The sequence below is a fragment of the Anser anser genome (assembly GCF_964211835.1).
Source record: "Anser anser genome assembly, chromosome: 12".
Lineage (NCBI taxonomy): Eukaryota > Metazoa > Chordata > Aves > Anseriformes > Anatidae > Anser > Anser anser.
Window position 1 is genome coordinate 730,898 of NC_139733.1, and position 139,406 is coordinate 870,303.

A 139,406-nucleotide genomic window follows, 5' to 3' on the forward strand; every position below is an offset into this window, starting at 1 on the left:
TCGGAGTTAAAACAGACGCAATCCCAGGCCGACTAAACCAAACTTCATTCATTACCACCCGGCCTGGGATTTTTTACGGACAATGCTCAGAAATTTGCGGGGCTAATCACAGCTACATACCCATTGTAGTAGAATCAACCCCACTCCCACATTTCGAGGCCTGATCGTCCCTTCTATCATCATCCTAATCATTAAGAAGCTATGCAACAGCACTAGCCTTTTAAGCTAGCCAAAGAGGGACTTCCCCCTCCTTAATGATATGCCACAGCTTAACCCCGCACCATGATTTTCAATCATAATTATAACCTGATTAACCCTAGCACTCCTCATCCAACCAAAACTACTAGCCTTCACCACAACCAACCCCCCATCAAATAAGACCTCCCTCACTACCAAACCCACACCATGATCCTGACCATGAACCTAAGCTTCTTTGACCAATTTTCCAGCCCCAATCTATTTGGCATCCCCTTAATCCTACTATCCCTACTCTTCCCAGCCCTACTATTCCCGTCCCCAAACAACCGATGAATCAACAACCGCCTTTCTACTATCCAAACATGACTCCTTCACCTAATCACAAAACAACTAATAGTCCCACTCAACAAAAATGGCCACAAATGAGCCATAATATTTACATCCCTAATAATCATACTTCTTACAATCAACCTTCTAGGCCTCCTTCCATATACATTCACCCCAACCACCCAACTATCTATGAACATAGCCCTAGCCTTCCCACTATGGCTCGCCACACTACTAACAGGCCTACGAAACCAACCATCAGCCTCTTTAGCCCACCTATTACCCGAAGGTACCCCTACACCCCTAATCCCCGCACTAATCCTGATCGAAACAACCAGCCTACTAATCCGCCCCCTAGCCCTCGGAGTCCGCCTTACAGCCAACCTTACAGCAGGACACTTACTCATCCAACTCATCTCTACAGCCTCCATTGCATTAATACCCACCCTTCCTGCAGTATCCATCCTAACAATAATCATCCTACTACTCCTAACCATCCTAGAAGTAGCAGTAGCCATAATCCAGGCCTACGTCTTCGTGCTCCTTCTAAGCCTATACTTACAAGAAAACATCTAATGGCACACCAAGCACACTCATACCACATAGTTGACCCAAGCCCTTGACCAATCTTCGGGGCAGCCGCCGCCCTACTCACAACCTCAGGATTAATCATGTGATTCCACTACAACTCATCCATACTACTAACCCTAGGCCTCATCTCAATACTCCTAGTAATACTCCAATGATGACGAGACATTGTACGAGAAAGCACCTTCCAAGGCCATCACACTCCCACAGTCCAAAAAGGCCTACGATACGGCATAATCCTTTTCATCACATCCGAAGCATTCTTCTTCTTAGGGTTCTTCTGAGCGTTCTTCCACTCGAGCCTGGCCCCAACCCCAGAACTAGGAGGCCAATGACCCCCAACAGGAATTAAACCACTCAACCCGATAGAAGTCCCCCTACTAAACACAGCCATCCTACTAGCCTCAGGCGTTACCGTAACGTGAGCCCATCACAGCATCACAGAAGGAAACCGAAAACACGCCATCCACGCCCTAACCCTAACGATCCTCCTGGGATTCTACTTCACAGCCCTACAAGCAATAGAATACCACGAAGCCCCATTCTCAATCGCCGATAGCGTCTACGGATCTACCTTCTTCGTTGCCACTGGATTCCACGGACTCCACGTAATCATCGGATCCTCCTTCCTGACCGTCTGCCTCTTCCGACTGATCAAGTTCCACTTTACATCAGACCACCACTTCGGATTCGAGGCAGCAGCCTGATACTGACACTTCGTAGACGTCATCTGACTATTCCTCTACATAACCATCTACTGATGAGGATCTTGCTCTTCTAGTATATTAATTACAATTGACTTCCAATCTCTAGAATCTGGTATAAACCCAGAGGAGAGCAATGAACGCACTCATGTTCATATTCGCCCTATCATCAATCCTAAGCGCCGCCCTAACCGCATTAAACTTCTGACTCGCCCAAATAAACCCCGACTCAGAGAAACTCTCACCGTACGAATGTGGATTCGACCCACTTGGATCTGCTCGATTACCATTCTCAGTCCGATTCTTCCTCAGTAGCCATCCTGTTCGTCCTATTCGACCTAGAAATCGCCCTCCTACTCCCCCTGCCATGAGCCGTCCAACTCCAATCCCCCCTAATGACCCTCACCTGAACTGTAGTGATCCTCCTTCTCCTAACACTCGGACTGGCCTACGAGTGAATTCAAGGGGGCCTAGAATGAGCAGAATAACAGAAAGTTAGTCTAACCAAAAAGATAGCTGGTTTCGACCCAGCAGATTACAGCCAACCCTGTAACTTTTTTATGTCGCCCCTACATTTAAGCTTCTACTCAGCCTTCATTTTCAGCGGACTAGGACTAGCCTTCCACCGAACCCACCTAGTATCCGCCCTACTATGCCTTGAAAGCATAATATTATCGATATTCGTAGGCCTATCAATATGATCCATCGAAAACCAAGTCTCCTCATTCACCATGGTACCAATTCTCATGCTAACCTTCTCAGCGTGTGAGGCGGGCACAGGCCTGGCCATCCTAGTAGCCTCCACCCGCACACATGGCTCCGACCATCTACACAACCTAAACCTCCTGCAATGCTAAAAATCATCCTACCCACAATCATACTTCTTCCAACAGCCCTGCTGTCTCCACCAAAATTTCTATGGACTAACACCACCTTATACAGCCTCCTAATCGCTGCCCTAAGCCTACAGTGATTAATCCCAACCTACTACCCCTACAAATTTTTATCCAACTGAACAGGAATTGACCAAATCTCATCCCCCCTCCTAGTACTATCCTGCTGACTACTCCCACTCATAATCATAGCAAGCCAAAACCACCTGCAACAAGAACCCCTACAACGCAAACGAATCTTTATCTCAACCTTAGTCGCAGTCCAGCCATTCATCCTACTAGCTTTTTCCACCACAGAACTAGCACTATTTTACATCTCATTTGAAGCAACCCTCATTCCCACCCTAATCTTAATCACCCGATGGGGGAACCAACCAGAACGCCTAAGCGCTGGCATCTACCTGCTATTCTACACGCCAGTAAGCTCTCTACCCCTGCTAATCACAATCATACACCTATACGTGAAAATTGGCACCCTGCACCTGCCAACCCTACAACTAACCCACCCAACCCTATCCACCTCATGGACAGGAATACTATCAGGTCTAGCACTGCTCATAGCATTCATAGTAAAAGCCCCACTATACGGCCTACACCTCTGACTGCCAAAAGCCCACGTAGAAGCACCCATCGCAGGCTCAATACTCCTCGCCGCCCTACTACTAAAGCTAGGAGGATACGGAATTATACGAGTCACTCTATTTATGGGCCCACTGTCCAACCTCCTGCACTACCCCTTCCTAACCCTGGCCCTATGAGGCGCCCTAATGACTAGCTCAATCTGCCTACGACAGACAGACCTAAAATCACTAATCGCTTATTCATCCGTTAGCCACATAGGCCTAGTTATCGCCGCAGGAATAATCCAAACCCACTGATCATTCTCAGGGGCAATGATCCTAATAATTTCCCATGGACTAACTTCCTCCATACTATTCTGCCTAGCCAACACAAACTATGAACGTACGCACAGCCGAATTCTACTACTCACACGAGGCCTACAACCTCTCCTACCACTCATAGCTACCTGATGATTGCTGGCCAATCTAACAAACATAGCCTTACCCCCAACAACAAACCTCATAGCAGAGCTAACCATTATAATCACCTTATTCAACTGATCTGCCTTCACGATCATCCTAACAGGAATCGCAACCCTACTAACCGCCTCCTACACCTTATTCATACTACTAATGACCCAACGAGGCTCAATCCCCTCCCACATCACATCTATGCAAAACTCAACCACGCGAGAACACCTGCTCATAACACTCCACATTATCCCAATATTCCTCCTAATCCTCAAACCCGAACTGATCTCCGGAATCCCCTCATGCAAGTATAGTTTAAACCAAACATTAGACTGTGATTCTAAGAATAGAAGTTCAAACCTTCTTACCTGCCGAGGGGAGGGTTTAACCAACAAGAGCTGCTAACTCTTACATCTGAGCCTAAAACCTCAGCCCCCTTACTTTTAAAGGATAACAGCAATCCACTGGTCTTAGGAACCACCCATCTTGGTGCAAATCCAAGTAAAAGGAGTGAACCCCACACTACTAATCAACTCCCTCACACTACTCACGCTGACAATCCTCCTAACCCCAATCATCCTGCCATTTCTATTTAAAAACTTTAAAAACACCCCACAAGCCACCACCCGCGCTGTTAAAACCGCATTCCTAATTAGCCTAGCCCCTACAACCGCATTCATCTACTCGGGAGTAGAATCTGTCACCTGCCACTGGGAGTGAAAATTCATTATAAACTTTAAAATCCCCCTGAGCCTAAAAATAGACCAATACTCAATAACATTTCTTCCAATCGCCCTATTTGTAACATGATCAATCCTACAATTCGCCATATGATACATGGCCTCAGAGCCATACGTAACAAAATTTTTCACCTACCTACTGACATTCCTAGTCGCCATACTCCTCCTAACAACCGCAAACAACATATTCCTCCTATTCGTAGGCTGGGAAGGAGTACGAATCATGTCCTTCCTTCTCATCGGCTGATGACAAGGCCGAGCAGATGCCAACACCGCCGCCCTACAAGCCGTAATCTACAACCGAATCGGAGACGTCGGACTGACCCTGAGCATAGCATGACTAGCTTCAACATTCAACACCTGAGAGATCCAACAAGCCGTACACCCCCACCAAACCCCAATCCTCCCCCTCATAGGATTAATCCTCGCAGCCGCAGGAAAATCCGCCCAATTTGGACTCCACCCATGACTGCCCGCAGCAATAGAAGGCCCCACCCCAGTATCAGCCCTACTGCACTCCAGTACCATAGTAGTAGCCGGAATCTTCCTGCTCATCCGCATGCACCCCCTGCTAGCCACCAACCAGACAGCCCTAACTGCCTGCCTATGCCTAGGTGCTCTATCAACCCTATTCGCTGCCACATGCGCCCTAACCCAAAATGACATCAAAAAAATCATTGCTTTCTCAACATCCAGCCAACTAGGACTAATAATAGTCACTATCGGACTAAACCTCCCACAACTAGCCTTCCTACACATCTCAACCCATGCCTTCTTTAAAGCCATACTATTCCTATGCTCAGGGTCTATCATCCACAACCTAAACGGAGAACAAGATATCCGAAAGATAGGAGGCCTACAGAAAATACTCCCAGTCACTACTTCCTGCCTAACCATCGGAAACCTGGCGCTGATAGGAACCCCATTCCTAGCCGGATTCTACTCAAAAGACCTCATCATCGAAAGCTTAAACACATCATACCTAAATACTTGAGCCCTACTCCTAACCCTTATAGCCACAGCATTCACCGCAACCTACAGCATCCGCATAACCATCCTAGTCCAAGCTGGACAAACCCGAATCCCCCCAATAGTATCAATAAACGAAAACAACCCACTAATCACCGCCCCCCTAACCCGACTCGCCCTAGGCAGCATTACAGCAGGAATAATCATTACCTCTTTCATCACACCAACCAAAACCCCCCCAATAACCATACCCCTTATCACCAAAACCGCTGCCATCCTCATAACAATCCTAGGAATCATCCTAGCCCTAGAACTATCGAACATAACACACACCCTCACTCACCCCAAACCAAACCCCCTCATAAACTTCTCCTCTGCATTAGGGTACTTCAACCCCCTAGTACACCGATTCTTCTCCAAAAACCTACTAGAAAAGGGACAAAACATTGCCCTACACTTGATCGACCTCTCCTGACTCAAAAAAATAGGGCCAGAGGGCCTTGCTGAACTACAAGTAGCCGCAAGCAAAGCCGCAACCTCAATACACACAGGGCTAATTAAGGCCTACCTAGGATCCTTCGCCCTCTCCATCCTGGTAATAATCCTAATAACACACAGACTCACTAATGGCCCCTAACATCCGCAAATCCCATCCCCTACTAAAAATAATCAACAACTCCCTAATCGACCTACCCGCCCCCTCCAACATCTCTGCCTGATGAAACTTCGGCTCCCTTCTAGCCATCTGCTTAGCCACACAAATCCTAACAGGCCTGCTACTAGCCATACACTACACCGCAGACACTTCACTCGCCTTCTCCTCAGTAGCTCACACATGCCGAGACGTCCAGTACGGATGGCTCATCCGCAACCTCCACGCCAACGGTGCTTCGCTCTTCTTTATCTGCATCTACTTACACATCGGACGAGGCCTCTACTACGGCTCCTACCTATACAAAGAAACCTGAAACACAGGAGTAACCCTCCTACTCACCCTAATAGCAACTGCCTTCGTAGGGTATGTCCTACCATGAGGACAAATGTCATTCTGAGGGGCCACCGTAATCACCAACCTATTCTCAGCCATCCCGTACATTGGGCAAACTCTAGTAGAATGAGCCTGAGGAGGATTCTCAGTAGACAATCCAACCTTAACCCGATTCTTCGCCATCCACTTCCTACTGCCCTTCCTAATTGCAGGAATCACCCTAGTCCACCTAACCTTCCTACACGAATCAGGCTCAAATAACCCACTAGGAATCGTATCAGACTGCGACAAAATCCCATTCCACCCATACTTCTCCATTAAAGACAGCTTAGGGCTTACCCTAATAATCACCCCTCTAATAGCACTAGCCCTATTTTCACCGAACCTCCTGGTTCTTGGAATCCTAGTTGGGAGTGGTTGGCCACATGAGATGTACAGGATTTTTACCTGTGATTTAGTCTTGACAAGGCTATGTAATTGGTTTACTAACGTCTCATAAGAAAGAAGCATGAGCGGTTAATGCAGTTGGCTTGAAACCCATCCCCAGTGGTGCAAGTGCACTCTCTGAACTCACTGAAGTACATCCCCAGTGGTGCCAGTGCACTCTCTGCACTCACTGCACTGCATCCCCAGTGGTGCCAGTGCAATCTCTGGACTCACTGCAGAGCATCCCCAGTGGTGCCAGTGCACTCTGTGGACTCACTGTAGTGCATCCCCAGTGGTGCCAGTGCACTCTCTGGACTCACTGCACTGCATCCCCAGTGGTGCCAGTGCAATCTCTGGACTCACTGCAGTGCATCCCCAGTGGTGCCAGTGCACTCTCTGGACTCACTGCACTGCAGCCCCAGTGGTGCCAGTGCACTCTCTGGACTCACTGCAGTGCATCCCCAGTGGTGCCAGTGCACTCTCTGGACTCACTGCACTGCATCCCCAGTGGTGCCAGTGCGCTCTCTGGAGTCACAGCACTGCATCCCCAGTGGTGCCAGTGCAATCTCTGGACTCACTGCACTGCATCCCCAGTGGTGCCAGTGCACTCTCTGCACTCACTGAAGTGCATCCCCATTGGTGCCATTGCACTCTCTGCACTCACTGCACTGCATCCCCAGTGGTGCCAGTGCACTCACTGGACTGACTGCACTGCATCCCCAGTGGTGCCAGTGCGCTCTCCGCAGTCACAGCACTGCATCCCCAGTGGTGCCAGTGCACTCACTGGACACACTGTACTGCATCACAGGTGGTGCCAGTGCACTCTCTGCACTCACTGCACAGCATCCCCAGTGGTGCCAGTGCATTCACTGGACTCACTGGACTGCATCACCAGTGGTGCCAGTGCACTCTCTGGACTCACTGCACTGCATCCCCAGTGGTGCCAGTGCACTCTCTGGACTCACTGCACTGCATCCCCAGTGGTGCCAGTGCAGTCTCTGGACTCACTGCAGTGCATCCCCAGTGGTGCCAGAGCACTCTCTGGACTCACTGCACTGCATCCCCAGTGGTGCCAGTGCACTCTCTGGACTCACTGCACCGCATCCCCAGTGGTGTCAGTACACTCTCTGGACTCACTGAAGTGCATCCCCAGTGGTGCCAGTGCACTCTCTGGACTCACTAAACTGCATCACCAGTGGTGCCAGTGCACTCTCTGGATTCACTGCACTGCATCCCCAGTGGTGCCAGTGCAATCTCTGGACTCACTGAAGTGCATCCCCAGTGGTGCCAGTGCACTCTCTGGACTCACTGCACTGCATGCCCAGTGGTGCCAGTGCACTCTCTGGACTCACTGCACTACATCCCCACTGGTACCAGTGCACTCTGTGGACTCACTGTACTGCATCCCCAGTGGTGACAGTGCACTCTCTGGACTCACTGCAGTGCATCCCCAGTGGTGCCAGTGCACTCTCTGGACTCACTGCAGTGCATCCCCAGTGGTGCCAGTGCACTCTCTGGACTCACTGCACTGCATCCCCAGTGGTGCCAGTGCAGTCTCTGGACTCACTGCACTGCATCCCCAGTGGTGCCAGTGCACTCTCTGGACTCACTGCACTGCAACCCCAGTGGTGTCAGTGCACTCTCTGGACTCACTGAAGTGCATCCCCAGTTGTGCCAGTGCACTCTCTGGACTCAATGCACTGCATCCCCAGTGGTGCCAGTGCACTCTCTGGACTTCAATCTTTGGTTTACAAGACCAATGTTTTTATAAACTATTAGAGTATTTAGCAGTTGAGTATTTTGTTTTCTAGGGCGCTTGCGGCGGGGAGGAGAAATAGGAGGATAGTGAAGTAGGCGATTGAAGCGAGTTGGCCGATGATGATGAATGGGTGTTCGACGGGTTGGCTTCCTACTCATGTTAGGACCAGGAGGTCGGCGACTAGTACTCAGAATAGGAGCTGGGAGAGTGGTCGGAATGTTATTGCTCGTTGTTTTGATTTGTGCAGGAATGGGATTAGGAATAGGATCAGTACGGAGGCGGCCAGTGCTAATACGCCTCCTAGTTTATTTGGGATTGAACGTAGGATGGCGTAGGCGAATAGGAAGTATCATTCTGGCTTGATGTGTGGTGGGGTTACTAGCGGGTTTGCTGGGGTGAAGTTTTCTGGGTCTCCCAGGAGGTTAACCGCTCATGCTTCTTTCTTATGAGACGTTAGTAAACCAATTACATAGCCTTGTCAAGACTAAATCACAGGTAAAAATCCTGTACATCTCATGTGGCCAACCACTCCCAACTAGGATTCCAAGACGCCTCATCACCCATCATAGAAGAACTCGTTGAATTCCACGACCACGCCCTAATCGTTGCCCTAGCTATCTGCAGCCTAGTTCTCTACCTTTTAGCCCACATACTAACAGAAAAACTCTCGTCCAATGCTGTAGACGCCCAAGAAGTAGAGCTGATCTGGACAATCCTACCTGCTATCGTCCTGGTACTCCTCGCCCTCCCATCCCTACAAATCCTCTACATAATGGACGAAATCGACGAACCAGACCTCACCCTAAAAGCCATCGGCCACCAATGATACTGAAGCTACGAATACACAGACTTCAAAGACCTATCATTCGACTCCTACATAGTGCCCACCCCAGACTTACCCAACGGCCACTTCCGACTGCTAGAAGTTGACCACCGCGTAGTTATCCCAATAGAATCCCCCATCCGCGTGATCATTACTGCAGGAGACGTACTCCACTCCTGAGCAGTCCCAACGCTCGGAGTTAAAACAGACGCAATCCCAGGCCGACTAAACCAAACTTCATTCATTACCACCCGGCCTGGGATTTTTTACGGACAATGCTCAGAAATTTGCGGGGCTAATCACAGCTACATACCCATTGTAGTAGAATCAACCCCACTCCCACATTTCGAGGCCTGATCGTCCCTTCTATCATCATCCTAATCATTAAGAAGCTATGCAACAGCACTAGCCTTTTAAGCTAGCCAAAGAGGGACTTCCCCCTCCTTAATGATATGCCACAGCTTAACCCCGCACCATGATTTTCAATCATAATTATAACCTGATTAACCCTAGCACTCCTCATCCAACCAAAACTACTAGCCTTCACCACAACCAACCCCCCATCAAATAAGACCTCCCTCACTACCAAACCCACACCATGATCCTGACCATGAACCTAAGCTTCTTTGACCAATTTTCCAGCCCCAATCTATTTGGCATCCCCTTAATCCTACTATCCCTACTCTTCCCAGCCCTACTATTCCCGTCCCCAAACAACCGATGAATCAACAACCGCCTTTCTACTATCCAAACATGACTCCTTCACCTAATCACAAAACAACTAATAGTCCCACTCAACAAAAATGGCCACAAATGAGCCATAATATTTACATCCCTAATAATCATACTTCTTACAATCAACCTTCTAGGCCTCCTTCCATATACATTCACCCCAACCACCCAACTATCTATGAACATAGCCCTAGCCTTCCCACTATGGCTCGCCACACTACTAACAGGCATGTTTAACCATGTACGTGCCCCAGGGCCGGCTTAAAGTAGGCTCTATTGTCCCACTTTACTGCTAAATCCGCCTTCCAGAAGTGGTTTCACGCTTCTTTCCGTGTGCCCTATGAATAGGGAATGTAGCCCATTTCTTCCACTCCATAGGCTATACCTTGACCTGTCTTATTAGCGGGGTGCTATTGTGTCCACTGTTGTGCTCTCATTCGAGGTGGGCTGGCGACGGCGGTATGTAGGCTGTGTTGGCAAGGGGTGGTTGGGTTAATCGGGGATTATCGATTGTAGAACAGGCTCCTCTAGGTGGGTTTGGGGCACCGCCAAGTCCTTAGAGTTTTAAGCGTTTGTGCTCGTAGTTCTCTGGCGGATACTTCGGTAAAGTAAGTATCAAGATTTAGGGCCAGGCATAGTGGGGTATCTAATCCCAGTTTGGGCCCTGGCTTTCGTGGGTTTAAATCAGTCGTTAGTTCCTAAGATCATCTTAATGGTGTGTTTAGGTGCATCTTGGGCTTATGACAGCTCAGTTGCATTTTGATCTTAGTTAGCTAGGATAGGCATTTTACCACTCTTTACGCCGTGTCAATAGGACGGTTGATTTGGGTTTCTTGTATGACCGCGGTGGCTGGCACAAGATTTACCAACCCTTGAAGTTAGGCTGTTGCTATAACTAAGTCAAGTTTGCACTCATTGCTTAATGTTAATTACTGCTGAATACCCGTGGGGGCGTGGCTTAGCGAGGCGTCTTGGGCTACTACTTGGGTGTGCCTGATACCCGCTCCTCAAGGCCTGTATGGGGGTAGGTGGTCGAGGGCGTTTACACTGGGGCGCGGATACTTGCATGTATATATTTAGCAAAAACCAACCGTAAGGTTAGGACTAAGTCTTTTGTCCGCAGGCATGTTTTATGCCATCTTGGCAACTTCAGTGCCATGCTTTGTGTTAAGCTATGTGGACGGGGGTGTGGTTAGCTGATAGTTGAGTGGTGAGTGAGAGTGAAGTATATGAAATTATTGCTTGTGTTTACTATTTTTAGTACTGGAGTTTCTCTAAGTCCTAGGACTAGGAGGAAATGGTGTTTCATAGTGTGTAGGCGTCGGGATAGTCCGAGTATCGTCGGGGTATTCCTGCTAGGCCTAGGAAGTGCTGGGGGAAGAACGTTAGGTTTACTCCTGTAAATATTACCCCGAAGTGGGCTTTTGCTCATGTTTGGTGTAGGGTAAACCCAGTGAGTAGTGGGAATCAGTGAGTAAATCCTGCTAGAATGGCAAAGACGGCGCCTATGGATAGGACGTAGTGGAAGTGGGCAACTACGTAGTACGTGTCGTGCAGGGCGATGTCTAGGGAAGAGTTTGCAAGAACGATTCCTGTTAATCCTCCGATGGTAAATAGGAAGATAAATCCTAGAGCTCATAGTATTTGGGGGGGGTCTCATTTGATTGTTCCTCCGTGCAGGGTGGCTAGTCAGCTAAATACTTTGATTCCGGTAGGGATGGCAATGATTATAGTGGCTGATGTAAAGTAGGCTCGGGTATCAACGTCTATTCCTACTGTAAACATGTGGTGAGCTCAGACGATGAATCCTAGGAAGCCGATGGATAGTATGGCTCAGACTATTCCCATGTAGCCGAAGGGCTCCTTTTTGCCTGAGTAGTATGTGACTACGTGTGAGATGATTCCGAACCCCGGTAGGATCAGAATATAGACTTCTGGGTGTCCGAAGAATCAGAATAGGTGTTGGTACAGGATTGGGTCTCCTCCTCCAGCGGGGTCGAAGAATGTGGTGTTTAGGTTTCGATCAGTTAGTAATATTGTAATACCGGCGGCGAGTACGGGGAGTGATAGAAGGAGTAGGATGGCGGTAATTAGTACGGATCAGACAAATAGTGGGGTTTGGTATTGTGAGAGTGCGGGGGGTTTTATGTTGATGGCTGTGGTGATAAAGTTGATGGCCCCAAGGATGGAGGAGATACCGGCTAAGTGGAGTGAGAAGATAGCCAGGTCTACTGAAGCTCCGGCGTGGGCAAGGTCACCTGCTAGGGGAGGGTAGACAGTTCAGCCTGTGCCGGTGCCAGCTTCTACAGTGGATGAGGCTAGTAGGAGGAGGAATGATGGGGGGAGGAGTCAAAAGCTTATGTTGTTTATTCGCGGGAATGCTATGTCGGGGGCACCGATTATGAGGGGGACTAATCAGTTGCCGAATCCTCCGATCATGATGGGTATGACTATAAAGAAGCTTATTACAAAGGCGTGAGCGGTAACGATTACATTGTAAATTTGGTCGTCGCCTAGGAGAGTTCCTGGTTGTCCTAGTTCTGCGCGGATTAATAGGCTGAGTGCGGTGCCGACTATTCCTGCTCATGCCCCGAAGATGAGGTACAGGGTGCCAATATCCTTATGGTTAGTGGAAAATAGTCATCGGTTGATGAAGGTGACGGGTAAGATGGCTGAGTGTTGAAGCGTTAGGCTGTAGTCCTTTTTACAGAGGTTTAATTCCTCTTCTTATCGGCTCTGTAGTGAAATTCATGTTGAGTTGCAAGCTCATCGATGCGCACTAGGGTGCGTCAGGGTCTTTGTAGGCAGAAGCCAATTGGTTTAGGCATTTAGCTGTTAACTAGAGTTTTGTGGGATCGAAGCCCATCTGTCTAGGGAGGCTTTAGCTTAATTAAAGCGTCTGACTTGCATTCAGAAGATACAGGTTAATATTCTGTAAGTCTTAATGTGCAGAAACTAAGAGGGTTTAACTCTTATTTAAGGCTTTGAAGGCCTTCGGTTTGGGGTGTTATCCTAAGTTTCTAGACAATGGCATGTATTATTGGGGACAGGGGAAGTAAGAGGATTGATAGTGAGGCAAGGACCGCAGTAGGTGTGCTTGGGGCTTTGCTAGTGTATCATTGTTTTATGTGGTTAGAGGAGTTGGGGGGAAGGGTAATTGTTGAGTGGTATGCGAGGCGTAGGTAGAAGAAGAGGCTGAGCAGTGATAGCATGGCAATTGCCATGGCTGCTGGTGTTATTTCCTGTTTAGTTAGTTCTTGGATGATAAGTCACTTTGGTATAAAGCCTGTTAATGGGGGGAGGCCTGCTAGGGATAAAAGTACTAGTATTAGGGTGGCGTTTAGCACTGGGGTTTTTGTTCATGAGGTTGTGATCATGGATAGGTTAAGGGCTTTGATTTTGTTAAGGGCTAGGAATACGGCTGATGTTATGATTGTGTATAGGTAGAAGGTAAGTAAGGCCAATTTGGGGCTGTAAACTAGGATGATGGCGATTCAGCCTAAGTGGGAGATGGATGAGAAGGCTAGGATTTTGCGTGTTTGTGTTTGGTTCAGTCCTATTCAGCCTCCTAGTGCTGTTGAGGCTAGGGCCATGGCGGTGAGTAGAGCTGGGTCGAGGGATTTGGATGTTAGTAGGAGCAGGGTTAGTGGGGGGAATTTTATGAGGGTCGAGAGTAGCAGGGCTGTTATTAGTGGCGATCCTTGTAGTACTTCTGGGAATCAGAAGTGAAATGGCACTAGGCCCAGTTTAATAGCGATTGCTGCTGTCAGTAGTAGACAGGAGGTTGGGTGGTTAATTTGTGTGATGTCTCATTGGCCGGTGACTCAGGCATTGGTTATGCTAGAGAATAGGACCAGGGCGGAAGCAGCTGCTTGGGTTAGGAAGTATTTCGTTGCGGCTTCTACTGCTCGTGGGTGGTGGGATTTGGCAATTAGGGGAATGATGGCTAGTGCGTTGATCTCCAGTCCTGTCCAGGCCAGAACTCAGTGGTTGCTGGAAATTGTGATTGTGGTGCCCAAGATGAGGCTGAAGGTTATGATTGGGGTCGCGTAAGGGTTCATTAGTAGAGGAGGGGGTTAAACCATCATTTTCGGGGTATGGGCCCGATAGCTTGATTAGCTGACTCTACTAGAAAATAATATAAGGGAAGTATGGAGAATTTTGATTTCTCTTGTGTGGGTTCAATTCCTACTTTTCTAAGGTCAACAGGAAATGAGAGGGCTGTTATACCTCTATGTTCACTTTATCATAGTGACCCTTTGTAGTTCAGGCACATTTCCTTATGTAAGGAGGTAGGCCTGCATAGCAGATAGGTATGCTGATGTGTCAGAGGCACAGAGCTAGTGTGAGGGGTAGGAAGTTTTTTCATAGTAGGTGCATTAGTTGGTCATATCGGAATCGTGGGTATGAAGCTCGGACCCATAAGAAACCAGAAGATAGTAGGAGGACTTTTGTGGCTAGGATGACGGGGAATAGTTCTGTGGGTGGCCCTAGGGCGCTTGGGTTTAGGAATATGATGGCTGTAAGTGTATTTATTAGCATAATGTTCGCATATTCAGCTAGGAAGAATAAGGCGAAGGGTCCTGCGGCGTATTCAACGTTAAACCCTGAGACTAGCTCAGATTCACCCTCTGTGAGGTCAAAAGGAGCTCGGTTTGTCTCTGCTAGGGTGGATACGTATCATATTATTGCTAGGGGTCATGAGGAGAAAATGAAGTATAGAGGCTCCTGTGCGACGGCAAAGGAGCTGAGTGTGTAGCTTCCGCTTAGTATGATTATTGATAGCAGGATTATGGCCAGTGTCACTTCGTATGAAATGGTCTGTGCTACTGCCCGTAGGGCTCCGATTAGTGCGTATTTTGAGTTCGAGGCTCAGCCTGATCATAGGACTGAGTAGACGGCTAGGCTTGACATGGCTATTAGGAAGAGAACTCCGAGGTTTAGATCTGCTAGGGGAAATGGGAGTGGTAGTGGTGCTCAAGTGGTGAGGGCTAGGACAAGGGCTAGTATTGGTATCAGAATGAATAGAAGTGGGGAAGAGGTAGAGGGTCGGATGGGCTCTTTGGTAAATAGTTTCAGTCCGTCCGCAAATGGTTGAAGTAGGCCAAAAGGCCCGACAACGTTAGGGCCTTTGCGGGATTGTATGTAGCTTAGGATTTTCCGTTCTACTAGGGTTAGGAAGGCTACGGCAATCAGGATTGGGATGATGTATAGGAGGGATATAATGAGGCAGCTTAGTGTTGTTATTTGAATCATGGGTGAAGCTAGGGAGAGGATTTGAACCTCTGGGGAAAGGGCTTAAGCCTTCTGCACTTGCCGGGCTCTGCCACTCTAGCTGGTCCTTTTCTAGGATTGAAAGTGGTGGGGGAAGGCCCTCTTCACGGTTTAGTTGGTTTCACTGCTTAGAGGGGGGGGGCGTGCTTGTGGTATTGGCCCCACTTTCCCGGTCCTTTCGTACTGGGGAGAGTGTGTCATAGATAGAAACCGACCTGGATTACTCCGGTCTGAACTCAGATCACGTAGGACTGTTAATCGTTGAACAAACGAACCCTTAATAGCGGCTGCACCATTAGGATGTCCTGATCCAACATCGAGGTCGTAAACCCCCCTGTCGATATGGGCTCTTGAGGGGGATTGCGCTGTTATCCCTGGGGTAGCTTGGTCCATTAATCAATTATATTGGGTCTGGTCACTGTTAGCACTTTGAGGGGTAGCTCTAGGTAAAGAGGTATGGTCTTGTTTTTGGAGGATTTGTTCTCCTCCAAGGTCGCCCCAACCGAAAAATATCGACCAGGCTCTGCGATGGTAGTGGCCCCAGTGGGGTTGATTGAGGATTCGCGGTGGTCGTTGATTTTTAAGTTCCACAGGGTCTTCTCGTCTTATGTTCACATCCCCGCTTTTGCACGGGGAGATCAATTTCACTGATTATCTGTGAGAGACAGTTAAGACCTCGTTTAGCCATTCATACAAGTCTCGATTTATGGGACAATTGATTGCGCTACCTTTGCACGGTTAGGATACCGCGGCCGTTAAACCTAAGTCACCGGGCAGGCATCACCTTCAATACTTGTTTAATTTGCTGAAGGCTATGTTTTTGGTAAACAGTCGGGCCTTATTAATTTGCCGAGTTCCTTTCACAGATTTTAATCGCTCTTATAGGCGCTCCTGAGTCGGGTTAACAGGGTTAGTTAATACGTGGTCTTGTAGGGGTTTTTGTATCTGTCTAGGTCTGTTAATAATGTTTCTATGTAAGCTTGCGCCGTTAGAGGGGTGTGGCCCTGAGTTACTTATTTTAGCATTAATTCTCCTATATTCATAGGTTGACCTGTTTGTGATAAGGGAATCATCTTATTTTGGTATTTTTAGGTGGTGGAGCTTTGACGCACTCTTTTTTGATGGCTGCTTTAGGGCCCACGGTAGGATCAGTAGTAAGAATTATCCGCTAGTCGAGGTTGTGTCCTTTTTTAATGGAGCTGTCCCTCCATTAAATAGCTCTTAATCATCTCATTAGGGTTCAGGATGTCCGGTAGGGAGGATTAAGGGGGAACTTAGATTCGTTTCACAGGTAACCAGCTATCACCCAGCTCGGTTGGCTTTTCACCTCTACTGACAAGTCATCCCACTCTTTTGCAACAGAGACGGGTTCGCTCTCTTTAACTGCTTGAAAGTAGCTCGCTTGGGTTTCGGGGGGGCAAACTTTAGTTCACTTTGCTTGGTTGTTCTCGCTAAACCATGATGCAAAAGGTACAAGGGTTGATCTTTGCTGTCTGTCGCTTTGATTGTTTCACTGCTATTTCATCTTTCCCTTACGGTACTGGGGTCTCTATCGCGTCTAAGTGTCTTTTCTATCGCCTATACTAAGACTGTAAAATGCTTTAGTTTAATTAGTTTAGTAAATTCTTTAGTTTTGGTGTACTATTTGTGTGGTTGAGCTAGAGGGGGGGCTTCAAGACGATCCGGTCTAGTAGATATCTTTCAGGTGTAAGCTGAGTGCTTTGGTGTTATAGCTACGTCTTGATATTCTAAGTACACCTTCCGGTACACTTACCTTGTTACGACTTACCTCATCTTCAGCGTATTTATGGTATTAGTTATATGGGATGTGGCTTTTGAGGAGGGTGACGGGCGGTATGTACGTGCCCCAGGGCCGGCTTAAAGTAGGCTCTATTGTCCCACTTTACTGCTAAATCCGCCTTCCAGAAGTGGTTTCACGCTTCTTTCCGTGTGCCCTATGAATAGGGAATGTAGCCCATTTCTTCCACTCCATAGGCTATACCTTGACCTGTCTTATTAGCGGGGTGCTATTGTGTCCACTGTTGTGCTCTCATTCGAGGTGGGCTGGCGACGGCGGTATGTAGGCTGTGTTGGCAAGGGGTGGTTGGGTTAATCGGGGATTATCGACTGTAGAACAGGCTCCTCTAGGTGGGTTTGGGGCACCGCCAAGTCCTTAGAGTTTTAAGCGTTTGTGCTCGTAGTTCTCTGGCGGATACTTCGGTAAAGTAAGTATCAAGATTTAGGGCCAGGCATAGTGGGGTATCTAATCCCAGTTTGGGCCCTGGCTTTCGTGGGTTTAAATCAGTCGTTAGTTCCTAAGATCATCTTAATGGTGTGTTTAGGTGCATCTTGGGCTTATGACAGCTCAGTTGCATTTTGATCTTAGTTAGCTAGGATAGGCATTTTACCACTCTTTACGCCGTGTCAATAGGACGGTTGATTTGGGTTTCTTGTATGACCGCGGTGGCTGGCACAAGATTTACCAACCCTTGAAGTTAGGCTGTTGCTATAACTAAGTCAAGTTTGCACTCATTGCTTAATGTTAATTACTGCTGAATACCCGTGGGGGCGTGGCTTAGCGAGGCGTCTTGGGCTACTACTTGGGTGTGCCTGATACCCGCTCCTCAAGGCCTGTATGGGGGTAGGTGGTCGAGGGCGTTTACACTGGGGCGCGGATACTTGCATGTATATATTTAGCAAAAACCAACCGTAAGGTTAGGACTAAGTCTTTTGTCCGCAGGCATGTTTTATGCCATCTTGGCAACTTCAGTGCCATGCTTTGTGTTAAGCTATGTGGACGGGGGTGTGGTTAGCTGATAGTTGAGTGGTGAGTGAGAGTGAAGTATATGAAATTATTGCTTGTGTTTACTATTTTTAGTACTGGAGTTTCTCTAATAAGTTTAAGTTATTTTGTATGTGTTTGTGTGTATATATACATCGTTCCGATGATGTCATGGAAGGGATGATTAATGGAGTTTTAGAGGTAGTTTGCTGGGATTGGGCGATGAAGGTTTATGCTACATGGTGGTTAGCGAAAGTTTACTGGTTTAGTTTGTGAAGCGCAGGGGTTGCGCTTAATGATTTGTTGTTTTGTGCTATGTCCAACGAGCATTCATCCAATAGCCCCATTTAACCCGGAGGGTGGAGGTAACATTAACTGAATGTGGTCAAAGTGCATCAGTGTCAGGATGATTCCCCATATACGCCAACCGTCTCATCGAGGGACCCTTGAAATATAGGATAGGCCGTGAGGCAGGTGTGTCCAGGCTTAGATTGTGGGACCCCCGAGATCACTGGGAATAGCCACCTGTGAGGTAACCCCGGAAAAAATAAGAGGAACCAGAGGCGCCAAAAAGCTGGAACATGCCGCGATTACGCATTGAGAAGGTGAAAGTACTCACAGATGCCACTTTGAAGGGCAAGGAGGGGTGAGTGAACCCAATGGATGGCCCTGACCGAGGAACCAGAGGCGCAAAAATGTGAGGAGGGCGAGGGGTTTAGGGGGAACGTATGGGCCTGAAGCTAGTCATACCGGACATTATGTGCAACGGGTTGCTGATTTCACGTGAGGAGTACGATTAATAAATCCGTCTGATACGAACTGCATGAGATATGTGGTGGAGAGTTGTTGTTGGAGCATGTCCTGTGAGCATTCATTAAAATGGGGTCTTGTTATGCGCTTGAGTGGAGTTGTATTGGGTGTTGTGGGGTATGGTCCTAGAACATTCATGCCGGGTGGTTTGGTAGGAGTGTGTTTAAGGGTTTAATGGCCGTGTACATGTATGGGTTTAGCACCTGCTTATAAGATAGTCCGTATATAATGTATATTACTGGTACTATAGTATGTATGTATATGGGGTATATAAATTTATGCACGAATATGCATAACCAAATACCCCCGCCTCGGGGGGGGAGGGGGGGGGGGGTTAAGCATAATGGCATAGATGGGGTAGAATTATTGGGGGCTTGCGGTTAGTTCCTGTAGTTGAGAACAATGGCGGCTTTTCGAGCCGCAGGCCTCGGGTAGTGTCCGGGCAGGAATAATGACTTATTTTATGTTTTTTTTAGGGATTTGCTTTGCGGTGGGTGTTTTGGGTGTGGCGTCGAATCCTTCGCCGTATTATGGGGTTGTTGGTTTGGTGTTAGCGTCTGTGGCGGGGTGCGGGTGGTTGCTGGGCCTTGGGGTTTCGTTCGTGGCTTTAGTGCTGTTTATGGTGTATTTGGGGGGTATGCTGGTGGTGTTTGTTTATTCAGTAGCTTTAGCAGCGGAGCCTTTCCCTGGGGCTTGGGGGGATTGACGGGTGATTGGATGTGCAGTAGCGTTTGTGGCAATTGTTTTTGGGGGGTTGGTGTTTGGGGGGTTTATGGGGGCTTGGAAGTTCGGGGTTTCTACTGTGAATAATGTTGGGGTGTTTGTTGTTCGGTCGGATTTTAGTGGAGTTTCCATGTTTTATTCACATGGGGCAGGGATGTTTTTAGTGGCGGGTTGGGGGCTGTTGTTGACTTTGTTTGTTGTATTGGAGCTTGTGCGGGGGTTGTCGCGGGGTGCTATTCGGGCGGTTTAGGGGTTAGGGTCAGAGAATAGTTTATTGAAAATGCCAGCTTTGGGAGCTGGAGATAAAGGTTTGAGTCCTTTTTTTCTGAGTTTGGGGTACTCTAAGAAGTGGTAAGTCTTCAATCTTTGGTTTACAAGACCAATGTTTTTATAAACTATTAGAGTATTTAGCAGTTGAGTATTTTGTTTTCTAGGGCGCTTGCGGCGGGGAGGAGAAATAGGAGGAGAGTGAAGTAGGCGATTGAAGCGAGTTGGCCGATGATGATGAATGGGTGTTCAACGGGTTGGCTTCCTACTCATGTTAGGACCAGGAGGTCGGCGACTAGTACTCAGAATAGGAGCTGGGAGAGTGGTCGGAATGTTATTGCTCGTTGTTTTGATTTGTGCAGGAATGGGATTAGGAATAGGATCAGTACGGAGGCGGCCAGTGCTAATACGCCTCCTAGTTTATTTGGGATTGAACGTAGGATGGCGTAGGCGAATAGGAAGTATCATTCTGGCTTGATGTGTGGTGGGGTTACTAGCGGGTTTGCTGGGGTGAAGTTTTCTGGGTCTCCCAGGAGGTTAACCGCTCATGCTTCTTTCTTATGAGACGTTAGTAAACCAATTACATAGCCTTGTCAAGACTAAATCACAGGTAAAAATCCTGTACATCTCATGTGGCCAACCACTCCCAACTAGGATTCCAAGACGCCTCATCACCCATCATAGAAGAACTCGTTGAATTCCACGACCACGCCCTAATCGTTGCCCTAGCTATCTGCAGCCTAGTTCTCTACCTTTTAGCCCACATACTAACAGAAAAACTCTCGTCCAATGCTGTAGACGCCCAAGAAGTAGAGCTGATCTGGACAATCCTACCTGCTATCGTCCTGGTACTCCTCGCCCTCCCATCCCTACAAATCCTCTACATAATGGACGAAATCGACGAACCAGACCTCACCCTAAAAGCCATCGGCCACCAATGATACTGAAGCTACGAATACACAGACTTCAAAGACCTATCATTCGACTCCTACATAGTGCCCACCCCAGACTTACCCAACGGCCACTTCCGACTGCTAGAAGTTGACCACCGCATAGTTATCCCAATAGAATCCCCCATCCGCGTGATCATTACTGCAGGAGACGTACTCCACTCCTGAGCAGTCCCAACGCTCGGAGTTAAAACAGACGCAATCCCAGGCCGACTAAACCAAACTTCATTCATTACCACCCGGCCTGGGATTTTTTACGGACAATGCTCAGAAATTTGCGGGGCTAATCACAGCTACATACCCATTGTAGTAGAATCAACCCCACTCCCACATTTCGAGGCCTGATCGTCCCTTCTATCATCATCCTAATCATTAAGAAGCTATGCAACAGCACTAGCCTTTTAAGCTAGCCAAAGAGGGACTTCCCCCTCCTTAATGATATGCCACAGCTTAACCCCGCACCATGATTTTCAATCATAATTATAACCTGATTAACCCTAGCACTCCTCATCCAACCAAAACTACTAGCCTTCACCACAACCAACCCCCCATCAAATAAGACCTCCCTCACTACCAAACCCACACCATGATCCTGACCATGAACCTAAGCTTCTTTGACCAATTTTCCAGCCCCAATCTATTTGGCATCCCCTTAATCCTACTATCCCTACTCTTCCCAGCCCTACTATTCCCGTCCCCAAACAACCGATGAATCAACAACCGCCTTTCTACTATCCAAACATGACTCCTTCACCTAATCACAAAACAACTAATAGTCCCACTCAACAAAAATGGCCACAAATGAGCCATAATATTTACATCCCTAATAATCATACTTCTTACAATCAACCTTCTAGGCCTCCTTCCATATACATTCACCCCAACCACCCAACTATCTATGAACATAGCCCTAGCCTTCCCACTATGGCTCGCCACACTACTAACAGGCATGTTTAACCATGTACGTGCCCCAGGGCCGGCTTAAAGTAGGCTCTATTGTCCCACTTTACTGCTAAATCCGCCTTCCAGAAGTGGTTTCACGCTTCTTTCCGTGTGCCCTATGAATAGGGAATGTAGCCCATTTCTTCCACTCCATAGGCTATACCTTGACCTGTCTTATTAGCGGGGTGCTATTGTGTCCACTGTTGTGCTCTCATTCGAGGTGGGCTGGCGACGGCGGTATGTAGGCTGTGTTGGCAAGGGGTGGTTGGGTTAATCGGGGATTATCGATTGTAGAACAGGCTCCTCTAGGTGGGTTTGGGGCACCGCCAAGTCCTTAGAGTTTTAAGCGTTTGTGCTCGTAGTTCTCTGGCGGATACTTCGGTAAAGTAAGTATCAAGATTTAGGGCCAGGCATAGTGGGGTATCTAATCCCAGTTTGGGCCCTGGCTTTCGTGGGTTTAAATCAGTCGTTAGTTCCTAAGATCATCTTAATGGTGTGTTTAGGTGCATCTTGGGCTTATGACAGCTCAGTTGCATTTTGATCTTAGTTAGCTAGGATAGGCATTTTACCACTCTTTACGCCGTGTCAATAGGACGGTTGATTTGGGTTTCTTGTATGACCGCGGTGGCTGGCACAAGATTTACCAACCCTTGAAGTTAGGCTGTTGCTATAACTAAGTCAAGTTTGCACTCATTGCTTAATGTTAATTACTGCTGAATACCCGTGGGGGCGTGGCTTAGCGAGGCGTCTTGGGCTACTACTTGGGTGTGCCTGATACCCGCTCCTCAAGGCCTGTATGGGGGTAGGTGGTCGAGGGCGTTTACACTGGGGCGCGGATACTTGCATGTATATATTTAGCAAAAACCAACCGTAAGGTTAGGACTAAGTCTTTTGTCCGCAGGTATGTTTTATGCCATCTTGGCAACTTCAGTGCCATGCTTTGTGTTAAGCTATGTGGACGGGGGTGTGGTTAGCTGATAGTTGAGTGGTGAGTGAGAGTGAAGTATATGAAATTATTGCTTGTGTTTACTATTTTTAGTACTGGAGTTTCTCTAAGTCCTAGGACTAGGAGGAAATGGTGTTTCATAGTGTGTAGGCGTCGGGATAGTCCGAGTATCGTCGGGGTATTCCTGCTAGGCCTAGGAAGTGCTGGGGGAAGAACGTTAGGTTTACTCCTGTAAATATTACCCCGAAGTGGGCTTTTGCTCATGTTTGGTGTAGGGTAAACCCAGTGAGTAGTGGGAATCAGTGAGTAAATCCTGCTAGAATGGCAAAGACGGCGCCTATGGATAGGACGTAGTGGAAGTGGGCAACTACGTAGTACGTGTCGTGCAGGGCGATGTCTAGGGAAGAGTTTGCAAGAACGATTCCTGTTAATCCTCCGATGGTAAATAGGAAGATAAATCCTAGAGCTCATAGTATTGGGGGGGGTCTCATTTGATTGTTCCTCCGTGCAGGGTGGCTAGTCAGCTAAATACTTTGATTCCGGTAGGGATGGCAATGATTATAGTGGCTGATGTAAAGTAGGCTCGGGTATCAACGTCTATTCCTACTGTAAACATGTGGTGAGCTCAGACGATGAATCCTAGGAAGCCGATGGATAGTATGGCTCAGACTATTCCCATGTAGCCGAAGGGCTCCTTTTTGCCTGAGTAGTATGTGACTACGTGTGAGATGATTCCGAACCCCGGTAGGATCAGAATATAGACTTCTGGGTGTCCGAAGAATCAGAATAGGTGTTGGTACAGGATTGGGTCTCCTCCTCCAGCGGGGTCGAAGAATGTGGTGTTTAGGTTTCGATCAGTTAGTAATATTGTAATACCGGCGGCGAGTACGGGGAGTGATAGAAGGAGTAGGATGGCGGTAATTAGTACGGATCAGACAAATAGTGGGGTTTGGTATTGTGAGAGTGCGGGGGGTTTTATGTTGATGGCTGTGGTGATAAAGTTGATGGCCCCAAGGATGGAGGAGATACCGGCTAAGTGGAGTGAGAAGATAGCCAGGTCTACTGAAGCTCCGGCGTGGGCAAGGTCACCTGCTAGGGGAGGGTAGACAGTTCAGCCTGTGCCGGCGCCAGCTTCTACAGTGGATGAGGCTAGTAGGAGGAGGAATGATGGGGGGAGGAGTCAAAAGCTTATGTTGTTTATTCGCGGGAATGCTATGTCGGGGGCACCGATTATGAGGGGGACTAATCAGTTGCCGAATCCTCCGATCATGATGGGTATGACTATAAAGAAGCTTATTACAAAGGCGTGAGCGGTAACGATTACATTGTAAATTTGGTCGTCGCCTAGGAGAGTTCCTGGTTGTCCTAGTTCTGCGCGGATTAATAGGCTGAGTGCGGTGCCGACTATTCCTGCTCATGCCCCGAAGATGAGGTACAGGGTGCCAATATCCTTATGGTTAGTGGAAAATAGTCATCGGTTGATGAAGGTGACGGGTAAGATGGCTGAGTGTTGAAGCGTTAGGCTGTAGTCCTTTTTACAGAGGTTTAATTCCTCTTCTTATCGGCTCTGTAGTGAAATTCATGTTGAGTTGCAAGCTCATCGATGCGCACTAGGGTGCGTCAGGGTCTTTGTAGGCAGAAGCCAATTGGTTTAGGCATTTAGCTGTTAACTAGAGTTTTGTGGGATCGAAGCCCATCTGTCTAGGGAGGCTTTAGCTTAATTAAAGCGTCTGACTTGCATTCAGAAGATACAGGTTAATATTCTGTAAGTCTTAATGTGCAGAAACTAAGAGGGTTTAACTCTTATTTAAGGCTTTGAAGGCCTTCGGTTTGGGGTGTTATCCTAAGTTTCTAGACAATGGCATGTATTATTGGGGACAGGGGAAGTAAGAGGATTGATAGTGAGGCAAGGACCGCAGTAGGTGTGCTTGGGGCTTTGCTAGTGTATCATTGTTTTATGTGGTTAGAGGAGTTGGGGGGAAGGGTAATTGTTGAGTGGTATGCGAGGCGTAGGTAGAAGAAGAGGCTGAGCAGTGATAGCATGGCAATTGCCATGGCTGCTGGTGTTATTTCCTGTTTAGTTAGTTCTTGGATGATAAGTCACTTTGGTATAAAGCCTGTTAATGGGGGGAGGCCTGCTAGGGATAAAAGTACTAGTATTAGGGTGGCGTTTAGCACTGGGGTTTTTGTTCATGAGGTTGTGATCATGGATAGGTTAAGGGCTTTGATTTTGTTAAGGGCTAGGAATACGGCTGATGTTATGATTGTGTATAGGTAGAAGGTAAGTAAGGCCAATTTGGGGCTGTAAACTAGGATGATGGCGATTCAGCCTAAGTGGGAGATGGACGAGAAGGCTAGGATTTTGCGTGTTTGTGTTTGGTTCAGTCCTATTCAGCCTCCTAGTGCTGTTGAGGCTAGGGCCATGGCGGTGAGTAGAGCTGGGTCGAGGGATTTGGATGTTAGTAGGAGCAGGGTTAGTGGGGGGAATTTTATGAGGGTCGAGAGTAGCAGGGCTGTTATTAGTGGCGATCCTTGTAGTACTTCTGGGAATCAGAAGTGAAATGGCACTAGGCCCAGTTTAATAGCGATTGCTGCTGTCAGTAGTAGACAGGAGGTTGGGTGGTTTATTTGTGTGATGTCTCATTGGCCGGTGACTCAGGCATTGGTTATGCTAGAGAATAGGACCAGGGCGGAAGCAGCTGCTTGGGTTAGGAAGTATTTCGTTGCGGCTTCTACTGCTCGTGGGTGGTGGGATTTGGCAATTAGGGGAATGATGGCTAGTGCGTTGATCTCCAGTCCTGTCCAGGCCAGAACTCAGTGGTTGCTGGAAATTGTGATTGTGGTGCCCAAGATGAGGCTGAAGGTTATGATTGGGGTCGCGTAAGGGTTCATTAGTAGAGGAGGGGGTTAAACCATCATTTTCGGGGTATGGGCCCGATAGCTTGATTAGCTGACTCTACTAGAAAATAATATAAGGGAAGTATGGAGAATTTTGATTTCTCTTGTGTGGGTTCAATTCCTACTTTTCTAAGGTCAACAGGAAATGAGAGGGCTGTTATACCTCTATGTTCACTTTATCATAGTGACCCTTTGTAGTTCAGGCACATTTCCTTATGTAAGGAGGTAGGCCTGCATAGCAGATAGGTATGCTGATGTGTCAGAGGCACAGAGCTAGTGTGAGGGGTAGGAAGTTTTTTCATAGTAGGTGCATTAGTTGGTCATATCGGAATCGTGGGTATGAAGCTCGGACCCATAAGAAACCAGAAGATAGTAGGAGGACTTTTGTGGCTAGGATGACGGGGAATAGTTCTGTGGGTGGCCCTAGGGCGCTTGGGTTTAGGAATATGATGGCTGTAAGTGTATTTATTAGCATAATGTTCGCATATTCAGCTAGGAAGAATAAGGCGAAGGGTCCTGCGGCGTATTCAACGTTAAACCCTGAGACTAGCTCAGATTCACCCTCTGTGAGGTCAAAAGGAGCTCGGTTTGTCTCTGCTAGGGTGGATACGTATCATATTATTGCTAGGGGTCATGAGGAGAAAATGAAGTATAGAGGCTCCTGTGCGATGGCAAAGGAGCTGAGTGTGTAGCTTCCGCTTAGTATGATTATTGATAGCAGGATTATGGCCAGTGTCACTTCGTATGAAATGGTCTGTGCTACTGCCCGTAGGGCTCCGATTAGTGCGTATTTTGAGTTCGAGGCTCAGCCTGATCATAGGACTGAGTAGACGGCTAGGCTTGACATGGCTATTAGGAAGAGAACTCCGAGGTTTAGATCTGCTAGGGGAAATGGGAGTGGTAGTGGTGCTCAAGTGGTGAGGGCTAGGACAAGGGCTAGTATTGGTATCAGAATGAATAGAAGTGGGGAAGAGGTAGAGGGTCGGATGGGCTCTTTGGTAAATAGTTTCAGTCCGTCCGCAAATGGTTGAAGTAGGCCAAAAGGCCCGACAACGTTAGGGCCTTTGCGGGATTGTATGTAGCTTAGGATTTTCCGTTCTACTAGGGTTAGGAAGGCTACGGCAATCAGGATTGGGATGATGTATAGGAGGGATATAACGAGGCAGCTTAGTGTTGTTATTTGAATCATGGGTGAAGCTAGGGAGAGGATTTGAACCTCTGGGGAAAGGGCTTAAGCCTTCTGCACTTGCCGGGCTCTGCCACTCTAGCTGGTCCTTTTCTAGGATTGAAAGTGGTGGGGGAAGGCCCTCTTCACGGTTTAGTTGGTTTCACTGCTTAGAGGGGGGGGGCGTGCTTGTGGTATTGGCCCCACTTTCCCGGTCCTTTCGTACTGGGGAGAGTGTGTCATAGATAGAAACCGACCTGGATTGCTCCGGTCTGAACTCAGATCACGTAGGACTGTTAATCGTTGAACAAACGAACCCTTAATAGCGGCTGCACCATTAGGATGTCCTGATCCAACATCGAGGTCGTAAACCCCCCTGTCGATATGGGCTCTTGAGGGGGATTGCGCTGTTATCCCTGGGGTAGCTTGGTCCATTAATCAATTATATTGGGTCTGGTCACTGTTAGCACTTTGAGGGGTAGCTCTAGGTAAAGAGGTATGGTCTTGTTTTTGGAGGATTTGTTCTCCTCCAAGGTCGCCCCAACCGAAAAATATCGACCAGGCTCTGCGATGGTAGTGGCCCCAGTGGGGTTGATTGAGGATTCGCGGTGGTCGTTGATTTTTAAGTTCCACAGGGTCTTCTCGTCTTATGTTCACATCCCCGCTTTTGCACGGGGAGATCAATTTCACTGATTATCTGTGAGAGACAGTTAAGACCTCGTTTAGCCATTCATACAAGTCTCGATTTATGGGACAATTGATTGCGCTACCTTTGCACGGTTAGGATACCGCGGCCGTTAAACCTAAGTCACCGGGCAGGCATCACCTTCAATACTTGTTTAATTTGCTGAAGGCTATGTTTTTGGTAAACAGTCGGGCCTTATTAATTTGCCGAGTTCCTTTCACAGATTTTAATCGCTCTTATAGGCGCTCCTGAGTCGGGTTAACAGGGTTAGTTAATACGTGGTCTTGTAGGGGTTTTTGTATCTGTCTAGGTCTGTTAATAATGTTTCTATGTAAGCTTGCGCCGTTAGAGGGGTGTGGCCCTGAGTTACTTATTTTAGCATTAATTCTCCTATATTCATAGGTTGACCTGTTTGTGATAAGGGAATCATCTTATTTTGGTATTTTTAGGTGGTGGAGCTTTGACGCACTCTTTTTTGATGGCTGCTTTAGGGCCCACGGTAGGATCAGTAGTAAGAATTATCCGCTAGTCGAGGTTGTGTCCTTTTTTAATGGAGCTGTCCCTCCATTAAATAGCTCTTAATCATCTCATTAGGGTTCAGGATGTCCGGTAGGGAGGATTAAGGGGGAACTTAGATTCGTTTCACAGGTAACCAGCTATCACCCAGCTCGGTTGGCTTTTCACCTCTACTGACAAGTCATCCCACTCTTTTGCAACAGAGACGGGTTCGCTCTCTTTAACTGCTTGAAAGTAGCTCGCTTGGGTTTCGGGGGGGCAAACTTTAGTTCACTTTGCTTGGTTGTTCTCGCTAAACCATGATGCAAAAGGTACAAGGGTTGATCTTTGCTGTCTGTCGCTTTGATTGTTTCACTGCTATTTCATCTTTCCCTTACGGTACTGGGGTCTCTATCGCGTCTAAGTGTCTTTTCTATCGCCTATACTAAGACTGTAAAATGCTTTAGTTTAATTAGTTTAGTAAATTCTTTAGTTTTGGTGTACTATTTGTGTGGTTGAGCTAGAGGGGGGGCTTCAAGACGATCCGGTCTAGTAGATATCTTTCAGGTGTAAGCTGAGTGCTTTGGTGTTATAGCTACGTCTTGATATTCTAAGTACACCTTCCGGTACACTTACCTTGTTACGACTTACCTCATCTTCAGCGTATTTATGGTATTAGTTATGTGGGATGTGGCTTTTGAGGAGGGTGACGGGCGGTATGTACGTGCCCCAGGGCCGGCTTAAAGTAGGCTCTATTGTCCCACTTTACTGCTAAATCCGCCTTCCAGAAGTGGTTTCACGCTTCTTTCCGTGTGCCCTATGAATAGGGAATGTAGCCCATTTCTTCCACTCCATAGGCTATACCTTGACCTGTCTTATTAGCGGGGTGCTATTGTGTCCACTGTTGTGCTCTCATTCGAGGTGGGCTGGCGACGGCGGTATGTAGGCTGTGTTGGCAAGGGGTGGTTGGGTTAATCGGGGATTATCGATTGTAGAACAGGCTCCTCTAGGTGGGTTTGGGGCACCGCCAAGTCCTTAGAGTTTTAAGCGTTTGTGCTCGTAGTTCTCTGGCGGATACTTCGGTAAAGTAAGTATCAAGATTTAGGGCCAGGCATAGTGGGGTATCTAATCCCAGTTTGGGCCCTGGCTTTCGTGGGTTTAAATCAGTCGTTAGTTCCTAAGATCATCTTAATGGTGTGTTTAGGTGCATCTTGGGCTTATGACAGCTCAGTTGCATTTTGATCTTAGTTAGCTAGGATAGGCATTTTACCACTCTTTACGCCGTGTCAATAGGACGGTTGATTTGGGTTTCTTGTATGACCGCGGTGGCTGGCACAAGATTTACCAACCCTTGAAGTTAGGCTGTTGCTATAACTAAGTCAAGTTTGCACTCATTGCTTAATGTTAATTACTGCTGAATACCCGTGGGGGCGTGGCTTAGCGAGGCGTCTTGGGCTACTACTTGGGTGTGCCTGATACCCGCTCCTCAAGGCCTGTATGGGGGTAGGTGGTCGAGGGCGTTTACACTGGGGCGCGGATACTTGCATGTATATATTTAGCAAAAACCAACCGTAAGGTTAGGACTAAGTCTTTTGTCCGCAGGCATGTTTTATGCCATCTTGGCAACTTCAGTGCCATGCTTTGTGTTAAGCTATGTGGACGGGGGTGTGGTTAGCTGATAGTTGAGTGGTGAGTGAGAGTGAAGTATATGAAATTATTGCTTGTGTTTACTATTTTTAGTACTGGAGTTTCTCTAAGTCCTAGGACTAGGAGGAAATGGTGTTTCATAGTGTGTAGGCGTCGGGATAGTCCGAGTATCGTCGGGGTATTCCTGCTAGGCCTAGGAAGTGCTGGGGGAAGAACGTTAGGTTTACTCCTGTAAATATTACCCCGAAGTGGGCTTTTGCTCATGTTTGGTGTAGGGTAAACCCAGTGAGTAGTGGGAATCAGTGAGTAAATCCTGCTAGAATGGCAAAGACGGCGCCTATGGATAGGACGTAGTGGAAGTGGACACTATTTGTCTGATCCGTACTAATTACCGCCATCCTACTCCTTCTATCACTCCCCGTACTCGCCGCCGGTATTACAATATTACTAACTGATCGAAACCTAAACACCACATTCTTCGACCCCGCTGGAGGAGGAGACCCAATCCTGTACCAACACCTATTCTGATTCTTCGGACACCCAGAAGTCTATATTCTGATCCTACCGGGGTTCGGAATCATCTCACACGTAGTCACGTACTACTCAGGCAAAAAGGAGCCCTTCGGCTACATGGGAATAGTCTGAGCCATACTATCCATCGGCTTCCTAGGATTCATCGTCTGAGCTCACCACATGTTTACAGTAGGAATAGACGTTGATACCCGAGCCTACTTTACATCAGCCACTATAATCATTGCCATCCCTACCGGAATCAAAGTATTTAGCTGACTAGCCACCCTGCACGGAGGAACAATCAAATGAGACCCCCCCAATACTATGAGCTCTAGGATTTATCTTCCTATTTACCATCGGAGGATTAACAGGAATCGTTCTTGCAAACTCTTCCCTAGACATCGCCCTGCACGACACGTACTACGTAGTTGCCCACTTCCACTACGTCCTATCCATAGGCGCCGTCTTTGCCATTCTAGCAGGATTTACTCACTGATTCCCACTACTCACTGGGTTTACCCTACACCAAACATGAGCAAAAGCCCACTTCGGGGTAATATTTACAGGAGTAAACCTAACGTTCTTCCCCCAGCACTTCCTAGGCCTAGCAGGAATACCCCGACGATACTCGGACTATCCCGACGCCTACACACTATGAAACACCATTTCCTCCATCGGCTCCCTAATCTCAATAGTAGCCGTAATCATACTAATATTCATCATCTGAGAAGCCTTTCCGGCCAAACGAAAAGTCCTACAACCAGAACTAACTACCACAAACGTTGAATGAATCCACGGCTGCCCTCCCCCATACCATACTTTCGAGGAACCGGCCTTCGTCCAAGTACAAGAAAGGAAGGAATCGAACCCTCACATGCTGGTTTCAAGCCAACTGCATTAACCGCTCATGCTTCTTTCTTATGAGACGTTAGTAAACCAATTACATAGCCTTGTCAAGACTAAATCACAGGTAAAAATCCTGTACATCTCATGTGGCCAACCACTCCCAACTAGGATTCCAAGACGCCTCATCACCCATCATAGAAGAACTCGTTGAATTCCACGACCACGCCCTAATCGTTGCCCTAGCTATCTGCAGCCTAGTTCTCTACCTTTTAGCCCACATACTAACAGAAAAACTCTCGTCCAATGCTGTAGACGCCCAAGAAGTAGAGCTGATCTGGACAATCCTACCTGCTATCGTCCTGGTACTCCTCGCCCTCCCATCCCTACAAATCCTCTACATAATGGACAAAATCGACGAACCAGACCTCACCCTAAAAGCCATCGGCCACCAATGATACTGAAGCTACGAATACACAGACTTCAAAGACCTATCATTCGACTCCTACATAGTGCCCACCCCAGACTTACCCAACGGCCACTTCCGACTGCTAGAAGTTGACCACCGCGTAGTTATCCCAATAGAATCCCCCATCCGCGTGATCATTACTGCAGGAGACGTACTCCACTCCTGAGCAGTCCCAACGCTCGGAGTTAAAACAGACGCAATCCCAGGCCGACTAAACCAAACTTCATTCATTACCACCCGGCCTGGGATTTTTTACGGACAATGCTCAGAAATTTGCGGGGCTAATCACAGCTACATACCCATTGTAGTAGAATCAACCCCACTCCCACATTTCGAGGCCTGATCGTCCCTTCTATCATCATCCTAATCATTAAGAAGCTATGCAACAGCACTAGCCTTTTAAGCTAGCCAAAGAGGGACTTCCCCCTCCTTAATGATATGCCACAGCTTAACCCCGCACCATGATTTTCAATCATAATTATAACCTGATTAACCCTAGCACTCCTCATCCAACCAAAACTACTAGCCTTCACCACAACCAACCCCCCATCAAATAAGACCTCCCTCACTACCAAACCCACACCATGATCCTGACCATGAACCTAAGCTTCTTTGACCAATTTTCCAGCCCCAATCTATTTGGCATCCCCTTAATCCTACTATCCCTACTCTTCCCAGCCCTACTATTCCCGTCCCCAAACAACCGATGAATCAACAACCGCCTTTCTACTATCCAAACATGACTCCTTCACCTAATCACAAAACAACTAATAGTCCCACTCAACAAAAATGGCCACAAATGAGCCATAATATTTACATCCCTAATAATCATACTTCTTACAATCAACCTTCTAGGCCTCCTTCCATATACATTCACCCCAACCACCCAACTATCTATGAACATAGCCCTAGCCTTCCCACTATGGCTCGCCACACTACTAACAGGCCTACGAAACCAACCATCAGCCTCTTTAGCCCACCTATTACCCGAAGGTACCCCTACACCCCTAATCCCCGCACTAATCCTGATCGAAACAACCAGCCTACTAATCCGCCCCCTAGCCCTCGGAGTCCGCCTTACAGCCAACCTTACAGCAGGACACTTACTCATCCAACTCATCTCTACAGCCTCCATTGCATTAATACCCACCCTTCCTGCAGTATCCATCCTAACAATAATCATCCTACTACTCCTAACCATCCTAGAAGTAGCAGTAGCCATAATCCAGGCCTACGTCTTCGTGCTCCTTCTAAGCCTATACTTACAAGAAAACATCTAATGGCACACCAAGCACACTCATACCACATAGTTGACCCAAGCCCTTGACCAATCTTCGGGGCAGCCGCCGCCCTACTCACAACCTCAGGATTAATCATGTGATTCCACTACAACTCATCCATACTACTAACCCTAGGCCTCATCTCAATACTCCTAGTAATACTCCAATGATGACGAGACATTGTACGAGAAAGCACCTTCCAAGGCCATCACACTCCCACAGTCCAAAAAGGCCTACGATACGGCATAATCCTTTTCATCACATCCGAAGCATTCTTCTTCTTAGGGTTCTTCTGAGCGTTCTTCCACTCGAGCCTGGCCCCAACCCCAGAACTAGGAGGCCAATGACCCCCAACAGGAATTAAACCACTCAACCCGATAGAAGTCCCCCTACTAAACACAGCCATCCTACTAGCCTCAGGCGTTACCGTAACGTGAGCCCATCACAGCATCACAGAAGGAAACCGAAAACACGCCATCCACGCCCTAACCCTAACGATCCTCCTGGGATTCTACTTCACAGCCCTACAAGCAATAGAATACCACGAAGCCCCATTCTCAATCGCCGATAGCGTCTACGGATCTACCTTCTTCGTTGCCACTGGATTCCACGGACTCCACGTAATCATCGGATCCTCCTTCCTGACCGTCTGCCTCTTCCGACTGATCAAGTTCCACTTTACATCAGACCACCACTTCGGATTCGAGGCAGCAGCCTGATACTGACACTTCGTAGACGTCATCTGACTATTCCTCTACATAACCATCTACTGATGAGGATCTTGCTCTTCTAGTATATTAATTACAATTGACTTCCAATCTCTAGAATCTGGTATAAACCCAGAGGAGAGCAATGAACGCACTCATGTTCATATTCGCCCTATCATCAATCCTAAGCGCCGCCCTAACCGCATTAAACTTCTGACTCGCCCAAATAAACCCCGACTCAGAGAAACTCTCACCGTACGAATGTGGATTCGACCCACTTGGATCTGCTCGATTACCATTCTCAGTCCGATTCTTCCTCAGTAGCCATCCTGTTCGTCCTATTCGACCTAGAAATCGCCCTCCTACTCCCCCTGCCATGAGCCGTCCAACTCCAATCCCCCCTAATGACCCTCACCTGAACTGTAGTGATCCTCCTTCTCCTAACACTCGGACTGGCCTACGAGTGAATTCAAGGGGGCCTAGAATGAGCAGAATAACAGAAAGTTAGTCTAACCAAAAAGATAGCTGGTTTCGACCCAGCAGATTACAGCCAACCCTGTAACTTTCTTATGTCGCCCCTACATTTAAGCTTCTACTCAGCCTTCATTTTCAGCGGACTAGGACTAGCCTTCCACCGAACCCACCTAGTATCCGCCCTACTATGCCTTGAAAGCATAATATTATCGATATTCGTAGGCCTATCAATATGATCCATCGAAAACCAAGTCTCCTCATTCACCATGGTACCAATTCTCATGCTAACCTTCTCAGCGTGTGAGGCGGGCACAGGCCTGGCCATCCTAGTAGCCTCCACCCGCACACATGGCTCCGACCATCTACACAACCTAAACCTCCTGCAATGCTAAAAATCATCCTACCCACAATCATACTTCTTCCAACAGCCCTGCTGTCTCCACCAAAATTTCTATGGACTAACACCACCTTATACAGCCTCCTAATCGCTGCCCTAAGCCTACAGTGATTAATCCCAACCTACTACCCCTACAAATTTTTATCCAACTGAACAGGAATTGACCAAATCTCATCCCCCCTCCTAGTACTATCCTGCTGACTACTCCCACTCATAATCATAGCAAGCCAAAACCACCTGCAACAAGAACCCCTACAACGCAAACGAATCTTTATCTCAACCTTAGTCGCAGTCCAGCCATTCATCCTACTAGCTTTTTCCACCACAGAACTAGCACTATTTTACATCTCATTTGAAGCAACCCTCATTCCCACCCTAATCTTAATCACCCGATGGGGGAACCAACCAGAACGCCTAAGCGCTGGCATCTACCTGCTATTCTACACGCCAGTAAGCTCTCTACCCCTGCTAATCACAATCATACACCTATACGTGAAAATTGGCACCCTGCACCTGCCAACCCTACAACTAACCCACCCAACCCTATCCACCTCATGGACAGGAATACTATCAGGTCTAGCACTGCTCATAGCATTCATAGTAAAAGCCCCACTATACGGCCTACACCTCTGACTGCCAAAAGCCCACGTAGAAGCACCCATCGCAGGCTCAATACTCCTCGCCGCCCTACTACTAAAGCTAGGAGGATACGGAATTATACGAGTCACTCTATTTATGGGCCCACTGTCCAACCTCCTGCACTACCCCTTCCTAACCCTGGCCCTATGAGGCGCCCTAATGACTAGCTCAATCTGCCTACGACAGACAGACCTAAAATCACTAATCGCTTATTCATCCGTTAGCCACATAGGCCTAGTTATCGCCGCAGGAATAATCCAAACCCACTGATCATTCTCAGGGGCAATGATCCTAATAATTTCCCATGGACTAACTTCCTCCATACTATTCTGCCTAGCCAACACAAACTATGAACGTACGCACAGCCGAATTCTACTACTCACACGAGGCCTACAACCTCTCCTACCACTCATAGCTACCTGATGATTGCTGGCCAATCTAACAAACATAGCCTTACCCCCAACAACAAACCTCATAGCAGAGCTAACCATTATAATCACCTTATTCAACTGATCTGCCTTCACGATCATCCTAACAGGAATCGCAACCCTACTAACCGCCTCCTACACCTTATTCATACTACTAATGACCCAACGAGGCTCAATCCCCTCCCACATCACATCTATGCAAAACTCAACCACGCGAGAACACCTGCTCATAACACTCCACATTATCCCAATATTCCTCCTAATCCTCAAACCCGAACTGATCTCCGGAATCCCCTCATGCAAGTATAGTTTAAACCAAACATTAGACTGTGATTCTAAGAATAGAAGTTCAAACCTTCTTACCTGCCGAGGGGAGGGTTTAACCAACAAGAGCTGCTAACTCTTACATCTGAGCCTAAAACCTCAGCCCCCTTACTTTTAAAGGATAACAGCAATCCACTGGTCTTAGGAACCACCCATCTTGGTGCAAATCCAAGTAAAAGGAGTGAACCCCACACTACTAATCAACTCCCTCACACTACTCACGCTGACAATCCTCCTAACCCCAATCATCCTGCCATTTCTATTTAAAAACTTTAAAAACACCCCACAAGCCACCACCCGCGCTGTTAAAACCGCATTCCTAATTAGCCTAGCCCCTACAACCGCATTCATCTACTCGGGAGTAGAATCTGTCACCTGCCACTGGGAGTGAAAATTCATTATAAACTTTAAAATCCCCCTGAGCCTAAAAATAGACCAATACTCAATAACATTTCTTCCAATCGCCCTATTTGTAACATGATCAATCCTACAATTCGCCATATGATACATGGCCTCAGAGCCATACGTAACAAAATTTTTCACCTACCTACTGACATTCCTAGTCGCCATACTCCTCCTAACAACCGCAAACAACATATTCCTCCTATTCGTAGGCTGGGAAGGAGTACGAATCATGTCCTTCCTTCTCATCGGCTGATGACAAGGCCGAGCAGATGCCAACACCGCCGCCCTACAAGCCGTAATCTACAACCGAATCGGAGACGTCGGACTGACCCTGAGCATAGCATGACTAGCTTCAACATTCAACACCTGAGAGATCCAACAAGCCGTACACCCCCACCAAACCCCAATCCTCCCCCTCATAGGATTAATCCTCGCAGCCGCAGGAAAATCCGCCCAATTTGGACTCCACCCATGACTGCCCGCAGCAATAGAAGGCCCCACCCCAGTATCAGCCCTACTGCACTCCAGTACCATAGTAGTAGCCGGAATCTTCCTGCTCATCCGCATGCACCCCCTGCTAGCCACCAACCAGACAGCCCTAACTGCCTGCCTATGCCTAGGTGCTCTATCAACCCTATTCGCTGCCACATGCGCCCTAACCCAAAATGACATCAAAAAAATCATTGCTTTCTCAACATCCAGCCAACTAGGACTAATAATAGTCACTATCGGACTAAACCTCCCACAACTAGCCTTCCTACACATCTCAACCCATGCCTTCTTTAAAGCCATACTATTCCTATGCTCAGGGTCTATCATCCACAACCTAAACGGAGAACAAGATATCCGAAAGATAGGAGGCCTACAGAAAATACTCCCAGTCACTACTTCCTGCCTAACCATCGGAAACCTGGCGCTGATAGGAACCCCATTCCTAGCCGGATTCTACTCAAAAGACCTCATCATCGAAAGCTTAAACACATCATACCTAAATACTTGAGCCCTACTCCTAACCCTTATAGCCACAGCATTCACCGCAACCTACAGCATCCGCATAACCATCCTAGTCCAAGCTGGACAAACCCGAATCCCCCCAATAGTATCAATAAACGAAAACAACCCACTAATCACCGCCCCCCTAACCCGACTCGCCCTAGGCAGCATTACAGCAGGAATAATCATTACCTCTTTCATCACACCAACCAAAACCCCCCCAATAACCATACCCCTTATCACCAAAACCGCTGCCATCCTCATAACAATCCTAGGAATCATCCTAGCCCTAGAACTATCGAACATAACACACACCCTCACTCACCCCAAACCAAACCCCCTCATAAACTTCTCCTCTGCATTAGGGTACTTCAACCCCCTAGTACACCGATTCTTCTCCAAAAACCTACTAGAAAAGGGACAAAACATTGCCCTACACTTGATCGACCTCTCCTGACTCAAAAAAATAGGGCCAGAGGGCCTTGCTGAACTACAAGTAGCCGCAAGCAAAGCCGCAACCTCAATACACACAGGGCTAATTAAGGCCTACCTAGGATCCTTCGCCCTCTCCATCCTGGTAATAATCCTAATAACACACAGACTCACTAATGGCCCCTAACATCCGCAAATCCCATCCCCTACTAAAAATAATCAACAACTCCCTAATCGACCTACCCGCCCCCTCCAACATCTCTGCCTGATGAAACTTCGGCTCCCTTCTAGCCATCTGCTTAGCCACACAAATCCTAACAGGCCTGCTACTAGCCATACACTACACCGCAGACACTTCACTCGCCTTCTCCTCAGTAGCTCACACATGCCGAGACGTCCAGTACGGATGGCTCATCCGCAACCTCCACGCCAACGGTGCTTCGCTCTTCTTTATCTGCATCTACTTACACATCGGACGAGGCCTCTACTACGGCTCCTACCTATACAAAGAAACCTGAAACACAGGAGTAACCCTCCTACTCACCCTAATAGCAACTGCCTTCGTAGGGTATGTCCTACCATGAGGACAAATGTCATTCTGAGGGGCCACCGTAATCACCAACCTATTCTCAGCCATCCCGTACATTGGGCAAACTCTAGTAGAATGAGCCTGAGGAGGATTCTCAGTAGACAATCCAACCTTAACCCGATTCTTCGCCATCCACTTCCTACTGCCCTTCCTAATTGCAGGAATCACCCTAGTCCACCTAACCTTCCTACACGAATCAGGCTCAAATAACCCACTAGGAATCGTATCAGACTGCGACAAAATCCCATTCCACCCATACTTCTCCATTAAAGACAGCTTAGGGCTTACCCTAATAATCACCCCTCTAATAGCACTAGCCCTATTTTCACCGAACCTCCTGGTTCTTGGAATCCTAGTTGGGAGTGGTTGGCCACATGAGATGTACAGGATTTTTACCTGTGATTTAGTCTTGACAAGGCTATGTAATTGGTTTACTAACGTCTCATAAGAAAGAAGCATGAGCGGTTAATGCAGTTGGCTTGAAACCCATCCCCAGTGGTGCAAGTGCACTCTCTGAACTCACTGAAGTACATCCCCAGTGGTGCCAGTGCACTCTCTGCACTCACTGCACTGCATCCCCAGTGGTGCCAGTGCAATCTCTGGACTCACTGCAGAGCATCCCCAGTGGTGCCAGTGCACTCTGTGGACTCACTGTAGTGCATCCCCAGTGGTGCCAGTGCACTCTCTGGACTCACTGCACTGCATCCCCAGTGGTGCCAGTGCAATCTCTGGACTCACTGCAGTGCATCCCCAGTGGTGCCAGTGCACTCTCTGGACTCACTGCACTGCAGCCCCAGTGGTGCCAGTGCACTCTCTGGACTCACTGCAGTGCATCCCCAGTGGTGCCAGTGCACTCTCTGGACTCACTGCACTGCATCCCCAGTGGTGCCAGTGCGCTCTCTGGAGTCACAGCACTGCATCCCCAGTGGTGCCAGTGCAATCTCTGGACTCACTGCACTGCATCCCCAGTGGTGCCAGTGCACTCTCTGCACTCACTGAAGTGCATCCCCATTGGTGCCATTGCACTCTCTGCACTCACTGCACTGCATCCCCAGTGGTGCCAGTGCACTCACTGGACTGACTGCACTGCATCCCCAGTGGTGCCAGTGCGCTCTCCGCAGTCACAGCACTGCATCCCCAGTGGTGCCAGTGCACTCACTGGACACACTGTACTGCATCACAGGTGGTGCCAGTGCACTCTCTGCACTCACTGCACAGCATCCCCAGTGGTGCCAGTGCATTCACTGGACTCACTGGACTGCATCACCAGTGGTGCCAGTGCACTCTCTGGACTCACTGCACTGCATCCCCAGTGGTGCCAGTGCACTCTCTGGACTCACTGCACTGCATCCCCAGTGGTGCCAGTGCAGTCTCTGGACTCACTGCAGTGCATCCCCAGTGGTGCCAGAGCACTCTCTGGACTCACTGCACTGCATCCCCAGTGGTGCCAGTGCACTCTCTGGACTCACTGCACCGCATCCCCAGTGGTGTCAGTACACTCTCTGGACTCACTGAAGTGCATCCCCAGTGGTGCCAGTGCACTCTCTGGACTCACTAAACTGCATCACCAGTGGTGCCAGTGCACTCTCTGGATTCACTGCACTGCATCCCCAGTGGTGCCAGTGCAATCTCTGGACTCACTGAAGTGCATCCCCAGTGGTGCCAGTGCACTCTCTGGACTCACTGCACTGCATGCCCAGTGGTGCCAGTGCACTCTCTGGACTCACTGCACTACATCCCCACTGGTACCAGTGCACTCTGTGGACTCACTGTACTGCATCCCCAGTGGTGACAGTGCACTCTCTGGACTCACTGCAGTGCATCCCCAGTGGTGCCAGTGCACTCTCTGGACTCACTGCAGTGCATCCCCAGTGGTGCCAGTGCACTCTCTGGACTCACTGCACTGCATCCCCAGTGGTGCCAGTGCAGTCTCTGGACTCACTGCACTGCATCCCCAGTGGTGCCAGTGCACTCTCTGGACTCACTGCACTGCAACCCCAGTGGTGTCAGTGCACTCTCTGGACTCACTGAAGTGCATCCCCAGTTGTGCCAGTGCACTCTCTGGACTCAATGCACTGCATCCCCAGTGGTGCCAGTGCACTCTCTGGACTTCAATCTTTGGTTTACAAGACCAATGTTTTTATAAACTATTAGAGTATTTAGCAGTTGAGTATTTTGTTTTCTAGGGCGCTTGCGGCGGGGAGGAGAAATAGGAGGATAGTGAAGTAGGCGATTGAAGCGAGTTGGCCGATGATGATGAATGGGTGTTCGACGGGTTGGCTTCCTACTCATGTTAGGACCAGGAGGTCGGCGACTAGTACTCAGAATAGGAGCTGGGAGAGTGGTCGGAATGTTATTGCTCGTTGTTTTGATTTGTGCAGGAATGGGATTAGGAATAGGATCAGTACGGAGGCGGCCAGTGCTAATACGCCTCCTAGTTTATTTGGGATTGAACGTAGGATGGCGTAGGCGAATAGGAAGTATCATTCTGGCTTGATGTGTGGTGGGGTTACTAGCGGGTTTGCTGGGGTGAAGTTTTCTGGGTCTCCCAGGAGGTTAACCGCTCATGCTTCTTTCTTATGAGACGTTAGTAAACCAATTACATAGCCTTGTCAAGACTAAATCACAGGTAAAAATCCTGTACATCTCATGTGGCCAACCACTCCCAACTAGGATTCCAAGACGCCTCATCACCCATCATAGAAGAACTCGTTGAATTCCACGACCACGCCCTAATCGTTGCCCTAGCTATCTGCAGCCTAGTTCTCTACCTTTTAGCCCACATACTAACAGAAAAACTCTCGTCCAATGCTGTAGACGCCCAAGAAGTAGAGCTGATCTGGACAATCCTACCTGCTATCGTCCTGGTACTCCTCGCCCTCCCATCCCTACAAATCCTCTACATAATGGACGAAATCGACGAACCAGACCTCACCCTAAAAGCCATCGGCCACCAATGATACTGAAGCTACGAATACACAGACTTCAAAGACCTATCATTCGACTCCTACATAGTGCCCACCCCAGACTTACCCAACGGCCACTTCCGACTGCTAGAAGTTGACCACCGCGTAGTTATCCCAATAGAATCCCCCATCCGCGTGATCATTACTGCAGGAGACGTACTCCACTCCTGAGCAGTCCCAACGCTCGGAGTTAAAACAGACGCAATCCCAGGCCGACTAAACCAAACTTCATTCATTACCACCCGGCCTGGGATTTTTTACGGACAATGCTCAGAAATTTGCGGGGCTAATCACAGCTACATACCCATTGTAGTAGAATCAACCCCACTCCCACATTTCGAGGCCTGATCGTCCCTTCTATCATCATCCTAATCATTAAGAAGCTATGCAACAGCACTAGCCTTTTAAGCTAGCCAAAGAGGGACTTCCCCCTCCTTAATGATATGCCACAGCTTAACCCCGCACCATGATTTTCAATCATAATTATAACCTGATTAACCCTAGCACTCCTCATCCAACCAAAACTACTAGCCTTCACCACAACCAACCCCCCATCAAATAAGACCTCCCTCACTACCAAACCCACACCATGATCCTGACCATGAACCTAAGCTTCTTTGACCAATTTTCCAGCCCCAATCTATTTGGCATCCCCTTAATCCTACTATCCCTACTCTTCCCAGCCCTACTATTCCCGTCCCCAAACAACCGATGAATCAACAACCGCCTTTCTACTATCCAAACATGACTCCTTCACCTAATCACAAAACAACTAATAGTCCCACTCAACAAAAATGGCCACAAATGAGCCATAATATTTACATCCCTAATAATCATACTTCTTACAATCAACCTTCTAGGCCTCCTTCCATATACATTCACCCCAACCACCCAACTATCTATGAACATAGCCCTAGCCTTCCCACTATGGCTCGCCACACTACTAACAGGCATGTTTAACTATGTACGTGCCCCAGGGCCGGCTTAAAGTAGGCTCTATTGTCCCACTTTACTGCTAAATCCGCCTTCCAGAAGTGGTTTCACGCTTCTTTCCGTGTGCCCTATGAATAGGGAATGTAGCCCATTTCTTCCACTCCATAGGCTATACCTTGACCTGTCTTATTAGCGGGGTGCTATTGTGTCCACTGTTGTGCTCTCATTCGAGGTGGGCTGGCGACGGCGGTATGTAGGCTGTGTTGGCAAGGGGTGGTTGGGTTAATCGGGGATTATCGATTGTAGAACAGGCTCCTCTAGGTGGGTTTGGGGCACCGCCAAGTCCTTAGAGTTTTAAGCGTTTGTGCTCGTAGTTCTCTGGCGGATACTTCGGTAAAGTAAGTATCAAGATTTAGGGCCAGGCATAGTGGGGTATCTAATCCCAGTTTGGGCCCTGGCTTTCGTGGGTTTAAATCAGTCGTTAGTTCCTAAGATCATCTTAATGGTGTGTTTAGGTGCATCTTGGGCTTATGACAGCTCAGTTGCATTTTGATCTTAGTTAGCTAGGATAGGCATTTTACCACTCTTTACGCCGTGTCAATAGGACGGTTGATTTGGGTTTCTTGTATGACCGCGGTGGCTGGCACAAGATTTACCAACCCTTGAAGTTAGGCTGTTGCTATAACTAAGTCAAGTTTGCACTCATTGCTTAATGTTAATTACTGCTGAATACCCGTGGGGGCGTGGCTTAGCGAGGCGTCTTGGGCTACTACTTGGGTGTGCCTGATACCCGCTCCTCAAGGCCTGTATGGGGGTAGGTGGTCGAGGGCGTTTACACTGGGGCGCGGATACTTGCATGTATATATTTAGCAAAAACCAACCGTAAGGTTAGGACTAAGTCTTTTGTCCGCAGGCATGTTTTATGCCATCTTGGCAACTTCAGTGCCATGCTTTGTGTTAAGCTATGTGGACGGGGGTGTGGTTAGCTGATAGTTGAGTGGTGAGTGAGAGTGAAGTATATGAAATTATTGCTTGTGTTTACTATTTTTAGTACTGGAGTTTCTCTAAGTCCTAGGACTAGGAGGAAATGGTGTTTCATAGTGTGTAGGCGTCGGGATAGTCCGAGTATCGTCGGGGTATTCCTGCTAGGCCTAGGAAGTGCTGGGGGAAGAACGTTAGGTTTACTCCTGTAAATATTACCCCGAAGTGGGCTTTTGCTCATGTTTGGTGTAGGGTAAACCCAGTGAGTAGTGGGAATCAGTGAGTAAATCCTGCTAGAATGGCAAAGACGGCGCCTATGGATAGGACGTAGTGGAAGTGGGCAACTACGTAGTACGTGTCGTGCAGGGCGATGTCTAGGGAAGAGTTTGCAAGAACGATTCCTGTTAATCCTCCGATGGTAAATAGGAAGATAAATCCTAGAGCTCATAGTATTTGGGGGGGGTCTCATTTGATTGTTCCTCCGTGCAGGGTGGCTAGTCAGCTAAATACTTTGATTCCGGTAGGGATGGCAATGATTATAGTGGCTGATGTAAAGTAGGCTCGGGTATCAACGTCTATTCCTACTGTAAACATGTGGTGAGCTCAGACGATGAATCCTAGGAAGCCGATGGATAGTATGGCTCAGACTATTCCCATGTAGCCGAAGGGCTCCTTTTTGCCTGAGTAGTATGTGACTACGTGTGAGATGATTCTGAACCCCGGTAGGATCAGAATATAGACTTCTGGGTGTCCGAAGAATCAGAATAGGTGTTGGTACAGGATTGGGTCTCCTCCTCCAGCGGGGTCGAAGAATGTGGTGTTTAGGTTTCGATCAGTTAGTAATATTGTAATACCGGCGGCGAGTACGGGGAGTGATAGAAGGAGTAGGATGGCGGTAATTAGTACGGATCAGACAAATAGTGGGGTTTGGTATTGTGAGAGTGCGGGGGGTTTTATGTTGATGGCTGTGGTGATAAAGTTGATGGCCCCAAGGATGGAGGAGATACCGGCTAAGTGGAGTGAGAAGATAGCCAGGTCTACTGAAGCTCCGGCGTGGGCAAGGTCACCTGCTAGGGGAGGGTAGACAGTTCAGCCTGTGCCGGCGCCAGCTTCTACAGTGGATGAGGCTAGTAGGAGGAGGAATGATGGGGGGAGGAGTCAAAAGCTTATGTTGTTTATTCGCGGGAATGCTATGTCGGGGGCACCGATTATGAGGGGGACTAATCAGTTGCCGAATCCTCCGATCATGATGGGTATGACTATAAAGAAGCTTATTACAAAGGCGTGAGCGGTAACGATTACATTGTAAATTTGGTCGTCGCCTAGGAGAGTTCCTGGTTGTCCTAGTTCTGCGCGGATTAATAGGCTGAGTGCGGTGCCGACTATTCCTGCTCATGCCCCGAAGATGAGGTACAGGGTGCCAATATCCTTATGGTTAGTGGAAAATAGTCATCGGTTGATGAAGGTGACGGGTAAGATGGCTGAGTGTTGAAGCGTTAGGCTGTAGTCCTTTTTACAGAGGTTTAATTCCTCTTCTTATCGGCTCTGTAGTGAAATTCATGTTGAGTTGCAAGCTCATCGATGCGCACTAGGGTGCGTCAGGGTCTTTGTAGGCAGAAGCCAATTGGTTTAGGCATTTAGCTGTTAACTAGAGTTTTGTGGGATCGAAGCCCATCTGTCTAGGGAGGCTTTAGCTTAATTAAAGCGTCTGACTTGCATTCAGAAGATACAGGTTAATATTCTGTAAGTCTTAATGTGCAGAAACTAAGAGGGTTTAACTCTTATTTAAGGCTTTGAAGGCCTTCGGTTTGGGGTGTTATCCTAAGTTTCTAGACAATGGCATGTATTATTGGGGACAGGGGAAGTAAGAGGATTGATAGTGAGGCAAGGACCGCAGTAGGTGTGCTTGGGGCTTTGCTAGTGTATCATTGTTTTATGTGGTTAGAGGAGTTGGGGGGAAGGGTAATTGTTGAGTGGTATGCGAGGCGTAGGTAGAAGAAGAGGCTGAGCAGTGATAGCATGGCAATTGCCATGGCTGCTGGTGTTATTTCCTGTTTAGTTAGTTCTTGGATGATAAGTCACTTTGGTATAAAGCCTGTTAATGGGGGGAGGCCTGCTAGGGATAAAAGTACTAGTATTAGGGTGGCGTTTAGCACTGGGGTTTTTGTTCATGAGGTTGTGATCATGGATAGGTTAAGGGCTTTGATTTTGTTAAGGGCTAGGAATACGGCTGATGTTATGATTGTGTATAGGTAGAAGGTAAGTAAGGCCAATTTGGGGCTGTAAACTAGGATGATGGCGATTCAGCCTAAGTGGGAGATGGACGAGAAGGCTAGGATTTTGCGTGTTTGTGTTTGGTTCAGTCCTATTCAGCCTCCTAGTGCTGTTGAGGCTAGGGCCATGGCGGTGAGTAGAGCTGGGTCGAGGGATTTGGATGTTAGTAGGAGCAGGCTTAGTGGGGGGAATTTTATGAGGGTCGAGAGTAGCAGGGCTGTTATTAGTGGCGATCCTTGTAGTACTTCTGGGAATCAGAAGTGAAATGGCACTAGGCCCAGTTTAATAGCGATTGCTGCTGTCAGTAGTAGACAGGAGGTTGGGTGGTTTATTTGTGTGATGTCTCATTGGCCGGTGACTCAGGCATTGGTTATGCTAGAGAATAGGACCAGGGCGGAAGCAGCTGCTTGGGTTAGGAAGTATTTCGTTGCGGCTTCTACTGCTCGTGGGTGGTGGGATTTGGCAATTAGGGGAATGATGGCTAGTGCGTTGATCTCCAGTCCTGTCCAGGCCAGAACTCAGTGGTTGCTGGAAATTGTGATTGTGGTGCCCAAGATGAGGCTGAAGGTTATGATTGGGGTCGCGTAAGGGTTCATTAGTAGAGGAGGGGGTTAAACCATCATTTTCGGGGTATGGGCCCGATAGCTTGATTAGCTGACTCTACTAGAAAATAATATAAGGGAAGTATGGAGAATTTTGATTTCTCTTGTGTGGGTTCAATTCCTACTTTTCTAAGGTCAACAGGAAATGAGAGGGCTGTTATACCTCTATGTTCACTTTATCATAGTGACCCTTTGTAGTTCAGGCACATTTCCTTATGTAAGGAGGTAGGCCTGCATAGCAGATAGGTATGCTGATGTGTCAGAGGCACAGAGCTAGTGTGAGGGGTAGGAAGTTTTTTCATAGTAGGTGCATTAGTTGGTCATATCGGAATCGTGGGTATGAAGCTCGGACCCATAAGAAACCAGAAGATAGTAGGAGGACTTTTGTGGCTAGGATGACGGGGAATAGTTCTGTGGGTGGCCCTAGGGCGCTTGGGTTTAGGAATATGATGGCTGTAAGTGTATTTATTAGCATAATGTTCGCATATTCAGCTAGGAAGAATAAGGCGAAGGGTCCTGCGGCGTATTCAACGTTAAACCCTGAGACTAGCTCAGATTCACCCTCTGTGAGGTCAAAAGGAGCTCGGTTTGTCTCTGCTAGGGTGGATACGTATCATATTATTGCTAGGGGTCATGAGGAGAAAATGAAGTATAGAGGCTCCTGTGCGACGGCAAAGGAGCTGAGTGTGTAGCTTCCGCTTAGTATGATTATTGATAGCAGGATTATGGCCAGTGTCACTTCGTATGAAATGGTCTGTGCTACTGCCCGTAGGGCTCCGATTAGTGCGTATTTTGAGTTCGAGGCTCAGCCTGATCATAGGACTGAGTAGACGGCTAGGCTTGACATGGCTATTAGGAAGAGAACTCCGAGGTTTAGATCTGCTAGGGGAAATGGGAGTGGTAGTGGTGCTCAAGTGGTGAGGGCTAGGACAAGGGCTAGTATTGGTATCAGAATGAATAGAAGTGGGGAAGAGGTAGAGGGTCGGATGGGCTCTTTGGTAAATAGTTTCAGTCCGTCCGCAAATGGTTGAAGTAGGCCAAAAGGCCCGACAACGTTAGGGCCTTTGCGGGATTGTATGTAGCTTAGGATTTTCCGTTCTACTAGGGTTAGGAAGGCTACGGCAATCAGGATTGGGATGATGTATAGGAGGGATATAACGAGGCAGCTTAGTGTTGTTATTTGAATCATGGGTGAAGCTAGGGAGAGGATTTGAACCTCTGGGGAAAGGGCTTAAGCCTTCTGCACTTGCCGGGCTCTGCCACTCTAGCTGGTCCTTTTCTAGGATTGAAAGTGGTGGGGGAAGGCCCTCTTCACGGTTTAGTTGGTTTCACTGCTTAGAGGGGGGGGGCGTGCTTGTGGTATTGGCCCCACTTTCCCGGTCCTTTCGTACTGGGGAGAGTGTGTCATAGATAGAAACCGACCTGGATTGCTCCGGTCTGAACTCAGATCACGTAGGACTGTTAATCGTTGAACAAACGAACCCTTAATAGCGGCTGCACCATTAGGATGTCCTGATCCAACATCGAGGTCGTAAACCCCCCTGTCGATATGGGCTCTTGAGGGGGATTGCGCTGTTATCCCTGGGGTAGCTTGGTCCATTAATCAATTATATTGGGTCTGGTCACTGTTAGCACTTTGAGGGGTAGCTCTAGGTAAAGAGGTATGGTCTTGTTTTTGGAGGATTTGTTCTCCTCCAAGGTCACCCCAACCGAAAAATATCGACCAGGCTCTGCGATGGTAGTGGCCCCAGTGGGGTTGATTGAGGATTCGCGGTGGTCGTTGATTTTTAAGTTCCACAGGGTCTTCTCGTCTTATGTTCACATCCCCGCTTTTGCACGGGGAGATCAATTTCACTGATTATCTGTGAGAGACAGTTAAGACCTCGTTTAGCCATTCATACAAGTCTCGATTTATGGGACAATTGATTGCGCTACCTTTGCACGGTTAGGATACCGCGGCCGTTAAACCTAAGTCACCGGGCAGGCATCACCTTCAATACTTGTTTAATTTGCTGAAGGCTATGTTTTTGGTAAACAGTCGGGCCTTATTAATTTGCCGAGTTCCTTTCACAGATTTTAATCGCTCTTATAGGCGCTCCTGAGTCGGGTTAACAGGGTTAGTTAATACGTGGTCTTGTAGGGGTTTTTATATCTGTCTAGGTCTGTTAATAATGTTTCTATGTAAGCTTGCGCCGTTAGAGGGGTGTGGCCCTGAGTTACTTATTTTAGCATTAATTCTCCTATATTCATAGGTTGACCTGTTTGTGATAAGGGAATCATCTTATTTTGGTATTTTTAGGTGGTGGAGCTTTGACGCACTCTTTTTTGATGGCTGCTTTAGGGCCCACGGTAGGATCAGTAGTAAGAATTATCCGCTAGTCGAGGTTGTGTCCTTTTTTAATGGAGCTGTCCCTCCATTAAATAGCTCTTAATCATCTCATTAGGGTTCAGGATGTCCGGTAGGGAGGATTAAGGGGGAACTTAGATTCGTTTCACAGGTAACCAGCTATCACCCAGCTCGGTTGGCTTTTCACCTCTACTGACAAGTCATCCCACTCTTTTGCAACAGAGACGGGTTCGCTCTCTTTAACTGCTTGAAAGTAGCTCGCTTGGGTTTCGGGGGGGCAAACTTTAGTTCACTTTGCTTGGTTGTTCTCGCTAAACCATGATGCAAAAGGTACAAGGGTTGATCTTTGCTGTCTGTCGCTTTGATTGTTTCACTGCTATTTCATCTTTCCCTTACGGTACTGGGGTCTCTATCGCGTCTAAGTGTCTTTTCTATCGCCTATACTAAGACTGTAAAATGCTTTAGTTTAATTAGTTTAGTAAATTCTTTAGTTTTGGTGTACTATTTGTGTGGTTGAGCTAGAGGGGGGGCTTCAAGACGATCCGGTCTAGTAGATATCTTTCAGGTGTAAGCTGAGTGCTTTGGTGTTATAGCTACGTCTTGATATTCTAAGTACAGCTTCCGGTACACTTACCTTGTTACGACTTACCTCATCTTCAGCGTATTTATGGTATTAGTTATGTGGGATGTGGCTTTTGAGGAGGGTGACGGGCGGTATGTACGTGCCCCAGGGCCGGCTTAAAGTAGGCTCTATTGTCCCACTTTACTGCTAAATCCGCCTTCCAGAAGTGGTTTCACGCTTCTTTCCGTGTGCCCTATGAATAGGGAATGTAGCCCATTTCTTCCACTCCATAGGCTATACCTTGACCTGTCTTATTAGCGGGGTGCTATTGTGTCCACTGTTGTGCTCTCATTCGAGGTGGGCTGGCGACGGCGGTATGTAGGCTGTGTTGGCAAGGGGTGGTTGGGTTAATCGGGGATTATCGATTGTAGAACAGGCTCCTCTAGGTGGGTTTGGGGCACCGCCAAGTCCTTAGAGTTTTAAGCGTTTGTGCTCGTAGTTCTCTGGCGGATACTTCGGTAAAGTAAGTATCAAGATTTAGGGCCAGGCATAGTGGGGTATCTAATCCCAGTTTGGGCCCTGGCTTTCGTGGGTTTAAATCAGTCGTTAGTTCCTAAGATCATCTTAATGGTGTGTTTAGGTGCATCTTGGGCTTATGACAGCTCAGTTGCATTTTGATCTTAGTTAGCTAGGATAGGCATTTTACCACTCTTTACGCCGTGTCAATAGGACGGTTGATTTGGGTTTCTTGTATGACCGCGGTGGCTGGCACAAGATTTACCAACCCTTGAAGTTAGGCTGTTGCTATAACTAAGTCAAGTTTGCACTCATTGCTTAATGTTAATTACTGCTGAATACCCGTGGGGGCGTGGCTTAGCGAGGCGTCTTGGGCTACTACTTGGGTGTGCCTGATACCCGCTCCTCAAGGCCTGTATGGGGGTAGGTGGTCGAGGGCGTTTACACTGGGGCGCGGATACTTGCATGTATATATTTAGCAAAAACCAACCGTAAGGTTAGGACTAAGTCTTTTGTCCGCAGGCATGTTTTATGCCATCTTGGCAACTTCAGTGCCATGCTTTGTGTTAAGCTATGTGGACGGGGGTGTGGTTAGCTGATAGTTGAGTGGTGAGTGAGAGTGAAGTATATGAAATTATTGCTTGTGTTTACTATTTTTAGTACTGGAGTTTCTCTAAGTCCTAGGACTAGGAGGAAATGGTGTTTCATAGTGTGTAGGCGTCGGGATAGTCCGAGTATCGTCGGGGTATTCCTGCTAGGCCTAGGAAGTGCTGGGGGAAGAACGTTAGGTTTACTCCTGTAAATATTACCCCGAAGTGGGCTTTTGCTCATGTTTGGTGTAGGGTAAACCCAGTGAGTAGTGGGAATCAGTGAGTAAATCCTGCTAGAATGGCAAAGACGGCGCCTATGGATAGGACGTAGTGGAAGTGGACACTATTTGTCTGATCCGTACTAATTACCGCCATCCTACTCCTTCTATCACTCCCCGTACTCGCCGCCGGTATTACAATATTACTAACTGATCGAAACCTAAACACCACATTCTTCGACCCCGCTGGAGGAGGAGACCCAATCCTGTACCAACACCTATTCTGATTCTTCGGACACCCAGAAGTCTATATTCTGATCCTACCGGGGTTCGGAATCATCTCACACGTAGTCACGTACTACTCAGGCAAAAAGGAGCCCTTCGGCTACATGGGAATAGTCTGAGCCATACTATCCATCGGCTTCCTAGGATTCATCGTCTGAGCTCACCACATGTTTACAGTAGGAATAGACGTTGATACCCGAGCCTACTTTACATCAGCCACTATAATCATTGCCATCCCTACCGGAATCAAAGTATTTAGCTGACTAGCCACCCTGCACGGAGGAACAATCAAATGAGACCCCCCCAATACTATGAGCTCTAGGATTTATCTTCCTATTTACCATCGGAGGATTAACAGGAATCGTTCTTGCAAACTCTTCCCTAGACATCGCCCTGCACGACACGTACTACGTAGTTGCCCACTTCCACTACGTCCTATCCATAGGCGCCGTCTTTGCCATTCTAGCAGGATTTACTCACTGATTCCCACTACTCACTGGGTTTACCCTACACCAAACATGAGCAAAAGCCCACTTCGGGGTAATATTTACAGGAGTAAACCTAACGTTCTTCCCCCAGCACTTCCTAGGCCTAGCAGGAATACCCCGACGATACTCGGACTATCCCGACGCCTACACACTATGAAACACCATTTCCTCCATCGGCTCCCTAATCTCAATAGTAGCCGTAATCATACTAATATTCATCATCTGAGAAGCCTTTTCGGCCAAACGAAAAGTCCTACAACCAGAACTAACTACCACAAACGTTGAATGAATCCACGGCTGCCCTCCCCCATACCATACTTTCGAGGAACCGGCCTTCGTCCAAGTACAAGAAAGGAAGGAATCGAACCCTCACATGCTGGTTTCAAGCCAACTGCATTAACCGCTCATGCTTCTTTCTTATGAGACGTTAGTAAACCAATTACATAGCCTTGTCAAGACTAAATCACAGGTAAAAATCCTGTACATCTCATGTGGCCAACCACTCCCAACTAGGATTCCAAGACGCCTCATCACCCATCATAGAAGAACTCGTTGAATTCCACGACCACGCCCTAATCGTTGCCCTAGCTATCTGCAGCCTAGTTCTCTACCTTTTAGCCCACATACTAACAGAAAAACTCTCGTCCAATGCTGTAGACGCCCAAGAAGTAGAGCTGATCTGGACAATCCTACCTGCTATCGTCCTGGTACTCCTCGCCCTCCCATCCCTACAAATCCTCTACATAATGGACGAAATCGACGAACCAGACCTCACCCTAAAAGCCATCGGCCACCAATGATACTGAAGCTACGAATACACAGACTTCAAAGACCTATCATTCGACTCCTACATAGTGCCCACCCCAGACTTACCCAACGGCCACTTCCGACTGCTAGAAGTTGACCACCGCGTAGTTATCCCAATAGAATCCCCCATCCGCGTGATCATTACTGCAGGAGACGTACTCCACTCCTGAGCAGTCCCAACGCTCGGAGTTAAAACAGACGCAATCCCAGGCCGACTAAACCAAACTTCATTCATTACCACCCGGCCTGGGATTTTTTACGGACAATGCTCAGAAATTTGCGGGGCTAATCACAGCTACATACCCATTGTAGTAGAATCAACCCCACTCCCACATTTCGAGGCCTGATCGTCCCTTCTATCATCATCCTAATCATTAAGAAGCTATGCAACAGCACTAGCCTTTTAAGCTAGCCAAAGAGGGACTTCCCCCTCCTTAATGATATGCCACAGCTTAACCCCGCACCATGATTTTCAATCATAATTATAACCTGATTAACCCTAGCACTCCTCATCCAACCAAAACTACTAGCCTTCACCACAACCAACCCCCCATCAAATAAGACCTCCCTCACTACCAAACCCACACCATGATCCTGACCATGAACCTAAGCTTCTTTGACCAATTTTCCAGCCCCAATCTATTCGGCATCCCCTTAATCCTACTATCCCTACTCTTCCCAGCCCTACTATTCCCGTCCCCAAACAACCGATGAATCAACAACCGCCTTTCTACTATCCAAACATGACTCCTTCACCTAATCACAAAACAACTAATAGTCCCACTCAACAAAAATGGCCACAAATGAGCCATAATATTTACATCCCTAATAATCATACTTCTTACAATCAACCTTCTAGGCCTCCTTCCATATACATTCACCCCAACCACCCAACTATCTATGAACATAGCCCTAGCCTTCCCACTATGGCTCGCCACACTACTAACAGGCCTACGAAACCAACCATCAGCCTCTTTAGCCCACCTATTACCCGAAGGTACCCCTACACCCCTAATCCCCGCACTAATCCTGATCGAAACAACCAGCCTACTAATCCGCCCCCTAGCCCTCGGAGTCCGCCTTACAGCCAACCTTACAGCAGGACACTTACTCATCCAACTCATCTCTACAGCCTCCATTGCATTAATACCCACCCTTCCTGCAGTATCCATCCTAACAATAATCATCCTACTACTCCTAACCATCCTAGAAGTAGCAGTAGCCATAATCCAGGCCTACGTCTTCGTGCTCCTTCTAAGCCTATACTTACAAGAAAACATCTAATGGCACACCAAGCACACTCATACCACATAGTTGACCCAAGCCCTTGACCAATCTTCGGGGCAGCCGCCGCCCTACTCACAACCTCAGGATTAATCATGTGATTCCACTACAACTCATCCATACTACTAACCCTAGGCCTCATCTCAATACTCCTAGTAATACTCCAATGATGACGAGACATTGTACGAGAAAGCACCTTCCAAGGCCATCACACTCCCACAGTCCAAAAAGGCCTACGATACGGCATAATCCTTTTCATCACATCCGAAGCATTCTTCTTCTTAGGGTTCTTCTGAGCGTTCTTCCACTCGAGCCTGGCCCCAACCCCAGAACTAGGAGGCCAATGACCCCCAACAGGAATTAAACCACTCAACCCGATAGAAGTCCCCCTACTAAACACAGCCATCCTACTAGCCTCAGGCGTTACCGTAACGTGAGCCCATCACAGCATCACAGAAGGAAACCGAAAACACGCCATCCACGCCCTAACCCTAACGATCCTCCTGGGATTCTACTTCACAGCCCTACAAGCAATAGAATACCACGAAGCCCCATTCTCAATCGCCGATAGCGTCTACGGATCTACCTTCTTCGTTGCCACTGGATTCCACGGACTCCACGTAATCATCGGATCCTCCTTCCTGACCGTCTGCCTCTTCCGACTGATCAAGTTCCACTTTACATCAGACCACCACTTCGGATTCGAGGCAGCAGCCTGATACTGACACTTCGTAGACGTCATCTGACTATTCCTCTACATAACCATCTACTGATGAGGATCTTGCTCTTCTAGTATATTAATTACAATTGACTTCCAATCTCTAGAATCTGGTATAAACCCAGAGGAGAGCAATGAACGCACTCATGTTCATATTCGCCCTATCATCAATCCTAAGCGCCGCCCTAACCGCATTAAACTTCTGACTCGCCCAAATAAACCCCGACTCAGAGAAACTCTCACCGTACGAATGTGGATTCGACCCACTTGGATCTGCTCGATTACCATTCTCAGTCCGATTCTTCCTCAGTAGCCATCCTGTTCGTCCTATTCGACCTAGAAATCGCCCTCCTACTCCCCCTGCCATGAGCCGTCCAACTCCAATCCCCCCTAATGACCCTCACCTGAACTGTAGCGATCCTCCTTCTCCTAACACTCGGACTGGCCTACGAGTGAATTCAAGGGGGCCTAGAATGAGCAGAATAACAGAAAGTTAGTCTAACCAAAAAGATAGCTGGTTTCGACCCAGCAGATTAAAGCCAACCCTGTAACTTTCTTATGTCGCCCCTACATTTAAGCTTCTACTCAGCCTTCATTTTCAGCGGACTAGGACTAGCCTTCCACCGAACCCACCTAGTATCCGCCCTACTATGCCTTGAAAGCATAATATTATCGATATTCGTAGGCCTATCAATATGATCCATCGAAAACCAAGTCTCCTCATTCACCATGGTACCAATTCTCATGCTAACCTTCTCAGCGTGTGAGGCGGGCACAGGCCTGGCCATCCTAGTAGCCTCCACCCGCACACATGGCTCCGACCATCTACACAACCTAAACCTCCTGCAATGCTAAAAATCATCCTACCCACAATCATACTTCTTCCAACAGCCCTGCTGTCTCCACCAAAATTTCTATGGACTAACACCACCTTATACAGCCTCCTAATCGCTGCCCTAAGCCTACAGTGATTAATCCCAACCTACTACCCCTACAAATTTTTATCCAACTGAACAGGAATTGACCAAATCTCATCCCCCCTCCTAGTACTATCCTGCTGACTACTCCCACTCATAATCATAGCAAGCCAAAACCACCTGCAACAAGAACCCCTACAACGCAAACGAATCTTTATCTCAACCTTAGTCGCAGTCCAGCCATTCATCCTACTAGCCTTTTCCACCACAGAACTAGCACTATTTTACATCTCATTTGAAGCAACCCTCATTCCCACCCTAATCTTAATCACCCGATGGGGGAACCAACCAGAACGCCTAAGCGCTGGCATCTACCTGCTATTCTACACGCTAGTAAGCTCTCTACCCCTGTTAATCACAATCATACACCTATACGTGAAAATTGGCACCCTGCACCTGCCAACCCTACAACTAACCCACCCAACCCTATCCACCTCATGGACAGGAATACTATCAGGTCTAGCACTGCTCATAGCATTCATAGTAAAAGCCCCACTATACGGCCTACACCTCTGACTGCCAAAAGCCCACGTAGAAGCACCCATCGCAGGCTCAATACTCCTCGCCGCCCTACTACTAAAGCTAGGAGGATACGGAATTATACGAGTCACTCTATTTATGGGCCCACTGTCCAACCTCCTGCACTACCCCTTCCTAACCCTGGCCCTATGAGGCGCCCTAATGACTAGCTCAATCTGCCTACGACAGACAGACCTAAAATCACTAATCGCTTATTCATCCGTTAGCCACATAGGCCTAGTTATCGCCGCAGGAATAATCCAAACCCACTGATCATTCTCAGGGGCAATGATCCTAATAATTTCCCATGGACTAACTTCCTCCATACTATTCTGCCTAGCCAACACAAACTATGAACGTACGCACAGCCGAATTCTACTACTCACACGAGGCCTACAACCTCTCCTACCACTCATAGCTACCTGATGATTGCTGGCCAATCTAACAAACATAGCCTTACCCCCAACAACAAACCTCATAGCAGAGCTAACCATTATAATCACCTTATTCAACTGATCTGCCTTCACGATCATCCTAACAGGAATCGCAACCCTACTAACCGCCTCCTACACCTTATTCATACTACTAATGACCCAACGAGGCTCAATCCCCTCCCACATCACATCTATGCAAAACTCAACCACGCGAGAACACCTGCTCATAACACTCCACATTATCCCAATATTCCTCCTAATCCTCAAACCCGAACTGATCTCCGGAATCCCCTCATGCAAGTATAGTTTAAACCAAACATTAGACTGTGATTCTAAGAATAGAAGTTCAAACCTTCTTACCTGCCGAGGGGAGGGTTTAACCAACAAGAGCTGCTAACTCTTACATCTGAGCCTAAAACCTCAGCCCCCTTACTTTTAAAGGATAACAGCAATCCACTGGTCTTAGGAACCACCCATCTTGGTGCAAATCCAAGTAAAAGGAGTGAACCCCACACTACTAATCAACTCCCTCACACTACTCACGCTGACAATCCTCCTAACCCCAATCATCCTGCCATTTCTATTTAAAAACTTTAAAAACACCCCACAAGCCACCACCCGCGCTGTTAAAACCGCATTCCTAATTAGCCTAGCCCCTACAACCGCATTCATCTACTCGGGAGTAGAATCTGTCACCTGCCACTGGGAGTGAAAATTCATTATAAACTTTAAAATCCCCCTGAGCCTAAAAATAGACCAATACTCAATAACATTTCTTCCAATCGCCCTATTTGTAACATGATCAATCCTACAATTCGCCATATGATACATGGCCTCAGAGCCATACGTAACAAAATTTTTCACCTACCTACTGACATTCCTAGTCGCCATACTCCTCCTAACAACCGCAAACAACATATTCCTCCTATTCGTAGGCTGGGAAGGAGTACGAATCATGTCCTTCCTTCTCATCGGCTGATGACAAGGCCGAGCAGATGCCAACACCGCCGCCCTACAAGCCGTAATCTACAACCGAATCGGAGACGTCGGACTGACCCTGAGCATAGCATGACTAGCTTCAACATTCAACACCTGAGAGATCCAACAAGCCGTACACCCCCACCAAACCCCAATCCTCCCCCTCATAGGATTAATCCTCGCAGCCGCAGGAAAATCCGCCCAATTTGGACTCCACCCATGACTGCCCGCAGCAATAGAAGGCCCCACCCCAGTATCAGCCCTACTGCACTCCAGTACCATAGTAGTAGCCGGAATCTTCCTGCTCATCCGCATGCACCCCCTGCTAGCCACCAACCAGACAGCCCTAACTGCCTGCCTATGCCTAGGTGCTCTATCAACCCTATTCGCTGCCACATGCGCCCTAACCCAAAATGACATCAAAAAAATCATTGCTTTCTCAACATCCAGCCAACTAGGACTAATAATAGTCACTATCGGACTAAACCTCCCACAACTAGCCTTCCTACACATCTCAACCCATGCCTTCTTTAAAGCCATACTATTCCTATGCTCAGGGTCTATCATCCACAACCTAAACGGAGAACAAGATATCCGAAAGATAGGAGGCCTACAGAAAATACTCCCAGTCACTACTTCCTGCCTAACCATCGGAAACCTGGCGCTGATAGGAACCCCATTCCTAGCCGGATTCTACTCAAAAGACCTCATCATCGAAAGCTTAAACACATCATACCTAAATACTTGAGCCCTACTCCTAACCCTTATAGCCACAGCATTCACCGCAACCTACAGCATCCGCATAACCATCCTAGTCCAAGCTGGACAAACCCGAATCCCCCCAATAGTATCAATAAACGAAAACAACCCACTAATCACCGCCCCCCTAACCCGACTCGCCCTAGGCAGCATTACAGCAGGAATAATCATTACCTCTTTCATCACACCAACCAAAACCCCCCCAATAACCATACCCCTTATCACCAAAACCGCTGCCATCCTCATAACAATCCTAGGAATCATCCTAGCCCTAGAACTATCGAACATAACACACACCCTCACTCACCCCAAACCAAACCCCCTCATAAACTTCTCCTCTGCATTAGGGTACTTCAACCCCCTAGTACACCGATTCTTCTCCAAAAACCTACTAGAAAAGGGACAAAACATTGCCCTACACTTGATCGACCTCTCCTGACTCAAAAAAATAGGGCCAGAGGGCCTTGCTGAACTACAAGTAGCCGCAAGCAAAGCCGCAACCTCAATACACACAGGGCTAATTAAGGCCTACCTAGGATCCTTCGCCCTCTCCATCCTGGTAATAATCCTAATAACACACAGACTCACTAATGGCCCCTAACATCCGCAAATCCCATCCCCTACTAAAAATAATCAACAACTCCCTAATCGACCTACCCGCCCCCTCCAACATCTCTGCCTGATGAAACTTCGGCTCCCTTCTAGCCATCTGCTTAGCCACACAAATCCTAACAGGCCTGCTACTAGCCATACACTACACCGCAGACACTTCACTCGCCTTCTCCTCAGTAGCTCACACATGCCGAGACGTCCAGTACGGATGGCTCATCCGCAACCTCCACGCCAACGGTGCTTCGCTCTTCTTTATCTGCATCTACTTACACATCGGACGAGGCCTCTACTACGGCTCCTACCTATACAAAGAAACCTGAAACACAGGAGTAACCCTCCTACTCACCCTAATAGCAACTGCCTTCGTAGGGTATGTCCTACCATGAGGACAAATGTCATTCTGAGGGGCCACCGTAATCACCAACCTATTCTCAGCCATCCCGTACATTGGGCAAACTCTAGTAGAATGAGCCTGAGGAGGATTCTCAGTAGACAATCCAACCTTAACCCGATTCTTCGCCATCCACTTCCTACTGCCCTTCCTAATTGCAGGAATCACCCTAGTCCACCTAACCTTCCTACACGAATCAGGCTCAAATAACCCACTAGGAATCGTATCAGACTGCGACAAAATCCCATTCCACCCATACTTCTCCATTAAAGACAGCTTAGGGCTTACCCTAATAATCACCCCTCTAATAGCACTAGCCCTATTTTCACCGAACCTCCTGGTTCTTGGAATCCTAGTTGGGAGTGGTTGGCCACATGAGATGTAAAGGATTTTTAACTGTGATTTAGTCTTGACAAGGCTATGTAATTGGTTTACTAACGTCTCATAAGAAAGAAGCATGAGCGGTTAATGCAGTTGGCTTGAAACCCATCCCCAGTGGTGCAAGTGCACTCTCTGAACTCACTGAAGTGCATTCCCAGTGGTGCCAGTGCACTCTCTGCACTCACTGCACTGCATCCCCAGTGGTGCCAGTGCAATCTCTGGACTCACTGCAGAGCATCCCCAGTGGTGCCAGTGCACTCTGTGGACTCACTGTAGTGCATCCCCAGTGGTGCCAGTGCACTCTCTGGACTCACTGCACTGCATCCCCAGTGGTGTCAGTGCAATCTCTGGACTCACTGCAGTGCATCCCCAGTGGTGCCAGTGCACTCTCTGGACTCACTGCACTGCATCCCCAGTGGAGCCAGTGCACTCTGTGGACTCACTGCAGTGCATCCCCAGTGGTGCCAGTGCACTCTCTGGACTCACTGCACTGCATACCCAGTGGTGCCAGTGCACTCACTGGACACACTGTACTGCATCACAGGTGGTGCCAGTGCACTCTCTGCACTCACTGCACAGCATCCCCAGTGATGCCAGTGCATTCACTGGACTCACTGCACTGCATCCCCAGTGGTGCCAGTACACTCTCTGGACTCACTGCACTGCATCCCCAGTGGTGCCAGTGCACTCTCTGGACTCACTGCACTGCATCCCCAGTGGTGCCAGTGCACTCTCTGGACTCACTGCAGTGCATCAACAGTGGTGCCAGAGCACTCTCTGGACTCACTGCACTGCATCCCCAGTGGTGCCAGTGCACTCTCTGGACTCACTGCACCGCATCCCCAGTGGTGTCAGTACACTCTCTGGACTCACTGAAGTGCATCCCCAGTGGTGCCAGTGCACTCTCTGGACTCACTAAACTGCATCACCAGTGGTGCCAGTGCACTCTCTGGACTCACTGCACTGCATCCCCAGTGGTGCCAGTGCAATCTCTGGACTCACTGTTGTGCATCCCCAGTGGTGCCAGTGCACTCTCTGGACTCACTGCAGTGCATCCCCAGTGGTGCCAGTGCACTCTCTGGACTCACTGCAGTGCATCCCCAGTGGTGCCAGTGCACTCTCTGGACTCACTGCACTGCATCCCCAGTGGTGCCAGTGCACTCTCTGGACTCACTGCACTGCATCCCCACTGCTGCCAGTGCACTCTCTGGACTCACTGCACTGCATCCCCAGTGGTGCCAGTGCACTCTCTGGACTCACTGCACTGCATCCCCAGTGGTGCCAGTGCACTCTCTCGAGTCACTGCACTACATCCCCAGTAGTGCCAGTGCACTCACTGGACTCACTGTACTGCATCATCGGTGGTGCCAGTGCACTCTCTGGACTCACTGCACTGCATCCCCATTGGTGCCAGTGCACTCTCTGGACTCACTGCACTGCAGGCCCAGTGGTACCAGTGCACTCACTGGACTCACTGCAGTGCATCCCCAGTGGTGCCAGTGCACTCTCTGGACTCACTGCACTGCATCCCCAGTGGTTCCAGTGCATTCACTGGACTCACTGTACTGCATCTCCAGTGGTGCCAGTGCACTCACTGGACTCACTGCATTGCATCACAGGTGGTGCCAGTGCACTCTCTGGACTCACTGCACTGCATCCCCAGTGGTGCCAGTGTACTCACAGGATTCACTGCACTGCAACCCCAGTGGTACTAGTGCACTCTCTGGACTCACTGCAGTGCATCCCCAGTGGTGCCAGTGCACTCTCTGGACTCACTGAAGTGCATTCTCAGTGGTGCCAGTGCACTCTCTGGGCTCACTGAAGTGCATCCCCAGTGGTGCCAGTACACTCACTGGACTCACTGCACTGCATCCCAAGTGGTGCCAGTGCACTCTCTGGACTCACTGCACTGCATCCCCAGTGGTGCCAGTGCACTCTCTGGACTCACTGTAGTGCATCCCCAGTGGTGCCAGTGCACTCTCTGGACTCACTGCAGTGCATCCCCAGTGGTGCCAGTGCACTCTCTGCACTCACTTCACTGCATCCCCAGTGGTGCCAGTGCACTCTCTGGACTCACTGCACTGCATCCCCAGTGGTCCCAGTGAAGTCTTTGGACTCACTGCACTGCATTCCCAGTGTTGCCAGTGCACTCTGTGGAGTGTCTCAAGTGCATCCCCAGTGGTGCCAGTGCACTCTCTGGAGTCACAGCACTGCATCCCCAGTGGTGCCAGTGCAATCTCTGGACTCACTGAAGTGCATCACCTGTGGTGCCATTGCACTCTCTGCACTCACTGCACTGCATCCCCAGTGGTGCCAGTGCGCTCTCCGGAGTCACAGCACTGCATCCCCAGTGGTGCCAGTGCACTCACTGGACACACTGTACTGCAACACAGGTGGTGCCAGTGCACTCTCTGCACTCACTGCACAGCATGCCCAGTGGTGCCAGTGCACTCTCTGGACTCACTGCACTGCATCCCCAGTGGCGCTAGTGCACTCTCTGGACTCACTGCGCTGCATCCCCAGTGGTGCCAGTGCACTCTCTGGACTCACTGCACTACTCCAGCCGCGGCAGTCACTCCAGCCGCGGTAGTCCTCCAGCCTCGGCAGCCGCTGCAGCCGCGGCAGCCGCTCCAGCCGCGGCAGCCGCTCCGTCCGCGGCATACGCGGCAGACTCTCCAACCGCGGCAGCCGCACCAGCCGCGGAAGCCGCGGCAGCCGCTCCAAACGCGGCAGGCGCTCCAACCGCGGCAACCGCTCCAGCCATGGCAGCCGCTCCACTCGGTAGCGGCTGGAGCGGCTGCCGCGGCTAGAGCGGCTGGAGCGGCTGCCGCGGCTGGAGCTCCTGCCGCGTTTGGAGCGGTTACCGCGGCTGGAGCGGCTGGAGCGGCTGCCGCGGCTGGAGCGGCTGCCGCGGCTGGAGGGGCTAACGCGGCTGGAGAGGCTGACGCGGTTGGAGCGTCTAGAGCGTCTGCCGCGGCTGGAGGGGCTACCGCGGCTGGAGCGGTTGACGCGGCTGGAGCGGAAACCGAGGCTGGAGCGCCACTCTCTGGACTCACTGCACTGCATCACCAGTGGTGCCAGGGCACTCTCTGGACTCACTGCACTGCATCACCAGTGGTGCCAGTGCACTCCCTGGACTCACTGCAGTGCATCCCCCGTGGTGCCAGTGCACTCTCTGGACTCACTGGAGTACATCACCTGTAGTGCCAGTGCACTCTCTGGACTCACTGCAGTGCATCCCCAGTGCTGCCAGTGCACTCTCTGGACTCACTGCACTGCATCCCCAGTGGTGCCAGTGCACTCTCTGGACTCACTGCAGGGCTTCCCCGTTGTGCCATTGCGCTCTCTGGACTCACTGCAGGGCATCCCCAGTGGTGCCAGTGCACTCTCTGGACTCACTGCACTGCATCCCCAGTCATGCCAGTGCACTCTCTTGACTCACTGCACTGCATCCCCAGTGGTGCCAGTGCACTCTCTGGACTCACTGCACTGCATCCCCAGTGGTGCCAGTGCACTCTCTGGACTCACTGCTCTGCATCCCCAGTGGTGCCAGTGCTATCCCTGGACTCACTGTAGTGCATCCCCAGTGGTGCCAGTGCACTCTCTGGACTCACTGCACTGCATCCCCAGTGGTGCCAGTACACTCTCTGGACTCACTGAAGTGCATTCTCAGTGGTGCCAGTGCACTCTCTGGACTCACTGCAGTGCATCCCCAGTGGTGCCAGTGCACTCTCTGGACTCACTGCACTGCATCACCAGTGGTGCCAGTGCACTCTCTGGGCTCACTGCAGGGCATCCCCAGTGGTGCCAGTGCACTCTCTGGACTCACTGCACTGCATCCCCAGTGGTGCCAGTGCACTCTCTGCACTCACTGCACTGCATTCCCAGTGGTGACAGTGAAGTCTTTGGACTCACTGCAGTGCATCCCCAGTGGTGCCAGTGCACTCTCTGGACTCACTGCAGTGCATCCCCAGTGGTGCCAGTGCACTCTCTGGACTCACTGTTGTGCATCCCCAGTGGTGCCAGTGCACTCTCTGGACTCACTGCAGTGCATCCCCAGTGGTGCCAGTGCACTCTCTGGACTCACTGTTGTGCATCCCCAGTGGTGCCAGTGCACTCTCTGGACTCACTGCAGGGCATCCCCAGTGGTGCCAGTGCACTCTCTGGACTCACTGCACTGCATCCCCAGTGGTGCCAGTGCACTCTCTGGACTCACTGCACTGCATCCCCAGTGGTGCCAGTGCACTCTCTGGACTCACTGCACTGCATTCCCAGTGGTGCCAGTGCACTCTGTGGACTCACTGCAGTGCATCCCCAGTGGTGCCAGTGCACTCTCTGGACTCACTGCAGTGCATCCCCCGTGGTGCAAGTGCACTCTCTGGACTCACTGGAGTACATCACCTGTGGTGCCAGTGCACTCTCTGGACTCACTGCACTGCATCCCCAGTGCTGCCAGTGCACTCTGTGGACTCACTGCAGTGCATCCCCAGTGCTGCCAGTGCACTCTCTGGACTCACTGCACTGCATCCCCAGTGGTGCCAGTGCACTCTCTGGACTCACTGCAGGGCATCCCCAGTGGTGCCATTGCGCTCTCTGGACTCACTGCAGGGCATCCCCAGTGGTGCCAGTGCACTCTCTGGACTCACTGTTGTGCATCCCCAGTGGTGCCAGTGCACTCTCTTGACTCACTGCACTGCATCCCCAGTGGTGCCAGTGCACTCTCTGGACTCACTGCACTGCATCCCCAGTGGTGCCAGTGCACTCTCTGGACTCACTGAAGTGCATTCTCAGTAGAGCCAGTGCACTCTCTGGACTCACTGCACTGCATCCCCAGTGGTGCCAGTGCACTCTCTGGACTCACTGCTCTGCATCCCCAGTGATGCCAGTGCACTCTGTGGACTCACTGCACTGCATCCCCAGTGGTGCCAGTGCACTCTGTGGACTCACTGCAGTGCATCCCCAGTGCTGCCAGTGCACTCTCTGGACTCACTGCACTGCATCCCCAGTGGTGCCAGTGCACTCTCTGGACTCACTGCAGTGCATCCCCAGTGTTGCCAGTGCACTCTCTGGACTCACAGCAGTGCATCCCCAGTGGTGCCAGTGCACTCTCTGGACTCACTGCAGTGCATCCCCAGTGGTGCCAGTGCACTCTCTGGACTCACTGTTGTGCATCCCCAGTGGTGCCAGTGCACTCTCTGGACTCAATGCACTGCATCCCCAGTGGTGCCAGTGCACTCTCTGGACTCACTGTTGTGCATCCCCAGTGGTGCCAGTGCACTCTCTGGACTCACTGCACTGCATCCCCAGTGGTGCCAGTGCACTCTCTGGACTCACTGCACTGCATCCCCAGTGGTGCCAGTGCACTCTCTGGACTCACTGCAGGGCATCCCCAGTGGTGCCAGTGCACTCTCTGGACTCACTGCACTCCATCCCCACTGATGCCTTTGCACTCCCTGGACTCACTGCACTGCTCCAGCCGCGGCAGCCGCTCCAGCCGCGGTAGCCCTCCAGCCGTGGCAGCCGCTCCACTCGGTAGCGGCTGGAGCGGCTGCCGCGGCTGGAGCGGCTGCCGCGGCTGCCGCGGCTGCCGAGGCTGGATGGCTACCGCGGCTGGAGCGACTGCCGCGGCTGGAGTAGTGCAGTGAGTCCAGAGAGTGCACTGGCACCACTGGGGATGCAGTGCAGTGAGTCCAGAGAGTGCACTGTCACCTTTGGGGATGCACTGCAGTGTCTGCAGAGAGTGCCCTGGCACCACTAGGGATGCAGGGCAGTGAGTCCAGAGAGTGCACTGGCACCACTGGGGATGCAGTGCAGTGAGTCCAGAGAGTTCACTGGCACCACTGGAGATGCACTTCAGTGAGTGTAGAGACTGCACTGGCACCACTGGGGATGCAACGCAGTGAGTCCAGAGAGTGCACTCGCACCACTGAGAATGCACTTCAGTGTGTCCAGAGAGTGCACTGGCACCACTGGTGATGCACTGCAGTGAGTCCAGAGAGTGCACTGGCACCACTGGGGATGCACTGCAGTGAGTCCAGAGAGTGCACTGGCACCACTGGGGATGCACTGCAGTGAGTCCAGAGAGTGCACTGGCACCACGGGGGATGCACTGCAGTGAGTCCAGAGAGTGCACTGGCACCACTGGGGATGCATTGACGCGAGTCCAGAGAGTGCACTGGCACCCCTGGGGATGCAGTGCAGTGAGTCCAGAGAGTGCACTGGCACCACTGGGGTTGCACTGCAGTGAGTCCAGAGTGCACTAGCACCACTGGGGATGCACTGCAGTGAGTCCAGAGAGTGCACTGGCACCACTCAGGGTGCAGTGCGGTGAGTCCAGAGAGTGCACTGGCACCACTGGGGATGCAGTACAGTGAGTCCAGAGAGTGCACTGGCACCACTGGGGATGCAGTGCAGTGAGTCCAGAGAGTGCACTGGCACCACTGGGGATGCAGTGCAGTGAGTCCAGAGAGTGCACTGGCACCACCGGGAATGCACTGCAGTGAGTCCAGAGAGTGCACTGGCACCACTTGGGATCCACTTCAGCGAGTCCAGAGAGTGCACTGGCACCACGGGGGATGCAGTGACGCTAGTCCAGAGAGTGCACTGGCACCACTGGGGATGCACTGCAGTCAGTCCAGAGAGTGCACTGGCACAACTGGGGATGCAGCGCAGTGAGTCCAGAGAGTGCACTGGAACCACTGGGGATGCGGTGGCGGGAGTCCAGAGAGTGCTTTGGCACCACTGGGGATGCAGTACAGTGAGTCCAGAGAGTGCACTGGCACCACTGGGGATGCAGCGCAGTGACCCTAGAGAGTGCACTGGCACCACTGGGGATGCGGTGCAGTGAGTCCAGTGAGTGCACTGGCACCACTCAGGGTGCAGTGCGGTGCGTCCAGAGAGTGCACTGGCACCACTGGGGATGAAGTACAGTGAGTCCAGAGAGTGCACTGGCACCATAGGGAATGCACTGCTGTGAGTCCAGAGAGTGCACTGGCACCACTGGGGATGCAGTGCAGTGAGTCCAGAGAGTGCACTGGCACCACTGGGGTTGCACTGCACTGAGTCCAGAGTGCACTAGCACCACTGGGGATGTACTGCAGTGAGTCCAGAGAGTGCACTGGGGATGCACTTCAGTGAGTCCAGAGAGTGCACTGGCACCACTGGGGATGCAGTGACGCGAGTCCAGAGAGTGCACTGGCACCACTGGGGATGCACTGCAGTCACTCCAGAGAGTGCACTGGCACCACTGGGGATGCACTGCAGTGAGTCCAGAGAGTGCACTGGCACAACTGGGGATGCAGCGCAGTGACTCTAGAGAGTGCACTGGCAGCACTGGGGATGCAGTGCAGTGAGTCCAGAGAGTGCACTGGCACCACAGGTGATGCACTCCAGTGAGTCCAGAGAGTGCACTTGCACCACGGGGGATGCAGTGCAGTGACGCCAGAGAGTGCACTGGCACTACTGGGGATGCAGTGCAGTGAGCCCAGAGAGTGCACTGGCACCACTGGGGATGCACTGCAGTGAGTCCTGAGAGTACACTGGCTCCACCGGGGATGCCCTACAGTGAGTCCAGAGAGTGCACTGGGAGCACTGGGTATGCAGTGCAGTGAGTCCAGAGAGTGCACTGGCACCACTGGGGATGCAGCGCAGTGAGTCCAGAGAGTGCACTGGCACCACTGGGGATGCCCTGCAGTGAGTCCAGAGAGTGCACTGGCACCACTGGGGATGCACTACAGTGAGTCCAGGGATAGCACTGGCACCACTGGGGATGCAGTGCAGTGAGTCCAGAGAGTGCTCTGGCACCACTGGGGATGCTCTGCAGTGAGCCCAGAGAGTGCACTGGCACCACTGGGGATGCAGTGCAGTGAGTCCAGTGAGTGCACTGGCACCACTGGGGATGCACTTCAGTGAGTCCAGACAGTGCACTGGCACCACTGGGGATGCAGTGCAGTGAGTCCAGAGAGTGCACTGGCACCACTGGGGATGCACTGCAGTGAGTCCAGACAGTGCACTGGCACCACTGGGGATGCAGTGCAGTGAGTCCAGAGAGTGCACTGGCACCACTGGGGATGCAGTGCAGTGAGTCCAGAGAGTGCACTGGCACCACTGATGATGCAGTACAGTGAGTCCAGTGAGTGCACTGGCACCACTGGAGATGTAGTGCAGTGACTCGAGAGAGTGCACTGGAACCACTGGGGATGCAGTGCCGCGAGTCCAGAGAGTGCACTGGCTCCACTGGGGATGCGGTGCCGGAGGTCCAGAGAGTGCATTGGCACCACTGGGGATGCAGTGCAGTGAGTCCAGTGAGTGCACTGGCACCACTGGGGATGCACTGCAGTGATTCCAGAGAGTGCACTGGCACCACAGAGAATGCACTTCAGTGAGTCCAGAGAGTGCACTGGCACCACTGGGGATGCACTGCAGTGAGTCCAGAGAGTGCACTGGCACCACTGGGGATGCACTACAGTGAGTCCAGGGATAGAACTGGCACCACTGGGGATGCACTGCAGTGAGTCCAGAGAGTGCACTGGAACCACTGGGGATGCAGTGCAGTGAGTCCAGAGAGTGCACTGGCACCACTGGGGATGTAGTGCAGTGACTCGAGAGAGTGCACTGGAACCACTGGGGATGCAGTGCCGCGAGTCCAGAGAGTGCACTGGCTCCACTGGGGATGCGGTGTCGGAGGTCCAGAGAGTGCATTGGCACCACTGGGGATGCAGTGCAGTGACTCCAGAGAGTGCACTGGCACCACTGGGGATGCACTGCAGTGAGTCCAGAGAGTGCACTGGCACCACTGGAGATGCACTACAGTGAGTCCAGGGATAGCACTGGCACCACTGCGGATGCACTGCAGTGAGTCCAGAGAGTGCACTGGAACCACTGATGATGCAGTACAGTGAGTCCAGTGAGTGCACTGGCACCACTGGGGATGCAGTGCAGCAAGTCCAGAGAGTGCACTGGCACCACAGGTGATGCAGTGCAGTGAGTCCAGAGAGTGCACTGGCAGCACTGGGGATGCAGTGCAGTGAGTCCAGAGAGTGCACTGGCACCACAGGTGATGCACTCCAGTGAGTCCAGAGAGTGCACTTGCACCACGGGGGATGCAGTGCAGTGACGCCAGAGAGTGCACTGGCACTACTGGGGATGCAGTGCAGTGAGTCCAGAGAGTGCACTGGCTCCACTGGGGATGCACTGCAGTGAGTCCTGAGAGTACACTGGCTCCACCGGGGATGCCCTGCAGTGAGTCCAGAGAGTGCACTGGCAGCAATGGGGATGCAGTGCAGTGAGTCCAGAGAGTGCACTGGCACCACTGGGGATGCAGCGCAGTAAGTCCAGAGAGTGCACTGGCACCACTGGGGATGCAATGCAGTGAGTCCAGAGAGTGCACTGGCACCACTGGGGATGCACTACAGTGAGTCCAGGGATAGCACTGGCACCACTGGGGATGCAGTGCAGTGAGTCCAGAGAGTGCTCTGGCACCACTGGGGATGCCCTGCAGTGAACCCAGAGAGTGCACTGGCACCACTGGGGATGCAGTGCAGTGAGTCCAGTGAGTGCACTGGCACCACTGGGGATGCACTGCAGTGAGTCCAGAGAGTGCACTGGCACCACAGAGAATGCACTTCAGTGAGTCCAGAGAGTGCACTGGCACCACTGGGGATGCACTGCAGTGAGTCCAGAGAGTGCACTGGCACCACTGGGGATGCACTGCAGTGAGTCCAGGGATAGCACTGGCACCACTGGGGATGCAGTGCAGTGAGTCCAGAGAGTGCACTGGCACCACTGGGGATGCAGTGCAGTGAGTCCAGAGAGTGCACTGGCACCACTGATGATGCAGTACAGTGAGTACAGAGAGTGCACTGGCACCACAGAGAATGCACTTCAGTGAGTCCAGAGAGTGCACTGGCTCCACTGGGGATGCGGTGCCGGAGGTCCAGAGAGTGCATTGGCACCACTGGGGATGCAGTGCAGTGAGTCCAGTGAGTGCACTGGCACCACTGGGGATGCAGTGCAGTGAGTACAGAGAGTGCACTGGCACCACAGAGAATGCACTTCAGTGAGTCCAGAGAGTGCACAGGCACCACTGGGGATGCACTGCAGTGAGTCCAGAGAGTGCACTGGCACCACTGGGGATGCACTACAGTGAGTCCAGGGATAGCACTGGCACCACTGGGGATGCACTTCAGTGAGTCCAGAGAGTGCACTGGAACCACTGGGGATGCAGTGCAGTGAGTCCAGAGAGTGCTCTGGCACCACTGATGATGCAGTACAGTGAGTCCAGTGAGTGCACTGGCACAACTGGGGATATAGTGCAGTGACTCGAGAGAGTGCACTGGAACCACTGGGGATGCAGTGCCGCGAGTCCAGAGAGTGCACTGGCTCCACTGGGGATGCGGTGCCGGAGGTCCAGAGAGTGCATTGGCACGACTGGGGATGCAGTGCAGTGACTCCAGAGAGTGCACTGGCACCACTGGGGATGCACTGCAGTGAGTCCAGAGAGTGCATTGGCACCACTTTGGACCCACTGCAGTGAGTCCAGAGAGTGCACTTGCACCACTGGGGATGCACTGCAGTGAGTCCACAGAGTGCACTGGCACCACTGGGGATGCAGTGCAGTGAGTCCAGAGAGTGCACTGGCACCAATGGGGATGCACAGCAGTGAGTCCACAGAGTGCACTGCCACCACTGGGGATGCAGCGCAGTGAGTCCAGAGAGTGCTCTGGCACCACTGGAGATGCAGTGCAGTGAGTCCAGAGAGTGCACTGGCACCACTGGGGATGCAGTGCAGTGAGTCCAGAGAGTGCTCTGGCACCACTGGGGATGCACTGCAGTGAGTCCAGAGAGTGCAGTGGCACCACTGGTGATGCACTGCAGTTACTCCAGAGAGTGCACTGGCACCACTGGGGATGCAGTGCAGTGAGTCCAGAGAGTGCACTGGCACCACTGAGAATGCCCTTCAGTGAGTCCAGAGAGTGTACTGGCACCACTGGGGATGCAGTGCAGTGAGTCCAGAGAGCGCACTGGCACCACTGGTGATGCAGTGCAGTGAGTCCAGAGAGTGCACTTGCACCACTGAGAATGCACTTCAGTGAGTCCAAAGAGTGCACTGGCACCACTGGGGATGCACTGCAGTGAGTCCAGAGAGTGCACTGGCACCACTGGGGATGCAGTGCAGTGAGTCCAGAGAGTGCACTGGCACCAATGGGGATGCAGTGCAGTGAGTCCAGAGAGTGCACTGGCACCACTGGGGATGCACTATAGTGAGTCCAGAGAGTGCACTGGCACCACTGGGGATGCACAGCAGTGAGTCCAGAGAGTGCATTGGCACCACTGGGGATGCAGTGCAGTGAGTCCAGAGAGTGCACTGGCACCATTGGAGATGCAGTGCAGTGAGTCCAGAGAGTGCATTGGCACCACTTGGGATGCACTGCAGTGAGTCCAGAGAGTGCACTGGCACCACTGGGGATGCAGTGCAGTGAGTCCAGAGAGTGCACTGGCACCACTGTGGATGCACTGCAGTGAGTCCAGAGAGATCACTGGCACCTATGGAGATGCACTTCAGTGAGTGCAGAGAGTGCACTGGCACCACTGGGGATGCAGTGCATTGAGTCCAGTGAGTGTACTGGCACCACTGGGGATGCACTGCAGTGAGTCCAGAGAGTGCATTGGCACCACTTGGGATGCACTGCAGTGAGTCCAGAGAGTGCACTGGCACCACTGAGAATGCACTTCAGTGTGTCCAGAGAGTGTACTGGCACCACTGGTGATGTACTGCAGTGAGTCCAGAGAGTGCACTGGCACCACTGTGGATGCAGTGCAGTGAGTCCAGAGAGTGCACTGGCACCACTGGGGATGCACTGCAGTCAGTCCAGAGAGTGCACTGGCACCACTGGGGATGCAGTGCAGTGAGTCCAGAGTGTGCACTGGCACCACTGGGAATGCAGTGCAGTGAGTCCAGAGATCGCACTGGCACCACGGGGGATGCACTTCAGTGAGTCCAGAGAGTGCACTGGCACCACTGGGGATGCAGTGTAGTGAGTGCAGGGAGTGCACTGGCACCACTGGGGATGCAGTGCCGTGAGTCCAGAGAGTGCAGTGGCACCACTGGGGATGCAGTGCAGTGAGTCCAGAGAGTGCACAGGCAGCACTGGGGATGCAGTGCAGTGAGTCCAGAGAGTGCTCTGGCACCACTGGGGATGCAGTGCAGTGAGTCCAGAGAGTGCACTGGCACCACTGGGGATGCAGTGCAGTGAGTCCAGAGAGTGCACTGGCACCACTGGTGATGCACTGCAGTTACTCCAGAGAGTGCACTGGCACCACTGGGGATGCTGTGCGGTGAGTCCAGAGAGTGCCCTGGCACCACTGGTGATGCACTGCAGTGAGTCCAGAGAGTGTACTGGCGCCACTGAGAATGCCCTTCAGTGAGTCCAGAGAGTGCACTGGCACCACTGGGGATGCACTGCAGTGAGTCCACAGAGTGCACTAGCACCACTGGGGATGCAGTGCAGTGAGTCCAGAGAGTGTACTGGCACCACTGGGGATGCACTGCAGTGAGTCCAGAGAGTGCACTGGCACCACTGAGAATGCACTTCAGTGAGTCCAGAGAGCGCACTGGCACCACTGGGGATGCAGTGCAGTGAGTCCAGAGAGTGCACTGGCACCACTGAGAATGAACTTCAGTGAGTCCAAAGAGTGCACTGGCACCACTGGGGATGCACTGCAGTGAGTCCAGAGAGTGCACTAGCACCACTGGGAATGTAGTGCAGTGAATCCAGTGAGTGCACTGGCACCAGTGGGGATGCACTGCAGTGAGTCCAGAGAGTGCACTGGCACCACTGGGGATGCACTGCAGTGAGCCCAGAGAGTGCACTGGCACCAGTGGAGATGCAGTACAGTGAGTCCAGTGAATGCACTGGCAACACTGGGGATGCAGTGCAGTGAGTCCAGAGAGTGCACTGGCACCACTGGAGATGCAGTATAGTGAGTCCAGTGAGTGCACTGGCACCACTGGGGATGCAGTGCAGTGAGTCCAGAGAGTGCACTGGCACCACTGGGGATGCACTGCAGTGAGTCCAGAGAGTGCACTGGCACCACTGATGATGCAGTACAGTGAGTCCACATAGTGCACTGGCACCACTGGGGATGTAGTGCAGTGAGTCCAGAGAGTGCACTGGCACCACTGGGGATGCAGTGCAGTGACTCCAGAGAGTGCACTGGCACCACTTGGGATGCAGTGCAGTGAGTCCAGAGAGTGCACTGGCACCACTGGGGAAGCACTGCAGTGAGTCCAGAGAGTGCATTGGCACCACGGGGGATGCAGTGCAGTGAGTCCAGAGAGTGCACTGGCACCACTGGGGATGCACTGCAGTGAGTCCACAGAGTGCACTGGTACCACTGGGGATGCAGTGCAGTGAGTCCAGAGAGTGCACTGGCACCACTGGGGATGCACTGCAGTGAGTCCAGAGAGTGCACTGGCACCACTGGGGATGCCCTGCAGTGAGTCCAGAGAGTGCACTGGCACCACTGGGGATGCACTTCAGTGAGTCCAGAGAGTGCACTGGCACCACTGGTGATGCACTGCAGTGAGTCCAGAGAGTGCATTGGCACCACTGGGGATGCACTGCAGTGAGTCCAGAGAGTGCCCTGGCACCACTGGGGATGCAGTGCAGTGAGTCCAGAGAGTGCACTGGCACCAGAGGGAATGCTTTTCAGTGAGTCCAGTGAGTGCACTGGCACCACTGGGGTTTCAGTGCAGTGAGTCCAGAGAGTGCACTGGCACCACTGGGGATGCAGTACAGTGAGTCCAGAGAGTGCACTGGCACCACTGGGGATGCACAGCAGTGAGTCCAGAGAGTGCATTGGCACCACTGGGGATGCAGTGCAGTGAGTCCAGAGAGTGCACTGGCACCATTGGAGATGCAGTGCAGTGAGTCCAGAGAGTGCACTGGCACCACTGGGGATGCAGTGCAGTGAGTCCAGAGAGTGCACTGGCACCACTGGGGATGCACTGCAGTGAGTCCAGAGAGTTCACTGGCACCACTCTTGATGCACTTCAGTGAGTGCAGAGACTGCACTGGCACCACTGGGGATGCAGTGCAGTGAGTCCAGTGAGTGTACTGGCACCACTGGGGATGCAGCGCAGTGAGTCCAGAGAGTGCATTGGCACCACTGAGAATGCACTTCAGTGTGTCCAGAGAGTGCCCTGGCACCACTGGTGATGTACTGCAGTGAGTCCAGAGAGTGCACTGGCACCACTGTGGATGCAGTGCAGTGAGTCCAGAGAGTGCACTGGCACCACTGGGGATGCACTGCAGTGAGTCCAGAGAGTGCACTGGCACCACTGGGGATGCAGTGCAGTGAGTCCAGAGTGTGCACTGGCACCACTGGGAATGCAGTGCAGTGAGTCCAGAGATCGCACTGGCACCACGGGGGATGCACTTCAGTGAGTCCAGAGAGTGCACTGGCACCACTGGGGATGCACTGCAGTGAGTGCAGGGAGTGCACTGGCACCACTGGGGATGCAGTGCAGTGAGTCCAGAGAGTGCAGTGGCACCACTGGGGATGCAGTGCAGTGAGTCCAGAGAGTGCACAGGCAGCACTGGGGATGCAGTGCAGTGAGTCCAGAGAGTGCTCTGGCACCACTGGGGATGCAGTGCAGTGAGTCCAGAGAGTGCACTGGCACCACTGGGGATGCAGTGCAGTGAGTCCAGAGAGTGCACTGGCACCACTGGTGATGCACTGCAGTTACTCCAGAGAGTGCACTGGCACCACTGGGGATGCTGTGCGGTGAGTCCAGAGAGTGCCCTGGCACCACTGGTGATGCACTGCAGTGAGTCCAGAGAGTGTACTGGCGCCACTGAGAATGCCCTTCAGTGAGTCCAGAGAGTGCACTGGCACCACTGGGGATGCACTGCAGTGAGTCCACAGAGTGCACTAGCACCACTGGGGATGCAGTGCAGTGAGTCCAGAGAGTGTACTGGCACCACTGGGGATGCACTGCAGTGAGTCCAGAGAGTGCACTGGCACCACTGAGAATGCACTTCAGTGAGTCCAGAGAGCGCACTGGCACCACTGGGGATGCAGTGCAGTGAGTCCAGAGAGTGCACTGGCACCACTGAGAATGAACTTCAGTGAGTCCAAAGAGTGCACTGGCACCACTGGGGATGCACTGCAGTGAGACCAGAGAGTGCACTAGCACCACTGGGAATGTAGTGCAGTGAATCCAGTGAGTGCACTGGCACCAGTGGGGATGCACTGCAGTGAGTCCAGAGAGTGCACTGGCACCACTGGGGATGCACTGCAGTGAGCCCAGAGAGTGCACTGGCACCAGTGGAGATGCAGTACAGTGAGTCCAGTGAATGCACTGGCAACACTGGGGATGCAGTGCAGTGAGTCCAGAGAGTGCACTGGCACCACTGGTGATGCAGTATAGTGAGTCCAGTGAGTGCACTGGCAGCAGTGGGGATGCACTGCAGTGAGTCCAGAGAGTGCACTGGCACCACTGATGATGCAGTACAGTGAGTCCACATAGTGCACTGGCACCACTGGGGATGTAGTGCAGTGACTCGAGAGATTGCACTGGCACCACTGGGGATGCAGTTCAGTGAGTCCAGAGAGTGCACTGGCACCACTTGGGATGCAGTGCAGTGAGTCCAGAGAGTGCACTGGCACCACTGGGGAAGCACTGCAGTGAGTCCAGAGAGTGCACTTGCACCACGGGGGATGCAGTGCAGTGAGTCCAGAGAGTGCACTGGCACCACTGGGGATGCACTGCAGTGAGTCCACAGAGTGCACTGGTACCACTGGGGATGCAGTGCAGTGAGTCCAGAGAGTGCACTGGCACCACTGGGGATGCACTGCAGTGAGTCCAGAGAGTGCACTGGCACCACTGGGGATGCCCTGCAGTGAGTCCAGAGAGTGCACTGGCACCACTGGGGATGCACTTCAGTGAGTCCAGAGAGTGCACTGGCACCACTGGTGATGCACTGCAGTGAGTCCAGAGAGTGCACTGGCACCACTGGGGATGCACTTCAGTGAGTCCAGAGAGTGCACTGGCACCACAGGTGATGCACTGCAGTGAGTCCAGAGAGTGCACTGGCACCACTGGGGATGCACTGCAGTGAGTCCAGAGAGTGCACTGGCACCACTGGGGATGCAGTGCAGTGAGTCCAGAGAGTGCACTGGCACCAGAGGGAATGCACTGCAGTGAGTCCAGTGAGTGCACTGGCACCACTGGGTATGCAGTGCAGTGAGTGCAGAGAGTGCACTGGCACAACTGGGGATGCAGTGCAGTGAGTCCAGAGAGTGCACTGACACCACTGGGGATGCAGTGCAGTGAGTCCAGAGAGTGCACAGGCAGCACTGGGGATGCAGTGCAGTGAGTCCAGAGAGTGCACTGGCACCACTGGGGATGCAGTGCAGTGAGTCCAGAGAGTGCACTGGCACCACTGGGGATGCACTGCAGTGAGTCCAGTGAGTGTACTGGCACCACTGGGGATGCACTGCAGTGAGTCCAGAGAGTGCACTGGCACCACTGAGAATGCACTTCAGTGAGTCCACAGAGTGCACTGGCACCACTGGGGATGCAGTGCAGTGAGTCCAGAGAGTGCACTGTCACCACTGGGAATGCAGTACAGTGAGTCCAGTGAGTGCACTGGCACCACTGGGGATGTAGTGCAGTGACTCGAGAGAGTGCACTGGCCCCACTGGGGATGCAGTGCAGTGAGTCCAGAGAGTGCACTGGTACCACTTGGGATGCAGTGCAGCGAGTCCAGTGAGTGCACTGGCACCACTGGGGATGCAGTGCAGTGAGTCCAGAGAGTGCATTGGAACCACTGGGGATGCAGTGCAGTGAGTCCAGAGAGTGCACTGGCACCACTGGGGATGCACTGCAGTCACTCCAGAGAGTGCACTGGCACCACTGATGATGCAGTACAGTGACTCCAGTGAGCGCACTGGCACCACTGGGGATGTAGTGCAGTGACTCGAGAGAGGGCACTGGCACCACTGGGGATGCAGTGCAGTGAGTCCAGAGAGTGCACTGGCACCACTTGGGATGCAGTGCAGTGAGTCCAGAGAGTGCACTGGCACCACTGGGGATGCAGTGCAGTGAGTCCAGAGAGTGCATTGGCACCACTGGGGATGCAGTGCAGTGAGTCCAGAGAGTGCACTGGCACCACTGGGGATGCACTGCTGTGAGTCCAGAGAGTGCACTGGCAGCAGTGGGGATGCACTGCAGTGAGTCCAGAGAGTGCACTGGCACCACTGGGGATGCACTGCATTGAGTCCAGAGAGTGCAATGGCACCACTGGGGATGCAGTGCAGTGAGTCCAGAGAGTGCACTGGCACCACTGGGGATGCACTGCAGTGAGTCCAGAGAGTGCACTGGCACCACTGGGGATGCAGTGCAGTGAGTCCAGAGAGTGCACTGGCAGCAGTGGGGATGCAGTGCAGTGAGTCCAGAGAGTGCACTGGCACCACTGGGGATGCACTGCAGTGAGTCCAGAGAGCGCACTGGCACCACTGAGGATGCACTGCAGTGAGTCCACAGAGTGCACTGGAACCACTGAGAATGCACTTCAGTGAGTCCAGAGAGTGCACTGGCACCACTGGGGATGCACTGCAGTGAGTCCAGAGAGTGCACTAGCACCATTGGGGAATGCAGTGCAGTGAGTCCAGTGAGTACACTGGCACCACTGGGGATGCAGTGCAGTGAGTCAAGAGAGTGCACTGGCACCACTGGGGATGCACTGCAGTGAGCCCAGAGAGTGCACTGGCAGCACTGGGGATGCGGTGCCGGGAGTCCAGAGAGTGCTTTGGCACCACTGGGGATGCACTGCAGTTACTCCAGAGAGTGCACTGGCAACACTGGGGATGCAGTACAGTGAGTCCAGAGAGTGCACTGGCACCACTGGGGATGCACTGCAGTGAGTCCAGAGAGTGCACTGGCACCACTCAAAGTGCAGTGCCGTGAGTCCAGAGAATGCACTGGAACCAATGGGGATGCAGTGCAGTGAGTCCAGAGAGCGCACTGGCTCCACTGGGGATGCAGTGCAGTCAGTCCTTTGAGTGTACTGGCACCACTGGGGATGCAGTGCAGTGAGTCCAGAGAGTGCACTGGCACCACTGAGAATGCACTTCAGTGAGTCCAGAGAGTGCACTGGCACCACTGGGGATGCACTGCAGTGAGTCCAGAGAGTGCACTGGCACCACTGGGGATGCACTGCAGTGAGTCCAGAGAGTACACTGGCACCACTGGGGATGCAGTGCAGTGAGTCCAGAGAGTTCACTGGCACCACTGGGGATGCAGTCCAGTGAGTCCAGTGAGTGCACTGGCACCACTGGGGATGCAGTGCAGTGACTGCAGAGATTACACTGGCACCACAGGGGATTCACTGCAGTGAGTCCAGAGAGTGCACTGGCACCACCTGTGATGCAGTGCAGTGAGTCCAGTGAGTGCACTGGCACCACTGGGGATGCAGTGCTGTGACTCCAGAGAGCGCACTGGCACCACTGGGGATGCAGTGCAGTCAGTCCAGTGAGTGCATTGGCACCACTGGGGATGCAGTACAGTGAGTCCAGAGAGTGCACTGACAACACTGGAGATGCACTGCAGTGAGTCCAGAGAGTGCACTGGCACCACTGGGGATGCAGTGCAGTGAGTCCAGAGAGTGCACTGGCACCACTGGGGATGCAGTGCAGTGAGACCAGAGAGTGCACTGGCACCACTGGGGATGCACTGCAGTGAGTCCAGAGAGTGCACTGGCACCACTGGGGATGCACTGCAGTGAGTCCAGAGAGTGCACTGGCACCACTGGGGATGCCCTGCAGTGAGTCCAGAGAGTGCACTGGCACCACTGGGGATGCACTTCAGTGAGTCCAGAGAGTGCACTGGCACCACTGGTGATGCACTGCAGTGAGTCCAGAGAGTGCACTGGCACCACTGGGGATGCACTTCAGTGAGTCCAGAGAGTGCACTGGCACCACAGGTGATGCACTGCAGTGAGTCCAGAGAGTGCACTGGCACCACTGGGGATGCACTGCAGTGAGTCCAGAGAGTGCACTGGCACCACTGGGGATGCAGTGCAGTGAGTCCAGAGAGTGCACTGGCACCAGAGGGAATGCACTGCAGTGAGTCCAGTGAGTGCACTGGCACCACTGGGTATGCAGTGCAGTGAGTGCAGAGAGTGCACTGGCACAACTGGGGATGCAGTGCAGTGAGTCCAGAGAGTGCACTGACACCACTGGGGATGCAGTGCAGTGAGTCCAGAGAGTGCACAGGCAGCACTGGGGATGCAGTGCAGTGAGTCCAGAGAGTTCACTGGCACCACTGGGGATGCAGTGCAGTGAGTCCAGAGAGTGCACTGGCACCACTGGGGATGCACTGCAGTGAGTCCAGTGAGTGTACTGGCACCACTGGGGATGCACTGCAGTGAGTCCAGAGAGTGCACTGGCACCACTGAGAATGCACTTCAGTGAGTCCACAGAGTGCACTGGCACCACTGGGGATGCAGTGCAGTGAGTCCAGAGAGTGCACTGTCACCACTGGGAATGCAGTACAGTGAGTCCAGTGAGTGCACTGGCACCACTGGGGATGTAGTGCAGTGACTCGAGAGAGTGCACTGGCCCCACTGGGGATGCAGTGCAGTGAGTCCAGAGAGTGCACTGGTACCACTTGGGATGCAGTGCAGCGAGTCCAGTGAGTGCACTGGCACCACTGGGGATGCAGTGCAGTGAGTCCAGAGAGTGCATTGGAACCACTGGGGATGCAGTGCAGTGAGTCCAGAGAGTGCACTGGCACCACTGGGGATGCACTGCAGTCACTCCAGAGAGTGCACTGGCACCACTGATGATGCAGTACAGTGACTCCAGTGAGCGCACTGGCACCACTGGGGATGTAGTGCAGTGACTCGAGAGAGGGCACTGGCACCACTGGGGATGCAGTGCAGTGAGTCCAGAGAGTGCACTGGCACCACTTGGGATGCAGTGCAGTGAGTCCAGAGAGTGCACTGGCACCACTGGGGATGCAGTGCAGTGAGTCCAGAGAGTGCATTGGCACCACTGGGGATGCAGTGCAGTGAGTCCAGAGAGTGCACTGGCACCACTGGGGATGCACTGCTGTGAGTCCACAGAGTGCACTGGCAGCAGTGGGGATGCACTGCAGTGAGTCCAGAGAGTGCACTGGCACCACTGGGGATGCACTGCATTGAGTCCAGAGAGTGCAATGGCACCACTGGGGATGCAGTGCAGTGAGTCCAGAGAGTGCACTGGCACCACTGGGGATGCACTGCAGTGAGTCCAGAGAGTGCACTGGCACCACTGGGGATGCAGTGCAGTGAGTCCAGAGAGTGCACTGGCAGCAGTGGGGATGCAGTGCAGTGAGTCCAGAGAGTGCACTGGCACCACTGGGGATGCACTGCAGTGAGTCCAGAGAGCGCACTGGCACCACTGAGGATGCACTGCAGTGAGTCCACAGAGTGCACTGGAACCACTGAGAATGCACTTCAGTGAGTCCAGAGAGTGCACTGGCACCACTGGGGATGCACTGCAGTGAGTCCAGAGAGTGCACTAGCACCATTGGGGAATGCAGTGCAGTGAGTCCAGTGAGTACACTGGCACCACTGGGGATGCAGTGCAGTGAGTCAAGAGAGTGCACTGGCACCACTGGGGATGCACTGCAGTGAGCCCAGAGAGTGCACTGGCAGCACTGGGGATGCGGTGCCGGGAGTCCAGAGAGTGCTTTGGCACCACTGGGGATGCACTGCAGTTACTCCAGAGAGTGCACTGGCAACACTGGGGATGCAGTACAGTGAGTCCAGAGAGTGCACTGGCACCACTGGGGATGCACTGCAGTGAGTCCAGAGAGTGCACTGGCACCACTCAAAGTGCAGTGCCGTGAGTCCAGAGAATGCACTGGCACCAATGGGGATGCAGTGCAGTGAGTCCAGAGAGCGCACTGGCTCCACTGGGGATGCAGTGCAGTCAGTCCTTTGAGTGTACTGGCACCACTGGGGATGCAGTGCAGTGAGTCCAGAGAGTTCACTGGCACCACTGGGGATGCAGTCCAGTGAGTCCAGTGAGTGCACTGGCACCACTGGGGATGCAGTGCAGTGACTGCAGAGATTACACTGGCACCACAGGGGATTCACTGCAGTGAGTCCAGAGAGTGCACTGGCACCACCTGTGATGCAGTGCAGTGAGTCCAGTGAGTGCACTGGCACCACTGGGGATGCAGTGCTGTGACTCCAGAGAGCGCACTGGCACCACTGGGGATGCAGTGCAGTCAGTCCAGTGAGTGCATTGGCACCACTGGGGATGCAGTACAGTGAGTCCAGAGAGTGCACTGACAACACTGGAGATGCACTGCAGTGAGTCCAGAGAGTGCACTGGCACCACTGGGGATGCAGTGCAGTGAGTCCAGAGAGTGCACTGGCACCACTGGGGATGCAGTGCAGTGAGACCAGAGAGTGCACTGGCACCACTGGGGATGCACTGCAGTGAGTCCAGAGAGTGCACTGGCACCACTGGGGATGCACTGCAGTGAGTCCAGAGAGTGCACTGGCACCACTGGGGATGCCCTGCAGTGAGTCCAGAGAGTGCACTGGCACCACTGGGGATGCACTTCAGTGAGTCCAGAGAGTGCACTGGCACCACTGGTGATGCACTGCAGTGAGTCCAGAGAGTGCACTGGCACCACTGGGGATGCACTTCAGTGAGTCCAGAGAGTGCACTGGCACCACAGGTGATGCACTGCAGTGAGTCCAGAGAGTGCACTGGCACCACTGGGGATGCAGTGCAGTGAGTCCAGAGAGTGCACTGGCACCACTGGGGATGCAGTGCAGTGAGTCCAGAGAGTGCACTGGCACCAGAGGGAATGCACTGCAGTGAGTCCAGTGAGTGCACTGGCACCACTGGGTATGCAGTGCAGTGAGTGCAGAGAGTGCACTGGCACAACTGGGGATGCAGTGCAGTGAGTCCAGAGAGTGCACTGACACCACTGGGGATGCAGTGCAGTGAGTCCAGAGAGTGCACAGGCAGCACTGGGGATGCAGTGCAGTGAGTCCAGAGAGTGCACTGGCACCACTGGGGATGCAGTGCAGTGAGTCCAGAGAGTGCACTGGCACCACTGGGGATGCACTGCAGTGAGTCCAGTGAGTGTACTGGCACCACTGGGGATGCACTGCAGTGAGTCCAGAGAGTGCACTGGCACCACTGAGAATGCACTTCAGTGAGTCCACAGAGTGCACTGGCACCACTGGGGATGCAGTGCAGTGAGTCCAGAGAGTGCACTGTCACCACTGGGAATGCAGTACAGTGAGTCCAGTGAGTGCACTGGCACCACTGGGGATGTAGTGCAGTGACTCGAGAGAGTGCACTGGCCCCACTGGGGATGCAGTGCAGTGAGTCCAGAGAGTGCACTGGTACCACTTGGGATGCAGTGCAGCGAGTCCAGTGAGTGCACTGGCACCACTGGGGATGCAGTGCAGTGAGTCCAGAGAGTGCATTGGAACCACTGGGGATGCAGTGCAGTGAGTCCAGAGAGTGCACTGGCACCACTGGGGATGCACTGCAGTCACTCCAGAGAGTGCACTGGCACCACTGATGATGCAGTACAGTGACTCCAGTGAGCGCACTGGCACCACTGGGGATGTAGTGCAGTGACTCGAGAGAGGGCACTGGCACCACTGGGGATGCAGTGCAGTGAGTCCAGAGAGTGCACTGGCACCACTTGGGATGCAGTGCAGTGAGTCCAGAGAGTGCACTGGCACCACTGGGGATGCAGTGCAGTGAGTCCAGAGAGTGCATTGGCACCACTGGGGATGCAGTGCAGTGAGTCCAGAGAGTGCACTGGCACCACTGGGGATGCACTGCTGTGAGTCCACAGAGTGCACTGGCAGCAGTGGGGATGCACTGCAGTGAGTCCAGAGAGTGCACTGGCACCACTGGGGATGCACTGCATTGAGTCCAGAGAGTGCAATGGCACCACTGGGGATGCAGTGCAGTGAGTCCAGAGAGTGCACTGGCACCACTGGGGATGCACTGCAGTGAGTCCAGAGAGTGCACTGGCACCACTGGGGATGCAGTGCAGTGAGTCCAGAGAGTGCACTGGCAGCAGTGGGGATGCAGTGCAGTGAGTCCAGAGAGTGCACTGGCACCACTGGGGATGCACTGCAGTGAGTCCAGAGAGCGCACTGGCACCACTGAGGATGCACTGCAGTGAGTCCACAGAGTGCACTGGAACCACTGAGAATGCACTTCAGTGAGTCCAGAGAGTGCACTGGCACCACTGGGGATGCACTGCAGTGAGTCCAGAGAGTGCACTAGCACCATTGGGGAATGCAGTGCAGTGAGTCCAGTGAGTACACTGGCACCACTGGGGATGCAGTGCAGTGAGTCAAGAGAGTGCACTGGCACCACTGGGGATGCACTGCAGTGAGCCCAGAGAGTGCACTGGCAGCACTGGGGATGCGGTGCCGGGAGTCCAGAGAGTGCTTTGGCACCACTGGGGATGCACTGCAGTTACTCCAGAGAGTGCACTGGCAACACTGGGGATGCAGTACAGTGAGTCCAGAGAGTGCACTGGCACCACTGGGGATGCACTGCAGTGAGTCCAGAGAGTGCACTGGCACCACTCAAAGTGCAGTGCCGTGAGTCCAGAGAATGCACTGGCACCAATGGGGATGCAGTGCAGTGAGTCCAGAGAGCGCACTGGCTCCACTGGGGATGCAGTGCAGTCAGTCCTTTGAGTGTACTGGCACCACTGGGGATGCAGTGCAGTGAGTCCAGAGAGTTCACTGGCACCACTGGGGATGCAGTCCAGTGAGACCAGTGAGTGCACTGGCACCACTGGGGATGCAGTGCAGTGACTGCAGAGATTACACTGGCACCACAGGGGATTCACTGCAGTGAGTCCAGAGAGTGCACTGGCACCACCTGTGATGCAGTGCAGTGAGTCCAGTGAGTGCACTGGCACCACTGGGGATGCAGTGCTGTGACTCCAGAGAGCGCACTGGCACCACTGGGGATGCAGTGCAGTCAGTCCAGTGAGTGCATTGGCACCACTGGGGATGCAGTACAGTGAGTCCAGAGAGTGCACTGACAACACTGGAGATGCACTGCAGTGAGTCCAGAGAGTGCACTGGCACCACTGGGGATGCAGTGCAGTGAGTCCAGAGAGTGCACTGGCACCACTGGGGATGCAGTGCAGTGAGACCAGAGAGTGCACTGGCACCACTGGGGATGCACTGCAGTGAGTCCAGAGAGTGCACTGGCACCACTGGGGATGCACTGCAGTTAGTCCAGAGAGTGCACTGTCACCACTGGGGATGCAGTACAGTGAGTCCACATAGTGCACTGGCACCAGTGGGGATGCAGTACAGTGAGTCCAGAGTGCACTGGCACCACTGGACATGCAGTGCAGTGAGTCCAGAGAGTGCACTGGCACCACTGGGGATGCGGTGCAGTGAGTCCAGTGAGTGCACTGGCAACACTGGGGATGCAGTGCAGTGAGTCCAGAAAGTGCACTGGCACCACTGGGGATGCACTGCAGTGAGTCCAGAGAGTGCACTGGCACCACTGGGGATGCAGTGCAGTGAGTCCAGAGAGTGCACTGGCACCACTGGGGATGCAGTGCAGTGAGTCCAGTGAGTGTACTGGCACCACTGGGGATGCACTTCAGTGAGCCCAGAGAGTGCACTGGCACCACTGAGAATGCACTTCAGTGAGTCCAGAGAGTGCACTGGCACCACTGGTGATGCACTGCAGTGAGTCCAGAGAGTGCACTAGCACCACTGGGGATGCAGTGCAGTGAATCCTGTGAGTACACTGGCACCACTGGGGATGCAGAGCAGTGAGTCCAGAGAGCTCACTGGCACCACTGGGGATGCAGTGCAGTGAGTCCAGAGAGTGCACTGGCACCACTGGAGATGCAGTACAGTGAGTCCAGTGAATGCACTGGAACCACTGGGGATGCAGTGCAGTGAGTCCAGAGAGTGCACTGGCACCACTGGTGATGCAGTACAGTGAGTCCAGTGAGTGCACTGGTACCACTGGGGATGCAGTGCAGTGAGTCCAGAGAGTGCACTGGCACCACTGGGGATGCAGTGCAGTGAGTCCAGAGAGTGCACTGGCACCACCGATGATGCAGTACAGTGAGTCCAGTGAGTGCACTGGCACTACTGGGGATGTAGTGCAGTGACTCGAGAGAGTGCACTGGCACCACTGGGGATGCAGTGCAGTGAGTGCAGAGAGTGCACTGGCACCACTGGGGATGCAGTGCAGTGAGTCCAGAGAGTGCACTGGCACCACTGGGGATGCACTGCAGTGAGTCCAGAGAGTGCACTGGCACCACTGGGGATGCCCTGCAGTGAGTCCAGAGAGTGCACTGGCACCACTGGGGATGCACTTCAGTGAGTCCAGAGAGTGCACTGGCACCACTGGTGATGCACTGCAGTGAGTCCAGAGAGTGCACTGGCACCACTGGGGATGCACTGCAGTGAGTCCAGAGAGTGCCCTGGCACCACTGGGGATGCACTGAAGTGAGTCCAGAGAGTGCACTGGCACCACCGGGTATGCAGTGCAGTGAGTCCAGAGAGTGCACTGGCACCACTGGGGTTGCAGTGCAGTGAGTCCAGAGAGTGCACTGGCACCACTGGGGATGCAGTGCAGTGAGTCCAGAGTGTGCACTGGCACCACTGGGAATGCAGTGCAGTGAGTCCAGAGATTGCACTGGCACCACTGGGGATGCAGTGCAGTGAGTCCAGAGAGTGCACTGGCACCACAGGTGATGCACTGCAGTGAGTCCAGAGAGTGCACTGGCACCACTGGGAATGCAGTGCAGTGAGTCCAGAGATTGCACTGGCACCACTGGGGATGCAGTGCAGTGAGTCCAGAGAGTGCACTGGCACCACTGGGGATGCACTGCAGTGAGACCAGAGAGTGCACTAGCACCACTGGGAATGTAGTGCAGTGAATCCAGTGAGTGCACTGGCACCAGTGGGGATGCACTGCAGTGAGTCCAGAGAGTGCACTGGCACCACTGGGGATGCACTGCAGTGAGCCCAGAGAGTGCACTGGCACCAGTGGAGATGCAGTACAGTGAGTCCAGTGAATGCACTGGCAACACTGGGGATGCAGTGCAGTGAGTCCAGAGAGTGCACTGGCACCACTGGTGATGCAGTATAGTGAGTCCAGTGAGTGCACTGGCACCACTGGGGATGCAGTGCAGTGAGTCCAGAGAGTGCACTGGCACCACTGGGGATGCAGTGCAGTGAGTCCAGAGAGTGCACTGGCACCACTGATGATGCAGTACAGTGAGTCCACATAGTGCACTGGCACCACTGGGAATGTAGTGCAGTGACTCGAGAGATTGCACTGGCACCACTGGGGATGCAGTTCAGTGAGTCCAGAGAGTGCACTGGCACCACTGGGGATGCAGTGCAGTGAGTCCAGAGAGTGCACTGGCACCACTGGGGAAGCACTGCAGTGAGTCCAGAGAGTGCACTTGCACCACGGGGGATGCAGTGCAGTGAGTCCAGAGAGTGCACTGGCACCACTGGGGATGCACTGCAGTGAGTCCACAGAGTGCACTGGTACCACTGGGGATGCAGTGCAGTGAGTCCAGAGAGTGCACTGGCACCACTGGGGATGCACTGCAGTGAGTCCAGAGAGTGCACTGGCACCACTGGGGATGCCCTGCAGTGAGTCCAGAGAGTGCACTGGCACCACTGGGGATGCACTTCAGTGAGTCCAGAGAGTGCACTGGCACCACTGGTGATGCACTGCAGTGAGTCCAGAGAGTGCACTGGCACCACTGGGGATGCACTTCAGTGAGTCCAGAGAGTGCACTGGCACCACAGGTGATGCACTGCAGTGAGTCCAGAGAGTGCACTGGCACCACTGGGGATGCACTGCAGTGAGTCCAGAGAGTGCACTGGCACCACTGGGGATGCAGTGCAGTGAGTCCAGAGAGTGCACTGGCACCAGAGGGAATGCACTGCAGTGAGTCCAGTGAGTGCACTGGCACCACTGGGTATGCAGTGCAGTGAGTGCAGAGAGTGCACTGGCACAACTGGGGATGCAGTGCAGTGAGTCCAGAGAGTGCACTGACACCACTGGGGATGCAGTGCAGTGAGTCCAGAGAGTGCACAGGCAGCACTGGGGATGCAGTGCAGTGAGTCCAGAGAGTGCACTGGCACCACTGGGGATGCAGTGCAGTGAGTCCAGAGAGTGCACTGGCACCACTGGGGATGCACTGCAGTGAGTCCAGTGAGTGTACTGGCACCACTGGGGATGCACTGCAGTGAGTCCAGAGAGTGCACTGGCACCACTGAGAATGCACTTCAGTGAGTCCACAGAGTGCACTGGCACCACTGGGGATGCAGTGCAGTGAGTCCAGAGAGTGCACTGGCACCACTGGGAATGCAGTACAGTGAGTCCAGTGAGTGCACTGGCACCACTGGGGATGTAGTGCAGTGACTCGAGAGAGTGCACTGGCCCCACTGGGGATGCAGTGCAGTGAGTCCAGAGAGTGCACTGGTACCACTTGGGATGCAGTGCAGTGAGTCCAGTGAGTGCACTGGCACCACTGGGGATGCAGTGCAGTGAGTCCAGAGAGTGCATTGGAACCACTGGGGATGCAGTGCAGTGAGTCCAGAGAGTGCACTGGCACCACTGGGGATGCACTGCAGTCACTCCAGAGAGTGCACTGGCACCACTGATGATGCAGTACAGTGAGTCCAGTGAGCGCACTGGCACCACTGGGGATGTAGTGCAGTGACTCGAGAGAGTGCACTGGCACAACTGGGGATGCAGTGCAGTGAGTCCAGAGAGTGCACTGGCACCACTTGGGATGCAGTGCAGTGAGTCCAGAGAGTGCACTGGCACCACTGGGGATGCAGTGCAGTGAGTCCAGAGAGTGCATTGGCACCACTGGGGATGCAGTGCAGTGAGTCCAGAGAGTGCACTGGCACCACTGGGGATGCACTGCTGTGAGTCCAGAGAGTGCACTGGCAGCAGTGGGGATGCACTGCAGTGAGTCCAGAGAGTGCACTGGCACCACTGGGGATGCACTGCATTGAGTCCAGAGAGTGCAATGGCACCACTGGGGATGCAGTGCAGTGAGTCCAGAGAGTGCACTGGCACCACTGGGGATGCACTGCAGTGAGTCCAGAGAGTGCACTGGCACCACTGGGGATGCAGTGCAGTGAGTCCAGAGAGTGCACTGGCAGCAGTGGGGATGCAGTGCAGTGAGTCCAGAGAGTGCACTGGCACCACTGGGGATGCACTGCAGTGAGTCCAGAGAGCGCACTGGCACCACTGAGGATGCACTGCAGTGAGTCCACAGAGTGCACTGGAACCACTGAGAATGCACTTCAGTGAGTCCAGAGAGTGCACTGGCACCACTGGGGATGCACTGCAGTGAGTCCAGAGAGTGCACTAGCACCATTGGGGAATGCAGTGCAGTGAGTCCAGTGAGTACACTGGCACCACTGGGGATGCAGTGCAGTGAGTCAAGAGAGTGCACTGGCACCACTGGGGATGCACTGCAGTGAGCCCAGAGAGTGCACTGGCAGCACTGGGGATGCGGTGCCGGGAGTCCAGAGAGTGCTTTGGCACCACTGGGGATGCACTGCAGTTACTCCAGAGAGTGCACTGGCAACACTGGGGATGCAGTACAGTGAGTCCAGAGAGTGCACTGGCACCACTCAAGGTGCAGTGCGGTGAGTCCAGAGAATGCACTTGCACCAATGGGGATGCAGTGCAGTGAGTCCAGAGAGCGCACTGGCTCCACTGGGGATGCAGTGCAGTCAGTCCTGTGAGTGTACTGGCACCACTGGGGATGCAGTGCAGTGAGTCCAGAGAGTGCACTGGCACCACTGAGAATGCACTTCAGTGAGTCCAGAGAGTGCACTGGCACCACTGGGGATGCACTGCAGTGAGTCCAGAGAGTGCACTGGCACCACTGGGGATGCACTGCAGTGAGTCCAGAGAGTACACTGGCACCACTGGGGATGCAGTGCAGTGAGTCCAGAGAGTTCACTGGCACCACTGGGGATGCAGTCCAGTGAGTCCAGTGAGTGCACTGGCACCACTGGGGATGCAGTGCAGTGACTGCAGAGATTACACTGGCACCACAGGGGATTCACTGCAGTGAGTCCAGAGAGTGCACTGGCACCACCTGTGATGCAGTGCAGTGAGTCCAGTGAGTGCACTGGCACCACTGGGGATGCAGTGCTGTGACTCCAGAGAGCGCACTGGCACCACTGGGGATGCAGTGCAGTCAGTCCAGTGAGTGCACTGGCACCACTGGGGGTGCAGTACAGTGAGTCCAGAGAGTGCACTGACAACACTGGAGATGCAATGCAGTGAGTCCAGAGAGTGCACTGGCACCACTGGGCATGCAGTGCAGTGAGTCCAGAGAGTGCACTGGCACCACTGGGGATGCAGTGCAGTGAGACCAGAGAGTGCACTGGCACCACTGGGGATGCAGTGCAGTGAGTCCAGAGAGTGCACTGGCAGCAGTGGGGATGCAGTGCAGTGAGTCCAGAGAGTGCACTGGCACCACTGGGGATGCACTGCAGTGAGTCCAGAGAGCGCACTGGCACCACTGAGGATGCACTGCAGTGAGTCCACAGAGTGCACTGGAACCACTGAGAATGCACTTCAGTGAGTCCAGAGAGTGCACTGGCACCACTGGGGATGCACTGCAGTGAGTCCAGAGAGTGCACTAGCACCATTGGGGAATGCAGTGCAGTGAGTCCAGTGAGTACACTGGCACCACTGGGGATGCAGTGCAGTGAGTCAAGAGAGTGCACTGGCACCACTGGGGATGCACTGCAGTGAGCCCAGAGAGTGCACTGGCAGCACTGGGGATGCGGTGCCGGGAGTCCAGAGAGTGCTTTGGCACCACTGGGGATGCACTGCAGTTACTCCAGAGAGTGCACTGGCAACACTGGGGATGCAGCACAGTGAGTCCAGAGAGTGCACTGGCACCACTGGGGATGCACTGCAGTGAGTCCAGAGAGTGCACTGGCACCACTCAAGGTGCAGTGCGGTGAGTCCAGAGAATGCACTGGCACCAATGGGGATGCAGTGCAGTGAGTCCAGAGAGCGCACTGGCTCCACTGGGGATGCAGTGCAGTCAGTCCTGTGAGTGTACTGGCACCACTGGGGATGCAGTGCAGTGAGTCCAGAGAGTGCACTGGCACCACTGAGAATGCACTTCAGTGAGTCCAGAGAGTGCACTGGCACCACTGGGGATGCACTGCAGTGAGTCCAGAGAGTGCACTGGCACCACTGGGGATGCACTGCAGTGAGTCCAGAGAGTACACTGGCACCACTGGGGATGCAGTGCAGTGAGTCCAGAGAGTTCACTGGCACCACTGGGGATGCAGTCCAGTGAGTCCAGTGAGTGCACTGGCACCACTGGGGATGCAGTGCAGTGACTGCAGAGATTACACTGGCACCACAGGGGATTCACTGCAGTGAGTCCAGAGAGTGCACTGGCACCACCTGTGATGCAGTGCAATGAGTCCAGTGAGTGCACTGGCACCACTGGGGATGCAGTGCAGTCAGTCCAGTGAGTGCACTGGCACCACTGGGGGTGCAGTACAGTGAGTCCAGAGAGTGCACTGACAACACTGGAGATGCACTGCAGTGAGTCCAGAGAGTGCACTGGCACCACTGGGGATGCAGTGCAGTGAGTCCAGAGAGTGCACTGGCACCACTGGGGATGCAGTGCAGTGAGACCAGAGAGTGCACTGGCACCACTGGGGATGCACTGCAGTGAGTCCAGAGAGTGCACTGGCACCACTGGGGATGCACTGCAGTTAGTCCAGAGAGTGCACTGTCACCTCTGGGGATGCAGTACAGTGAGTCCACATAGTGCACTGGCACCAGTGGGGATGCAGTACAGTGAGTCCAGAGTGCACTGGCACCACTGGACATGCAGTGCAGTGAGTCCAGAGAGTGCACTGGCACCACTGGGGATGCACTTGAGTGACTCCACAGAGTGCACTGGCAACACTGGGGATGCAGTGCAGTGAGTCCAGAGAGTGCACTGGCACCACTGGGGATGCACTGCAGTGAGTCCAGAGAGTGCACTGGCACCACTGGGGATGCACTGCAGTGAGTCCAGAGAGTGCACTGGCACCACTGGGGATGCACTACAGTGAGTCCAGAGAGTGCACTGGCACCACTGGGGATGCAGTGCAGTGAGTCCAGAGAGTGCACTGGCACCACTGGGGATGCAGTGCAGTGAGTCCAGTGAGTGTACTGGCACCACTGGGGATGCACTTCAGTGAGCCCAGAGAGTGCACTGGCACCACTGAGAATGCACTTCAGTGAGTCCAGAGAGTGCACTGGCACCACTGGTGATGCACTGCAGTGAGTCCAGAGAGTGCACTAGCACCACTGGGGATGCAGTGCAGTGAATCCTGTGAGTACACTGGCACCACTGGGGATGCAGAGCAGTGAGTCCAGAGAGCTCACTGGCACCACTGGGGATGCAGTGCAGTGAGTCCAGAGAGTGCACTGGCACCACTGGAGATGCAGTACAGTGAGTCCAGTGAATGCACTGGAACCACTGGGGATGCACTGCAGTGAGTCCAGAGAGTGCACTGGCACCACTGGTGATGCAGTACAGTGAGTCCAGTGAGTGCACTGGTACCACTGGGGATGCAGTGCAGTGAGTCCAGAGAGTGCACTGGCACCACTGGGGATGCAGTGCAGTGAGTCCAGAGAGTGCACTGGCACCACCGATGATGCAGTACAGTGAGTCCAGTGAGTGCACTGGCACTACTGGGGATGTAGTGCAGTGACTCGAGAGAGTGCACTGGCACCACTGGGGATGCAGTGCAGTGAGTGCAGAGAGTGCACTGGCACCACTGGGGATGCAGTGCAGTGAGTCCAGAGAGTGCACTGGCACCACTGGGGATGCACTGCAGTGAGTCCAGAGAGTGCACTGGCACCACTGGGGATGCCCTGCAGTGAGTCCAGAGAGTGCAATGGCACCACTGGGGATGCACTTCAGTGAGTCCAGAGAGTGCACTGGCACCACTGGTGATGCACTGCAGTGAGTCCAGAGAGTGCACTGGCACCACTGGGGATGCACTGCAGTGAGTCCAGAGAGTGCCCTGGCACCACTGGGGATGCACTGAAGTGAGTCCAGAGAGTGCACTGGCACCACCGGGGATGCAGTGCAGTGAGTCCAGAGAGTGCACTGGCACCACTGGGGTTGCAGTGCAGTGAGTCCAGAGAGTGCACTGGCACCACTGGGGATGCAGTGCAGTGAGTCCAGAGTGTGCACTGGCACCACTGGGAATGCAGTGCAGTGAGTCCAGAGATTGCACTGGCACCACTGGGGATGCACTTCAGTGAGTCCAGAGAGTGCACTGGCACCACAGGTGATGCACTGCAGTGAGTCCAGAGAGTGCACTGGCACCACTGGGGATGCAGTGCAGTGAGTCCAGAGAGTGCACTGGCACCACCGGGAATGCACTGCAGTGAGTCCAGAGAGTGCACTGGCACCACTGGGGATCCACTTCAGTGAGTCCAGAGAGTGCACTGGCACCACGGGGGATGCAGTGACGCGAGTCCAGAGAGTGCACTGGCACCACTGGGGATGCACTGCAGTCAGTCCAGAGAGTGCACTGGCACCACTGGGGATGCACTGCAGTGAGTCCAGAGAGTGCACTGGCACAACTGGGGATGCAGCGCAGTGAGTCCAGAGAGTGCACTGGAACCACTGGGGATGCGGTGGCGGGAGTCCAGAGAGTGCTTTGGCACCACTGGGGATGCAGTACAGTGAGTCCAGAGAGTGCACTGGCACCACTGGGGATGCAGCGCAGTGACCCTAGAGAGTGCACTGGCACCACTGGGGATGCGGTGCAGTGAGTCCAGTGAGTGCACTGGCACCACTCAGGGTGCAGTGCGGTGCGTCCAGAGAGTGCACTGGCACCACTGGGGATGAAGTACAGTGAGTCCAGAGAGTGCACTGGCACCATAGGGAATGCACTGCTGTGAGTCCAGAGAGTGCACTGGCACCACTGGGGATGCACTGCAGTGAGTCCAGAGTGCACTAGCACCACTGGGGTTGCACTACAGTGAGTCCAGAGTGCACTAGCACCACTGGGGATGCACTGCAGTGAGTCCAGAGAGTGCACTGGGGATGCACTTCAGTGAGTCCAGAGAGTGCACTGGCACCACTGGGGATGCAGTGACGCGAGTCCAGAGAGTGCACTGGCACCACTGGGGATGCAGTGACGCGAGTCCAGAGAGTGCACTGGCACTACTGGGGATGCACTGCAGTCACTCCAGAGAGTGCACTGGCACCACTGGGGATGCACTGCAGTGAGTCCAGAGAGTGCACTGGCACAACTGGGGATGCAGCGCAGTGACTCTAGAGAGTGCACTGGCACCACTGCGGATGCGGTGCAGTGAGTCCAGAGAGTGCACTGGCACCACAGGTGATGCAGTGCAGTGAGTCCAGAGAGTGCACTGGCAGCACTGGGGATGCAGTGCAGTGAGTCCAGAGAGTGCACTGGCACCACAGGTCATGCACTCCAGTGAGTCCAGAGAGTGCACTTGCACCACGGGGGATGCAGTGCAGTGACGCCAGAGAGTGCACTGGCACTACTGGGGATGCAGTGCAGTGAGCCCAGAGAGTGCACTGGCACCACTGGGGATGCACTGCAGTGAGTCCTGAGAGTACACTGGCTCCACCGGGGATGCCCTACAGTGAGTCCAGAGAGTGCACTGGGAGCACTGGGTATGCAGTGCAGTGAGTCCAGAGAGTGCACTGGCACCACTGGGGATGCAGCGCAGTGAGTCCAGAGAGTGCACTGGCACCACTGGGGATGCCCTGCAGTGAGTCCAGAGAGTGCACTGGCACCACTGGGGATGCACTACAGTGAGTCCAGGGATAGCACTGGCACCACTGGGGATGCAGTGCAGTGAGTCCAGAGAGTGCTCTGGCACCACTGGGGATGCTCTGCAGTGAGCCCAGAGAGTGCACTGGCACCACTGGGGATGCAGTGCAGTGAGTCCAGTGAGTGCACTGGCACCACTGGGGATGCACTTCAGTGAGTCCAGACAGTGCACTGGCACCACTGGGGATGCACTGCAGTGAGTCCAGAGAGTGCACTGGCACCACTGGGGATGCACTGCAGTGAGTCCAGACAGTGCACTGGCACCACTGGGGATGCAGTGCAGTGAGTCCAGAGAGTGCACTGGCACCACTGGGGATGCAGTGCAGTGAGTCCAGAGAGTGCACTGGCACCACTGATGATGCAGTACAGTGAGTCCAGTGAGTGCACTGGCACAACTGGAGATGTAGTGCAGTGACTCGAGAGAGTGCACTGGAACCACTGGGGATGCAGTGCCGCGAGTCCAGAGAGTGCACTGGCTCCACTGGGGATGCGGTGCCGGAGGTCCAGAGAGTGCATTGGCACCACTGGGGATGCAGTGCAGTGAGTCCAGTGAGTGCACTGGCACCACTGGGGATGCACTGCAGTGAGTCCAGAGAGTGCACTGGCACCACAGAGAATGCACTTCAGTGAGTCCAGAGAGTGTACTGGCACCACTGGGGATGCACTGCAGTGAGTCCAGAGAGTGCACTGGCACCACTGGGGATGCACTACAGTGAGTCCAGGGATAGCACTGGCACCACTGGGGATGCACTGCAGTGAGTCCAGAGAGTGCACTGGAACCACTGGGGATGCAGTGCAGTGAGTCCAGAGAGTGCACTGGCACCACTGGGGATGTAGTGCAGTGACTCGAGAGAGTGCACTGGAACCACTGGGGATGCAGTGCCGCGAGTCCAGAGAGTGCACTGGCTCCACTGGGGATGCGGTGTCGGAGGTCCAGAGAGTGCATTGGCACCACTGGGGATGCAGTGCAGTGACTCCAGAGAGTGCACTGGCACCACTGGGGATGCACTGCAGTGAGTCCAGAGAGTGCACTGGCACCACTGGAGATGCACTACAGTGAGTCCAGGGATAGCACTGGCACCACTGCGGATGCACTGCGTTGAGTCCAGAGAGTGCACTGGAACCACTGATGATGCAGTACAGTGAGTCCAGTGAGTGCACTGGCACAACTGGGGATGTAGTGCAGTGACTCGAGAGAGTGCACTGGAACCACTGGGGATGCAGTGCAGTGAGACCAGAGATTGCACTGGCACCACTGGGGATGCACTGCAGTGAGCCCAGAGAGTGCATTGGCACCACTGGGGATGCGGTGCCGGGAGTCCAGAGAGTGCTTTGGCACTGCTGGGGATGCACTGCAGTTACTCCAGAGATTGCACAGGCACCACTGGGGATGCACATCAGTGAGTCCAGAGAGTGCACTGGCACCACTGGGGATGCAGTGCAGCAAGTCCAGAGAGTGCACTGGCACCACAGGTGATGCAGTGCAGTGAGTCCAGAGAGTGCACTGGCACCACAGGTGATGCACTCCAGTGAGTCCAGAGAGTGCACTTGCACCACGGGGGATGCAGTGCAGTGACGCCAGAGAGTGCACTGGCACTACTGGGGATGCAGTACAGTGAGTCCAGAGAGTGCACTGGCTCCACTGGGGATGCACTGCAGTGAGTCCTGAGAGTACACTGGCTCCACCGGGGATGCCCTGCAGTGAGTCCAGAGAGTGCACTGGCAGCAATGGGGATGCACTGCAGTGAGTCCAGAGAGTGCACTGGCACCACTGGGGATGCACTGCAGTGAGTCCAGAGAGTGCACTGGCACCACTGGGGATGCAGTACAGTGAGTCCAGAGAGTGCACTGGCACCACTGGGGATGCACTACAGTGAGTCCAGGGATAGCACTGGCACCACTGGGGATGCAGTGCAGTGAGTCCAGAGAGTGCACTGGCACCACTGGGGATGCAGTGCAGTGAGTCCAGAGAGTGCACTGGCACCACTGATGATGCAGTACAGTGAGTACAGAGAGTGCACTGGCACCACAGGGAATGCACTTCAGTGAGTCCAGAGAGTGCACTGGCTCCACTGGGGATGCGGTGCCGGAGGTCCAGAGAGTGCATTGGCACCACTGGGGATGCAGTGCAGTGAGTCCAGTGAGTGCACTGGCACCACTGGGGATGCACTGCAGTGAGTACAGAGAGTGCACTGGCACCACAGAGATTGCACTTCAGTGAGTCCAGAGAGTGCACTGGCACCACTGGGGATGCACTGCAGTGAGTCCAGAGAGTGCACTGGCACCACTGGGGATGCACTACAGTGAGTCCAGGGATAGCACTGGCACCACTGGGGATGCACTTCAGTGAGTCCAGAGAGTGCACTGGAACCACTGGGGATGCAGTGCAGTGAGTCCAGAGAGTGCTCTGGCACCACTGATGATGCAGTACAGTGAGTCCAGTGAGTGCACTGGCACAACTGGGGATGTAGTGCAGTGACTCGAGAGAGTGCACTGGAACCACTGGGGATGCAGTGCCGCGAGTCCAGAGAGTGCACTGGCTCCACTGGGGATGCGGTGCCGGAGGTCCAGAGAGTGCATTGGCACGACTGGGGATGCAGTGCAGTGACTCCAGAGAGTGCACTGGCACCACTGGGGATGCACTGCAGTGAGTCCAGAGAGTGCATTGGCACCACTTGGGACCCACTGCAGTGAGTCCAGAGAGTGCACTTGCACCACTGGGGATGCACTGCAGTGAGTCCACAGAGTGCACTGGCACCACTGGGGATGCAGTGCAGTGAGTCCAGAGAGTGCACTGGCACCAATGGGGATGCACAGCAGTGAGTCCACACAGTGCACTGCCACCACTGGGGATGCAGCGCAGTGAGTCCAGAGAGTGCTCTGGCACCACTGGAGATGCAGTGCAGTGAGTCCAGAGAGTGCACTAGCACCACTGGGGATGCAGTGCAGTCAGTCCAGTGAGTGTACTGGCACCACTGGGGATGCCCTTCAGTGAGTCCAGAGAGTGCACTGGCACCACTGGGGATGCACTGCAGTGAGTCCACAGAGTGCACGGGCTCCACTGGGGATGCACTGCAGTGAGTCCACAGAGTGCACTGGCACCACTGGGGATGCAGTGCAGTGAGTCCAGAGAGTGCACTGGCACCACTGGGGATGCAGTGCAGTGAGTCCAGAGAGTGCTCTGGCACCACTGGGGATGCACTGCAGTGAGTCCAGAGAGTGCAGTGGCACCACTGGTGATGCACTGCAGTTACTCCAGAGAGTGCACTGGCACCACTGGGGATGCAGTGCAGTGAGTCCAGAGAGTGCACTGGCACCACTGAGAATGCCCTTCAGTGAGTCCAGAGAGTGTACTGGCACCACTGGGGATGCAGTGCAGTGAGTCCAGAGAGCGCACTGGCACCACTGGGGATGCAGTGCAGTGAGTCCAGAGAGTGCACTTGCACCACTGAGAATGCACTTCAGTGAGTCCAAAGAGTGCACTGGCACCACTGGGGATGCACTGCAGTGAGTCCAGAGAGTGCACTGGCACCACTGGGGATGCAGTGCAGTGAGTCCAGAGAGTGCACGGGCTCCACTGGGGATGCAGTTCAGTGAGTCCAGAGAGTGCACTGGCAACACTGGGGATGCAGTGAAGTGAGTCCAGAGAGTGCACTGGCACCACTGGGGATGCAGTGCAGCAAGTCCAGAGAGTGCACTGGCACCACTGGGGATGCAGTGCAGTGAGTCCAGAGAGTGCACTGGCACCAATGGGGATGCAGTGCAGTGAGTCCAGAGAGTGCACTGGCACCACTGGGGATGCACTACAGTGAGTCCAGAGAGTGCACTGGCACCACTGGGGATGCACAGCAGTGAGTCCAGAGAGTGCATTGGCACCACTGGGGATGCAGTGCAGTGAGTCCAGAGAGTGCACTGGCACCATTGGAGATGCAGTGCAGTGAGTCCAGAGAGTGCATTGGCACCACTTGGGATGCAGTGCAGTGAGTCCAGAGAGTGCACTGGCACCACTGGGGATGCAGTGCAGTGAGTCCAGAGAGTGCACTGGCACCACTGTGGATGCACTGCAGTGAGTCCAGAGAGATCACTGGCACCACTGGAGATGCACTTCAGTGAGTGCAGAGAGTGCACTGGCACCACTGGGGATGCAGTGCATTGAGTCCAGTGAGTGTACTGGCACCACTGCGGATGCACTGCAGTGAGTCCAGAGAGTGCATTGGCACCACATGGGATGCACTTCAGTGAGTCCAGAGAGTGCACTTGCACCACTGGGGATGCAGTGCAGTGAGTCCAGAGAGTGCACTGACACCACTGGGGATGCAGTGCAGTGAGTCCAGAGAGTGCACTGGCACCAATGGGGATGCACAGCAGTGAGTCCACAGAGTGCACTGGCACCACTGGGGATGCAGTGCAGTGAGTACAAAGAGTGGACTGGCACCACTGGGATGCAGTGCAGTGAGTCCAGAGAGTGCACTGGCACCACTGAGAATGCACTTCAGTGTGTCCAGAGAGTGTACTGGCACCACTGGTGATGTACTGCAGTGAGTCCAGAGAGTGCACTGGCACCACTGTGGATGCAGTGCAGTGAGTCCAGAGAGTGCACTGGCACCACTGGGGATGCACTGCAGTGAGTCCACAGAGTGCACTGGCACCACTGGGGATGCAGTGCAGTGAGTCCAGAGTGTGCACTGGCACCACTGGGAATGCAGTGCAGTGAGTCCAGAGATCGCACTGGCACCACGGGGGATGCACTGCAGTGAGTGCAGGGAGTGCACTGGCACCACTGGGGATGCAGTGCCGTGAGTCCAGAGAGTGCAGTGGCACCACTGGGGATGCAGTGCAGTGAGTCCAGAGAGTGCACAGGCAGCACTGGGGATGCAGTGCAGTGAGTCCAGAGAGTGCTCTGGCACCACTGGGGATGCAGTGCAGTGAGTCCAGAGAGTGCACTGGCACCACTGGGGATGCAGTGCAGTGAGTCCAGAGAGTGCACTGGCACCACTGGTGATGCACTGCAGTTACTCCAGAGAGTGCACTGGCACCACTGGGGATGCTGTGCGGTGAGTCCAGAGAGTGCCCTGGCACCACTGGTGATGCACTGCAGTGAGTCCAGAGAGTGTACTGGCGCCACTGAGAATGCCCTTCAGTGAGTCCAGAGAGTGCACTGGCACCACTGGGGATGCACTGCAGTGAGTCCACAGAGTGCACTAGCACCACTGGGGATGCAGTGCAGTGAGTCCAGAGAGTGTACTGGCACCACTGGGGATGCACTGCAGTGAGTCCAGAGAGTGCACTGGCACCACTGAGAATGCACTTCAGTGAGTCCAGAGAGCGCACTGGCACCACTGGGGATGCAGTGCAGTGAGTCCAGAGAGTGCACTGGCACCACTGAGAATGAACTTCAGTGAGTCCAAAGAGTGCACTGGCACCACTGGGGATGCACTGCAGTGAGTCCAGAGAGTGCACTAGCACCACTGGGAATGTAGTGCAGTGAATCCAGTGAGTGCACTGGCACCAGTGGGGATGCACTGCAGTGAGTCCAGAGAGTGCACTGGCACCACTGGGGATGCACTGCAGTGAGCCCAGAGAGTGCACTGGCACCAGTGGAGATGCAGTACAGTGAGTCCAGTGAATGCACTGGCAACACTGGGGATGCAGTGCAGTGAGTCCAGAGAGTGCACTGGCACCACTGGAGATGCAGTATAGTGAGTCCAGTGAGTGCACTGGCACCACTGGGGATGCAGTGCAGTGAGTCCAGAGAGTGCACTGGCACCACTGGGGATGCACTGCAGTGAGTCCAGAGAGTGCACTGGCACCACTGATGATGCAGTACAGTGAGTCCACATAGTGCACTGGCACCACTGGGGATGTAGTGCAGTGACTCGAGAGAGTGCACTGGCACCACTGGGGATGCAGTGCAGTGACTCCAGAGAGTGCACTGGCACCACTTGAGATGCAGTGCAGTGAGTCCAGAGAGTGCACTGGCACCACTGGGGAAGCACTGCAGTGAGTCCAGAGAGTGCATTGGCACCACGGGGGATGCAGTGCAGTGAGTCCAGAGAGTGCACTGGCACCACTGGGGATGCACTGCAGTGAGTCCACAGAGTGCACTGGTACCACTGGGGATGCAGTGCAGTGAGTCCAGAGAGTGCACTGGCACCACTGGGGATGCACTGCAGTGAGTCCAGAGAGTGCACTGGCACCACTGGGGATGCCCTGCAGTGAGTCCAGAGAGTGCACTGGCACCACTGGGGATGCACTTCAGTGAGTCCAGAGAGTGCACTGGCACCACTGGTGATGCACTGCAGTGAGTCCAGAGAGTGCACTGGCACCACTGGGGATGCACTGCAGTGAGTCCAGAGAGTGCCCTGGCACCACTGGGGATGCAGTTCAGTGAGTCCAGAGAGTGCACTGGCACCAGAGGGAATGCTTTTCAGTGAGTCCAGTGAGTGCACTGGCACCACTGGGGATGCAGTGCAGTGAGTCCAGAGAGTGCACTGGCACCACTGGGGATGCAGTACAGTGAGTCCAGAGAGTGCACTGGCACCACTGGGGATGCACAGCAGTGAGTCCAGAGAGTGCATTGGCACCACTGGGGATGCAGTGCAGTGAGTCCAGAGAGTGCACTGGCACCATTGGAGATCCAGTGCAGTGAGTCCAGAGAGTGCACTGGCACCACTGGGGATGCAGTGCAGTGAGTCCAGAGAGTGCACTGGCACCACTGGGGATGCACTGCAGTGAGTCCACAGAGTGCACTGGCACCACTGGGGATGCAGTGCAGTGAGTCCAGAGTGTGCACTGGCACCACTGGGAATGCAGTGCAGTGAGTCCAGAGATCGCACTGGCACCACGGGGGATGCACTTCAGTGAGTCCAGAGAGTGCACTGGCACCACTGGGGATGCACTGCAGTGAGTGCAGGGAGTGCACTGGCACCACTGGGGATGCAGTGCCGTGAGTCCAGAGAGTGCAGTGGCACCACTGGGGATGCAGTGCAGTGAGTCCAGAGAGTGCACAGGCAGCACTGGGGATGCAGTGCAGTGAGTCCAGAGAGTGCTCTGGCACCACTGGGGATGCAGTGCAGTGAGTCCAGAGAGTGCACTGGCACCACTGGGGATGCAGTGCAGTGAGTCCAGAGAGTGCACTGGCACCACTGGTGATGCACTGCAGTTACTCCAGAGAGTGCACTGGCACCACTGGGGATGCTGTGCGGTGAGTCCAGAGAGTGCCCTGGCACCACTGGTGATGCACTGCAGTGAGTCCAGAGAGTGTACTGGCGCCACTGAGAATGCCCTTCAGTGAGTCCAGAGAGTGCACTGGCACCACTGGGGATGCACTGCAGTGAGTCCACAGAGTGCACTAGCACCACTGGGGATGCAGTGCAGTGAGTCCAGAGAGTGTACTGGCACCACTGGGGATGCACTGCAGTGAGTCCAGAGAGTGCACTGGCACCACTGAGAATGCACTTCAGTGAGTCCAGGGAGCGCACTGGCACCACTGGGGATGCAGTGCAGTGAGTCCAGAGAGTGCACTGGCACCACTGAGAATGAACTTCAGTGAGTCCAAAGAGTGCACTGGCACCACTGGGGATGCACTGCAGTGAGTCCAGAGAGTGCACTAGCACCACTGGGAATGTAGTGCAGTGAATCCAGTGAGTGCACTGGCACCAGTGGGGATGCACTGCAGTGAGTCCAGAGAGTGCACTGGCACCACTGGGGATGCACTGCAGTGAGCCCAGAGAGTGCACTGGCACCAGTGGAGATGCAGTACAGTGAGTCCAGTGAATGCACTGGCAACACTGGGGATGCAGTGCAGTGAGTCCAGAGAGTGCACTGGCACCACTGGAGATGCAGTATAGTGAGTCCAGTGAGTGCACTGGCACCACTGGGGATGCACTGCAGTGAGTCCAGAGAGTGCACTGGCACCACTGATGATGCAGTACAGTGAGTCCACATAGTGCACTGGCACCACTGGGGATGTAGTGCAGTGACTCGAGAGAGTGCACTGGCACCACTGGGGATGCAGTGCAGTGACTCCAGAGAGTGCACTGGCACCACTTGGGATGCAGTGCAGTGAGTCCAGAGAGTGCACTGGCACCACTGGGGAAGCACTGCAGTGAGTCCAGAGAGTGCATTGGCACCACGGGGGATGCAGTGCAGTGAGTCCAGAGAGTGCACTGGCACCACTGGGGATGCACTGCAGTGAGTCCACAGAGTGCACTGGTACCACTGGGGATGCACTGCAGTGAGTCCAGAGAGTGCACTGGCACCACTGGGGATGCACTGCAGTGAGTCCAGAGAGTGCCCTGGCACCACTGGGGATGCAGTGCAGTGAGTCCAGAGAGTGCACTGGCACCAGAGGGAATGCTTTTCAGTGAGTCCAGTGAGTGCACTGGCACCACTGGGGATGCAGTGCAGTGAGTCCAGAGAGTGCACTGGCACCACTGGGGATGCAGTACAGTGAGTCCAGAGAGTGCACTGGCACCACTGGGGATGCACAGCAGTGAGTCCAGAGAGTGCATTGGCACCACTGGGGATGCAGTGCAGTGAGTCCAGAGAGTGCACTGGCACCATTGGAGATGCAGTGCAGTGAGTCCAGAGAGTGCACTGGCACCACTGGGGATGCAGTGCAGTGAGTCCAGAGAGTGCACTGGCACCACTGGGGATGCAGTGCAGTGAGTCCAGAGAGTGCACTGGCACCACTGGGGATGCACTGCAGTGAGTCCAGAGAGTTCACTGGCACCACTCTTGATGCACTTCAGTGAGTGCAGAGACTGCACTGGCACCACTGGGGATGCAGTGCAGTGAGTCCAGTGAGTGTACTGGCACCACTGGGGATGCAGCGCAGTGAGTCCAGAGAGTGCACTGGCACCACTGAGAATGCACTTCAGTGTGTCCAGAGAGTGTACTGGCACCACTGGTGATGTACTGCAGTGAGTCCAGAGAGTGCACTGGCACCACTGTGGATGCAGTGCAGTGAGTCCAGAGAGTGCACTGGCACCACTGGGGATGCACTGCAGTGAGTCCAGAGAGTGCACTGGCACCACTGGGGATGCAGTGCAGTGAGTCCAGAGTGTGCACTGGCACCACTGGGAATGCAGTGCAGTGAGTCCAGAGATCGCACTGGCACCACGGGGGATGCACTTCAGTGAGTCCAGAGAGTGCACTGGCACCACTGGGGATGCACTGCAGTGAGTGCAGGGAGTGCACTGGCACCACTGGGGATGCACAGCAGTGAGTCCAGAGAGTGCAGTGGCACCACTGGGGATGCAGTGCAGTGAGTCCAGAGAGTGCACAGGCAGCACTGGGGATGCAGTGCAGTGAGTCCAGAGAGTGCTCTGGCACCACTGGGGATGCAGTGCAGTGAGTCCAGAGAGTGCACTGGCACCACTGGGGATGCAGTGCAGTGAGTCCAGAGAGTGCACTGGCACCACTGGTGATGCACTGCAGTTACTCCAGAGAGTGCACTGGCACCACTGGGGATGCTGTGCGGTGAGTCCAGAGAGTGCCCTGGCACCACTGGTGATGCACTGCAGTGAGTCCAGAGAGTGTGCTGGCGCCACTGAGAATGCCCTTCAGTGAGTCCAGAGAGTGCACTGGCACCACTGGGGATGCACTGCAGTGAGTCCACAGAGTGCACTAGCACCACTGGGGATGCAGTGCAGTGAGTCCAGAGAGTGTACTGGCACCACTGGGGATGCACTGCAGTGAGTCCAGAGAGTGCACTGGCACCACTGAGAATGCACTTCAGTGAGTCCAGAGAGCGCACTGGCACCACTGGGGATGCAGTGCAGTGAGTCCAGAGAGTGCACTGGCACCACTGAGAATGAACTTCAGTGAGTCCAAAGAGTGCACTGGCACCACTGGGGATGCACTGCAGTGAGACCAGAGAGTGCACTAGCACCACTGGGAATGTAGTGCAGTGAATCCAGTGAGTGCACTGGCACCAGTGGGGATGCACTGCAGTGAGTCCAGAGAGTGCACTGGCACCACTGGGGATGCACTGCAGTGAGCCCAGAGAGTGCACTGGCACCAGTGGAGATGCAGTACAGTGAGTCCAGTGAATGCACTGGCAACACTGGGGATGCAGTGCAGTGAGTCCAGAGAGTGCACTGGCACCACTGGTGATGCAGTATAGTGAGTCCAGTGAGTGCACTGGCACCACTGGGGATGCAGTGCAGTGAGTCCAGAGAGTGCACTGGCACCACTGGGGATGCACTGCAGTGAGTCCAGAGAGTGCACTGGCACCACTGATGATGCAGTACAGTGAGTCCACATAGTGCACTGGCACCACTGGGGATGTAGTGCAGTGACTCGAGAGATTGCACTGGCACCACTGGGGATGCACTTCAGTGAGTCCAGAGAGTGCACTGGCACCACTTGGGATGCAGTGCAGTGAGTCCAGAGAGTGCACTGGCACCACTGGGGAAGCACTGCAGTGAGTCCAGAGAGTGCACTTGCACCACGGGGGATGCAGTGCAGTGAGTCCAGAGAGTGCACTGGCACCACTGGGGATGCACTGCAGTGAGTCCACAGAGTTCACTGGTACCACTGGGGATGCAGTGCAGTGAGTCCAGAGATTGCACTGGCACCACTGGGGATGCACTGCAGTGAGTCCAGAGAGTGCACTGGCACCACTGGGGATGCCCTGCAGTGAGTCCAGAGAGTGCACTGGCACCACTGGGGATGCACTTCAGTGAGTCCAGAGAGTGCACTGGCACCACTGGTGATGCACTGCAGTGAGTCCAGAGAGTGCACTGGCACCACTGGGGATGCACTTCAGTGAGTCCAGAGAGTGCACTGGCACCACAGGTGATGCACTGCAGTGAGTCCAGAGAGTGCACTGGCACCACTGGGGATGCACTGCAGTGAGTCCAGAGAGTGCACTGGCACCACTGGGGATGCAGTGCAGTGAGTCCAGAGAGTGCACTGGCACCAGAGGGAATGCACTGCAGTGAGTCCAGTGAGTGCACTGGCACCACTGGGGATGCAGTGCAGTGAGTCCAGAGAGTGCACTGGCACAACTGGGGATGCAGTGCAGTGAGTCCAGAGAGTGCACTGACACCACTGGGGATGCAGTGCAGTGAGTCCAGAGAGTGCACTGGCACCACTGGGGATGCAGTGCAGTGAGTCCAGAGAGTGCACTGGCACCACTGGGGATGCAGTGCAGTGAGTCCAGAGAGTGCACTGGCACCACTGGGGATGCACTGCAGTGAGTCCAGTGAGTGTACTGGCACCACTGGGGATGCACTGCAGTGAGTCCAGAGAGTGCACTGGCACCACTGAGAATGCACTTCAGTGAGTCCACAGAGTGCACTGGCACCACTGGGGATGCAGTGCAGTGAGTCCAGAGAGTGCACTGGCACCACTGAGAATGCACTTCAGTGAGTCCAATGAGTGCACTGGCACCACTGGGGATGCACTGCAGTGAGTCCAGAGAGTGCACTAGCACCACTGGGAATGCAGTACAGTGAGTCCAGTGAGTGCTCTGGCAGCACTGGGGATGTAGTGCAGTGACTCGAGAGAGTGCACTGGCCCCACTGGGGATGCAGTGCAGTGAGTCCAGAGAGTGCACTGGTACCACTTGGGATGCAGTGCAGTGAGTCCAGTGAGTGCACTGGCACCACTGGGGATGCAGTGCAGTGAGTCCAGAGAGTGCATTGGAACCACTGGGGATGCAGTGCAGTGAGTCCAGAGAGTGCACTGGCACCACTGGGGATGCACTGCAGTCACTCCAGAGAGTGCACTGGCACCACTGATGATGCAGTACAGTGAGTCCAGTGAGCGCACTGGCACCACTGGGGATGTAGTGCAGTGACTCGAGAGAGTGCACTGGCACCACTGGGGATGCAGTGCAGTGAGTCCAGAGAGTGCACTGGCACCACTTGGGATGCAGTGCAGTGAGTCCAGAGAGTGCACTGGCACCACTGGGGATGCAGTGCAGTGAGTCCAGAGAGTGCATTGGCACCACTGGGGATGCAGTGCAGTGAGTCCAGAGAGTGCACTGGCACCACTGGGGATGCACTGCTGTGAGTCCAGAGAGTGCACTGGCAGCAGTGGGGATGCAGTGCAGTGAGTCCAGAGAGTGCACTGGCACCACTGGGGATGCACTGCATTGAGTCCAGAGAGTGCAATGGCACCACTGGGGATGCAGTGCAGTGAGTCCAGAGAGTGCACTGGCACCACTGGGGATGCACTGCAGTGAGTCCAGAGAGTGCACTGGCACCACTGGGGATGCAGTGCAGTGAGTCCAGAGAGTGCACTGGCAGCAGTGGGGATGCAGTGCAGTGAGTCCAGAGAGTGCACTGGCACCACTGGGGATGCACTGCAGTGAGTCCAGAGAGCGCACTGGCACCACTGAGGATGCACTGCAGTGAGTCCACAGAGTGCACTGGAACCACTGAGAATGCACTTCAGTGAGTCCAGAGAGTGCACTGGCACCACTGGGGATGCACTGCAGTGAGTCCAGAGAGTGCACTAGCACCATTGGGGAATGCAGTGCAGTGAGTCCAGTGAGTACACTGGCACCACTGGGGATGCAGTGCAGTGAGTCAAGAGAGTGCACTGGCACCACTGGGGATGCACTGCAGTGAGCCCAGAGAGTGCACTGGCAGCACTGGGGATGCGGTGCCGGGAGTCCAGAGAGTGCTTTGGCACCACTGGGGATGCACTGCAGTTACTCCAGAGAGTGCACTGGCAACACTGGGGATGCAGTACAGTGAGTCCAGAGAGTGCACTGGCACCACTGGGGATGCACTGCAGTGAGTCCAGAGAGTGCACTGGCACCACTCAAGGTGCAGTGCGGTGAGTCCAGAGAATGCACTGGCACCAATGGGGATGCAGTGCAGTGAGTCCAGAGAGCGCACTGGCTCCACTGGGGATGCAGTGCAGTCAGTCCTGTGAGTGTACTGGCACCACTGGGGATGCAGTGCAGTGAGTCCAGAGAGTGCACTGGCACCACTGAGAATGCACTTCAGTGAGTCCAGAGAGTGCACTGGCACCACTGGGGATGCACTGCAGTGAGTCCAGAGAGTGCACTGGCACCACTGGGGATGCACTGCAGTGAGTCCAGAGAGTACACTGGCACCACTGGGGATGCAGTGCAGTGAGTCCAGAGAGTTCACTGGCACCACTGGGGATGCAGTCCAGTGAGTCCAGTGAGTGCACTGGCACCACTGGGGATGCAGTGCAGTGACTGCAGAGATTACACTGGCACCACAGGGGATTCACTGCAGTGAGTCCAGAGAGTGCACTGGCACCACCTGTGATGCAGTGCAGTGAGTCCAGTGAGTGCACTGGCACCACTGGGGATGCAGTGCTGTGACTCCAGAGAGCGCACTGGCACCACTGGGGATGCAGTGCAGTCAGTCCAGTGAGTGCACTGGCACCACTGGGGGTGCAGTACAGTGAGTCCAGAGAGTGCACTGACAACACTGGAGATGCACTGCAGTGAGTCCAGAGAGTGCACTGGCACCACTGGGGATGCAGTGCAGTGAGTCCAGAGAGTGCACTGGCACCACTGGGGATGCAGTGCAGTGAGACCAGAGAGTGCACTGGCACCACTGGGGATGCACTGCAGTGAGTCCAGAGAGTGCACTGGCACCACTGGGGATGCACTGCAGTTAGTCCAGAGAGTGCACTGTCACCACTGGGGATGCAGTACAGTGAGTCCACATAGTGCACTGGCACCAGTGGGGATGCAGTACAGTGAGTCCAGAGTGCACTGGCACCACTGGACATGCAGTGCAGTGAGTCCAGAGAGTGCACTGGCACCACTGGGGATGCACTTGAGTGACTCCACAGAGTGCACTGGCAACACTGGGGATGCAGTGCAGTGAGTCCAGAGAGTGCACTGGCACCACTGGGGATGCACTGCAGTGAGTCCAGAGAGTGCACTGGCACCACTGGGGATGCACTGCAGTGAGTCCAGAGAGTGCACTGGCACCACTGGGGATGCACTACAGTGAGTCCAGAGAGTGCACTGGCACCACTGGGGATGCAGTGCAGTGAGTCCAGAGAGTGCACTGGCACCACTGGGGATGCAGTGCAGTGAGTCCAGTGAGTGTACTGGCACCACTGGGGATGCACTTCAGTGAGCCCAGAGAGTGCACTGGCACCACTGAGAATGCACTTCAGTGAGTCCAGAGAGTGCACTGGCACCACTGGTGATGCACTGCAGTGAGTCCAGAGAGTGCACTAGCACCACTGGGGATGCAGTGCAGTGAATCCTGTGAGTACACTGGCACCACTGGGGATGCAGAGCAGTGAGTCCAGAGAGCTCACTGGCACCACTGGGGATGCAGTGCAGTGAGTCCAGAGAGTGCACTGGCACCACTGGAGATGCAGTACAGTGAGTCCAGTGAATGCACTGGAACCACTGGGGATGCAGTGCAGTGAGTCCAGAGAGTGCACTGGCACCACTGGTGATGCAGTACAGTGAGTCCAGTGAGTGCACTGGTACCACTGGGGATGCAGTGCAGTGAGTCCAGAGAGTGCACTGGCACCACTGGGGATGCAGTGCAGTGAGTCCAGAGAGTGCACTGGCACCACCGATGATGCAGTACAGTGAGTCCAGTGAGTGCACTGGCACTACTGGGGATGTAGTGCAGTGACTCGAGAGAGTGCACTGGCACCACTGGGGATGCAGTGCAGTGAGTGCAGAGAGTGCACTGGCACCACTGGGGATGCAGTGCAGTGAGTCCAGAGAGTGCACTGGCACCACTGGGGATGCAGTGCAGTGAGTCCAGAGAGTGCACTGGCACCACTGGGGATGCCCTGCAGTGAGTCCAGAGAGTGCACTGGCACCACTGGGGATGCACTTCAGTGAGTCCAGAGAGTGCACTGGCACCACTGGTGATGCACTGCAGTGAGTCCAGAGAGTGCACTGGCACCACTGGGGATGCACTGCAGTGAGTCCAGAGAGTGCCCTGGCAACACTGGGGATGCAGTACAGTGAGTCCAGAGAGTGCACTGGCACCACCGGGGATGCAGTGCAGTGAGTCCAGAGAGTGCACTGGCACCACTGGGGTTGCAGTGCAGTGAGTCCAGAGAGTGCACTGGCACCACTGGGGATGCAGTGCAGTGAGTCCAGAGTGTGCACTGGCACCACTGGGAATGCAGTGCAGTGAGTCCAGAGATTGCACTGGCACCACTGGGGATGCACTTCAGTGAGTCCAGAGAGTGCACTGGCACCACAGGTGATGCACTGGAGTGAGTCCAGAGAGTGCACTGGCACCACTGGGGATGCAGTGCAGTGAGTCCAGAGAGTGCACTGGCACCACTGGGGATGCAGTGCAGTGAGTCCAGAGAGTGCACTGGCACCAGAGGGAATGCACTGCAGTGAGTCCAGTGAGTGCACTGGCACCACTGGGTATGCAGTGCAGTGAGTGCAGAGAGTGCACTGGCACAACTGGGGATGCAGTGCAGTGAGTCCAGAGAGTGCAGTGACACCACTGGGGATGCAGTGCAGTGAGTCCAGAGAGTGCACTGGCACCACTGGGGATGCAGTGCAGTGAGTCCAGAGAGTGCACTGGCACCACTGGGGATGCAGTGCAGTGAGTCCAGAGAGTGCACTGGCACCACTGGGGATGCACTGCAGTGAGTCCAGTGAGTGTACTGGCACCACTGGGGATGCACTGCAGTGAGTCCAGAGAGTGCACTGGCACCACTGAGAATGCACTTCAGTGAGTCCACAGAGTGCACTGGCACCACTGGGGATGCAGTGCAGTGAGTCCAGAGAGTGCACTGGCACCACTGAGAATGCACTTCAGTGAGTCCAAAGAGTGCACTGGCACCACTGGGGATGCACTGCAGTGAGTCCAGAGAGTGCACTAGCACCACTGGGAATGCAGTACAGTGAGTCCAGTGAGTGCACTGGCACCACTGGGGATGTAGTGCAGTGACTCGAGAGAGTGCACTGGCACCACTGGGGATGCAGTGCAGTGAGTCCAGAGAGTGCACTGGCACCACTGGGGATGCAGTGCAGTGAGTCCAGTGAGTGCACTGGCACCACTGGGGATGCAGTGCAGTGAGTCCAGAGAGTGCATTGGCACCACTGGGGATGCAGTGCAGTGAGTCCAGAGAGTGCACTGGCACCAGTGGGGATGCACTGCAGTCACTCCAGAGAGTGCACTGGCACCACTGATGATGCAGTACAGTGAGTCCAGTGAGCGCACTGGCACCACTGGGGATGTAGTGCAGTGACTCGAGAGAGTGCACTGGCACCACTGGGGATGCAGTGCAGTGAGTCCAGAGAGTGCACTGGCACCACTTGGGATGCAGTGCAGTGAGTCCAGAGAGTGCACTGGCACCACTGGGGATGCAGTGCAGTGAGTCCAGAGAGTGCACTGGCACCACTGGGGATGCACTGCTGTGAGTCCAGAGAGTGCACTGGCAGCAGTGGGGATGCACTGCAGTGAGTCCAGAGAGTGCACTGGCACCACTGGGGATGCACTGCAGTGAGTCCAGAGAGTGCAGTGGCACCACTGGGGATGCAGTGCAGTGAGTCCAGAGAGTGCACTGGCACCACTGGGGATGCACTGCAGTGAGTCCAGAGAGTGCACTGGCACCACTGGGGATGCAGTGCAGTGAGTCCAGAGAGTGCACTGGCACCACTGGGGATGCACTGCAGTGAGTCCAGAGAGTGCACTGGCACCACTGGGGATGCCCTGCAGTGAGTCCAGAGAGTGCACTGGCACCACTGGGGATGCACTTCAGTGAGTCCAGAGAGTGCACTGGAACCACTGAGAATGCACTTCAGTGAGTCCAGAGAGTGCACTGGCACCACTGGGGATGCACTGCAGTGAGTCCAGAGAGTGCACTAGCACCATTGGGGAATGCAGTGCAGTGAGTCCAGTGAGTACACTGGCATCACTGGAGATGCAGTGCAGTGAGTCAAGAGAGTGCACTGGCACCACTGGGGATGCACTGCAGTGAGCCCAGAGAGTGCACTGGCACCACTGGGGATGCGGTGCCGGGAGTCCAGAGAGTGCTTTGGCACCACTGGGGATGCACTGCAGTTACTCCAGAGAGTGCACGGGCTCCACTGGGGATGCAGTGCAGTGAGTCCAGTGAATGCACTGGCACCACTGGGGATGCTGTGCAGTGAGTGCAGAGAGTGCACTGGCACCACCTGTGATGCAGTACAGTGTGTCCAGTGAGTGCACTGGCACCACTGGGGATGCAGTGCTGTGACTCCGGAGAGCGCACTGGCACCACTGGGGATGCAGTGCAGTCAGTCCAGTGAGTGCACTGGCACCACTGGGGATGCAGTGCAGTGAGTGCAGAGAGTGCAATGGCACCACTGGGGATGCACTGCAGTGAGTCCAGAGAGTGCACTGGCACCAACGGGGATGCACTGCAGTGAGTCCAGAGAGTGCAATGGCACCACTGGGGATGCAGTGTAGTGAGTGCAGAGAGTGCACTGTGAACACTGGGGATGCAGTGCAGTGAGTCCAGAGAGTGCACTGGCACCACTGGGGATGCAGTGCAGTGAGTCCAGAGTGTGCACTGGCACCACTGGGGATGCACTGCAGTGAGTCCAGAGATTGCACTGGCACCACTGGGGATGCACCTCAGTGAGTCCAGAGAGTGCACTGGCACCACTGGTGATGCACTGCAGTGAGTCCAGAGAATGCACTGGCACCACTGGGGATGCAGTGCAGTGAGTCCAGAGAGTGCACTGGCACCACTGGGGATGCAGTGCAGTGAGTCCAGAGAGTGCACTGGCACCAGAGGGAATGCACTGCAGTGAGTCCAGTGAGTACACTGGCACCACTGTGGATGCACTGCAGTGAGTCCAGAGAGTGCACTGGCACCACTGGGGATGCAGTGCAGTGAGTCCAGAGAGTGCACTGGCACCACTGGGGATGCAGTGCAGTGAGTCCAGAGATTGCACTGGCACCACCGGGGCTGCAGTGCAGTGAGTCCAGAGAGTGCACTGGCACCACTGGGGATGCACTGCAGTGAGTCCAGAGAGTGCACTGGCACCACTGGTGATGCAGTACAGTGAGTCCAGAGAGTGCACAGGCAGCACTGGGGATGCACTGCAGTGAGTCCAGAGAGTGCACTGGCACCACTGGGGATGCACTGCAGTGAGTCCAGAGATTGCACTAGCACCACTGGGGATGCAGTGCAGTGAATCCTGTGAGTACACTGGCACCACTGGGGATGCAGAGCAGTGAGTCCAGAGAGCTCACTGGCACCACTGGGGATGCAGTGCAGTGAGTCCAGAGAGTGCACTGGCACCACTGGAGATGCAGTACAGTGAGTCCAGTGAATGCACTGGAACCACTGGGGATGCAGTGCAGTGAGTCCAGAGAGTGCACTGGCACCACTGGTGATGCAGTACTGTGAGTCCAGTGAGTGCACTGGTACCACTGGGGATGCAGTGCAGTGAGTCCAGAGAGTGCACTGGCACCACTGGGGATGCAGTGCAGTGAGTCCAGAGAGTGCACTGGCACCACCGATGATGCAGTACAGTGAGTCCAGTGAGTGCACTGGCACTACTGGGGATGTAGTGCAGTGACTCGAGAGAGTGCACTGGCACCACTGGGGATGCAATGCAGTGAGTCCAGAGAGTGCACTGGCACCACTGGGGATGCAGTGCAGTGAGTCCAGAGAGTGCACTGGCAGCAGTGGGGATGCAGTGCAGTGAGTCCAGAGAGTGCACTGGCACCACTGGGGATGCACTGCAGTGAGTCCAGAGAGTGCACTGGCACCACTGGGAATGCAGTGCAGTGAGTCCAGAGAGTGCACTGGCACCACTCTGGATGCAGTGCGGTGAGTCCAGAGAGTACACTGGCACCACTGTGGATGCAGTACAGTGAGACCACAGTGTGCACTGGCACCACTGGGGATGCACTGCAGTGAGTCCAGAGAGTACACTGGCACCACTGGGGATGCAGTGCAGTGAGTCCAGAGAGTACACTGGCACCACTGGGGATGCAGTGCAGTGAGTCCAGAGAGTGCACTGGCTCCACTCGGGATGCAGTGCAGTGAGTCCAGAGAGTGCACTGGCACCACTGGGGATGTAGTACATTGAGGGCAGAGAGTTCACTGGCACCACTGGATATGCACTGCAGTGAGTCCAGAGAGTGCACTGGCACCACTGGGGATGCACTGCAGTGAGTCCAGAGAGTGCACTGGCACCACTGGGGCTGCAGTGCAGTGAGTCCAGAGAGTGCACTGGCACCACTGGGGATGCACTGCAGTGAGTCCAGAGATTGCACTGGCACCACTGGGGATGCAGTGCAGTGAGTGCAGAGAGTGCACTGGCACCACTGGGGATGCACTTCAGTGAGTTCAGAGAGTGCACTTGCACCACTGGGGATGGGTTTCAAGCCAACTGCATTAACCGCTCATGCTTCTTTCTTATGAGACGTTAGTAAACCAATTACATAGCCTTGTCAAGACTAAATCACAGGTAAAAATCCTGTACATCTCATGTGGCCAACCACTCCCAACTAGGATTCCAAGAACCAGGAGGTTCGGTGAAAATAGGGCTAGTGCTATTAGAGGGGTGATTATTAGGGTAAGCCCTAAGCTGTCTTTAATGGAGAAGTATGGGTGGAATGGGATTTTGTCGCAGTCTGATACGATTCCTAGTGGGTTATTTGAGCCTGATTCGTGTAGGAAGGTTAGGTGGACTAGGGTGATTCCTGCAATTAGGAAGGGCAGTAGGAAGTGGATGGCGAAGAATCGGGTTAAGGTTGGATTGTCTACTGAGAATCCTCCTCAGGCTCATTCTACTAGAGTTTGCCCAATGTACGGGATGGCTGAGAATAGGTTGGTGATTACGGTGGCCCCTCAGAATGACATTTGTCCTCATGGTAGGACATACCCTACGAAGGCAGTTGCTATTAGGGTGAGTAGGAGGATTACTCCTGTGTTTCAGGTTTCTTTGTATAGGTAGGAGCCGTAGTAGAGGCCTCGTCCGATGTGTAAGTAGATGCAGATAAAGAAGAGCGAAGCACCGTTGGCGTGGAGGTTGCGGATGAGCCATCCGTACTGGACGTCTCGGCATGTGTGAGCTACTGAGGAGAAGGCGAGTGAAGTGTCTGCGGTGTAGTGTATGGCTAGTAGCAGGCCTGTTAGGATTTGTGTGGCTAAGCAGATGGCTAGAAGGGAGCCGAAGTTTCATCAGGCAGAGATGTTGGAGGGGGCGGGTAGGTCGATTAGGGAGTTGTTGATTATTTTTAGTAGGGGATGGGATTTGCGGATGTTAGGGGCCATTAGTGAGTCTGTGTGTTATTAGGATTATTACCAGGATGGAGAGGGCGAAGGATCCTAGGTAGGCCTTAATTAGCCCTGTGTGTATTGAGGTTGCGGCTTTGCTTGCGGCTACTTGTAGTTCAGCAAGGCCCTCTGGCCCTATTTTTTTGAGTCAGGAGAGGTCGATCAAGTGTAGGGCAATGTTTTGTCCCTTTTCTAGTAGGTTTTTGGAGAAGAATCGGTGTACTAGGGGGTTGAAGTACCCTAATGCAGAGGAGAAGTTTATGAGGGGGTTTGGTTTGGGGTGAGTGAGGGTGTGTGCTATGTTCGATAGTTCTAGGGCTAGGATGATTCCTAGGATTGTTATGAGGATGGCAGCGGTTTTGGTGATAAGGGGTATGGTTATTGGGGGGGTTTTGGTTGGTGTGATGAAAGAGGTAATGATTATTCCTGCTGTAATGCTGCCTAGGGCGAGTCGGGTTAGGGGGGCGGTGATTAGTGGGTTGTTTTCGTTTATTGATACTATTGGGGGGATTCGGGTTTGTCCAGCTTGGACTAGGATGGTTATGCGGATGCTGTAGGTTGCGGTGAATGCTGTGGCTATAAGGGTTAGGAGTAGGGCTCAAGTATTTAGGTATGATGTGTTTAAGCTTTCGATGATGAGGTCTTTTGAGTAGAATCCGGCTAGGAATGGGGTTCCTATCAGCGCCAGGTTTCCGATGGTTAGGCAGGAAGTAGTGACTGGGAGTATTTTCTGTAGGCCTCCTATCTTTCGGATATCTTGTTCTCCGTTTAGGTTGTGGATGATAGACCCTGAGCATAGGAATAGTATGGCTTTAAAGAAGGCATGGGTTGAGATGTGTAGGAAGGCTAGTTGTGGGAGGTTTAGTCCGATAGTGACTATTATTAGTCCTAGTTGGCTGGATGTTGAGAAAGCAATGATTTTTTTGATGTCATTTTGGGTTAGGGCGCATGTGGCAGCGAATAGGGTTGATAGAGCACCTAGGCATAGGCAGGCAGTTAGGGCTGTCTGGTTGGTGGCTAGCAGGGGGTGCATGCGGATGAGCAGGAAGATTCCGGCTACTACTATGGTACTGGAGTGCAGTAGGGCTGATACTGGGGTGGGGCCTTCTATTGCTGCGGGCAGTCATGGGTGGAGTCCAAATTGGGCGGATTTTCCTGCGGCTGCGAGGATTAATCCTATGAGGGGGAGGATTGGGGTTTGGTGGGGGTGTACGGCTTGTTGGATCTCTCAGGTGTTGAATGTTGAAGCTAGTCATGCTATGCTCAGGGTCAGTCCGACGTCTCCGATTCGGTTGTAGATTACGGCTTGTAGGGCGGCGGTGTTGGCATCTGCTCGGCCTTGTCATCAGCCGATGAGAAGGAAGGACATGATTCGTACTCCTTCCCAGCCTACGAATAGGAGGAATATGTTGTTTGCGGTTGTTAGGAGGAGTATGGCGACTAGGAATGTCAGTAGGTAGGTGAAAAATTTTGTTACGTATGGCTCTGAGGCCATGTATCATATGGCGAATTGTAGGATTGATCATGTTACAAATAGGGCGATTGGAAGAAATGTTATTGAGTATTGGTCTATTTTTAGGCTCAGGGGGATTTTAAAGTTTATAATGAATTTTCACTCCCAGTGGCAGGTGACAGATTCTACTCCCGAGTAGATGAATGCGGTTGTAGGGGCTAGGCTAATTAGGAATGCGGTTTTAACAGCGCGGGTGGTGGCTTGTGGGGTGTTTTTAAAGTTTTTAAATAGAAATGGCAGGATGATTGGGGTTAGGAGGATTGTCAGCGTGAGTAGTGTGAGGGAGTTGATTAGTAGTGTGGGGTTCACTCCTTTTACTTGGATTTGCACCAAGATGGGTGGTTCCTAAGACCAGTGGATTGCTGTTATCCTTTAAAAGTAAGGGGGCTGAGGTTTTAGGCTCAGATGTAAGAGTTAGCAGCTCTTGTTGGTTAAACCCTCCCCTCGGCAGGTAAGAAGGTTTGAACTTCTATTCTTAGAATCACAGTCTAATGTTTGGTTTAAACTATACTTGCATGAGGGGATTCCGGAGATCAGTTCGGGTTTGAGGATTAGGAGGAATATTGGGATAATGTGGAGTGTTATGAGCAGGTGTTCTCGCGTGGTTGAGTTTTGCATAGATGTGATGTGGGAGGGGATTGAGCCTCGTTGGGTCATTAGTAGTATGAATAAGGTGTAGGAGGCGGTTAGTAGGGTTGCGATTCCTGTTAGGATGATCGTGAAGGCAGATCAGTTGAATAAGGTGATTATAATGGTTAGCTCTGCTATGAGGTTTGTTGTTGGGGGTAAGGCTATGTTTGTTAGATTGGCCAGCAATCATCAGGTAGCTATGAGTGGTAGGAGAGGTTGTAGGCCTCGTGTGAGTAGTAGAATTCGGCTGTGCGTACGTTCATAGTTTGTGTTGGCTAGGCAGAATAGTATGGAGGAAGTTAGTCCATGGGAAATTATTAGGATCATTGCCCCTGAGAATGATCAGTGGGTTTGGATTATTCCTGCGGCGATAACTAGGCCTATGTGGCTAACGGATGAATAAGCGATTAGTGATTTTAGGTCTGTCTGTCGTAGGCAGATTGAGCTAGTCATTAGGGCGCCTCATAGGGCCAGGGTTAGGAAGGGGTAGTGCAGGAGGTTGGACAGTGGGCCCATAAATAGAGTGACTCGTATAATTCCGTATCCTCCTAGCTTTAGTAGTAGGGCGGCGAGGAGTATTGAGCCTGCGATGGGTGCTTCTACGTGGGCTTTTGGCAGTCAGAGGTGTAGGCCGTATAGTGGGGCTTTTACTATGAATGCTATGAGCAGTGCTAGACCTGATAGTATTCCTGTCCATGAGGTGGATAGGGTTGGGTGGGTTAGTTGTAGGGTTGGCAGGTGCAGGGTGCCAATTTTCACGTATAGGTGTATGATTGTGATTAGCAGGGGTAGAGAGCTTACTAGCATGTAGAATAGCAGGTAGATGCCAGCGCTTAGGCGTTCTGGTTGGTTCCCCCATCGGGTGATTAAGATTAGGGTGGGAATGAGGGTTGCTTCAAATGAGATGTAAAATAGTGCTAGTTCTGTGGTGGAAAAGGCTAGTAGGATGAATGGCTGGACTGCGACTAAGGTTGAGATAAAGATTCGTTTGCGTTGTAGGGGTTCTTGTTGCAGGTGGTTTTGGCTTGCTATGATTATGAGTGGGAGTAGTCAGCAGGATAGTACTAGGAGGGGGGATGAGATTTGGTCAATTCCTGTTCAGTTGGATAAAAATTTGTAGGGGTAGTAGGTTGGGATTAATCACTGTAGGCTTAGGGCAGCGATTAGGAGGCTGTATAAGGTGGTGTTAGTCCATAGAAATTTTGGTGGAGACAGCAGGGCTGTTGGAAGAAGTATGATTGTGGGTAGGATGATTTTTAGCATTGCAGGAGGTTTAGGTTGTGTAGATGGTCGGAGCCATGTGTGCGGGTGGAGGCTACTAGGATGGCCAGGCCTGTGCCCGCCTCACACGCTGAGAAGGTTAGCATGAGAATTGGTACCATGGTGAATGAGGAGACTTGGTTTTCGATGGATCATATTGATAGGCCTACGAATATCGATAATATTATGCTTTCAAGGCATAGTAGGGCGGATACTAGGTGGGTTCGGTGGAAGGCTAGTCCTAGTCCGCTGAAAATGAAGGCTGAGTAGAAGCTTAAATGTAGGGGCGACATAAGAAAGTTACAGGGTTGGCTGTAATCTGCTGGGTCGAAACCAGCTATCTTTTTGGTTAGACTAACTTTCTGTTATTCTGCTCATTCTAGGCCCCCTTGAATTCACTCGTAGGCCAGTCCGAGTGTTAGGAGAAGGAGGATCGCTACAGTTCAGGTGAGGGTCATTAGGGGGGATTGGAGTTGGACGGCTCATGGCAGGGGGAGTAGGAGGGCGATTTCTAGGTCGAATAGGACGAACAGGATGGCTACTGAGGAAGAATCGGACTGAGAATGGTAATCGAGCAGATCCAAGTGGGTCGAATCCACATTCGTACGGTGAGAGTTTCTCTGAGTCGGGGTTTATTTGGGCGAGTCAGAAGTTTAATGCGGTTAGGGCGGCGCTTAGGATTGATGATAGGGCGAATATGAACATGAGTGCGTTCATTGCTCTCCTCTGGGTTTATACCAGATTCTAGAGATTGGAAGTCAATTGTAATTAATATACTAGAAGAGCAAGATCCTCATCAGTAGATGGTTATGTAGAGGAATAGTCAGATGACGTCTACGAAGTGTCAGTATCAGGCTGCTGCCTCGAATCCGAAGTGGTGGTCTGATGTAAAGTGGAACTTGATCAGTCGGAAGAGGCAGACGGTCAGGAAGGAGGATCCGATGATTACGTGGAGTCCGTGGAATCCAGTGGCAACGAAGAAGGTAGATCCGTAGACGCTATCGGCGATTGAGAATGGGGCTTCGTGGTATTCTATTGCTTGTAGGGCTGTGAAGTAGAATCCCAGGAGGATCGTTAGGGTTAGGGCGTGGATGGCGTGTTTTCGGTTTCCTTCTGTGATGCTGTGATGGGCTCACGTTACGGTAACGCCTGAGGCTAGTAGGATGGCTGTGTTTAGTAGGGGGACTTCTATCGGGTTGAGTGGTTTAATTCCTGTTGGGGGTCATTGGCCTCCTAGTTCTGGGGTTGGGGCCAGGCTCGAGTGGAAGAACGCTCAGAAGAACCCTAAGAAGAAGAATGCTTCGGATGTGATGAAAAGGATTATGCCGTATCGTAGGCCTTTTTGGACTGTGGGAGTGTGATGGCCTTGGAAGGTGCTTTCTCGTACAATGTCTCGTCATCATTGGAGTATTACTAGGAGTATTGAGATGAGGCCTAGGGTTAGTAGTATGGATGAGTTGTAGTGGAATCACATGATTAATCCTGAGGTTGTGAGTAGGGCGGCGGCTGCCCCGAAGATTGGTCAAGGGCTTGGGTCAACTATGTGGTATGAGTGTGCTTGGTGTGCCATTAGATGTTTTCTTGTAAGTATAGGCTTAGAAGGAGCACGAAGACGTAGGCCTGGATTATGGCTACTGCTACTTCTAGGATGGTTAGGAGTAGTAGGATGATTATTGTTAGGATGGATACTGCAGGAAGGGTGGGTATTAATGCAATGGAGGCTGTAGAGATGAGTTGGATGAGTAAGTGTCCTGCTGTAAGGTTGGCTGTAAGGCGGACTCCGAGGGCTAGGGGGCGGATTAGTAGGCTGGTTGTTTCGATCAGGATTAGTGCGGGGATTAGGGGTGTAGGGGTACCTTCGGGTAATAGGTGGGCTAAAGAGGCTGATGGTTGGTTTCGTAGGCCTGTTAGTAGTGTGGCGAGCCATAGTGGGAAGGCTAGGGCTATGTTCATAGATAGTTGGGTGGTTGGGGTGAATGTATATGGAAGGAGGCCTAGAAGGTTGATTGTAAGAAGTATGATTATTAGGGATGTAAATATTATGGCTCATTTGTGGCCATTTTTGTTGAGTGGGACTATTAGTTGTTTTGTGATTAGGTGAAGGAGTCATGTTTGGATAGTAGAAAGGCGGTTGTTGATTCATCGGTTGTTTGGGGACGGGAATAGTAGGGCTGGGAAGAGTAGGGATAGTAGGATTAAGGGGATGCCAAATAGATTGGGGCTGGAAAATTGGTCAAAGAAGCTTAGGTTCATGGTCAGGATCATGGTGTGGGTTTGGTAGTGAGGGAGGTCTTATTTGATGGGGGGTTGGTTGTGGTGAAGGCTAGTAGTTTTGGTTGGATGAGGAGTGCTAGGGTTAATCAGGTTATAATTATGATTGAAAATCATGGTGCGGGGTTAAGCTGTGGCATATCATTAAGGAGGGGGAAGTCCCTCTTTGGCTAGCTTAAAAGGCTAGTGCTGTTGCATAGCTTCTTAATGATTAGGATGATGATAGAAGGGACGATCAGGCCTCGAAATGTGGGAGTGGGGTTGATTCTACTACAATGGGTATGTAGCTGTGATTAGCCCCGCAAATTTCTGAGCATTGTCCGTAAAAAATCCCAGGCCGGGTGGTAATGAATGAAGTTTGGTTTAGTCGGCCTGGGATTGCGTCTGTTTTAACTCCGAGCGTTGGGACTGCTCAGGAGTGGAGTACGTCTCCTGCAGTAATGATCACGCGGATGGGGGATTCTATTGGGATAACTACGCGGTGGTCAACTTCTAGCAGTCGGAAGTGGCCGTTGGGTAAGTCTGGGGTGGGCACTATGTAGGAGTCGAATGATAGGTCTTTGAAGTCTGTGTATTCGTAGCTTCAGTATCATTGGTGGCCGATGGCTTTTAGGGTGAGGTCTGGTTCGTCGATTTCGTCCATTATGTAGAGGATTTGTAGGGATGGGAGGGCGAGGAGTACCAGGACGATAGCAGGTAGGATTGTCCAGATCAGCTCTACTTCTTGGGCGTCTACAGCATTGGACGAGAGTTTTTCTGTTAGTATGTGGGCTAAAAGGTAGAGAACTAGGCTGCAGATAGCTAGGGCAACGATTAGGGCGTGGTCGTGGAATTCAACGAGTTCTTCTATGATGGGTGATGAGGCGTCTTGGAATCCTAGTTGGGAGTGGTTGGCCACATGAGATGTACAGGATTTTTACCTGTGATTTAGTCTTGACAAGGCTATGTAATTGGTTTACTAACGTCTCATAAGAAAGAAGCATGAGCAGTTAATGCAGTTGGCTTGAAACCAGCATGTGAGGGTTCGATTCCTTCCTTTCTTGTACTTGGACGAAGGCCGGTTCCTCGAAAGTATGGTATGGGGGAGGGCAGCCGTGGATTCATTCAACGTTTGTGGTAGTTAGTTCTGGTTGTAGGACTTTTCGTTTGGCCGAAAAGGCTTCTCAGATGATGAATATTAGTATGATTACGGCTACTATTGAGATTAGGGAGCCGATGGAGGAAATGGTGTTTCATAGTGTGTAGGCGTCGGGATAGTCCGAGTATCGTCGGGGTATTCCTGCTAGGCCTAGGAAGTGCTGGGGGAAGAACGTTAGGTTTACTCCTGTAAATATTACCCCGAAGTGGGCTTTTGCTCATGTTTGGTGTAGGGTAAACCCAGTGAGTAGTGGGAATCAGTGAGTAAATCCTGCTAGAATGGCAAAGACGGCGCCTATGGATAGGACGTAGTGGAAGTGGGCAACTACGTAGTACGTGTCGTGCAGGGCGATGTCTAGGGAAGAGTTTGCAAGAACGATTCCTGTTAATCCTCCGATGGTAAATAGGAAGATAAATCCTAGAGCTCATAGTATTGGGGGGGTCTCATTTGATTGTTCCTCCGTGCAGGGTGGCTAGTCAGCTAAATACTTTGATTCCGGTAGGGATGGCAATGATTATAGTGGCTGATGTAAAGTAGGCTCGGGTATCAACGTCTATTCCTACTGTAAACATGTGGTGAGCTCAGACGATGAATCCTAGGAAGCCGATGGATAGTATGGCTCAGACTATTCCCATGTAGCCGAAGGGCTCCTTTTTGCCTGAGTAGTACGTGACTACGTGTGAGATGATTCCGAACCCCGGTAGGATCAGAATATAGACTTCTGGGTGTCCGAAGAATCAGAATAGGTGTTGGTACAGGATTGGGTCTCCTCCTCCAGCGGGGTCGAAGAATGTGGTGTTTAGGTTTCGATCAGTTAGTAATATTGTAATACCGGCGGCGAGTACGGGGAGTGATAGAAGGAGTAGGATGGCGGTAATTAGTACGGATCAGACAAATAGTGGGGTTTGGTATTGTGAGAGTGCGGGGGGTTTTATGTTGATGGCTGTGGTGATAAAGTTGATGGCCCCAAGGATGGAGGAGATACCGGCTAAGTGGAGTGAGAAGATAGCCAGGTCTACTGAAGCTCCGGCGTGGGCAAGGTTACCTGCTAGGGGAGGGTAGACAGTTCAGCCTGTGCCGGCGCCAGCTTCTACAGTGGATGAGACTAGTAGTAGGAGGAATGATGGGGGGAGGAGTCAAAAGCTTATGTTGTTTATTCGCGGGAATGCTATGTCGGGGGCACCGATTATGAGGGGGACTACTCAGTTGCCGAATCCTCAGATCATGAGCGGATGCAGTGCAGTGAGTCCAGAGAGTGCACTGGCACCACTGGGCATGCAGTGCAGTGAGTGCAGAGAGTGCACTGGCACCACTGGGGCTTCAGTGCAGTGAGACCAGAGAGTGCACTGGCACCACTGGGGATGCACTGCAGTGAGTCCAGAGAGTGCACTGGCACCACTGGGGATGCACTGCAGTTAGTCCAGAGAGTGCACTGTCACCACTGGGAATGCAGTACAGTGAGTCCAGAGAGTGCACTGGCACCACTGGGGATGCAGTACAGTGAGTCCACAGAGTGCACTGGCACCACTGGACATGCAGTGCAGTGAGTCCAGAGAGTGCACTGGCACCACTGGGGATGCACTTCAGTGACTCCAGAGAGTGCACTGGCACCAATGGGGATGCAGTGCAGTGAGTCCAAAGACTTCACTGTCACCACTGGGGATGCAGTGCAGTGAGTCCAGAGAGTGCACTGGCACCACTGGGGATGCAGTGAAGTGAGTGCAGAGAGTGCACTGGCACCACTGGGGATGCACTGCAGTGAGTCCACAGAGTGCACTGGCACCACTGGGGATGCACTACAGTGAGTCCAGAGAGTGCACTGGCACCACTGGGGATGCAGTGCAGTGAGTCCAGAGAGTGCACTGGCACCACTGGGGATGCAGTGCAGTGAGTCCAGAGAGTGTACTGGCACCACTGGGGATGCACTTCAGTGAGCCCAGAGAGTGCACTGGCACCACTGAGAATGCACTTCAGTGAGTCCAGAGAGTGCACTGGCACCACTGGGGATGCACTGCAGTGAATCCTGTGAGTACACTGGCACCACTGGGGATGCAGAGCAGTGAGTCCAGAGAGCTCACTGGCACCACTGGGGATGCAGTGCAGTGAGTCCAGAGAGTGCACTGGCACCACTGGAGATGCAGTACAGTGAGTCCAGTGAATGCACTGGAACCACTGGGGATGCAGTGCAGTGAGTCCAGAGAGTGCACTGGCACCACTGGTGATGCAGTACAGTGAGTCCAGTGAGTGCACTGGTACCACTGGGCCTGCAGTGCAGTGAGTCCAGAGAGTGCACTGGCACCACTGGGGATGCAGTGAAGTGAGTCCAGAGAGTGCACTGGCACCACCGATGATGCAGTACAGTGAGTCCAGAGAGTGCACTGGCACTACTGGGGATGTAGTGCAGTGACTCGAGAGAGTGCACTGGCACCACTGGGGATGCAGTGCAGTGAGTCCAGAGAGTGCACTGGCACCACTGGGGATGCAGTGCAGTGAGTCCAGAGAGTGCACTGGCAGCAGTGGGGATGCAGTGCAGTGAGTCCAGAGAGTGCACTGGCACCACTGGGGATGCAGTGCAGTGAGTCCAGAGACTTCACTGGCACCACTGGGAATGCAGTGCAGTGAGTGCAGAGAGTGCACTGGCACCACTGGGGATGCAGTGCAGTGAGTCCAGAGAGTGCACTGGCACCACTGGGGATGCAGTGCAGTGAGTCCAGAGAGTGCACTGGCACCACTGGGGATGCACTGCAGTGAGTCCAGAGAGTGCACTGGCACCACTGGGGATGCACTACAGTGAGTCCAGAGATTGCACTGGCACCACTGGGGATGCAGTGCAGTGAGTCCAGAGAGTGCACTGGCACCACTGGTGATGCAGTTTAGTGAGTCCAGAGAGTGCACTGGCACCACTGGGGATGCACTTCAGTGAGTCCAGAGAGTGTACTGACACCACTGGGGATGCGGTGCAGTGAGTCCAGAGAGTGCACTGGCACCACTGGGGATGCAGTGCAGTGAGTCCAGAGAGTGCTCTGGCACCACTGGGGATGCACTGAAGTGAGTCCAGAGACTGCACTGGCACCAGTGGGGATGCAGTGCAGTGAGTCCAGAGAGTGCACTGGCACCACTGGGGATGCAGTGCAGTGAGTCCAGAGAGTGCACTGGCACCACTGGGAATGCAGTCCAGTGAGTCCAGTGAATGCACTGGCACCACTGGGGATGCTGTGCAGTGAGTGCAGAGAGTGCACTGGCACCACCTGTGATGCAGTACAGTGTGTCCAGTGAGTGCACTGGCACCACTGGGGATGCAGTGCTGTGACTCCGGAGAGCGCACTGGCACCACTGGGGATGCAGTGCAGTCAGTCCAGTGAGTGCACTGGCACCACTGGGGATGCACTGCAGTGAGTCCAGAGATTGCACTGGCACCACTGGGGATGCAGTGCAGTGAGTCCAGAGAGTGCACTGGCACCACTGGGGATACACTACAGTGAGTCCACAGAGTGCACTGGCACCACTGGGGATGCTCTGCAGTGAGTCCAGAGATTGCACTGGCACCACTGGGGATGCAGTGCAGTGAGTGCAGAGAGTGCACTGGCACCACTGGGGATGCAGTGCAGTGAGTCCAGAGAGTGCACTGGCACCACTGGGGATGCAGTGCAGTGAGTCCAGAGAGTGCACTGGCACTACCTGTGATGCAGTGCAGTGAGTCCAGAGAGTGCACTGGCACCAATGGGGCTGCAGTGCAGTGAGTCCAGAGAGTGCACTGGCACCACTGGGGATGCAGTGCAGTGAGTCCAGAGAGTGCACTGGCACCAGTGGGGATGCACTGCAGTGAGACCAGTGAGTGCACTGGCACCACTGGGGATGCACTGCAGTGAGTCCAGAGAGTGCACTGGCACCACTGGGGATGCACTACAGTGAGTCCAGAGATTGCACTGGCACCACTGGGGATGCAGTGCAGTGAGTCCAGAGAGTGCACTGGCACCACTGGGGATGCAGTGCATTGAGTCCAGAGAGTGCACTGGCACAACTGGGGATGCACTTCAGTGAGTCCAGAGAGTGCACTGGCACCAGTGGGGATGCAGTGCAGTGAGTCCAGAGAGTGCACTGGCAGCACTGGGGATGCACTGCAGTGAGTCCAGAGAGTACACTGGCACCAGTGGGGATGCAGTGCAGTGAGTCCAGAGAGTGCACTGGCACCACTGGGGATGCACTGCAGTGAGTCCAGAGAGTGCACTGGCACCACTGGGGATGTGTCCAGTGAGTCCAGTGAGTGCACTGGCACCACTGGGGATGCAGTGCAGTGAGTCCAGAGAGTACACTGGCACCAGTGGGGATGCAGTGCAGTGAGTCCAGAGAGTGCACTGGCACCACTGGGGATGCACTGCAGTGAGTCCAGAGAGTGCAGTGGCACCACTGGGGATGCAGTCCAGTGAGCCCAGTGAATGCACTGGCACCACTGGGGATGCAGTGCAGTGAGTCCAGAGAGTGCACTGGCACCACTGGGGATGCAGTGCAGTGAATCCAGTGAGTGCACTGGCACCACTGGGGATGCAGTGCAGTGAGTCCAGAGAGTGCACTGTCACTACTGGGGATGCAGTGCAGTGAGTCCAGAGGGTGCACTGGCACCACTGGGGATGCAGTGCAGTGAGTCCTGAGAGTGCACTGGCACCACTGGGGATGCACTGCAGTGAGTCCAGAGATTGCACTGACACCACTGGGGATGCAGTACAGTGAGTCCACACAGTGCACTAGCACCACTGGGGATGCAGTGCAGTGAGTCCAGAGAGTGCACTGGCACCACTGGGGATGCAGTGCAGTGAGTCCAGAGAGTGCACTGGCACCACTGGGGATGCACTACAGTGAGTCCACAGAGTGCACTGGCACCACTGGGGATGCTCTGCAGTGAGTCCAGAGATTGCACTGGCACCACTGGGGATGCAGTGCAGTGAGTGCAGAGAGTGCACTGGCACCACTGGGAATGCACTTCAGTGAGTTCAGAGAGTGCACTTGCACCACTGGGGATGGGTTTCAAGCCAACTGCATTAACCGCTCATGCTTCTTTCTTATGAGACGTTAGTAAACCAATTACATAGCCTTGTCAAGACTAAATCACAGGTAAAAATCCTGTACATCTCATGTGGCCAACCACTCCCAACTAGGATTCCAAGAACCAGGAGGTTCGGTGAAAATAGGGCTAGTGCTATTAGAGGGGTGATTATTAGGGTAAGCCCTAAGCTGTCTTTAATGGAGAAGTATGGGTGGAATGGGATTTTGTTGCAGTCTGATACGATTCCTAGTGGGTTATTTGAGCCTGATTCGTGTAGGAAGGTTAGGTGGACTAGGGTGATTCCTGCAATTAGGAAGGGCAGTAGGAAGTGGATGGCGAAGAATCGGGTTAAGGTTGGATTGTCTACTGAGAATCCTCCTCAGGCTCATTCTACTAGAGTTTGCCCAATGTACGGGATGGCTGAGAATAGGTTGGTGATTACGGTGGCCCCTCAGAATGACATTTGTCCTCATGGTAGGACATACCCTACGAAGGCAGTTGCTATTAGGGTGAGTAGGAGGATTACTCCTGTGTTTCAGGTTTCTTTGTATAGGTAGGAGCCGTAGTAGAGGCCTCGTCCGATGTGTAAGTAGATGCAGATAAAGAAGAGCGAAGCACCGTTGGCGTGGAGGTTGCGGATGAGCCATCCGTACTGGACGTCTCGGCATGTGTGAGCTACTGAGGAGAAGGCGAGTGAAGTGTCTGCGGTGTAGTGTATGGCTAGTAGCAGGCCTGTTAGGATTTGTGTGGCTAAGCAGATGGCTAGAAGGGAGCCGAAGTTTCATCAGGCAGAGATGTTGGAGGGGGCGGGTAGGTCGATTAGGGAGTTGTTGATTATTTTTAGTAGGGGATGGGATTTGCGGATGTTAGGGGCCATTAGTGAGTCTGTGTGTTATTAGGATTATTACCAGGATGGAGAGGGCGAAGGATCCTAGGTAGGCCTTAATTAGCCCTGTGTGTATTGAGGTTGCGGCTTTGCTTGCGGCTACTTGTAGTTCAGCAAGGCCCTCTGGCCCTATTTTTTTGAGTCAGGAGAGGTCGATCAAGTGTAGGGCAATGTTTTGTCCCTTTTCTAGTAGGTTTTTGGAGAAGAATCGGTGTACTAGGGGGTTGAAGTACCCTAATGCAGAGGAGAAGTTTATGAGGGGGTTTGGTTTGGGGTGAGTGAGGGTGTGTGCTATGTTCGATAGTTCTAGGGCTAGGATGATTCCTAGGATTGTTATGAGGATGGCAGCGGTTTTGGTGATAAGGGGTATGGTTATTGGGGGGGTTTTGGTTGGTGTGATGAAAGAGGTAATGATTATTCCTGCTGTAATGCTGCCTAGGGCGAGTCGGGTTAGGGGGGCGGTGATTAGTGGGTTGTTTTCGTTTATTGATACTATTGGGGGGATTCGGGTTTGTCCAGCTTGGACTAGGATGGTTATGCGGATGCTGTAGGTTGCGGTGAATGCTGTGGCTATAAGGGTTAGGAGTAGGGCTCAAGTATTTAGGTATGATGTGTTTAAGCTTTCGATGATGAGGTCTTTTGAGTAGAATCCGGCTAGGAATGGGGTTCCTATCAGCGCCAGGTTTCCGATGGTTAGGCAGGAAGTAGTGACTGGGAGTATTTTCTGTAGGCCTCCTATCTTTCGGATATCTTGTTCTCCGTTTAGGTTGTGGATGATAGACCCTGAGCATAGGAATAGTATGGCTTTAAAGAAGGCATGGGTTGAGATGTGTAGGAAGGCTAGTTGTGGGAGGTTTAGTCCGATAGTGACTATTATTAGTCCTAGTTGGCTGGATGTTGAGAAAGCAATGATTTTTTTGATGTCATTTTGGGTTAGGGCGCATGTGGCAGCGAATAGGGTTGATAGAGCACCTAGGCATAGGCAGGCAGTTAGGGCTGTCTGGTTGGTGGCTAGCAGGGGGTGCATGCGGATGAGCAGGAAGATTCCGGCTACTACTATGGTACTGGAGTGCAGTAGGGCTGATACTGGGGTGGGGCCTTCTATTGCTGCGGGCAGTCATGGGTGGAGTCCAAATTGGGCGGATTTTCCTGCGGCTGCGAGGATTAATCCTATGAGGGGGAGGATTGGGGTTTGGTGGGGGTGTACGGCTTGTTGGATCTCTCAGGTGTTGAATGTTGAAGCTAGTCATGCTATGCTCAGGGTCAGTCCGACGTCTCCGATTCGGTTGTAGATTACGGCTTGTAGGGCGGCGGTGTTGGCATCTGCTCGGCCTTGTCATCAGCCGATGAGAAGGAAGGACATGATTCGTACTCCTTCCCAGCCTACGAATAGGAGGAATATGTTGTTTGCGGTTGTTAGGAGGAGTATGGCGACTAGGAATGTCAGTAGGTAGGTGAAAAATTTTGTTACGTATGGCTCTGAGGCCATGTATCATATGGCGAATTGTAGGATTGATCATGTTACAAATAGGGCGATTGGAAGAAATGTTATTGAGTATTGGTCTATTTTTAGGCTCAGGGGGATTTTAAAGTTTATAATGAATTTTCACTCCCAGTGGCAGGTGACAGATTCTACTCCCGAGTAGATGAATGCGGTTGTAGGGGCTAGGCTAATTAGGAATGCGGTTTTAACAGCGCGGGTGGTGGCTTGTGGGGTGTTTTTAAAGTTTTTAAATAGAAATGGCAGGATGATTGGGGTTAGGAGGATTGTCAGCGTGAGTAGTGTGAGGGAGTTGATTAGTAGTGTGGGGTTCACTCCTTTTACTTGGATTTGCACCAAGATGGGTGGTTCCTAAGACCAGTGGATTGCTGTTATCCTTTAAAAGTAAGGGGGCTGAGGTTTTAGGCTCAGATGTAAGAGTTAGCAGCTCTTGTTGGTTAAACCCTCCCCTCGGCAGGTAAGAAGGTTTGAACTTCTATTCTTAGAATCACAGTCTAATGTTTGGTTTAAACTATACTTGCATGAGGGGATTCCGGAGATCAGTTCGGGTTTGAGGATTAGGAGGAATATTGGGATAATGTGGAGTGTTATGAGCAGGTGTTCTCGCGTGGTTGAGTTTTGCATAGATGTGATGTGGGAGGGGATTGAGCCTCGTTGGGTCATTAGTAGTATGAATAAGGTGTAGGAGGCGGTTAGTAGGGTTGCGATTCCTGTTAGGATGATCGTGAAGGCAGATCAGTTGAATAAGGTGATTATAATGGTTAGCTCTGCTATGAGGTTTGTTGTTGGGGGTAAGGCTATGTTTGTTAGATTGGCCAGCAATCATCAGGTAGCTATGAGTGGTAGGAGAGGTTGTAGGCCTCGTGTGAGTAGTAGAATTCGGCTGTGCGTACGTTCATAGTTTGTGTTGGCTAGGCAGAATAGTATGGAGGAAGTTAGTCCATGGGAAATTATTAGGATCATTGCCCCTGAGAATGATCAGTGGGTTTGGATTATTCCTGCGGCGATAACTAGGCCTATGTGGCTAACGGATGAATAAGCGATTAGTGATTTTAGGTCTGTCTGTCGTAGGCAGATTGAGCTAGTCATTAGGGCGCCTCATAGGGCCAGGGTTAGGAAGGGGTAGTGCAGGAGGTTGGACAGTGGGCCCATAAATAGAGTGACTCGTATAATTCCGTATCCTCCTAGCTTTAGTAGTAGGGCGGCGAGGAGTATTGAGCCTGCGATGGGTGCTTCTACGTGGGCTTTTGGCAGTCAGAGGTGTAGGCCGTATAGTGGGGCTTTTACTATGAATGCTATGAGCAGTGCTAGACCTGATAGTATTCCTGTCCATGAGGTGGATAGGGTTGGGTGGGTTAGTTGTAGGGTTGGCAGGTGCAGGGTGCCAATTTTCACGTATAGGTGTATGATTGTGATTAGCAGGGGTAGAGAGCTTACTGGCGTGTAGAATAGCAGGTAGATGCCAGCGCTTAGGCGTTCTGGTTGGTTCCCCCATCGGGTGATTAAGATTAGGGTGGGAATGAGGGTTGCTTCAAATGAGATGTAAAATAGTGCTAGTTCTGTGGTGGAAAAGGCTAGTAGGATGAATGGCTGGACTGCGACTAAGGTTGAGATAAAGATTCGTTTGCGTTGTAGGGGTTCTTGTTGCAGGTGGTTTTGGCTTGCTATGATTATGAGTGGGAGTAGTCAGCAGGATAGTACTAGGAGGGGGGATGAGATTTGGTCAATTCCTGTTCAGTTGGATAAAAATTTGTAGGGGTAGTAGGTTGGGATTAATCACTGTAGGCTTAGGGCAGCGATTAGGAGGCTGTATAAGGTGGTGTTAGTCCATAGAAATTTTGGTGGAGACAGCAGGGCTGTTGGAAGAAGTATGATTGTGGGTAGGATGATTTTTAGCATTGCAGGAGGTTTAGGTTGTGTAGATGGTCGGAGCCATGTGTGCGGGTGGAGGCTACTAGGATGGCCAGGCCTGTGCCCGCCTCACACGCTGAGAAGGTTAGCATGAGAATTGGTACCATGGTGAATGAGGAGACTTGGTTTTCGATGGATCATATTGATAGGCCTACGAATATCGATAATATTATGCTTTCAAGGCATAGTAGGGCGGATACTAGGTGGGTTCGGTGGAAGGCTAGTCCTAGTCCGCTGAAAATGAAGGCTGAGTAGAAGCTTAAATGTAGGGGCGACATAAAAAAGTTACAGGGTTGGCTGTAATCTGCTGGGTCGAAACCAGCTATCTTTTTGGTTAGACTAACTTTCTGTTATTCTGCTCATTCTAGGCCCCCTTGAATTCACTCGTAGGCCAGTCCGAGTGTTAGGAGAAGGAGGATCACTACAGTTCAGGTGAGGGTCATTAGGGGGGATTGGAGTTGGACGGCTCATGGCAGGGGGAGTAGGAGGGCAATTTCTAGGTCGAATAGGACGAACAGGATGGCTACTGAGGAAGAATCGGACTGAGAATGGTAATCGAGCAGATCCAAGTGGGTCGAATCCACATTCGTACGGTGAGAGTTTCTCTGAGTCGGGGTTTATTTGGGCGAGTCAGAAGTTTAATGCGGTTAGGGCGGCGCTTAGGATTGATGATAGGGCGAATATGAACATGAGTGCGTTCATTGCTCTCCTCTGGGTTTATACCAGATTCTAGAGATTGGAAGTCAATTGTAATTAATATACTAGAAGAGCAAGATCCTCATCAGTAGATGGTTATGTAGAGGAATAGTCAGATGACGTCTACGAAGTGTCAGTATCAGGCTGCTGCCTCGAATCCGAAGTGGTGGTCTGATGTAAAGTGGAACTTGATCAGTCGGAAGAGGCAGACGGTCAGGAAGGAGGATCCGATGATTACGTGGAGTCCGTGGAATCCAGTGGCAACGAAGAAGGTAGATCCGTAGACGCTATCGGCGATTGAGAATGGGGCTTCGTGGTATTCTATTGCTTGTAGGGCTGTGAAGTAGAATCCCAGGAGGATCGTTAGGGTTAGGGCGTGGATGGCGTGTTTTCGGTTTCCTTCTGTGATGCTGTGATGGGCTCACGTTACGGTAACGCCTGAGGCTAGTAGGATGGCTGTGTTTAGTAGGGGGACTTCTATCGGGTTGAGTGGTTTAATTCCTGTTGGGGGTCATTGGCCTCCTAGTTCTGGGGTTGGGGCCAGGCTCGAGTGGAAGAACGCTCAGAAGAACCCTAAGAAGAAGAATGCTTCGGATGTGATGAAAAGGATTATGCCGTATCGTAGGCCTTTTTGGACTGTGGGAGTGTGATGGCCTTGGAAGGTGCTTTCTCGTACAATGTCTCGTCATCATTGGAGTATTACTAGGAGTATTGAGATGAGGCCTAGGGTTAGTAGTATGGATGAGTTGTAGTGGAATCACATGATTAATCCTGAGGTTGTGAGTAGGGTGGCGGCTGCCCCGAAGATTGGTCAAGGGCTTGGGTCAACTATGTGGTATGAGTGTGCTTGGTGTGCCATTAGATGTTTTCTTGTAAGTATAGGCTTAGAAGGAGCACGAAGACGTAGGCCTGGATTATGGCTACTGCTACTTCTAGGATGGTTAGGAGTAGTAGGATGATTATTGTTAGGATGGATACTGCAGGAAGGGTGGGTATTAATGCAATGGAGGCTGTAGAGATGAGTTGGATGAGTAAGTGTCCTGCTGTAAGGTTGGCTGTAAGGCGGACTCCGAGGGCTAGGGGGCGGATTAGTAGGCTGGTTGTTTCGATCAGGATTAGTGCGGGGATTAGGGGTGTAGGGGTACCTTCGGGTAATAGGTGGGCTAAAGAGGCTGATGGTTGGTTTCGTAGGCCTGTTAGTAGTGTGGCGAGCCATAGTGGGAAGGCTAGGGCTATGTTCATAGATAGTTGGGTGGTTGGGGTGAATGTATATGGAAGGAGGCCTAGAAGGTTGATTGTAAGAAGTATGATTATTAGGGATGTAAATATTATGGCTCATTTGTGGCCATTTTTGTTGAGTGGGACTATTAGTTGTTTTGTGATTAGGTGAAGGAGTCATGTTTGGATAGTAGAAAGGCGGTTGTTGATTCATCGGTTGTTTGGGGACGGGAATAGTAGGGCTGGGAAGAGTAGGGATAGTAGGATTAAGGGGATGCCAAATAGATTGGGGCTGGAAAATTGGTCAAAGAAGCTTAGGTTCATGGTCAGGATCATGGTGTGGGTTTGGTAGTGAGGGAGGTCTTATTTGATGGGGGGTTGGTTGTGGTGAAGGCTAGTAGTTTTGGTTGGATGAGGAGTGCTAGGGTTAATCAGGTTATAATTATGATTGAAAATCATGGTGCGGGGTTAAGCTGTGGCATATCATTAAGGAGGGGGAAGTCCCTCTTTGGCTAGCTTAAAAGGCTAGTGCTGTTGCATAGCTTCTTAATGATTAGGATGATGATAGAAGGGACGATCAGGCCTCGAAATGTGGGAGTGGGGTTGATTCTACTACAATGGGTATGTAGCTGTGATTAGCCCCGCAAATTTCTGAGCATTGTCCGTAAAAAATCCCAGGCCGGGTGGTAATGAATGAAGTTTGGTTTAGTCGGCCTGGGATTGCGTCTGTTTTAACTCCGAGCGTTGGGACTGCTCAGGAGTGGAGTACGTCTCCTGCAGTAATGATCACGCGGATGGGGGATTCTATTGGGATAACTACGCGGTGGTCAACTTCTAGCAGTCGGAAGTGGCCGTTGGGTAAGTCTGGGGTGGGCACTATGTAGGAGTCGAATGATAGGTCTTTGAAGTCTGTGTATTCGTAGCTTCAGTATCATTGGTGGCCGATGGCTTTTAGGGTGAGGTCTGGTTCGTCGATTTTGTCCATTATGTAGAGGATTTGTAGGGATGGGAGGGCGAGGAGTACCAGGACGATAGCAGGTAGGATTGTCCAGATCAGCTCTACTTCTTGGGCGTCTACAGCATTGGACGAGAGTTTTTCTGTTAGTATGTGGGCTAAAAGGTAGAGAACTAGGCTGCAGATAGCTAGGGCAACGATTAGGGCGTGGTCGTGGAATTCAACGAGTTCTTCTATGATGGGTGATGAGGCGTCTTGGAATCCTAGTTGGGAGTGGTTGGCCACATGAGATGTACAGGATTTTTACCTGTGATTTAGTCTTGACAAGGCTATGTAATTGGTTTACTAACGTCTCATAAGAAAGAAGCATGAGCGGTTAATGCAGTTGGCTTGAAACCAGCATGTGAGGGTTCGATTCCTTCCTTTCTTGTACTTGGACGAAGGCCGGTTCCTCGAAAGTATGGTATGGGGGAGGGCAGCCGTGGATTCATTCAACGTTTGTGGTAGTTAGTTCTGGTTGTAGGACTTTTCGTTTGGCCGAAAAGGCTTCTCAGATGATGAATATTAGTATGATTACGGCTACTATTGAGATTAGGGAGCCGATGGAGGAAATGGTGTTTCATAGTGTGTAGGCGTCGGGATAGTCCGAGTATCGTCGGGGTATTCCTGCTAGGCCTAGGAAGTGCTGGGGGAAGAACGTTAGGTTTACTCTTGTAAATATTACCCCGAAGTGGGCTTTTGCTCATGTTTGGTGTAGGGTAAACCCAGTGAGTAGTGGGAATCAGTGAGTAAATCCTGCTAGAATGGCAAAGACGGCGCCTATGGATAGGACGTAGTGGAAGTGGGCAACTACGTAGTACGTGTCGTGCAGGGCGATGTCTAGGGAAGAGTTTGCAAGAACGATTCCTGTTAATCCTCCGATGGTAAATAGGAAGATAAATCCTAGAGCTCATAGTATTGGGGGGGTCTCATTTGATTGTTCCTCCGTGCAGGGTGGCTAGTCAGCTAAATACTTTGATTCCGGTAGGGATGGCAATGATTATAGTGGCTGATGTAAAGTAGGCTCGGGTATCAACGTCTATTCCTACTGTAAACATGTGGTGAGCTCAGACGATGAATCCTAGGAAGCCGATGGATAGTATGGCTCAGACTATTCCCATGTAGCCGAAGGGCTCCTTTTTGCCTGAGTAGTACGTGACTACGTGTGAGATGATTCCGAACCCCGGTAGGATCAGAATATAGACTTCTGGGTGTCCGAAGAATCAGAATAGGTGTTGGTACAGGATTGGGTCTCCTCCTCCAGCGGGGTCGAAGAATGTGGTGTTTAGGTTTCGATCAGTTAGTAATATTGTAATACCGGCGGCGAGTACGGGGAGTGATAGAAGGAGTAGGATGGCGGTAATTAGTACGGATCAGACAAATAGTGGGGTTTGGTATTGTGAGAGTGCGGGGGGTTTTATGTTGATGGCTGTGGTGATAAAGTTGATGGCCCCAAGGATGGAGGAGATACCGGCTAAGTGGAGTGAGAAGATAGCCAGGTCTACTGAAGCTCCGGCGTGGGCAAGGTCACCTGCTAGGGGAGGGTAGACAGTTCAGCCTGTGCCGGCGCCAGCTTCTACAGTGGATGAGGCTAGTAGGAGGAGGAATGATGGGGGGAGGAGTCAAAAGCTTATGTTGTTTATTCGCGGGAATGCTATGTCGGGGGCACCGATTATGAGGGGGACTAATCAGTTGCCGAATCCTCCGATCATGATGGGTATGACTATAAAGAAGCTTATTACAAAGGCGTGAGCGGTAACGATTACATTGTAAATTTGGTCGTCGCCTAGGAGAGTTCCTGGTTGTCCTAGTTCTGCGCGGATTAATAGGCTGAGTGCGGTGCCGACTATTCCTGCTCATGCCCCGAAGATGAGGTACAGGGTGCCAATATCCTTATGGTTAGTGGAAAATAGTCATCGGTTGATGAAGGTGACGGGTAAGATGGCTGAGTGTTGAAGCGTTAGGCTGTAGTCCTTTTTACAGAGGTTTAATTCCTCTTCTTATCGGCTCTGTAGTGAAATTCATGTTGAGTTGCAAGCTCATCGATGCGCACTAGGGTGCGTCAGGGTCTTTGTAGGCAGAAGCCAATTGGTTTAGGCATTTAGCTGTTAACTAGAGTTTTGTGGGATCGAAGCCCATCTGTCTAGGGAGGCTTTAGCTTAATTAAAGCGTCTGACTTGCATTCAGAAGATACAGGTTAATATTCTGTAAGTCTTAATGTGCAGAAACTAAGAGGGTTTAACTCTTATTTAAGGCTTTGAAGGCCTTCGGTTTGGGGTGTTATCCTAAGTTTCTAGACAATGGCATGTATTATTGGGGACAGGGGAAGTAAGAGGATTGATAGTGAGGCAAGGACCGCAGTAGGTGTGCTTGGGGCTTTGCTAGTGTATCATTGTTTTATGTGGTTAGAGGAGTTGGGGGGAAGGGTAATTGTTGAGTGGTATGCGAGGCGTAGGTAGAAGAAGAGGCTGAGCAGTGATAGCATGGCAATTGCCATGGCTGCTGGTGTTATTTCCTGTTTAGTTAGTTCTTGGATGATAAGTCACTTTGGTATAAAGCCTGTTAATGGGGGGAGGCCTGCTAGGGATAAAAGTACTAGTATTAGGGTGGCGTTTAGCACTGGGGTTTTTGTTCATGAGGTTGTGATCATGGATAGGTTAAGGGCTTTGATTTTGTTAAGGGCTAGGAATACGGCTGATGTTATGATTGTGTATAGGTAGAAGGTAAGTAAGGCCAATTTGGGGCTGTAAACTAGGATGATGGCGATTCAGCCTAAGTGGGAGATGGACGAGAAGGCTAGGATTTTGCGTGTTTGTGTTTGGTTCAGTCCTATTCAGCCTCCTAGTGCTGTTGAGGCTAGGGCCATGGCGGTGAGTAGAGCTGGGTCGAGGGATTTGGATGTTAGTAGGAGCAGGGTTAGTGGGGGGAATTTTATGAGGGTCGAGAGTAGCAGGGCTGTTATTAGTGGCGATCCTTGTAGTACTTCTGGGAATCAGAAGTGAAATGGCACTAGGCCCAGTTTAATAGCGATTGCTGCTGTCAGTAGTAGACAGGAGGTTGGGTGGTTTATTTGTGTGATGTCTCATTGGCCGGTGACTCAGGCATTGGTTATGCTAGAGAATAGGACCAGGGCGGAAGCAGCTGCTTGGGTTAGGAAGTATTTCGTTGCGGCTTCTACTGCTCGTGGGTGGTGGGATTTGGCAATTAGGGGAATGATGGCTAGTGCGTTGATCTCCAGTCCTGTCCAGGCCAGAACTCAGTGGTTGCTGGAAATTGTGATTGTGGTGCCCAAGATGAGGCTGAAGGTTATGATTGGGGTCGCGTAAGGGTTCATTAGTAGAGGAGGGGGTTAAACCATCATTTTCGGGGTATGGGCCCGATAGCTTGATTAGCTGACTCTACTAGAAAATAATATAAGGGAAGTATGGAGAATTTTGATTTCTCTTGTGTGGGTTCAATTCCTACTTTTCTAAGGTCAACAGGAAATGAGAGGGCTGTTATACCTCTATGTTCACTTTATCATAGTGACCCTTTGTAGTTCAGGCACATTTCCTTATGTAAGGAGGTAGGCCTGCATAGCAGATAGGTATGCTGATGTGTCAGAGGCACAGAGCTAGTGTGAGGGGTAGGAAGTTTTTTCATAGTAGGTGCATTAGTTGGTCATATCGGAATCGTGGGTATGAAGCTCGGACCCATAAGAAACCAGAAGATAGTAGGAGGACTTTTGTGGCTAGGATGACGGGGAATAGTTCTGTGGGTGGCCCTAGGGCGCTTGGGTTTAGGAATATGATGGCTGTAAGTGTATTTATTAGCATAATGTTCGCATATTCAGCTAGGAAGAATAAGGCGAAGGGTCCTGCGGCGTATTCAACGTTAAACCCTGAGACTAGCTCAGATTCACCCTCTGTGAGGTCAAAAGGAGCTCGGTTTGTCTCTGCTAGGGTGGATACGTATCATATTATTGCTAGGGGTCATGAGGAGAAAATGAAGTATAGAGGCTCCTGTGCGACGGCAAAGGAGCTGAGTGTGTAGCTTCCGCTTAGTATGATTATTGATAGCAGGATTATGGCCAGTGTCACTTCGTATGAAATGGTCTGTGCTACTGCCCGTAGGGCTCCGATTAGTGCGTATTTTGAGTTCGAGGCTCAGCCTGATCATAGGACTGAGTAGACGGCTAGGCTTGACATGGCTATTAGGAAGAGAACTCCGAGGTTTAGATCTGCTAGGGGAAATGGGAGTGGTAGTGGTGCTCAAGTGGTGAGGGCTAGGACAAGGGCTAGTATTGGTATCAGAATGAATAGAAGTGGGGAAGAGGTAGAGGGTCGGATGGGCTCTTTGGTAAATAGTTTCAGTCCGTCCGCAAATGGTTGAAGCAGGCCAAAAGGCCCGACAACGTTAGGGCCTTTGCGGGATTGTATGTAGCTTAGGATTTTCCGTTCTACTAGGGTTAGGAAGGCTACGGCAATCAGGATTGGGATGATGTATAGGAGGGATATAATGAGGCAGCTTAGTGTTGTTATTTGAATCATGGGTGAAGCTAGGGAGAGGATTTGAACCTCTGGGGAAAGGGCTTAAGCCTTCTGCACTTGCCGGGCTCTGCCACTCTAGCTGGTCCTTTTCTAGGATTGAAAGTGGTGGGGGAAGGCCCTCTTCACGGTTTAGTTGGTTTCACTGCTTAGAGGGGGGGGGCGTGCTTGTGGTATTGGCCCCACTTTCCCGGTCCTTTCGTACTGGGGAGAGTGTGTCATAGATAGAAACCGACCTGGATTGCTCCGGTCTGAACTCAGATCACGTAGGACTGTTAATCGTTGAACAAACGAACCCTTAATAGCGGCTGCACCATTAGGATGTCCTGATCCAACATCGAGGTCGTAAACCCCCCTGTCGATATGGGCTCTTGAGGGGGATTGCGCTGTTATCCCTGGGGTAGCTTGGTCCATTAATCAATTATATTGGGTCTGGTCACTGTTAGCACTTTGAGGGGTAGCTCTAGGTAAAGAGGTATGGTCTTGTTTTTGGAGGATTTGTTCTCCTCCAAGGTCGCCCCAACCGAAAAATATCGACCAGGCTCTGCGATGGTAGTGGCCCCAGTGGGGTTGATTGAGGATTCGCGGTGGTCGTTGATTTTTAAGTTCCACAGGGTCTTCTCGTCTTATGTTCACATCCCCGCTTTTGCACGGGGAGATCAATTTCACTGATTATCTGTGAGAGACAGTTAAGACCTCGTTTAGCCATTCATACAAGTCTCGATTTATGGGACAATTGATTGCGCTACCTTTGCACGGTTAGGATACCGCGGCCGTTAAACCTAAGTCACCGGGCAGGCATCACCTTCAATACTTGTTTAATTTGCTGAAGGCTATGTTTTTGGTAAACAGTCGGGCCTTATTAATTTGCCGAGTTCCTTTCACAGATTTTAATCGCTCTTATAGGCGCTCCTGAGTCGGGTTAACAGGGTTAGTTAATACGTGGTCTTGTAGGGGTTTTTGTATCTGTCTAGGTCTGTTAATAATGTTTCTATGTAAGCTTGCGCCGTTAGAGGGGTGTGGCCCTGAGTTACTTATTTTAGCATTAATTCTCCTATATTCATAGGTTGACCTGTTTGTGATAAGGGAATCATCTTATTTTGGTATTTTTAGGTGGTGGAGCTTTGACGCACTCTTTTTTGATGGCTGCTTTAGGGCCCACGGTAGGATCAGTAGTAAGAATTATCCGCTAGTCGAGGTTGTGTCCTTTTTTAATGGAGCTGTCCCTCCATTAAATAGCTCTTAATCATCTCATTAGGGTTCAGGATGTCCGGTAGGGAGGATTAAGGGGGAACTTAGATTCGTTTCACAGGTAACCAGCTATCACCCAGCTCGGTTGGCTTTTCACCTCTACTGACAAGTCATCCCACTCTTTTGCAACAGAGACGGGTTCGCTCTCTTTAACTGCTTGAAAGTAGCTCGCTTGGGTTTCGGGGGGGCAAACTTTAGTTCACTTTGCTTGGTTGTTCTCGCTAAACCATGATGCAAAAGGTACAAGGGTTGATCTTTGCTGTCTGTCGCTTTGATTGTTTCACTGCTATTTCATCTTTCCCTTACGGTACTGGGGTCTCTATCGCGTCTAAGTGTCTTTTCTATCGCCTATACTAAGACTGTAAAATGCTTTAGTTTAATTAGTTTAGTAAATTCTTTAGTTTTGGTGTACTATTTGTGTGGTTGAGCTAGAGGGGGGGCTTCAAGACGATCCGGTCTAGTAGATATCTTTCAGGTGTAAGCTGAGTGCTTTGGTGTTATAGCTACGTCTTGATATTCTAAGTACACCTTCCGGTACACTTACCTTGTTACGACTTACCTCATCTTCAGCGTATTTATGGTATTAGTTATGTGGGATGTGGCTTTTGAGGAGGGTGACGGGCGGTATGTACGTGCCCCAGGGCCGGCTTAAAGTAGGCTCTATTGTCCCACTTTACTGCTAAATCCGCCTTCCAGAAGTGGTTTCACGCTTCTTTCCGTGTGCCCTATGAATAGGGAATGTAGCCCATTTCTTCCACTCCATAGGCTATACCTTGACCTGTCTTATTAGCGGGGTGCTATTGTGTCCACTGTTGTGCTCTCATTCGAGGTGGGCTGGCGACGGCGGTATGTAGGCTGTGTTGGCAAGGGGTGGTTGGGTTAATCGGGGATTATCGATTGTAGAACAGGCTCCTCTAGGTGGGTTTGGGGCACCGCCAAGTCCTTAGAGTTTTAAGCGTTTGTGCTCGTAGTTCTCTGGCGGATACTTCGGTAAAGTAAGTATCAAGATTTAGGGCCAGGCATAGTGGGGTATCTAATCCCAGTTTGGGCCCTGGCTTTCGTGGGTTTAAATCAGTCGTTAGTTCCTAAGATCATCTTAATGGTGTGTTTAGGTGCATCTTGGGCTTATGACAGCTCAGTTGCATTTTGATCTTAGTTAGCTAGGATAGGCATTTTACCACTCTTTACGCCGTGTCAATAGGACGGTTGATTTGGGTTTCTTGTATGACCGCGGTGGCTGGCACAAGATTTACCAACCCTTGAAGTTAGGCTGTTGCTATAACTAAGTCAAGTTTGCACTCATTGCTTAATGTTAATTACTGCTGAATACCCGTGGGGGCGTGGCTTAGCGAGGCGTCTTGGGCTACTACTTGGGTGTGCCTGATACCCGCTCCTCAAGGCCTGTATGGGGGTAGGTGGTCGAGGGCGTTTACACTGGGGCGCGGATACTTGCATGTATATATTTAGCAAAAACCAACCGTAAGGTTAGGACTAAGTCTTTTGTCCGCAGGCATGTTTTATGCCATCTTGGCAACTTC

General features: G+C 52.3%; 1 long non-coding RNA gene across 1 annotated transcript; it reads left to right on the forward strand.

Moving 5' to 3' along the window:
- Positions 1-40,351: 40,351 nt before the first annotated feature.
- Positions 40,352-113,029, forward strand: LOC310880204. Its single transcript, XR_014571530.1, has 2 exons — positions 40,352-40,810; positions 112,283-113,029. It is a non-coding gene; the product is annotated as an uncharacterized lncRNA (long non-coding RNA).
- Positions 113,030-139,406: the final 26,377 nt, after the last annotated feature.